The 139,858-nt window shown below is 48.3% G+C and overlaps 11 protein-coding genes, 1 long non-coding RNA gene, 1 other non-coding gene and 2 pseudogenes across 15 annotated transcripts; 6 read left to right on the top strand and 9 right to left on the bottom strand.

The window, feature by feature from the left end:
• Positions 1-12,365: 12,365 nt before the first annotated feature.
• On the top strand, positions 12,366-13,301 carry LOC120642719 (acyl-acyl carrier protein thioesterase ATL4, chloroplastic-like). Its single transcript, XM_039919288.1, has 4 exons — positions 12,366-12,496; positions 12,611-12,720; positions 12,857-12,952; positions 13,042-13,301. Exons 1-4 carry the CDS (start codon positions 12,391-12,393, stop codon positions 13,156-13,158), a joined length of 429 nt encoding a protein of 142 aa, XP_039775222.1. The 5' UTR covers positions 12,366-12,390; the 3' UTR covers positions 13,159-13,301.
• Positions 13,302-15,065: 1,764 nt separating this feature from the next.
• Positions 15,066-17,125, bottom strand: LOC120642718 (protein TRIGALACTOSYLDIACYLGLYCEROL 1, chloroplastic-like). 3 transcript variants are annotated; one of them, XM_039919283.1, is made up of 3 exons: positions 15,930-17,125; positions 15,416-15,614; positions 15,066-15,303 (listed from the first exon to the last, which is right to left on the bottom strand). In XM_039919283.1, exon 1 carries the CDS (start codon positions 17,063-17,065, stop codon positions 16,049-16,051), a length of 1,017 nt encoding a protein of 338 aa, XP_039775217.1. In that variant the 5' UTR covers positions 17,066-17,125; the 3' UTR covers positions 15,066-15,303; positions 15,416-15,614; positions 15,930-16,048. The 3 variants fall into 3 exon arrangements, with proteins under 3 accessions (XP_039775217.1, XP_039775218.1, XP_039775219.1); XM_039919284.1 differs by having other exon boundaries at positions 15,416-15,609; XM_039919285.1 differs by lacking the exon at positions 15,416-15,614.
• Positions 17,126-18,568: 1,443 nt separating this feature from the next.
• On the top strand, positions 18,569-27,164 carry LOC120640271 (putative cyclin-dependent kinase F-2). The gene is made up of 3 exons (XM_039916124.1): positions 18,569-18,616; positions 18,664-19,170; positions 26,706-27,164. The coding sequence occupies exons 1-3, from the start codon at positions 18,569-18,571 to the stop codon at positions 27,162-27,164; spliced, it is 1,014 nt and encodes a 337-aa protein (XP_039772058.1).
• An 8,937-nt stretch (positions 27,165-36,101) lies between these two features.
• Positions 36,102-37,609, bottom strand: LOC120642717 (zinc finger protein ZAT1-like). Its single transcript, XM_039919282.1, has one exon. The coding sequence runs from the start codon at positions 37,334-37,336 to the stop codon at positions 36,434-36,436; it is 903 nt and encodes a 300-aa protein (XP_039775216.1). The 5' UTR covers positions 37,337-37,609; the 3' UTR covers positions 36,102-36,433.
• A 17,327-nt stretch (positions 37,610-54,936) lies between these two features.
• Positions 54,937-55,831, bottom strand: LOC120640270 (FBD-associated F-box protein At3g52670-like). Its single transcript, XM_039916123.1, has 5 exons — positions 55,802-55,831; positions 55,631-55,717; positions 55,530-55,537; positions 55,107-55,342; positions 54,937-54,962 (listed from the first exon to the last, which is right to left on the bottom strand). The coding sequence occupies exons 1-5, from the start codon at positions 55,829-55,831 to the stop codon at positions 54,937-54,939; spliced, it is 387 nt and encodes a 128-aa protein (XP_039772057.1).
• A 503-nt stretch (positions 55,832-56,334) lies between these two features.
• Positions 56,335-70,317, bottom strand: LOC120640269. The gene is made up of 4 exons (XM_039916122.1): positions 69,318-70,317; positions 68,541-69,281; positions 59,829-59,849; positions 56,335-56,339 (listed from the first exon to the last, which is right to left on the bottom strand). The coding sequence occupies exons 1-4, from the start codon at positions 70,315-70,317 to the stop codon at positions 56,335-56,337; spliced, it is 1,767 nt and encodes a 588-aa protein (XP_039772056.1).
• On the top strand, positions 68,178-68,250 carry TRNAE-CUC. The gene has a single exon. It is a non-coding gene; the product is annotated as a tRNA-Glu (tRNA).
• A 3,170-nt stretch (positions 70,318-73,487) lies between the features above and the next one.
• On the bottom strand, positions 73,488-74,725 carry LOC120642715 (annotated as a pseudogene).
• A 16,318-nt stretch (positions 74,726-91,043) lies between these two features.
• Positions 91,044-94,149, top strand: LOC120642714 (zinc transporter 9-like). The gene is made up of 3 exons (XM_039919281.1): positions 91,044-91,662; positions 92,045-92,194; positions 93,531-94,149. Exons 1-3 carry the CDS (start codon positions 91,054-91,056, stop codon positions 93,834-93,836), a joined length of 1,065 nt encoding a protein of 354 aa, XP_039775215.1. The 5' UTR covers positions 91,044-91,053; the 3' UTR covers positions 93,837-94,149.
• Positions 94,150-98,281: 4,132 nt separating this feature from the next.
• Positions 98,282-99,901, bottom strand: LOC120642712 (expansin-B5-like). The gene is made up of 4 exons (XM_039919279.1): positions 99,625-99,901; positions 99,403-99,515; positions 99,060-99,253; positions 98,282-98,923 (listed from the first exon to the last, which is right to left on the bottom strand). Exons 1-4 carry the CDS (start codon positions 99,893-99,895, stop codon positions 98,590-98,592), a joined length of 912 nt encoding a protein of 303 aa, XP_039775213.1. The 5' UTR covers positions 99,896-99,901; the 3' UTR covers positions 98,282-98,589.
• Positions 99,902-101,484: 1,583 nt separating this feature from the next.
• LOC120642713 (expansin-B15-like) lies at positions 101,485-103,002 on the bottom strand. The gene is made up of 4 exons (XM_039919280.1): positions 102,733-103,002; positions 102,526-102,638; positions 102,198-102,394; positions 101,485-102,093 (listed from the first exon to the last, which is right to left on the bottom strand). Exons 1-4 carry the CDS (start codon positions 102,899-102,901, stop codon positions 101,769-101,771), a joined length of 804 nt encoding a protein of 267 aa, XP_039775214.1. The 5' UTR covers positions 102,902-103,002; the 3' UTR covers positions 101,485-101,768.
• A 4,941-nt stretch (positions 103,003-107,943) lies between these two features.
• Positions 107,944-109,158, bottom strand: LOC120640268 (expansin-B5-like). The gene is made up of 5 exons (XM_039916121.1): positions 108,897-109,158; positions 108,687-108,799; positions 108,373-108,566; positions 108,287-108,302; positions 107,944-108,228 (listed from the first exon to the last, which is right to left on the bottom strand). Exons 1-5 carry the CDS (start codon positions 109,120-109,122, stop codon positions 107,944-107,946), a joined length of 834 nt encoding a protein of 277 aa, XP_039772055.1. The 5' UTR covers positions 109,123-109,158.
• A 1,323-nt stretch (positions 109,159-110,481) lies between these two features.
• Positions 110,482-111,826, bottom strand: LOC120642711 (annotated as a pseudogene).
• Positions 111,827-114,430: 2,604 nt separating this feature from the next.
• LOC120640267 (glutenin, low molecular weight subunit-like) lies at positions 114,431-115,333 on the top strand. Its single transcript, XM_039916119.1, has one exon. It carries the CDS (start codon positions 114,431-114,433, stop codon positions 115,331-115,333), a length of 903 nt encoding a protein of 300 aa, XP_039772053.1.
• A 4,186-nt stretch (positions 115,334-119,519) lies between these two features.
• On the top strand, positions 119,520-120,608 carry LOC120642710. The gene is made up of 2 exons (XR_005662715.1): positions 119,520-119,553; positions 120,257-120,608. It is a non-coding gene; the product is annotated as an uncharacterized LOC120642710 (long non-coding RNA).
• The last annotated feature ends 19,250 nt before the right edge of the window (positions 120,609-139,858 follow it).

Here is a 139,858-nt window from a genome sequence, read left to right as displayed (position 1 = left end):
GCCGCAGCATGAGCAGCGGGCGATACTAATATGTCACGCGCGATGCGGCGGACACGGTGGAAGAGACGTGTGAACCATCCAGCTAAGCAAAGCATGAGTTGTAAACATGGGTGTGTGGCGGGCCACCGGCAAGTATCTGGCCTCTGAGTATATCTAATCATGCCGTGTACAAGTCAAGGAGATTTTGGATCCGCTGAGAATTAAGAGAAGACGAGACCGGGGGTCAGGGTCCTTCCCCTTCCCCAAGTATCCCCTGCTCTGCTCTACCGATTTCCTCGTGTTCACGTCGCCGGCGACCGCCGCGGCCTAGGGATACGACAGTTGGTATCAGATTCGGGCGTTTCCTCGCCGCCGCTACCGCTCTACCGATCGATTCTGTTCTGGTCAGCCCATTCCCTCGGCGCTCGACCTGCTCCACCGTGAATCACGCGATTCCGGCGTCCTCCGCCCCGCTCTCCGACGACCGTCGCTAGCGGCCACCGCAAATCGCCGGTTAGCCGTTCCGGCGCCGTCGACCACCCAAATTTCCGCGCCGCTTAGGTCTGTAGTGGAATCGATCTACCGAGGCGGCGGGACTGTGTGGTCTACATCACGGGCGCGGCATCGAACGATTCGGTGTTGTGCGTGGGTTCCGTGGCGTGATTGTTGTACTCCGGTGGCTTAGCAACCCTGCTCGAGCCTCGTTGAGGTGCCTCAATTCGAGTTGTGGTAGCTTTGTTTCCGATGCGGTCACCACGTCTCCCCCTAAGCCCTCCGTGCAGACCCAAATCATCCTCGGTCGGATGGAGGAGCACATCCTGGCTGAGGACACTCACTGGGATCAGGTTATGGAGAGCTTGGATCTTCTCTTCGCGCGCGTCACCGACATCGGTCGTGACCAGCAGCAGATTCGTGCTCAGTTGGGTCAGCACATCGAAGTGTTGCAGGGGTATGCACAAGCACAAGAGGTTCTCACGCACAAGGTGGACGCTGCAAGCCAGGCTTTTGCTAAGTTGACTTCAGATTTCGTGGGTTCCGATTCGGCGAGGCAACCTCCTTCTTCGCAGCAGGGTCCTTTAGGTGAGAACAATCACCAGCGCACCCAGTTTCATTTTGGCCGTCTGAATCATGATCAGTCGGGGGGGAATCGTAATTACATCCCTAAGCTCTCGTTTCCGCGTTTTGATGGCCGTCATCCTAAAATCTGGCGTGATAAGTGCATGGATTATTTTCATATTTGCAATGTTCCTGAGTATATGTGGGTCACGACTGCTTCGTTACATCTGGATGATAATGCGGCCCAGTGGTTTCAAATGTACAAGCTACAACAGGGGGGGTTGGTACTTGGTTACAGTTTGTACAGGCAGTCGAAGATCAGTTCGGTTCAGATGATTATAGAGCCGCCCTAGATGAGTTGTTGATGCTAAAACAAAGGGGCACGGTGGAAGAATATGTTACTGAGTTTGAGTCTTTGCAGTTCCAAGTCTCCATGCATAATTCTAGTTATGGTGAATTATTTTTTGTGGCTCAATTCATCAAAGGGTTGAGAGAGGATATTCAATCTGCTGTGCAGCTTCAGCTGCCTGATAAAGTTAACAAGGCCATTCTACTGGCTAAGATCCAACAAAAAATGATTGACAGAGGCAAATATAAAGCACAGATATTAGTGTATCAGGGCAAACCTCAGAATTTTGGTGGGAAGTCTGATGGCAAACAACACTTGCAGACCTCTGCGTTGTGGATAGAAAGACAGGAAAGGGACTATAGAAAGGCACATGGACTATGTTTCTATTGTACTGAAAAGTTTGAACCAGGCCATGCAGACAAATGTCCCAAACGACCCAAGTCTCAGCTCAATGCTTTGGTGGTGAATGATCTGGATGTTCAGTTAACTGATGAAATATTGCACCAACTAGCTGTTGAAGATTCTTTGCAGCAGGAATTCGGTCAGTTATCACTGAATGCTCTTTCTTCTGCAGTCGGTTCTGAATGCATACAAATTCGTGGACGAGTTCAGAACAAAGTGTTTCTATTGTTGCTGGATAGTGGTAGTTCCAACAGCTTTGTCAGCTCTGCATTTGTGCACAAAATTGGGCTATCCACTATTCCCACCAATCCACAACAAGTCCGATTGCCCAATGGGGAGGTTCTTATCTCAGATCGACTGGTTCCTTCCTTGTCTTGGTGGTGCCAGGGCCACACAATCTCTACTGATATGAGAGTCCTAGATTTGGATGTGTATGATGGGATACTGGGATATGATTGGCTTAAATTGCACAGCCCAATGACCTGTGATTGGACTAACAAGCAAATTCAGTTTCAGCAGGGAGATACACTAGTTACTATTCAGGGAATGCAGTCCCCACCTTTACAACTGTCTCCATTGTTTGCAGACAAATTGGTCAAATGCTGCAAGGGCAATGATGTTTGGGTTTTTGCCATGGTGGAAGCCTCAGATTCTGTCACACCTACAGAGATTCCTCCTGCTGTACAGTCATTACTGGCCACCTATTCAGATTTGTTTCATGTTCCCACTACTCTTCCTCCTTCCAGAGTTCATGATCATGCCATTCCATTACTCCCTGAGGCTGTACCTGTCAATGCTAGGCCTTACAGGTACTCTCCCACACACAAGTCTGAAATTGAGAAGCAAGTGAAGGAGTTATTGGCAGCTGGTCTGATCACTCACAGTTCTAGCCCTTTTGCCTCTTCTGTGCTTTTGGTACAAAAGAAGGATGGCAGCTGGAGATTTTGTGTGGATTATCGAAGACTCAATGATCTCACTATCAAGAACAGATTTCCTATGCCTATCATAGAGGAAATCTTGGAGGAACTATTTGGTGCCAAGTATTTTACAAAGTTGGATATGAGGGCAGGTTATCATCAGATTAGGATGGTGCCAAATGATGAATATAAAACAGCTTTTAAAACCCATCATGGCCATTATCAGTTTAGAGTGATGCCTTTTGGGCTCACTAATGCTCCAGCTACTTTTCAGTGCCTCATGAATGATATTCTGGGTCCTTTTCTGAGAAAGTTTATTTTAGTGTTCTTGGATGACATTCTCATTTATAGCCCTTCATTGGAGTCTCATCTGGATCATCTGACTCAAGTCTTTGACATACTAAAGGACAATCAGCTATACCTGAAAGCTAGCAAATGCTCCTTTGCTCAGCATACACTAGAGTATTTGGGCCACATTATTTCTGCTGATGGGGTGGCTACAGATCCTTCCAAAACCAGTGCTATGTGCAACTGGCCAACACCAACCAATTTTACAGAGCTCAGGGGATTTTTAGGCTTGACAGGTTACTACAGACGTTTTGTCAAGCATTATGGTCTGCTAGCAAAGCCACTTACCAATTTGCTGAAGTGCAAACAATTTGTGTGGACTTCTGCAGCTCAGCAAGCTTTTGTCAAACTCAAGGAGGCCATGGTAACTACTCCAGTGCTGGGTTTGCCTGATTTCACCACTCCTTTCATTGTTGAAACCGATGCTTGTGATGATGGTATTGGAGCTGTTCTCATCCAGCATGGCCAGCCTTTAGCGTTCCTCAGTAAAGCTTTAGGGCCTGCCCACAAACACTTGTCCATTTATGAGAAAGAGTTTTTGGCTCTAATCATGGCTGTGGAACGTTGGCGTCCATACTTGCAGCTACAAGAGTTTCTCATCCGGAGTGATCACAAAAGTTTAGCCTATCTTACTGAGCAGAATCTCCATTCTGACATGCAGCGTAAAGCTATGACTCGGTTGATGGGACTTCAGTTCAAAGTGGTGTATCGACAGGGCAAGGATAATGTAGTGGCTGATGCTCTTTCTCGTGTAGGTCACCTCATGGCACTTCAGGCTGTGTCAATGGCTCAACCAGTATGGCTCCAGGAAGTCTCCAATTCATACAGAACAGACAACATGGCTCAACAACTACTCACCCAGCTTGCTATTCACAGTCCTGATTCCTCGGGATACTCATTGCATAATGGCCTGATTCGATTCAAAGGTAAATTGTGGATTGGGAATAATTCTGCCCTGCAAACTAAGATCATTGTAGCTTTTTATGCTAGCCCTATTGGAGGACATTCTGGGATTACTGCCACATATCATCGAGTTAAGGGTCTCTTCTACTGGAAAGGGCTGAAACAGGCTGTGGAGAGCTTTGTTCAACAATGTGAGATATGCCAACATGCTTAGCACACAAATGAGCACCCAGCAGGTTTACTTCAACCACTTCCAATACCTGGTGGTGCTTGGCAGGATTGGTCTATGGACTTCGTGGAAGGCCTACCTGTTATGGAAGGTTATTTAGCCATCTTAGTGGTGGTAGATCGACTGACCAAGTATGCTCACTTCTTACCGCTCAAACATCCCTATACTGCCTAGTCTGTTGCCAAGTTGCTGCTCGATCAAGTCATCCGATTACATGGGTTTCCTACTACCATTGTCAGTGATCGTGATAAGATCTTCTTGAGTTCATTCTGGCGGGAACTGTTCAAGTTGCATGGGACTCAGTTGTTGATGAGTACAGCTTATCACCCACAAACTGACGGGCAAACGGAGCGGGTGAATCAGTGCCTCGAAATGTTTCTACGCTGTGCAGTATATGATCAACCTAAACAATGGAAAACTTGGCTACCTTTAGCAGAACTATGGTATAACTCCTCGTATCACTCTGCTATTGGTTGTTCACCATTCAAGGCACTCTACGGTCATGAACCGGCTATGCCTACTATCCCACCTGAAGCTTCAGACGCTTCTCCTCAAGTTGCTGAGTTGATCACAAATCGTGCAGACCATCTACTTAGGTTGAAGGAACATTTGGCCAAGGCTCAACACCGCATGAAGACTTATGCTGACAGAAACCGAGTTGAACGTCAGTATCAAGTCGGTGAACAAGTGCTGTTGAAACTCCAGCCCTATGCTCAGACGTCAGTGGCTAATCGTCCGTTCCCTAAGCTGGCCTTCAAATACTTTGGACCCTATGCTGTTACTGAGAAGATCGGCACTGTGGCTTATCGTTTAGCATTACCTGTGGATTCAAAAATCCATGATGTCTTTCATGTCTCACAGTTGAAACCATTTACTGCTAACTATTCTCCAGTTTACTCAGATGTTACCAAGATTGTCCACCTCGACACGGGCACACTCCAACCAGAGAAGATTCTTGAAGGTCGCTTGGTCAAGAAGGGAAATGCTGCAATTCCTCAGGTGCGTGTCAAGTGGTCTCATCTGCCTGTCGATTCGGCAACTTGGGAAGACTTTCATGTGCTCCGTCAGCGATTTCCGGCATCTCCTGCTTGTGGACAAGCAGCACCTCTGGCGGGGGGAAGTGTCATTGCGCGATGCGGCGGACACGGTGGAAGAGACGCGTGAACCATCCAGCTAAGCAAAGCATGAGTTGTAAACATGGGTGTGTGGCGGGCCACCGGCCAGTGTCTGGCCTCTGAGTATATCTACTCATGCCGTGTACAAGTCAAGGAGATTTTGGATTCGCTGAGAATTAAGAGAAGACGAGACCGGGGTCTGGGTCCTTCCCCTTCCCCAAGTATCCCGTGCTCTGCTCTACTGATTTCCTCGTGTTCACGTCGCCGGCGACCTCCGCGGCCTAGGAATACGACAGTAATTAAGAAATCAACTTGGCGAAGTCGAGCCTCCAAGTTGCAGATCATTCGCAGGATTTTTTTGACATATACTATAGCATAAAAATAGGGATTAGTATAATCGAACCGGGGAATACTCGCAATCGGTCCCGACAAGCACAATGTGCTCAACTGCTCATATCATTCAGTAGCTCACAGAACAGGAAATCAGCCGGCCATGCAATGCAACTGCAACCAGATGAATGCGTGCAAGTGCAATGGTCCGAGCGAGCAAGCAAAAATATTAGTATTTCGGGAAGGAGGACGGAGGCAGACATTGCTGATCCGAGCGAGCAACCGCGTGCTTGCTTGACCTCGGGCTGTCCGCCGGGCATGGCTGCTCGACCCGGGATCACAAAATACTTCGCCATGGATTACAAAAGGTTGCGACAGCTTCGTTGTAGAGGTGAAACCGTGCAAATCAAAACGTCATCTTGAGTACCAATAATAATGATGCGCACACCCCGGGAATTCAAGCATACAAGCCACCCTGAAGCATCTAGGCTGCTGTTCTAGCGAGCTTCTGCTGCTGAGCATACTTTGATCCTGACAGTCCATCTTGGAACCTAGAGGGCAGAGGCACTGATGTTTTATCACAGAAAAATACGGCTGTCCTCTGTCCAACTAGGGTATAACCTGTTGGTAACAAAGTATTGCAGTTCTTCCCATCCATGGATGCTTAAGTTAGTTGACGAGATGAGATTATCTCACCTGGCTTATGTGTTGCAGACTTGCAGTTGAACAGAAAACCGTTGTTTTCTGTGAGGACTAATGGTGGTCACCTCTAGGATGATGAGTGATTGACAACATTATGTAGATTTGATATATCTCTTAGCTCGTGATGTGCAGGCGTAGAATGCGATGTGGCGATCAACGGCATGAGGTGAAGGTTAAGCGAAAGGTTCATGCCGATGGACCAAGGGCAGTGAAGGATGAACGTGAGTAGGCTTGGACTGAGGGACCCAAGGAGTCCGGAAGGAGTCACGAGTGACGTGGTGCGTGAAAGAGTAAGAGTACATGAGCGTGATAAAGACGACGTCGGCCAAGTCAGGGAAGAAGGCGATGGCAAGTTCGAGTAGGCTGCGGCGGGAGCGCGAAAGGTTTCGAAGGAGTCGTGGCACTTGGCGGGTGGTCGAACACGCGTCGACATTGGAGGTGGCAGGTTTATCGGTTTGGACCTCAAAACCGGGCAGATGCAGATTTGTCGATTTAGACCTCAAATTAACCGGGGCGCATCCGGTGAGGTCGGATGGCAGTTGTGGAGGGCACGTGGCGTTATCGTGAAGCTTGCGTCGAGGCAAAACGAATTCGTAAAGGCGGCGTGTCTACTCGAGGCTCTGAGAAAAAGTTGGACGGTTTTACTCCTGAGAGGTATTTGGGTTGTATGCTTAATGGATGGTGTTTTGATCTTTAGCTAGTACGTCTATATAGAGAGAGTGGGCTGGTTGAGAGAACTCACTCTGAGCAAACCTCTTGGGCGTCTCTCATTTTGAAGGTCCTCCCTTTTGTGTTAGAGCTAGAATTTGAGAGAGCAAGAGTGGATCTTTGATTTGATTTTTCTGTCTTCTTAGTTTTGTGTGTGCTTAAGATTGGCTCCCGAGCGTTTTTTTTTTCTCCATTTTCGAATGAATTTCAGGTAAATTTTCGTTCTTCGTGTTTAGCTTTAAATCTCATGAAATTTGTTGGGGGCTTTTGTTGCTAGAATCCTTGTGAACATTCTTAATGTGATCCCCATCAAATCACTCATAGTTTTGTCTCGGATTTGAAGTTTTCCTCAAATCATGTTCTTAGAGGGACTTTGATTTTTCGCCTGATTCATGATGGTTACTTGTTCTTTCTGTAATCCTCTTCTTGAATCTATTAAATTTTTTTGATGGGGCATCTATGGCCGCAATTTCATTTGGATTGGTTAAGTGTTTGAAACAGTAATTTAGGTTCGAAATTTTGGTTTTGTTCCTTCCTTTTCCCCTCGGTCTTCCTTTGTTCCTGTGCAGGAAGTCTCTGGGACGGCGCGCTCGAGCGCGCATGGTGAGCGTGCGCGGCGTGGCTTGCAGCGGCTCGCTGCAGCGCCGGCGGCGGCGGCCAGCACGCACGGAGAACCGCCGGCGGCGGCGGCCTACAAGCGCTAGCTAGCGCACGCGAGGCGCACGTGCGGGGCGCACGCAGGCCGGCGGCCCCAGCCAGCGACCCGTGGCTCGTGCACAGGCAGGCTGGGCGAGCGGCCCAACGCCACGCTGCCAAGTGGCCCAGGCGGGGAACGTGACGCGCGGCCCACCAGGAGGAGCGGAGCTGCACTGCAAGCTGCCCAGGCGGGGTAGGCCACGGCAACAAGTCTGCCCCCGTAGCTCAGGAATCCTATATATTTTCCAGAAAAAAATACTTATGCACCTTCTAATATTTGAGATCCGTGGAAATCTTTTTCACCGTACGATCTAAGCACATGTTCCCACCCGAGCGATAGAGAGAGCGCAGCATCTGGTCCCCACGTGAGCGACGGAGAGAGCGCAGAGTTGGTGTGTTGAGGAAGCTAGCTAGACAGGCATACGTGGCTTTTGAATTTAAAAACTTGAAATGCATTTTTCTCATAAACGATGAACTCAATTTTCAATCCGTTTAAAATACGGTGTTGTTAAGAATTAATCCAACATAATGAGATCCGATATAAATATATTTTTATTATGCTTTAAAAATTAACATTTGAGATCAACTAGTTCAACATTTTAGTATGTTGCTTTCAACATTTTCATATAAAATGTTGAACTAGGTTATATGAAATGTTGAATTAGATTATAAAAAATGTTCATTAATCATTTCAAATTGTTGAAAGGCGCACATATATACACTTTGATGAATTAATGGAAGAATTGAAGAAAGGCGTCAGAAAGAACGAACCAGAAAGGGAGAACAAGAATGGCTACGCTAGCTTCTCTGTCCACTTGATTGTTTCTCGCCGACGGTGTTGCTTTCGTGTTAAATTCTGCCTAATGCACGGAACAAATTGTGGCCCATGGGCCGGTTGTAGGCTGCTATTGGATTAAAGATAAGAAGCTTAGTGCACTCGTCATTTAATTGCTGATATACTGCTTAGATTAGATTGTTAACGGATGCAATGTCTTTTATCGCTACGTTGCTTTCTTGCCTCATTAGCTCAAATTAATTAGTCCTTTGCGTGCTGTGTTAGCTCTTGTTAATAACTAGCTTTGTTATCGCTGATCTTTGCTAGTCTTTTTAGTGAGACTTGTAATCGGCTCTTTGGATAAGCTTTTGCAATCGCTTGATTTTGAGTTTTGCTAATCATTGTTAAATCGTTGCATATTTGGCTAAGTGGAAAAGCTTTTTCAGCGTTTTGGAAATTCGGCGCTTCCGCTTTGTGTTGTGATTTGTTTGAGCAAATTACTTTTTACGTACTTCTGCTTTGCGTCAAATTTTGCCTAATCGTTCCTAGAGTGAGCTCGTCATGAGTTGGCTTGTGTCACCTTAGCGGTTAGAAGAGAGAGACGTATTGAATAAATTTGAAACATAGGTCTTGTTCTCATCGAGGATATTTTTTTAAAGGGCTCCCATTCACTCCCCATTTCTGGTCCCGTCTTAGTCCTTCATTCCGAAACTAGCTGAGATCTCGTTGCTGCCTAATTAAGCATACTATAATCGGGTTTTCTTCATACTTCTATCAGCTGGTTCAACAAAAGTAGATCGCACTAAACAATTCAGCGTCAGTTTAAACACAACAAAGGTAGAGCAAGACACTGCACAATAAAGGACTTCATCTGGTAATTGGCCATGTTTCAGTCCTAGCCTCTTTGAACCACTGCGCCATTCTTGACAATAATATACAGCTCTATACTACGTTCCTATAAAGCCAAAAAAAAAAAACTTAGCAGCAACTCTGCAGAAAAAAAAATCCCCTTCCTCCTCAATTATCAAAGCTCGAGCGAGGTTCCATTGACGTGAATGACCTGAATTCGATCGAAGGTACTTCCCATTGCTAACCCCAAACTGCCGACGTCGCCACCCACCCACCCCCTTCCTCGGGGGAAGACTAAGACTTCAGCAATCAGCAGTTTAGCACGGCCCATGCAATGCAAATCGGAAGAAACCAAGAAGCCGGCGTTGACAGAATGATAGTTGGAACTAGGGATGGCAATGGGTACCCGAAATCCGAGTACCCGACGGGTTTTACCCGATAAGAAGGCGGGTATGAAATGATTTTTCTACCCGTGGGTATATTATTGGACAAAATCCTATACCCATTGGGTATGGCGGGTACGGGTGTGGGTTTATACTACCCATACCCGCCTACCCGTGGGTAAGAAATACCCGCAGGAAAAACAAATGAACCTAAGTATCTAACTCATTTTAGCCCATATGACATATGAATTTAGCTCAAATCCAATTAAACCCTCCTAGTATATATATTGTTGAACCCTCTCTAACTCATGTTAACCCATATGAGCCATTAACTTGTTGAAATGAAGCTTGTAATGATTTATTTTTCATGTGAATGTCTAATATTTATATGTAATACTCGGGTATGATTTCGGGTGTGGGTTACCCGACGGGTAAAAATTACCCGACGGGTACGGGTATGGAATCATTTTCTTACCCGTATGCGGGTACGGGTAACCCGACGGGTAAAATTTAATCCTAACGGGTACGGGTATGGGTGGCCACTACCCGACGGGTATATACCTGTTGCCATCCCTATTTGGAACCAGGCAAAACAAACGAAGTGCTTCTGCTTGTTTCGTACCGCTACAAGCCTACAAAACAGATGACGTCCTTGTTCCTTGTGGCTCCTTCATTCTTTCGTCCATTTACACGGATGAAGGTTATCAAAGCAAATGACTGTGCCCCGTGGTAAAGTAAATCCAAACAAGAAAGTTCCTGTCAGAAGCTACCAAAGAGGTCCAGGAGGACCGAGGACTTCAACGAGGAAAGAAGAGTGTACGGTCTACGCACCAGAAGCCTCGACCTGCCTGTAGTGCGATTTCTTGGTGCTTGCGTTTTTTCTGCAGAGATCAACACAATTTTAACTGATTTTATAAAAACAAACATTTCACTTGCAGAGCGTAAATAAATGAACTGTTGATTACCACCAATGCTTCTGTATTGACAGCAGGTGTGGGTGGGGGTGGCCGCGGGGGGGGGGGGGGGGGGGGTCAACTTTTTTTTCTTCATCGCTACAGTGTGCTCACCGTGATAATTGCCGTCTCTGCTCTAAACTTTTCGTGTCTTCGTCTAACTTAGGTTGATGCATTCATGCATTTCCTGCAAATTAAAATGGCTCTGCGGACCCACTTCAGGTAGCCCCACCCGCCATCGACTCCAGGAATACAAGGCAAACGGCAGCACTACTTCTAACTTCTGACTATTTGCTCTACCAAATCCATCGACGGTCAAGGCCACGTGCCACCAGCTTGACCTGGATTCATGCGTGCCTTCTCAAGCTCGGACCAGATGAACAGTGGAAACCCCCTCCACGAGTACAATCCAGTGGGTCCTGGTCCCGTGCTCCAGTAGTCAACCCGCTGCAGTGCCGCACAATAGATAAACTGAGCTGCCGGCAAATTACGCAGATTTTTTGTATTTCCTTGTACTTAGATGGGGTGAAGCAAGAACTGTCATAAAAATTTATAGATTCAATCTGATGAATAAAACAATTCCTTACAATTATTGCATGGTGATGAGATCAAACATACCATATGAATTATGCAACCACTTGTAAATTTTTCTAAATTACTAAGTGCTATTCGCTCCATCCAAGAAAAGACAAGTCATTATAGGATCCAAAAATTGTAAAAAAAAACTAGTCATTTTACCCTATTTAGTTGCATGTAGCAATCAACTAGTATCAAATATGGCTAATAAATAGGCAAATAATGTCATTTAATCTCCTTATTGATCTGTCATATATTAAAACGGAGGGAAGAGAAGGCATGGAGAACGGCCGAACGGGCTCGAGAAGGCATGGAGAGAGGAATTTCCCTCAATGGGGTTTCATCTCGGTTTTAAGACAAATGGTAACTATGTACAACACTTTTCATCCCAATAAAATCCAATTCTTTTCTGCTCACAAATTTGATGCCATGCCAATGTTGTTTATCCATGTGGCATGCCATTTAATGAGACTAAAATCCCTCCACATGAAACTTCCTTGCATCGAGAATTTCCTAGCAGAGAGAATGGCAGAGCATGCCCAGTGGCTCGCCCACACACAGATTTAGAATTTTCCGAGTAAAACTCCACAGGCCACACGAGGACACAGTTGAAAAACCGGCGTTTTCATGCCCATGCTTTGATTCTCTATCACCTATATAACTAGCTAGGTCGCCACGCATTGGCATCAAGGCACATCTATCTGGGCGGTATCTAACGCTTGCCAGCCACCACCATATCCAGAGCCACCATTGCCATCAAGAACGTACGTGCCACACCACTGTTGCTCGCTCGCAAGATCGATCTCAAATGCAGCAGCAGATAATGGGCGGCCTCGTTCGTCAGGCCACCGGCCTCTCCCCTCGGCTGCGCGCGGCAGATGGGATAAGCTTCGGCGCCGGCGGCGCCCATGGCCACCACCGCGTGGTGGTGCGCACTGGTCGGCGGGCGCCTCGTCTCGGCAGGGTCGTCGCGGCGGCGCACGTGGATGCGGGGCCCAAGTACCGCCGGCTCCGGGGTGTGGCCGCCGTCGCCGCCCGCGACACCAGCCGCGAGGTGCTCGAGCAGCATGATGCTCACCCCGGCAAGCACGCCGCGTCGAACCAGCAGCTGGCCACCGCCATGAGCGAGGACAAGTTCTTCGAGATCGAGATGGTGGTCGGTGACGACGAGGTCGACGAGTACGGCGTCGTCAACAACGCGATCTACGCCAGCTACCTCCACAGTGGTGAGCCTAAAAAGATTATCCATATAATTCCTAGCTAGCTAGTAGGCACCCATCAGACACGTGCCTATCCGCGATTATCTATCAAGTCTCTGAGCCGTGCATACGGCGTGTCAGGTCGGGACGTGATGCTTGAGCAGCTGGGCATCAGCGTGGACTACTGGACATCCACGGGCAACGCCATGGCTCTGGCAGAGCTGAACCTCAAGTACTTCGCGCCTCTCAGGGTACATGCATGTCTCTCTATCTTTGTTCATTTGCTGCCTAAACTCATTCATGCCAAACTATATTCCTCGTGCAATGAAAAAAAATGTCACGGAATTTTACTTACAATTCAACATTTTATATGTGTTGCATCGTCAGAGCGGTGACATGTTTGTTTGCAAGGTGAAGCCCGTGCTAATCAAAGGCGTGCGGATTATTGTGGAGCACATGATCGAGACCCTGCCGGATCGTAAGGTACATCACGATACATGAACTGGTAGCATGCTATCGTAAGTACTCCATATGTCTCACACCTTTAATTAATTATGTGCTAATCTTGGCAGCTCGTGTTGGAAGGCCGGGCGACCGCTGTTTGCCTCAGCAAAGACTACCGTCCAACTCGGGTATTCCCGGAGTTGTCAGCGAGTTTGGTAGAGGCCTTCTCCTGCAAAGTCGCCTAGTAAGAGATTAGGAGAATAATGTTAGGACGGAGGAAAAACTGGAAGAAAGCAGTATTCTACTCTTGCTTTTGCGATATATCTTATACTATGATATCATGGTGTTTATGGTTCCATTCGTTTCGCTAAATTGTGTACCTACAATGTATGAGATACACATGTAATTATGTAATAAATAAGGGAATTGAAACCGGAGTACAACTATAAGGTTTTGTATTTCGGAATTTCTCTTCAGACAACTTGGTTGTGTTGTAAAAAAAATATCATAAGAGCATCTCCAGCGGATCTCTCTATTTTTTCCAATCGCTTCTCTAAAATAGGTCTCTTATCTCCAAGAGTTCCTAATATTTTCTCCCCAAAAGTTGTTGTTTGCCAACTCTCCAAATAGGTATGAGAAGGCAAAAAAGAGTTCATCTCCAATAGTTCCCTATTTTTCTCCAAAAAATGAGAAGTTGTGGCCCCACAAAGATAATTCCATGAGAAACTTCTATGGCTGGCAAACAGAAGCTTCTTGCAAGTCAGATTGCCGGTGATTCAGGGCACGAGAGGGCTTGAAATTTGGGGGAAAAGAAAGAGAACGATGAGAGGGTTCCGTTTTACCTCTTGTGCCGGTGACGGACCGTGGCGGCTGGAATCGGTGCGGGAAGAACTAGCGGCGGGCGCAGTCCATGGCAGGAGGCCAACGGCTGCAGTGGCGGCTACAGAAACTAAACTCTAAATCCTAGAATGTGGGAAAAACGAAAAGAATAGACTGGATCCATGGGGCGAAGAAAGGATGTCGCGGGGAAGAAGAAGGCGCCAGAAAAAAAAAGTCGCGAGGGAGGGGCGATGGGGAGCCACGGAGGTGTGCGTATTTTTACGCACAAGGGAACCCAATTTGCCAATTGTTAGAAGATAGAGAATTAGTATGGGGAACTATTGGAGAGTATTTTTTGCCTTTTTTCCAAAAAAATAAGGATGGGAAAAAGAAATAGGATACTCTTGGAGATGCTAGACTCAACCCCTATATCCCACACCCCCTCATATTTGCCCTCCTAGTAACTCCCACACATCAACATACCCATCTCCATCTCTTTTCTGCTTTGCACATACCGGCTCCTATGAGCAAGTCTCCCTCTACGCTTGACACCCGAGCTCACTCTCTCTCCTAGCCATGGCTGAGCCCCTCGCTTCGCCATGGCGATCATGGAGGACGGAGAGTCCACCATCATCACCAACTCCGGGGCAGCACCCATGGCAGCCTTGTGGCTGAAGCAAGTTCGGGACGACATGCGAGGCACAACGGTTGGTGCGATAAATTAGATAGGGGCTAGGTGAGGTCGAGGCCTCTCATCTCTAAAATGAGGGATAGAGAGCTGGTTGAAGATGACTTTTCATCAATTTTGCCTTCAAAGTAAGGTACTGGATTGGATAAGAGCTCCATTGGAGATGCTCTTGCCATGCCTCAATTATTTTCTTGTAAAAGTAAATCAGGTCATGGTTCTTAATATTTGATACTTGCAATAGTTGTACAGAGAAAGTGAGTAACTATTAGGCAAAGTTCGTGAACATACTATGTTATCAACCAATGGTTAACAGTCTGCGCTGGCTGGGACCGTAACGATTATCTTTATTGATTCTAAGGGACTGCCGATCCTTATTACAAACTCACCTCATAAGATAATTTTCATACTTCAAAATGTAGTTGTTTACGGTGGTGGCGAGCTACTTAGAAGCAATCTTGTGGATTTTGTTGCAAGGAAGAGTAGAACCCTACCTACTAAGTCACCCCTTTCCAACTATCGGTTATTTTGACTTTTTTAGATATATTGTACATAGAGCAAAATCTATGTATTTAGAAAGGACAAAACAATTTATAATTTGGAATGAAAGGAGTAATTTGCATGGCAAACAAATCAAGGACCACAGAGTGAAAATTAACCAAATAAATGACTGTAAAACTGTCCAATTCATTATTCCAGAGACATGTCCAGATGAGGCAGTAATCCTGTGGACAATAGTACACCACTTCTTTTATTGGAGGAAGAGTAGAACCTACCTAAGTAGCATGACAAACAAATAATGGTGAAATTTAACCAAATAAGTGAAGATGAAACAGTCCAAATCGTCATTCCAGAGAGGCAGAGACACGTCCTGATGATGCAATGGCTGGCAAAATAAAAAAATTGGTTTACCAAGAATTACAGAAGTTTCCCAAGCTTTATTCTAGAGGTGTACGTGCAAATCAAAGATGAAATGTGCAATAATAACAGCTAATCACCTGAAGCATCTACAATAACAATAGTGTGCACACTCAACCAGGGAATTCCAGCATGTCCCACACATCCATTAATCTGGCAATTCATACTGGAACCTGGAGGCACTGTTTTTTCTTTTTCAATAAACAAGGCTGTCCAACCACCTTATTCGGGTCTTATCATCCATGGATGCTTAATGCTAAGGAGGCAAGATTATCTGCACTGTTGTGAAAGCAATGTTCTTAATAGGAGTATATGTGCTTTTCCAGGCACAACAATATTATTTCATTGTTGTGTTCTGAAAGCAGCAGATCTCTGAAGCAGTCTGTATTTACATAGCTGCCCTAAGCAGACAATAACCACATTTTCCTCATACTTAAATCAGTATGTATTACACTGGTTCCACCAATAGTTTCGTGAATAAGTTACACATGAATCAATGTCAGATAATCGAGCGGCAGTTTAGCACAACAAAGGCATAACAAAACAGTAAATGACTTCTTGTGGATATCAGGGGGAAAAATTAATGCATGTCACCTGGAGAGCGGCTGATGTTGCAATGTTCGCCTATTTGGATGTGCTGCACCACTCTTGTTAATGTACAAGACTATGCTACGCTCCTACAAAGCAAAAAATTCCTCTGCTGTGATTCTGCCTCAACCCATTGCATACTTGAGTGAATCACCAGCACCCTGGAAGAACAGGCAGGACAGAGCAAAGTCTGCAATGAAAACCCCAACCAGAGAAACGACCACTGCAGATGTTGTAGACTCGCCAACACCCTTGGCTCCTCCATGGGTTGTGACACCCCAGGCACAGCTCACCACCGCGATAATGGCTCCAAACACTTGAGATTTGAGCAAGGAGCTGATCAAGTCCCATGGCCGCAGCGCCCTGCGTGCAGACTCCAAAATGATGCTGACGCTGACGCCAAAGACGGAATCGGCAAGGAATGCCGAGGAGGCGAGGCCAAGCGCGAAGCTGATCAGTGTCAGCACCGGGAGCGCAAGCACGCAGGCGAGGACGCGCGGGACCACGAGGTAGTCGACGGGGTTGGCGCCGAGGACGCGGAGGGTGTCGGTCTGCTCGGACACCTGCATGGTGCCGAGCTCGGCGGCGAATGCGGAGCCGACGCGGCCGGCGGCGACGACGGCCGTGACGACCGGCGAGAGCTCGCGCGCGAGCGCGAGTGCGAGGACGCCGCCGACGGATCGGTGGAGGCCGAGGCGCGTGAACTCGCGCACGAACTGGATGGTGAAGGCCATGCCGACGAAGGCGGCGGTGAGGAGCGCGACCCCCGCGCTCCCTGGCCCCACGCGGCGGAGCTGCGCCAGGAGGTTGCGGCGGTGGACGCGGCCCGTGAGGACGCGGTGGAAGACCTGCCCCGCGAGGAGCAGCGCCGAGAGGCCCCGCCAGATCGCGCGCGGCGGGGACCAATTGGCGACTAGGGAAGGCGGGGCCGCGGGCTCGGGCGAGGGGTGCGGAGGGGACGGCAGGGGAGGGGAATTGTTGCTGTTGCTGGAGGTGGTGGGCGTGAGGGAGAGGCGCGGAACGGGCAGGCGGCGGCGAGACGGGTGCAGGCGGAGGACGAAGGATTTGGGGCTGGGTAGGTGGAGGAGCGGGTGCGTCGTGGCGGAGGTGGGGCGGAGGAGGAGCGCGGCGGCTGACGACATGGCGGGCAATCGTCGGAGATCGGCTCGGCGGCGAGGTTGAGTGGGGTGGGTGGGGAAAGAGATGGGGAATGGCGTGGCGTGGGGGGTGCGCGGGCCATCTTGTCTCGTGGGCTTTTGGGTGGGCCGTGAAAAGGACACTTGCTTCCACCAAACTGACGAAATGGCTCTCAGTACTGAAGCCAACGCAGCAATGCAATGCGTCGATCTAAAACCAAACAAATGTTTTCAGATGTTGCGAAGAATCTGAAAAGCAAACACCAGCGGGTAGGCACGTTGAATTGCCAATGTAGATGAATCACGGTATCATAATTCCTCAGAAAAAACAATCCTCCACAACAATATTATTAAAATTTATAGATATATGCATCGAGTTGCGGATTGTCTTTCAAAGTTCAGGGCAGAAATCCAGTTACAGAGACAAGTTTCAACATGGACAGTCATCATAATGTCGTCATTCTGAAAGTTTCCGCGTTGCATTGTAGACAAGTGTCGTTAGATGTTACAGGCTTACAGTCATCAGCATTTCTAGTTCCAGTTACATAGTTTTCTCTTGGCGTATGAAAGAATGATGTCTGCTTGATTCGTGAGGCCAGTTCAAGCTCAGCCCTTGAAGTGGAATGGTTGCAACAGCTAGTTGGATCGCAGATCAGGTCATCTTCTGGCCAGTGCCTCAGCAAAGCAGTGGAGCAATTCCCACATGTAAGGTCACTTGTCAATATTTTCTGACCCTGTTCATGGGTATACCCCATTTTTTATGACCTTAGGAAGTAAATAAGTATATTGCAAAATACATGGACATGTTGTCATAATAATATAATAGTAGCTAACAGCAGTTCTTGATCTATTTCAGTTAAAAGTAAATAGCCCTTACTAGGTGAACCTAGAATGAGTGATAATTTGTTAGCTTGTCCAAGCAATCGATATCAGGAAAAAAAAATCAGCAAAGTAACACATATATGAAGTAATAGAAATGCTTTGTTTCACTGGTTCTTCAAAGTTCGGTGCAGAGGTAAACAGCAACATCTCAAGCTCTTCAAAGTTCAAAAAGGATTGAAAAAAAATCACACTTTTACATTATTCTTTGGGAGGAAATTACTGACCCGAAAAGCGGTGAACTTTAAATTCAGCAGCAGATACTCTTACAAAGTTTGGCCCGGAAACACTAGTATATAGATTTACAGCATGAACAGTAAAAAAGGTCCTGGTTTCACAGACCATGCGCACCGAGAGATGCGTTACGGCCAAGCAAACCTTGCTAATTAGGCTCCCGCGTCTGCGGAATCGGATTGCATCCGGCGGTTGCTACGGGAGCATCAGGGATGGATTTCGTGTTGACAACGGTTTCAACTCAACTCGCGGTCGGACTCACTCCCATAATAAATGCTCGCCTCGTCTTGCTTCGGCACTCGACTCACATCGCCGCCGACCTCGGCCGTCATCCTCCGCTGTCCAGTGCCTAGGGCAAGGGCAAGCAATCCGCCGTCCCGCCTTCTACCGCTCGCGATGGCCGAGCCCGCCGCCGCCGTCCGGGACCACGCCGCCGCGGGACCGGCCGGCCTCAAGAGGAGGCGTATCGCGCCGTCGGCAGCACGGAGCAGTACGAGGAGACCGCCTGCCGCCTCGGCAAGGGGGCCTTCGGCACGGTCGTCAAGGCGCGGCACCGCGGCACCGGCCGGGTCGTCGCCATCAAGCGCCTCGGCGCGGGGGGCCACGGCGGCGGCCCCGGGGCGGCGCTGCGGGAGGCACGCTTCCTCGAGGAGGCGAGCGGTGGCGGGGCCCACCCCTTCGTCGTCGGCTTCCACGATATCGTCCGCGCCCCGGGCACCCTGGACCTCCGCCTCGTCATGGACTACGTGGGCCCCAGCCTCCACGACGTCCTCCGCCAGCTCCCCAGCGGCCGCGGGGGTCCCCCGCTGCCCGAGGCCACGGTCCGCGCCGCCATGTGGCAGCTGCTCACGGCCGCCAAGCAGATGCACGCCAGCCGCATCGTCCACCGCGACGTCAAGCCCCAGAACAACCTCGTCGCCGAGGGCCGCAGCGTCGTCAAGATCTGCGACTTCGGGCTCGCCATGTCCGCCGACGAGCGGCCGCGTACCAGCCGGCCGGCACGCTGCGGTATATGGCGCCGGAGATGCTGGAGAAGCCCGTGTTGAATTGTTCCCCACCAGTTGACTCAACAGCTAACTAATTCTTTGACCTCACGTCCTGATCGGGGCCCAGCCCAAGACGAGACTGGTGGGCCCGTCGCGTAGTTCTATAAAGAGGAGGTGGGGACTGACGGCTCAGAATACGAGGTTCGCCGCCGCTACAGTTCCCATCATCAAAACCCTAACCCGATATTGAGAGTGGGCTGTCAGCGACGGGAAGCTCCACTGTGCCGCGCCGTCACTCCCACTGGCTCGCCGTTGACGACAACGCCGCCAATCCTGCACCACGCCGACACCGCCACCACGTCGTCTTTGCACTGCGCGTCGTTGCCCTAGCGCAGAACTTCACTAACGAACATGCGGTGGCTCCGGGAAAAGAAAAGTCTACATTCGACCTACACTCTAGTCGATCCATTTGACCTAACATTGGTATCAGAGCCGATCTAGTGTGTAGATCAAGATGGGGAGTGTGGATTCGAATGCGAATCGAAAGAAAAGAGGGAATGTAAACGAAATCGATTTTCGAATCAAAAAAGAAAAGCAAACATTGAACCCTAACCCTAGGGTTTGAGGTCTGCGGGACCTACCTGCGGTTCCTCCCCACCGTTCGCCGGCCGTGCAGGGTCACTCCCTCGCCGGCCCGGCACTGAGCCGAGCCACTGTTCGCCGCCGCCGGGATGCCGGTGGCGTGCGCTCGCGGTTCTCGCGTGAAAGGGTGCTGACCACGGCTCACTTGACGGCGGCGCGCTCACCCTCCGGCAAGCGCGCGCGCCGGCGAGGAAGCCGCGGCGCCGCCACCACACGCTCGTCCTCGGTCGCCATGGCCGCCGCCGTCGCGTGGAGAGAGCAAGGGGGGAAGAAATAGCCTAGGGTTTGGGGGGCGCCGGCGTCGCCCCTTTTGTTCCTGCGAGGAACACGTGTAGCGAAAATGGCCTCTCATGCCATATTTCAATATAATATTTTGGTGATTGATATAGACAACACAACACTTGGACTAATATGATTATTAAGATGACCATTCTCAGGCTTTTAGGTTCAAGTGATGACAAAGAGAAGATAGACGTAGCTACGGTGGTTCCAAAGGACAAGAATTGAAGAGACCGTGAAGAAATCCAAGTCGAAAAGATCAAAATGAAGACAATTTGCTATCACCGGTTAAACCGATGATGAGCAAATTGCACTCATTGGTGCAATGAACACAGAAGCTGCGAGCTAGGGTTTGGCACCGGATTAACCGGCGTTAGGTGTTTTACACTCACCGGTGTAATGGACTTGGAGGCCGAAGAAGCAGCAGGAGTTTTACAGGCACCGATTAACCCGGCGATCAAGGCAAAGTGAACGTCGGTGTTGTTGTCCAGAGAGTTAGTTTTCGGGAACTCTGGGACAGTTACATGCACCGGTTAAACCGGCGATGAAGATACATTCACCAGTTGATTACGTCGGTTGATTAAGGTAGCCGTTGAAGTATAACGGCTAGTTGGAAAAAGGTGTTCACCGGTTAAACCGGTGATGACACAAAGTGGATCATCGGTTTAACCGGTGATAACGCTTTTTGTCAGTCAATTTCCAACGGCTCTTTTGTGGTGTGTGGGTTATATATACCCCCAAGGCCGGTTGCTGCACATGGTTGGACGCTAGAAAAGTTAAAGGAAGTGTTGCCCAAGCAAACTAACATCTCCAACCATCCTAGCAAAGCTTAGTGTCATATCTAGCTTGTGAGAAGCTTTGAGAGAGTGCTTTGTGCACTTGTATAGGGATTAGTTCTTGCGAGAGCTCTCTTGAGCAAAGTCTTGCTGCGGCAAGCAATCGTGTACTCGTCGTGTGACCCTCTGACTTGGTGTGGAGAGGCAACGACACTTTGTGCGGGGAAGGAGACCCCTCTTGGTGAGAAACTCCAATAGTGAAGACGGTGCCGTTGGTGACGCTCTGAGAGAGACAGTGGCGGTGGCCTTGTCTTGGTGACTTGGCGCCACTTAGCCTTTGCTTGCCGGAAGCCTTGGTGGCGAACACAAGACGGTGATCAAGCGAAGAGACTTGGCATCACACTTGTTCTTGTTGGACAAGTCGCCGTGGACGTAGGGAGGGACTTGGTGTCCTAACCGAACCACGTTAAATCGTGTGTCTTGGTGTCTTCACGGGAGTTTGCATATTCTCTCCCTTACCTCTTTACTTACCTTATTACGTTTCCACATTTACTCTATCTTGCGTGCCTTTACTTTCCTAGTTAGTTTGATTAGGATTGGCTATAGGTTGCAAGTCTTTTAGGGGTAAGTAGAGAGTAACATAGATAAACCTTAATCATAACTAGCATGTGTAGGACGTGTTAGGTTTATCTCATGCAAATAGATTGAGCCCTAGGATAGAAAGCGATTAGCGACCCTATTCACCCCCTCCCCCTCGAGGGTCAGACACACCGGTGATCCTTACAACACGGCCGGCCGTCCGATCCCGGATCGACGGCCAGGATCGCGCCTCGCCTCTTGGGCTGGCAAGCGGCCCACACGGGCAGAGGAGGGAGACGCACGGCGGGCCGTTTCGGCGGGCCGGCTGTTGGCTGTCGGGCTTCGGGCCCAAAAGGAGGCGGCCGAACAGGCCGCGGGCTGATTTCGCGCATGGGTCTCCTGGACAGTGACAGTCTTTTATTGTTTTTTCTATTTTTCAGAAGCATTTTATATAGAATTTTGAATGGATTTGTTTATAGTTTGATCTCTATTCAATTTTGCACCAACGTGTATATTGTTTAGAGATAAAAGTTCACAGTATTGCTTCTGAAAATAGAAATTCCTACATGTTTCCGCTAAGAATGGCAACGGGTCGGGTTCGGATCGGGTGGAGTCTTCGTGCACCCAAAACCGAAACCCGAAATCGAAACCCGAACCCGAATCCGAAACCGATTCGGGTAGAAATCCATCACCAAAATCAAACCCGCGGATACCCGAAACCCGAATGGATACCCGAAACCCGCGGATAAATATACACATATTCACATGTATAAACAAGAGGCAACAAATAATAAATATTTTCATGACTCAACTTTCAATAAATTTAATAGTCTAAGTAAATAAATTATCATTAACATATTATAAAACATGAGTTTTAATTCCAAATAATTTATTTCGGATATCCATTGGATATCCACGGGTGGAAACCAAAACCTGAAACCGAACCCGAAACCAAACCCAAACCCGAACCTGAAAACCGTGGGCGAAAAACCAACACCAAACCCGAAACCCGAAAAACCGAAACCCGCGGATACCCGCACCGAATCCGATCCGCTGCCATCTCTAGTTTCCGCTGCAAAGTTCATATTGTTGCTCTTTCATTTAATTAGAACCAACGGGACAATTAAATTTTAAGAGCATGATTAAAAAGCCTACTTTGAGTAAGTTTTACCTCTATTCAATTTTAAACCAACGAGATAAATTGTTTAGAGAGAAACTGAGCACAAAGTATTGTGTCTATAAAGAAAATGTTTTCCGCTGCTACAATGATGTTATCTTTCAATTAAATCAGAACCAACAAGAAGATTTAATTGAAAGAATAATATAAAACTCTTAAATGAGTTTTTCCATGTGGGTTAAAGACACATTTAAAGTTTAAAGCCTCAGAAAAGCTTATGAAGTCTTAAGTTAAAGTTAAATTCTGGCATCATTTCGTCATTTAAAGTCTTAAAGTTGAGCATTGGTTTGTCTTAACAACATGAGCCATAAAGAAAGCTCTCAAAGAAGGGATTTTTAAAGTTAATTGTAGTATTGTTATTTTCTGACCAACGTTGATGATAACAATATTATAATTTTATGAGTCATAGCTTAAAGTTTAAATTCCTTTGTAAATATTGCATTAAAGTGATCTTTTTGAGAGAATACATAAAGAACTGCTGTTAAAGTAAAGAAATGTATTTTCTTATTTCCGCTGCAATAAAGTTAATCATCCTCTAATTAAATTCGAACCATCGGAAGAATTTAATTTTGAGGAACAGATATATGGTTTTAAAGTTAATTGTGTTTTTCATACATTAATTCTGTTTCTGCCCAACGGTGATGCGATTTTAGTGTACAGAAAAGATATTTTATTCTATTTCTGCCCAACGGTGATATAGAATATAACCTAAAGTTTTGATTATTGCCTTTTCAGACAAAGTTTTGCATGTAGTCCTCCTTGAAGGGACAAAAAAATGAACTGGGTACTTGTGACTCAGAAAGAAAGAAAGAAAGTCATTGCATCAGAAAATGTATTCTCTGTAAAAGAATGGCTTAAAAGAAAAGGTACTCATGGATATTGATCCAAGAAAAGAAGATAGAGTAATAAGAGTTCAGTTTGAGAAATGTCTCTTATGTACTTTCTATCAAAAAGAATTTATTTTGAGTTCAGTCAGAGATGTAATAAGGCATGCACGGCTAATTTGACCAACATCAGACTAAGCATGTGTGTTATGGAATATTCGGATTAATTTCTTAATTAATGATTGAACACGATCTAATCTTGAAAGTTATGTCCAGGAAAAGTAACCCGCATTGCGGTTAAAATTGGCATAGTTTTTATCCTGCATGGCGGGAAAAGTTGTGATGACTCATGTGCTTTTGGTGCATCCCATACTGGGAGAGAACTTTTGGAGTAGCTCTTATGCTATTCTAATATTGATCGGGCACTTCTATTGTGTCACAATGATTAAGCACTTAATGGGTTTAAGAATAATGGAAAGTTACATGCAAACCTCAAGATAAGGATGATACGCGAGCGTGACTCGCTAAATTACTGGTCATAAAAGACTCTGTTGAGTTCTCGAAATGAAATGTGGAAAAAAGTACTCCCATACGAATTAAGAAATTACATTGTCTTGCATGACGTAATCATGTGGATGAAGTAATAAAAGTTCCCTCATTCACAAGAGTTATGAATAGATTTCGAAATTGTGGCAGAAAAGTTTATGCCACATTTCGAGGGGGAGAAATATGAAACAGTTAAGAAAGATACTTCCTTACACTTTATGATGAGTACTATACATTGAAAGCAAAAGATGATCTATGAAAGATAAATGTGACCGCCAGGGAGGGTACAACGATCACTATATTGATACCCCTATATTCATACTAGACAACCCTCAAAGATAGTAAGACGGTGCTTCAGAGTATATATAAAGTTTTAAACAGATGGAACCCAAACAAGAGATTTACTGATATGCCATCTTTATAGAAGATGGAATAATCTGGGGGAGCATGGTATGTAGAGACCTAAGCCTTGAAGAGAAGTAGGAATGCGTGTCCACTTCGATGATTCAGGAGCAATAAGTTTCTCATACTTGTTGATGTTGTATACAACACCTGTTGTTAGCTTTTCAAAAAGATGAATAATGTAAAGAAGGGTCTCCATTGCCTTTTGGCAAAGAGCAACAATAGCCCTATACAGAAAACAATGTGTCAAGAAAAGAAATGGAGGTTTATTCCACCTCTTTTGAAGAAGTCACGAGAATTCTATGGGCTAAGTCCATGGAAAAAGAAAATGATTCCTAAAAGAGTCATCACAGTAGCTTGTAATGGACCTACAAAGATAAATGTGACTCTAGAGGGAATGGTGAAAGATATAACGCAAGGCTTGTGACAAAAGTTTCACACAAAGAAAAGAAATATTTACATGACACTACTTGACGTTTTTTCATGGAAAGAAAGAATATATGAGATACCACAAGAAGAAACCCATTTAAAGCCTTGAGATGGTGGTGTCTAAAGTTCATAGAAATAGTAAAAAAATTTGGGTTTAAAGAGATTGAGGAGGACAATAGTTTTAAGGAAAGTTAAAGAATGGGAAATTTTATTTCTACAACTTAAAGATAACACCCTACCGACTAGTGGTGGTGTTAATATGCTATTTCAGATAAAGAATTCTTGTCCTCAAGTTTTTGATCTCGGTGATTGATTTTTGTTCTAAGAATTGAAACTCATCGAGATAAAAAGAAAGGGGTATTATGGTTACAATAAAGGCATACCTAGAAAAGATTCTAAAGAGATGAAGTATGCATATGAGTAAACCTACGCCTGTTCCTATCGTCAAGGGTAATAGTTTTGGGAACTTTAGTGCTCCAGGAACCGATGTGAGATGGAAATAGTTCCATAAGCTTCAGCTGTTAGAAGCTTTATGAGCGTGCAAGTAAAGAATTTACCCTGACATATTTCGTGTATCCGGATTATTTTGGCAAAAGTTCAATCCAGATATAGATCACTGGAATGAAATTGAGAATATCGACCTCGTGCTAAGAAACACCCCGTTCGGCAGGTTGGAGCTGGAGGCTGGAGCTGGAGTTGTGTGAGAGAAAAACACTGTTGCCTGGCTAGTGGCCGGAGGCTGGAGCTGGAGTTGTGTGAGAGGAAAATACTGTAGAGGCTGGAGGCTGTCCACCAGCTGAACAGGGTGAAAGAAATAATTAGTGCTCTCAAAGGGTTGTGAGTACAAAAATAGAGCTTGTGAAATATGTAGCGAAATCCACAATTGTCGCTAACTTTCACACTTGGAGTTTTTGTGTGGAAAATCTCCAAAATAGAATAATTAACATCAATGTGATGCAAAGATATGGTATAGCATGATACGAGGCCGAGGGACAAGCAAAATGGTTAAAGGAACCTGTACCCGGAGTTTGATAATGGTTGACAACAGCGATAACCATTTAAGTAGTTTGCTTCTATGACCAACGAGTCAAGTGTGGTGCCAAACGCATTGACACAAAGTTATATGTTGTAAAGGAGAAAGTCCGGAATTATGTTGAAATGCATTGAGTAAAAGAATGACAGACATGTGTTTGTGGATCCACTTATTAAAGGCTTGCCGCCCAGTGTGTACAGAGAACACACAGTCGATATGGGTTTATGGTATAGCCTATATTTTCCGGACAATAAAGGGCCCCAAAGTTAAAGTATCTATTTCAGAACAGAGACACGTATTGTAGTTGTTGAATCTATCGGCAACCGACCGTGACGATGAAACTGCTCTATGCATTAATCTGTGATGAAATATGAAAAGAAGTAAAAGATATAAAGGTGAAAGTATAAGAAGAGATCAAGGGGGAGAATGTTGGAATTGATGTCCACCCGTTGACCCAACGGCTAACTAATCCCTTGACCTTGCGCCCTGATCGGGGGCCCAGCCCAAGACGAGGCTGGTGGGCCCCCGTCGCGCAGCCCTATAAAGAGGAAGTGGGGACTGACGGCTCAGGATACGAGGTTCGCCGCCGCTACAGTTGCCATCATCCAAACCCTAACCCGATCTTGAGAGGGGGGCTGTCAGCGACGGGAAAGCTCCACTGTGTCGCGCCGTCACTCCCACTGTCTCGCCATTGACGACAACGCCGTCAATCCTGCACCACGCCGACACCGCCACCACGTCGTCTCTGCACTGCGCATCACTGCCCTAGCGCAGAACTTCACCAACGAACCTGCGGTGGCTCCGAAAAAAAGAAAGTCTCTATTCGACCTACACTCTAGTCGTTCCATTTGACCTGACAGCCCGACTACGGCACGCAGGTCGACGTCTGGTCCCTCGGCTGCGTCATGGCGGAGCTGATCGACGGCGGGAGACCTCTGTTCCAGGGCTTCCACGACCAGGGGCAGCTCGGCGCGATCTTCGAAGTGCTCGGCGCGCCCGACGACAGCACATGGCCGTGGTTCTCGTCCACGGCGTTCGCCACCGAGGTGATGCCGCAACTGGTGGACGTGCAGCGGGAGAACCATCTGCGCGAGCTGTTCCCCGAGACGAAGCTGTCCAAGGAAGGATTCGAGGTGCTGAGCGGCCTCCTCACGTGCAACCCCAAAAAGAGGCTCACGGCAGCTGCCGCGCTCGAGCACCCCTGGTTCGCCAAGATTGACGCGCTGGCGCTGGAGCTGCACCCAAACAAAGTGGAGGTGTTGTCGCCGTTGCCCAAAAGACGGAGGATACATCACATACATGCTGTTTGCGTGACTTAGATCATTGATAAACTCCTGTAATGTTATCAGTATAGTGATGCAGATTGCATTATTTGACTTAAATCCTTTCATGCTATGCTTTTTTGGATGAAAAGATCGTTGATGATGAACTCTTGTAATGTTGTCGCTATAGTGATGTAAATTGCATTATTTGAATTAAATCCTTTCATGCTATGCTTTTGATGAATGAATTTGCTTGATCTTGCTGTCAGTATCTCACGCTTAGCCCTGATGAGGCACCTAGACATCTCTGAATTTTTTGTATGCCAGAATCCAATAAGGTATATATACGAAAATAGAATCTGAATATGCAATGTTTAACTCACAGACATCTAAACCATACTTGAGTCAAACGACGTAAACGTAACACAAGCAAGATGCTGGAAATTCTACATGCGAACATTCTTTGGAGATTTGATTCGTGAGTGCAACAGGCCAACAGCAACGATCCCCGGCCCACAATTGCATCTGAGGGAAGCATTTTGAAGTGAACTGCGGAATTTCGGTGCTACATAATTCTGTCGAAGTATTTAATTTAATGACATATTCCAAAAGCCTGATTATGCTGACAATGATCGATCTCCATTCTTACATTGGGTTCCAGAAGCAAGTGAAACAGTAACCAAAGCTGAGCCATCGGAAAGTGAATTGATTAGGCATGGGATTGATGCGGACCCGCCCTATCATTATTCTTTAGTGCCAAGATGATGGACATGTGTTTGTCAACTTTTCAAGTGCAAAGTGGTGCTCGGGGAGGGCGCATTATGATGTTTAAGGTTACTACGGTGATGGGGCTCAAACCAATGTGGTTATTGATGTGTTCTCTATGGTCAGCCAAAAATTCAGTGGGTGCAGGGGAAGAAGTAGTAAGGTCTATTGAATCCATCTGTCAGCAAGCTAATTGCAGTGTTCAGGAATTCCTAGCGTTTTATTTTTGCTGAAGAAATCAATCCAACGTCTGGCATCTGCACAAAGATGGAGTGCACCACTGATTTTTGAAATAAATATGACAGACAATGTAGTAGGCGACAGGCCTACTATAAAAATCGGCAGAGCTCCTGTATTCCTTTTTATTTTATTTTCAGAACAATTTTGGAACAAAAAGATAAGTGAATGTAGATTATTTGTCATTGGAGATTCGAATGGGATTCAAGTTTCAGGTGCTGCGAAATCACACACAACTTATTATGTGGCTAGGAATAACAAATTTTAGGTCCACTTCATGCAGAGAGACTGTAAGTTGCCTGTAGGCTCTCAAACGTTTCAAGTATATGTTCACAGACGCTGGTTTTGCTTCGAATAGTTTCCCCACTTTCTTTGTACAACTACAGCATTGACTTAGTTTTCGGCCTAAGGAACTTGTAGCTGGTCCATTTGCGGTCCTTTTTCTATAAATTTGACACGCAAAGCTTTTGCGTGCTGACATAAAGTAGCTAGACTGTTTCCTTCCCCTCTTGTTCTCAAAAAGAAAAATAACGAGAAAATTTGGGATAGAAGAACTTGTTCAGAAAATTCTTGCGTCAGGGCTAATATGCTATCACAACATTTAGTCTGAACTCATTTATGTCTGGGTGCTGTATAGAAAAGCTAATTCTTGTTATGTACTCCTATCTCCTTGGCACTCAATTTGTGTCCCAGCATTCTCGATTCTGACAAGGTTGCCACCTCTCTAGTTGGTGGTTACACCTTCACTTTGATGAACGCTAACTCGTGTCCAGTCTGAATAACCATGTTAGTTTGAAAAACTGAAAAAAAAACCTGCCACTCCAATGGCGACTACACTGGCTGCACTCGACACGCAATGCAATCTCAACTCTCAGGTACCGTACTACCGTAAAGTTCACTTTCGCGTCAGTCAAAGCAAAGCAAGCCAAATGAAGCAGGTGTACAAGGCAGCCAGGCTTCAGAATTCATAGTGTTACCTGCTTAGTTTCGTGCGTTTCCACGTGATTGTTTTTAATTTTTTGAAGTTAGATTGTTTTTAAATTTAGCTGGTACATCTACATGCATGATAGCCTGGGCTCTAGTACACACACCCTCTCTTCTCTTCAACCTGAGCGAGCTGGTGTAGGAGAAAGGGAGCGTCAGTGGACCGGCATGCCTTTGTTTTGTTTCTTCAGTCTTAACTTCACATGCCCACCACTCTTGGTGGTGCTAATTACCAGAAGCTGCCGCGACTGCACTGCGATCTGGCAAGTACTAGCGCAGTGGGCGTGCAGGCTGGTGCCAAAGACGACTGAACGTGGAGGACAATGGACAAGCAAAAGAGCACAAACTGAATTTAGGCAAATAATTCTGCCTTTCACCTTCCCTTTTTCCAACTATCATCTCACTCAACCAGGCAAATATTGTTAAGGAGTAATAAGATGAATTAAGAGGTACTCCCTACGTCCCAAAAAGAATGTATATCTCGCTTCCCGAGAAGTCAAACACTTTTAATTTTAACTAAATTTATACAAAAAATTACAAACATTTGTGTCTTCGAATTGATGTAGTATAGAAATATATTATATGATTAATCTAAAGATATTTATGTTGTAATATATATATATATTAGTACTATTTTATATAAATTCGGTCAAAATTGAAATTATTTGATTCCTCGAAAAATGAGATTTATATTCTTTTTGGGACGGAAGGAGTATAAGATAACATTAAATCTACTTTTATTATATCATAGAATATATTCTCATGCGAGCAACCAAATATCATCTCATCAACCAGCTAACCAGGCCGAGCACGTACAAGCATCCAAACATGACAGTGTCGCATGCGCTCGGCCTGTCCAGCGGGTGCCTGGCTCCAAGGTACGAGCTAGCCTAGACTCATACGCAAACCAATCACGCCACAAAAAGATTACACAAAAAGACGAATGCCCGCATGAAGTACTAAATGAAGTCTATTTGCAAAACCTTTTCAGGGATGAGTGTAACTTTTCGAGACGAATCTAATGACGGTAATCAATCGATGATTTGCTACAGTGATGCTACAGTAACCATCCTCGAATCACGCGGTCAAAGGCCTCATTAAATTCGTCTCGCGATTTACACGGGGGTTGTGGAGGTGGTTTTGTAATTAGACTTCATTTGATACTCTAAATTAGCGGTCAAAGCGTGCTACAGTAATTTCGCGCAAAAAACCAAACACGACCCTAGGTTTCTCCCCAGTCCCCTGCACTAATCTGCAAGCATGTCAGCCGCTGGAAATGGGTGCACACCGCCGCTTCCGCAGCCGGCAGCCCTGCCTACGAACCGTCCACTTCACGTACGGGCGGCGCGCACATGCAGCCACTACCGAGATCTCATCTGGCGTAAGGCCATGAGAGCGAGACACGAGAAATCAAGGGCTTCGATCCCCACATAACCCACAACCTCGGTAGCGTTGGTGTTGGTTAGCGGCTGGGATTGAGAAGACACGGTCGCCAATGGCGGCTAAACCGACTGCACTGTGCACTCAACAGCAGTCTTCCCGGAGATTCGACACGCAGCTCCGTCTCTTTCACCGCTGAAGAACTCCCTCCAAAGTACTGTACACTATTTCACTTTTGGCGTCAGTGAAAGCAAATCAGAGCAGCTGGCTGTACTGCATATCACACTCGGAATTCAGAGAAGCACTCCTTGCTTTCATGCGTGTACCGTTGTACCGTGAGTTCAGAAGGTACCGTAGTACCTGTAGATCACACTCGGAATTCATCAGAAAACCCTCCTTTTCTGTTCAGACTTCAGAGTTTGTAACCTGAAAAAAATAGGCCGGTCTCACCTAGCTTGTATATTGTATACGGAAAAGGGATGGTCAGGGAACCGAGGGTGCATTGAGCGGAGGAGAGGACGGGATGCACATGCGTTAGCTTCTTCGCATACCCCCTCTTGATGCTAATGGCCAAGTACAGACACGCTGCAGTGAGATATGGCAAAGTACCAGTGCAGTAGTGCTCCAACATGGGCTAACAAAAGCTGGTTGGTCACCGCATCAGCTGCTCATGGACTCGTGGTCATGGGTGTTGCAGGCTGAGGCCGGAAGCCCGGAAGGCCAGGCCAGTGGAACGGATGCTAATGGACAAGCAGAAACAAAACAAGCTGATTTTAAAGGGAATGATTCTCCCTGTCTTTCTTCCCCGGGCTTCCTTTCCTCAGCTCTTCACGGAGATGCTTCCTGCCTCTGCACTCCGCAGCGAGGCCATCTCTTTCAGTTTCAGCATGGCACCAGTTATTTCTATATTCATGTGAACCCAACGAGCAGATATGCCGTGTCCTATTCCACAAATTCGAGGCTATTCCTATCCTCCTACTGCGAAGAAGTTTTTACTAGCCAAGTTACTTGATCTACTTTTAGGTCTTTTATTTTTTTGGCTTTGGCCTTGTTGTCTTGTTCTCGCTCCCCTATATTAATATAAGAACGGCAAAACTCTTGCCGGTTCCTTTTTTTTTTGCCGGTTCCTTTTTTTTTAAAAAAAAAGTTACCACAATGTTACATCCTTTGTTTGACTAGCTCTAACTTTGCTTCCATCAATTTAGTCCATGTTATGCTGCAGAAACCAAGTTCAAGCTTTTTTGGTTGCATTATGTTTCTTTTTAAGAAAAAAAAGGTAGCAGCCCCTTACTGTGGTTCTGTAAAAATAACTGCAGTATTCATCGGTTCTCCATCTAGCTTCAGGACATGAGTATCAACCACTTGTTCAAAGTACCCACACGTAGGCTACGTCCTAGGTCACAGCCTTACCAGTTAGTACCTGCTTGAAGAAAAGAGGCGTCCATGCTTCTTTTTCTTCCATCTTTCACCAACCTGCAATTGGTTGAAAGCATCATCGCCCTATTGATGTTTTCTCGCTTTGTGCCAGAATCTGCTACCACCTGCCACACAAGCATACTAATTCTTACCTCGGTAAAGAGAAACTTTACAATGTAGTTTTTGGGAAGCCCCTGCAGCTGTTTTATTCAGTTTGAATTCAGCTGGAGTTACTTCTTCAAAAAAATTCAGCTGGAGTTGAATTGTTTCCTACTACTTCTCACTGTTTTTCTTACATTACTTCTAGCTGGGTTTTTAGACATACTTCTTACTGTTAAAAAGGAAGCAAGTAAAGCAGCAGGCATACATGGATCACTAGATCAGGAACATCTGACCATCCAAATCCAAACCAAGAACTAAAGTAAAAAAATGTTCCATTATTCTGATGCCATCAGTTGGGGCATATATATGATGCCTTAGAAGCCAAGTCTCACTAGCCCCCACAAATTTGCCATTTACCTTGGATCCTTGTATTTTCTTTTCCAAACAAAAGGTCCACAATTGAAAATGCTATCTCATCCATTTTCCCCTTCAGGGTCTCTGACTGCGATGGCGATTAAAATTCGCCCCGGCCGATCATGAGGTGAGGGAAGAGGGTGGAGGAACCGTGCTGGCTGCAGAAGCAAGCAAGCATCCTATCCTACCACTCGGAGCGCGCCATCGAGCCCTACCAACAGTAGCTCCCCAGCAGTCCGGAGACCTGCACCAACTAAAACTCCCGTGACCGGCACACCGATGATTCTGTGGCAGCACGCGTAGAAGGGTGCACACAACCTGATGAGCAAGAGCGCAAGAAATGAAGAGGAAAGTACGCGGTGTTTAATTTATATCTGAGTAAGAAAGGTAATTGCAGGACATACTATTGACATGGCACCTGCAAATGTAGTCTCTCTCGAGTCTTGACAAGGCCAGAGCAGCGGTTTTTTACTTTCCGAGCGTGTTTATGGAAACTGGTATGTCGCTGAAAGAGACGAAGCAGGCGCTTTGCAGAAACCCTAGAAATTTTCCAGGCAGGCACTAGGGAAAAAAAGGTGTCGTTGCCCGTTGGCGTGGTAAATAATGAATCAATCGTTGCTCGCTCCATGTTAGGACCGGCTCGAACGGGTGAGAACCCCGGCGGACAAGGAGATCTGCGGTGACCGGTGAGGCGAGCGAGAGAACGAACGGGGAAGTAAAGCAGAGGAAGGAAGATGCGGCATGGCGTGGCATGCCAGGCCGATGCCCTTCCAATGGCGAGACAGCAAACGCATGACAGGGTAGTACCTACCGCGCGCCCCTTCACTGCTCTGCTCGCCCCCGTTCGCGACGCGCGGCGCCGGGGCCGGGTGGCCACCTACCATGTACTCATCCCGTGTACTACATGTGTGCGCGTCCGTGCCCTGGCATACGCCCAAGCTACCGCGTGCCATTGAATACACATACACTACACCTCGGCTTTTCAGAAGACAGCCAGGGTCCTCCATGATTGCCCATGGCGTCATGAGATACAGACACCGGCACAGCGCCGTGCGGCACAGCGCTAATCGCGAACGGCTCCGTTGCTCGCAGAAGCTAATTAAGCTGCTGCATCTCAGAAGAAAAATTCTGGAGAAGCATCCGCAGAACCGTGTCCTCCTTTGTTGGCACTGTGCCCATGGCCAGAACAGCGACAGTGCGCGAGGGGGCGAACGCCGCGCTGTGCCGCACGAACGAAGAGGTGTGATGGCCGGGGAATTAAGCGCGCGGTGGTTAACCTACGCAGGCTGCAGGCAGCACCGTGCGTGCCAAAAGAACGCGACCCTCTTTCTCGCTCGCGGCGCCCGCCGTGGCCCGTGCGCGCGGCGTCGCCACCCACCGTCTTCCCCCGAGGCCCCGACCGCGGGCCACGTCACCCGCTGCTCGGTGGTGCACGGCACAGCCCCTGTAACCTGCCTGCCTGGCACCTCTCGCGCAGGTCCTGGACGGTTCCCTCACGGCGGTGGCTACAAAGCTCAGCGGTAGCGGCCGTTGCAACTAGTGCCTGCAACGGAGAACCTGCTGCTACGTGCCTGCGTACACGAACGACGCAGGGTCGGGTCGTCGTGCTGGGAGTACAGACAGGACAAAGGCTATCGGCGCGGGTACCGGTAACTTTCTGCGGCAGCTGTGAGTAGAGGACCGGTCCAAAGGGAGCAGGAATTTCCTTCCTGCCGGGATGGGACGGCTGCGGCGTGAGGCCGGCCGGCCGGCTGGCGGGCCGGCTTGAAGCCCCTTGCCGGAGACGCCGGCCCGGAAGAGTCTGCGGCTCACGAAAGTCTCGCGTGCAGCGACCCCGCCGCCGGGCAAAAGTTAAAGCCGACACCGGGATCGACGAGATGCTACGCCTGCGCGGCCGCTTGCTTGCTCGCTGGCTTCGCTCCGTGTGTTCCTTGTCGCTACTCGCTACCCAACAGCGCTTTCCCAGACGCCTCTTTTGGCCTCGCTACTTCTCCCTCCCCGTACTTAGCCCCCGCTCACGGAAAATTGTTCTCGTGCCGTAGGACGCTGCGACTTTTGCCGAGATGGATTTTTCCCAAGGAAAGTTTGCAGCGGAATAATCGGAGACCGCTCGATCGGAAAGTTGAGGCGGGGGCTGGAGCCGTCGGACGATCTCGGCCGTCCGTCCGCGATCTCGTGGGCCGCCGCCACGTGAGGCGTTCCCCCCGGCGGCGGTCCGTCCCCACCCCAGGCGGCTTTCCGTTCCGGCACGGCAGCGTGCTACCGGCACGCGGGGGAGTGCACACCGGAGCGACCCCGGGCGGGCGGCGGGAGCAGGGGAGGGCCCACCCGTCATACCAGGTTCCCTCCCCACGCAGCGTGGACCAACCGATTCGTCCGCGAGATCCTCCTCGGGCTCCGCGCCCTCAGGTACGGTAACAGTTGCCGGGCCCATTTATTTATCTAAGAATAACTGACCCGGATTAACTATGCGTTATAGCAACTCCAACAAATTGATCTTTCTCTTTTTCCTTTCCACCTTTTCTCAATATAGGAGATTGATGTTGAAAAAACCTACTCCAACAGATTGATTTTCCATCTCCCTTTTCCTTTTATTTTTCTCAATCCCCAATAATTTCTCTCCAATCCCCAATAGAAAGGGGAGACATCACATCTCCCTTTCTATTTAGAAAAGGGGAAAATAAATCTGTTGGAGCATTTCTTCTATATATGTTGAAATTGAGAAAGGGGATTTCCCTATATGGTGAGAAAGAGGAAAGGGGAAGATCAATCTGTTGTTGTAGTTGCTCTTAATCCCTTCTCGCGCTAATCCTAAACAACCGACGACGTTGCCTACTTACCTGAGAGACCCCGGCGGCGATGCGAACCCAAAAGCGTAGGAGAGAGGGATTGAGAGAGACGGGTGCCACGTGGACGCGAGTGGTGGGCCGTGCGTATAACTACCTCCCCGCCGAACGTGGAGAGCAGCTCCTGTAAAATCGAAAGCCACTCTGACCGACTCGTCAGACGGATCGCATCTATCCAACGCAACCAACATCCTTTTTGTACAGATGTACAGTACTCGTAGCGGGCTAATATACGTCCGTACAATGGTATTTATATACCAAATTCAAAACCGCATTACGTATTCATTAGTTGCGGCGACGGACAATCTGTTGGGAAGCATTACGCTCGTTTTGGGGGCCCACAGAGCAGAGAGAGGGACGAAAAGGAGAGAGCAGGATGATTTGGCCACAGTACCCGACTGTTCCAAGCCTTTTTGCTGCTCCCGGCCGCAGAAGGAAGAGGGAGATGCATAGGCAGACTCGCTGCGGGTGGGGTGGGGAGGTGGCTGGCGGTGGTGGGGCGGCGGCAGCAGCCGGCAGCATCCAGCGGGCGGCGGCCGAAGCAAAAGGAGAGAAAGGAAGCGAGCGAGCAGAGTCTCTGCAGCCGCATGTGGATGTAACTGCAAAGGCCAGGCCCGATCCTGCTGCATTGGTATCGCCATTCCGATGCTGGTGTTTTCTGGCTAACGACTGCGATCGCCTAGGTGGCTTGCCAATGCCAAGCTCCCCAAGCTACGGACAGTTGGAGCGAGCACAGCTGGAGACTGCAACAGAAAGCAACACTTCAGCTGGAGTAGTTTTTTTTTTCTGTCCTCTTCTTTTCCCCGAGCTCCTTTTCGGGGATATTTTCCCTGCTTGATTCCAGAGAGAATTCAAGAACTAGCAAGCTTAGCTCTGTTTAGCTGCCCCCATCCCTACTCTGCTCCATGGCTTGAAACGAACAAAAAGACACAACGAAACGGAGGGCTACAGCCTACAGCGATATTGTAGCTGATTGAATCAATGCGAACAAATACTAGGAGAAAAGAACTACCCGACCCAAGCAAAACCAATCCCTTTTTTTCTTATCGGTTTCTTTACCTTTCTTGCTGCTTTGTTAAGCAGTAATATCCTTCTGATCCTTGGCTCGAATCGTCTCCGTTGGAATCAACCGAAAGGCAGGCGGGACAAAGCAGCCGGCTTGCTTGCTCTGCTCCTTTGCTTTCAGGAACGGGCTGGCTTGGACGAGAGGAAGGGATCTGACACGGCGGAGTTCTCCACGTCGTCGAAGGGCGCGGGGAGGTTCAGATCAATGAAGCCCAGGCTCTTCATCGCGATCGACGGGTCGGCGGCGGCCGGGCAGAGGTGGGACCGCTTGTGGCCGCCCAGAGCTTGCCCGGACGGGAACACGCTTGTGGCCTTGGACGGGTCCTCCTCCTCCCCGCCGTCGTCGCATTCCGGCAATGGCTGCAGCGGGGCGGGAGGCGGAGGGGTGCTCAGCGGGGGCGCGCAGCAGCCGCCCCTGCCGCCGCGCACGTTGCTGGCGCGGTGGCCCCCCAGGGCCTGGTACGATCGGAACACCTTCTTGCACGCGGGGCACTCGTACCGCGTCCGCTTCTGCGCCGCGGTTGCCGCGACCGCGGGGCCCGGGCGGGCGTCGTCTGAGTCGGCGCGGTAGGCGGAGTAGTACGCCGGCGGCGGCGGCGCGGGCCAGGAGTCGCGGGAGAGCATCATCAGGGACAGCGCGACGTCCTCCACGGGGGTGTCTCCGTCGGAGACCGAGCTCACCGGCTCGGCGTCCCCCGATCCGCCGGGCGAGCGCTTGGCGTCCGGCGAGTAGTAGTCCGTCGTCTCGCTCTCGCGATCCGAGAAGTCGGACACGGCGAGGCGGGCGCGGCGCTTGGGCTTCTCCCGCAGCACTTGCCCCTGGATGGGACCGGGCTTCTTGGCGTCGGTGTCGTCGTCCAGGCCGCCGCCGCCGCCGGCGGCGGCGAGGGAGGTCGAGGCCGAGGACGCCGAGGAGATCTGCGACTTGGCGGCGGCGATGGAGTGGGCGCGCATGTGCCCGGCGAGGGCGCGGGGGCTGGCGAAGCGGCGGGAGCAGAGCTTGCATGTGTTCTTGGCCATGGCGAGAGCTTGGGAGAGCTTGATGAGAGATGGAGAGAGCTCAGGAGAGAGCTAAAAATACGAGCTTTTGGAGGCGACGGCGAAGAGAGAGAGAGAGAACTGCCCCCCTGCCTCCGTGGGGGAGTTAGAATATAGCGGAACTGCCAAGCTTCCCCCACATTTATTCCCTTCTCTTTCCTCTCCAATATTTTTTTTCTGTTTTGTGGGTGGCTCCTCGTATCCTTGATTATTGCATTCCCACATTAATCTTAAGAGATACTCAGAAGTGATTTATTGTGGCACATTCAGGAAATTCTTCTCACGATAACAACTCAGAAATAATATCTAAAGCAAGCGTATAACTGTCGATTAAATTGCAATGAACTAATTTTTGCCAGTATGCAGGATCCGAAATTTAGTATCTCCTGGTTCAATTTCCTTGTCTTTTTTTGAATAAACAAAATTTCCTTGTCTCATATCCATTACGCAATGGTCAGCTTTGGCCAACAATTAAGCACTTATTCCCAGCCATATTACAGGTGGTCAGATACAAATTCTTACTCGTACACTCCACCTCACGAAGCAGCTAGAGCGTGTGAATTTGAGTCTCCTACACTGTCAACGCAAGAGTTATGGGCATTATCGCAGTGCCAGCCTTTAGTCTTTGGTAGATGCCTCCACTCCATTTGCCATGGCTGTCAAATCCCCTTAAGATGGAGTGGCTTAATATAGGCCGAGGTTTTTTTCCATGTTAAGCCCCCCCCCCCCCCCCCCCCCCCCCCCCCCCCACCACCACTCGGATCACGACTGGGAAGTGCGGTTGGCCGGTTGCTCGCCCCCTCGTCTGCTTGACTTGCTCCAACCCTGCTGGTGCGCCATGCGTGCAGCGAGCTGGGTGAGGTGAGAGAGCTGGAGACGGGTTGAGAGCAGGGGATGGGGACAAAGGAGTAGGTGCCAACAAGGCTGCGGGGGCGGGCGCTGTGGCTGGGAGAGGAAGACTCCCGGGAAGAAAACAAGGGAGCATGCATGGTGGTGGCCGACGGCGGTGGAGTGTAGCTCGGGCGATTAGGATTAGGATTAGCAGGACGCGCCAAAACTAATCGGACGGGATGGGACCGGACCTAATGTGATCTGGCGCAGAAGCGTCACCGCCCTCTGTTTTCACGCCTTCCCGATTAGTTTATGATCCCGGCGGTTGCGAGACTGCGGGGATCAAATATCACGGTAGTTTTTGGCAACTCCTGATTAGTCGCTCCGATCATCAGCAGTAGCTTACTCGGAAAGAAAGGCAAGCAGGAGCCAGGAAGGCATGCCATTATTCCTTCCCGGTGATTTCTCCGTCCAGGTCGAAATTACTCCCCGCTTTGGTCGCACCGATTTCTATCCGTTTTTTACCACACAAGCATGGAAGGCACGGTGTTTAGTTCCTTCCTGTAAAATCCTTTTCTGAAAAGCAACAAACAAAAAATACCAAGACTTCCTGAGACCGGGATGCGAGGGTGCTGCACTAGGGTAGCAGCCAAGCAAGCAAAGCGTAGGCTCAGCGTGCCGCCCTCTGGGCTCTGGCTGGCTCTGGTCCGGTCCGGCTGCCTGCGCGACGTGGAATTGAAGCGCTTTTGGTGCGCCTGCGCCAGCGAGGGAGGGCCCCTTTTCCAATCCCACCCCAACCAACCGCTTTGGAGATTTTCCTGGCAGTAGGTGCGCTGCCGGTTCGCATGACATGATTACCCCACTAAACACCTACTACTACTCCAAAGTTAACCCGTCAAGCGTCGCGGGCAGCAGCAGTCAGTGTGCTAGCTATGGCATCCTCATCGACTCACCATGTTCACGCGTACCATCGACGCCGCGCTACCAGCACGGGCCGGTTTCGAAGACACAAAAAAAAAATGCCGGTGCCAATCGACGGCTCCATGACACGGAGATGGGCCTTCATCAGCTGCGTACAACTGCGGAACGGACGCAGGCAGCTCCAGGCTCGGTATGCTTCGAAGTCGCCGTGGCTATGGGCTGGGTTTGGCCTGCCGAGTGCGAGGCCGTCTGGTGGCTTGGATTTTTTTTATTTTTATATTTTTTTTCGATTTATCAAAAATATATGTCGTGTTTTTTTATTTTCAAAAATGTCACCCAGCCGCCGGTTCATCCGGCGGAAGGTTGTTACCGCCGGATGAACCGGCGGTAGGATCGTTCCGCGCTAGGCCGTGTTGGGCCGAGCCTTACCGCCGGTTGAAACGGCGGTAGGTGGAACCTACCGCCGGATGATCTGGCGGTAAGCACCTACCGTCGTTTCAACCGGCGGTAAGGTCACGCCCTTTAAACCCCCCGCGCCCGTCCCCCAGCGCCGCCGCCCGCTCGCTCCGCCCGCGCCGCCGCCCGCCCGCTCCGCCCGCGACGCCGCCCGCCCGCTCCACCCGCGCTGCCGCCCGCCCGCGCGCTGCCCCGCGCCGCCGCCCGCCCGCCCCCCGCGCGGCTCCCGCACGCGCGCCGGGCGCTCGCAGCGCTCTCCCGGCCGCCTGCCGCCGCACCGAGCGCGCTCTCGCAGGTACATTTTAAATTTTAATTTTATTAATAATAGTTTGTAGATTAGAATTAGAAATATTAGTCTTTTTAAATATAGTTTTATGTGTAGAAATAGTTTTTAGCGTGTAATTATTTGAGTATAGTTTTATGTGTAGAAATTATTTTTTTATATGTAGAAATATTAGTGATTCGAAAATAAATTATTACGATATAAAATCGTAGAACATGTAATTGAAAATATTAGTTTACATACGAATATAATTGAAAATATTAATGAGTTCAAACAGACATATTTGTCGCATAAAATAATATTAATTAATATTATATTACAGAAAAATAGAAATTGTTGTCAGTAATAAAAATTGTAAAGAAATAATTAAGATATATGAAAAATAGTAGAATTAAATTCTAAGGAAGAGTAAATTCTAAGGAAGAGTAATTATTGTCGTAAATATTGACAGGCATGTCAGATGATTTGTATTTTCAAGTGTTCTATGGGTCAGGAGAAGTTAGATATGGTCATGAAGGGGTAGATTTGTCAGAGTTTAGCTCGATCACAAAAAAATACCCCGAGCTAGAGAGAGGACTTGGATTTCAATATCCAATTGGCTATTTAAAGCTTTCGGCCTTAGTCGAGATGAACATGAGATCTCTGTCATGGCAGTGGTTAGTCAAAGGGAACCAATATTTTGGGAGCTATTGCCGCTTGAAGGGACGCAAAACTGGAGGAACTATGTCAATATAAGTAGTAGCCGAGGCTTACCGCTTGTGTTGTTTGTTCAAGCATTCGAGAAGATTAGTTTTAGAACTGAAACGGGCGGGGATCATGAAGGACAGGGAGATATAGTTTCCGAAGAAACTGAGACGATGCATGAATCTCATGAAGAAGATGGTGAACTCGAGATTTTAGAAGATGATAGACATGCTACACACGAACCTTGTCAAGCAACTGGTCAGGCTGATGAAGGGGAAAACATTCCAGAGATAGTTGAAGAGTTTCAGAGGGAGGGTGAAGAACAACACAATGCAATGAATGATGACTCATCGGATGATGATGATGATGATGATGATGACGACGAAGATTATCATGTCCCACACAATTGGTCCGGTTATGATTTTTCAAAATTAAGTGTAAATGAAGGTGAAGCGGTGTCTTGGGAGTACATGCAAAATGAGGTATGCATCGGTTCGGTGTATGCTAACAGTGACAACATGAAAGAAGCTATAAAACGTTGGTCGACTCTCTCTTTGCAAAGACAGTTCAAAGTTCTCAAGAGCAGTCCGAGAACATATGACGTGCGTTGTGTGAGAAGCTAATGTCCTTTCAGGGTGTATGCTTCTTTGGGCAAGTGGCAGGATTTCTGAGAGGTTAAAAAAATTGTGGAGCACACATGCCTGCTTGAGCAATTAGAACCACAGCACCGCAACCTCAGTGCAGGTTTCATAGCTAACTACATGTACCCTTTGATCGTGGACAATCCTAGTTATGAACCTAAGTCAATCATTTGTGCTGTTGAGGAGGAGTTTAAATATAAAATTAGCTACAACAAAGCTTACAGAGCGAAACAGAAAGCGCTGCAGATGAGGTGGGGGACGTATAAAGCTTCGTATCACAATATACCGGCATTGCTGCACACTATATGTCTTAGAAATCCTGGTAGCTACTACGACTTGAAAACGTATCCATGTGCCCAGAAGCCTGGAAAGCAGGTACTCCAACGGTCGTTCTTGGCCTTGGACGCTTGCATTGAGGCGTTTCCGCACTGCCGGCCAGTCATTTGTATCGATGTGACATTTTTGATAGGAAGGTATAAAGGCACAATCCTCACAGTTGTTGCAGCTGATGGTAACAGACAATTGTTGCCTTTGGCAATTGCCTTTCTGGAGAAAGAATCAGGGGATACTTGGTATTGATTTTTGCAGAGGGTGAAGCAGATGATTGTCAAAGATGTAGAGAACGTGTGTTTGATTCATGATCGGCACAAGGATATATTACAAGCAATTGATGACATACAGAATGGTTCTACTGAGCGTATTAGGACTGCACTTTGGCCGGACCTAAAGAGTAGGTGGTGCATGAGGCATATGGGGGCAAACTTTCATACTCAGTTATGAAGCTATTCAAGCGGTTATGCAGCCAGAATCAGGAAAGGAAATTCAACTTCATATGGAAAAAATTGGATGAGCTAACAAAAAAGCAAACGGCGGAGCTAGCGAAGAGATCTGTCAATACAGAGGACGACGACCAGGTCTCGCTTGAAGATGTGGGTTTGGACGGTCCGAATGTCAGGCGCAAAAGGAGAAGGGCAATTAAGACATTCTCTGAGTGGATTGAGCACGAACCAAAAGAGAAATGGGCTTTACTGTTTGATGAAGGAGGTGCTAGGTACGGTTTAATGACTACGAACCTAGCCGAGGTATACAATTGGGTGCTGCGTGGTGTAAGATCATTGCCACTTGTTGGGATCGTGGAGTTCTTCTTGTATCGCACTTGCGAGTACTTCAGGGACCGTTACGCTGTGGCACAGAAAGATATGGTCGATAATCGCAAAGTTTACGGATACAAGGTTACGGAGCATATGGAGGAAGCTTTCAAAAAGGCCCGTTTACATCGGGTGACTCCAGTTGGCTCTATGGAACGTCGGTACGAGGTGATGTGTAGGGACAAAGGCCGAATGGGGGGCCGGCGTGAGAAGCATGTGCAGGAGTGTGTTATCCGTCCTGATGCTTGTATTTGCTCATGTCATAAGCCAAAGCTGCTGCACCTGCCGTGCACACATGTCATTGCTGCCTGTTTTGAAGCTGCTGGACTACAGGCTCGTATGTATGTCTCAAATTACTTCATGAAGGAAACTATTTGGATGACTTGGAGGCACGAGATATATGGGTTTCGCATCCTTGGAGACTTCATAACTGATCCTGGACACAATGCAACTTACATTCCAGATCCAGATCCAGAAATGTTTCAAGGGGTGGGCCGACGCAAGAAGAAACGCATTAGAAATAACATGGATCGATCGGAGGCTGGTCGAGATGTCCGCCTCTGCTCGAAGTGCCATGAGACGGGTCATACGTACAAGTATTGTACGGCATTGAGTTATGGTGGCCGCATAGATGGAGCGGGCCCATCTGAAGCTGCTCCAAATCCGGCACCGCAGGCAACGGGTCGTCGTGGCCGCCGTCCTAACAACGATGGCCTTATGTGATCGATGACGATTGTCATTTGTGTCATTCGCTATTCAATCATGTTCGATGTTAAATTATGTAATATTAAGAACTAATATGTCGTAAACTGATTTCGTCTTGGCGTACGAATATTTGTTGTAATATGTGCCCCAAATATATGTTCATTTTTATTGCTGTAATTGGAATTTGAAGTTATATAATATGTAATTTGTTGTGCATCATTTATAAGTTTATTACGTTATGTTTTATTTAGTATTTTATTAAAAATTTGTTGTATTACTTAATTTATGTTCTGAAAATTTATTTAGTATTTTTTTACGTTAATGTTATTATGCTTAATATTGTTATTTGTGTTCTGAAATTATTTGTAATAAATCTCATTATACAGGTATGGCGCACGAGGAAGGAGTTACCCCTGAGTTGCTAGATGCTCTCGTCGACAAGCGCCACCGGTCGTACATGTCTGCGGTCCGTGGCATCAGCTTAGGGACGTTTCGGGCTCGTGTGCCCATGTCGACGATGCCGATACACCGTCGCTGGGTTCCTAGGTACGGATTACATTTGTCACATATTTTAGTTGTTTTCTTAACCGTTTGTTCTAACTTGATTTTCATTTTTGCGATGCAGGTTACGCGCTTCAGGTCTTCTCCCGATTGCGCGACTTGTGGAGGGAGATATGGCCGACCCTGCACGTCGACCTAGGGACAGGGCTCCATGGTTCCAGTTCGACATGTCCCTCCTCGCGGCACTTCTCGACCGTTGGCCGAAAGGTGTAGAGCCACCCGATTGCTATTGCCAAATGCGTTGTGTTCCGAACATATCTCGTGAATACGAGAATTTTGGCCAGAGGTATTGGTGTTGCAAGAATATCGAGGAAGTCCAAAAAAGAGGTGCAACATCACAAGTATAGATTAATTTGTAAATATGCTTTTATTATTTTTATTAATTCTGAATCGTTTCTTGCTTGTAAAAGTATGCTGGTGATGACACGCATACTCATTGGTGTCATTTTCATGAGTGGATTGACACGTGGATCACTCATCGTGATCAGCAATATATGGAGTGGTTAAAGAAGGTGAATGAAGATTTACGCAAAGGCGAGCGTGCAAAACCAGACATCGCGGGACGTGATAAGGGTACTGCCCGTGAATGATTGATGTTGTACTGCTCCGTCTGAATAAATAATGTAACGTTTGTTCGAATTACCTAAGGCATGTTAGTTTTAGTATTGGACCTCGTTATCGTAGTTTGCAACAGGTCCTGACATGCCATGTCATGTGTTCTGTGCGTTGAATTGTGTGGACCACTATTTAATTTGTGTTCAATGTTTGAACGGTTATTGTTTTCATTGTTTTTATTGTGTGTACTGGCCGATATATGCCAATGGAGTTGTCATCACGTCGGTCTGAAAAGTTTATTTGTAGGGCAATGCTTCTGAATAATTTAGTTGCAGCTAGTACAAATTACACAATGTCGATAAATTGCACTGGCATGTACATGGAACACGCTAACGTCGTGTTCCATCTAGACCTAACATGCCTTAGGGAATATGAAATTCGAACATTACATGATATTCATCTACTGAGTGCACCGAGGATACTTTCCCTTCCTAATAGCCTCGGGTCCCGCCTCCTTCGCACGGCGGGCCCTCTCTCGCTTCCTCTCCCTATCAGCTTCACGCTCCTCCGCCTGCCGACGTTCCACTTCTGCAAACCTCTTCTCGATCTCTTCTTTATCTTTCTTGCGCTTCTCCTCCATTTTTTCCTCTTGCAGCATTCGCTGCCACCTTTCCGCAGCCCACTTTGCTTGGCGCTCAACGTGTTCCTTAGCTTCGGTCGATTGCTCCGTGTCCAGCCACTGTATGAAATCACAAAGAGGTGGTGGACTCTATTTCCAAGCCGAGTTAGAATTAACATACTGAACTCCGAAGGCGCAAACTAGATAGTGCGAGGTGATACCTTCGCTTTGTCCTTGCCGTAGCGCTTTGGCGGATCGAACTCGTAGTTCTCACACATAAAGAACCTCCTGCCGAAGTCATCGCCCAAAACTTTGGACTCCATCAGCTTGCACAACGAACCGCAGAAGCACATTGGAACCTGGACTCCTTGAGGCACAGTTTCTCTAATTTTGTTCCACGGAATGTAGGTAGAACCAGAGGAAGACATGGTGGCCGTGCGTGGATGGCGTCAGACTCCGTATGAGATGGCTACTGACTTCATATGAGATGGGGCGATGTTTTATTTATAGATGGAGCTATTTGGTCTATAGACATGGTTCACACATGTCTATCGCCGTTTGAAACGGCGGTAAGTACTCCCATATTTTTAATTATAGTGGGGGTGCAGAAGAATCTGATGCAAGGTGACAGGACATCGAAATCGTAATTGAAACTCATGAATATGTCATGAAAATATATTTTCACAGACTATTAGAGTTAAATCTAATTTGTATAAATTTTTAAAAAATATTTCCCTAACCTCCGCTATCTCTATTATTTTCTGAAATATGTCTAAATGTAAAGATAATAATTATAGTTCAGATAGTCTTTAAAATAATTATACAATTATTTTTAGCAGTGAAAGCTTATAAAACAATTAAAAATAAAAAATAAATTGTGGGAACACCTACCGCCGTTTAAAACGGCGGTAGGGCGCTGCCAGCTACAGCCGGATGTAGCAGCCGGCTATAGCCGGGCTACAGCACGGCGGTAGCACTTACCGCCGGATCGTTTGGCGGTAAGGAGCTACCGCCGTTTGATCCGGCGGTATCTTCCATGGGCCGTGGGCCAAGGATCTTACCGCCGGATGAACCGGCGGTAACTCCTTACCGCCAAACCAACCGGCGGCAGGGTGAAATTTTTGAAAAAAAATATAGCCACATATATTTTTGATAAATCGAAAAAAAATAAAAGAATAAAAAAAACTCGGTGGCTTGGGCAAGCGATGAGGTCATTCGCAGGCCCAGTCAAGGGCGGGCAGACGGGGCTGGGGGCGGCCCAGCGGCCGGTACTACGGTCTTCGGGTGGCGCTGCGGGCGCTGGATGTAGAGAGAACGGTTGCGCTGCTCTTGCTGGTAGAACGAGGTGAAGGTGAGCGGGGACAGAACACCCTAACCTTCGCCTCCGCTGCAGCCCGTCAAAATCGCCGCCCGTCGTCGCCGCATGCCGTTTATCGGCGCCGCCCAACATCGAGGGGGCGTGGGGCACGGCAAGCTCCGTGGGGGATAAAAATGGGAAGGCTACATGCTATGGGATGCCGGTTGCCGGGGTGAGCAGAACAAACGGGCTAACAAAAAAGAAGCGAATCCTTCTTACATCCCACAACTATTATCATAGTTTGATTTACCTTCTTCAACTAGAAAACAAGATATTTATGCTCGAACTATTGAAACTGGCTGATTTATCTCCTTGGACGGTTTTCAAAGTGGTTTGGTTGACGTGGCGCCGTATCAGCTATTCTACGCGGTGCCATGTCATGTAGCGTCACATCAGCCATGAGGGAGTTAAGGCCATGTTTAGTTCCCACAAAATTTTCTATAGTACTCGTCACATCGAATATTCGGACACATGCATAGAGCATTAAATGCAGTTGAAAAAATAACTAATTACACAATCTAACTGATTAGCACGAGATGAATCTTTTAAGCCTAATGAGTCTATGATTGAACATTATTTGTCAAGTAACAACGAAATGTGCTACAGTACCAAAACCAACAACTTTTCACCAACTAAACAGGGCCTAAATTGAACTTTCACGGTAGTTCAGAGATATCCCTTAGGCTTTATAAAATCTTGTAGAAATATTTTAAAAAAAAATCAAATATTTTTAGAGTAAATATGCATTTAAAAATACTGAAATACTATTTACTGTTATAAAATTATAAAAAACTTGTTTTAAGTCAAAAAAGATCATAGATATTCCTTTCTATTCCTTTCTTCATTCCATGTACATTGGTATTATGAACTACTATTCACATAAGTCAGATTTGTATTAGGAACCCTAGAAAAGCTTCTATTCCTCTTCTTTATTGGCACGTAGAGCAGAGCAAAGCACACACACTAGAATACGCGATTCCGGCGGTGGGGGCTCGGCAGGGGTAACCAGGACTCGACAGCCATGGCGAGGAAACGGTAGGGACAACCTGTGGCGGTGAGAGGGGGGTGCACTGGAGCTCGCCCACTTAGTGCAGAGATTTATGGATATAAAATTCATCGATGGTGGATGGTTGTCAAACCAGCCATAGATTAATTAGCCATTGATTAATCATCTTCTAAATTTGCACGATGATTCATATTTGTTTTACTTAAAACAAACTTTCTATGATTTTTTTGTTATTAAACAATATTTTAGTATTTTTAAATGTACATTTATTCTAAAAAAATATTTGGATTTTTAAAAATATATTTCTATATTTTTTCATAAAGTCCAATGGACCTCTTTGAACTATCATGAAAGTTCTTTACCTCCCTCATGACTGATGTGGCAGCAGTGGTCCCACACAAGATAGCTAATATGGTGCCACATCAGCAAAAATCACTTTGAAAACTGCCTAGGAAGGTAAATGAGCCGATTTCAATAGTTCAAGGAGCACAAACATGTGGTTTTCTAGTTGAAGGAGTTAAATCAAACAATGGCAATGATTGAGGGACGTCATATCCACTTTTTTCAAAAAAAAAAGGACACGACAGCTTAATGTTGCACAAATCTTGGGGGCATTGCAGCCGAGGAAATATGAGTGAAAAAAGGGTATAAAACACCCGAAAAATAGAAAAGCAAAGCTGGCCAGTCCGTCTGCCCAGTGACGGACGCAGATTACAAACTTAGGGGGGGTTCCTCCTCCTCATCTCCACTCATTTCCTCTCTTTTTCTTCATCTTTTTTCTCTTTTCTTATCACTTTTCTCCTTTGATTTCAGTGGAGGTTTTGGGCAGTAGGGGGGATAGAGCCCCCTAGCCCCCCTTGTAAATCTGCCCCTGCATCCGCTCATGCTCTCCTCTAAAAAAAATGCTCCTCCACTCTCCACATACTGCACACGCTGGCAATGAGCCCCCAACGCGCGAGCTACTACGGCCGCGGCGGCGGCGGGGTGCCTACCTGAGTTTTGCTATCTATTGCTCAACCTGCCAGCTTTGGGTATGTGGCGGTTTATGAAAGTGGTTGCTCATGGTCATGGGCACAAGGCGTTCGATGGAATGCCTGCAACCACAAAACATTCTCCGTCGACGTCCTATGTGGAGTGTAGGATAGAGATCCACTTGTTGGTGGGAAGTACTGTCGTAAAGACCGGCTTTAAATTTCCGCCGCCAAGAATTCCCCCAAATTGTAACCATCGGCCAACGTCCAACACTTGCCGCCGGGTGTTCTTCTCCCTCCGCGGCGGCGGCAAGAAACCCAAGTCCCCACATCACCGTGCGCCCTCCCCACTACTCCCTCATGCGGCCAGGCCGGCGGCATGGACCGCTTTTAGGATAGCTCTTACGTGCTGCTGCAAAGCCGGGTTTATGGCACCTTCCTTTGCGCCGACGAGGACAGGAGGTGCGTTTCGCAGGACCCCCCCCCCCCACCGCGCGTCGCTGAATGCGGCATGGTTGGTGCACCTGCTCGTCGGGGACAGCGTGCCATATAGTCTGCTCTTGCTCTGTAGCGTGGCGTACGGTCGCTACCTCACCATCTCCAAGAAGCCGGCGCCGATGGGCCTATGTGGCTACCTGATGGAGAAGCTGGACTAGGACTACCCGAAGGAGTACGCCGTCAGGTGACTGCCCCTTCCATCAAGGCAGGATATGATGTTGTGCTCCACAAGATGTACCGGCACGGCCACCTTCGCGTGAACAACGATTATCTCAACAGAGCCGAGGTGACTGTCGACTCCTATGACGATATCAGTGCACACATCCACTTGGGTATCGAGATCATCCCTAAAGGAGAGATACGGGCTCTTGGTCACCGTCCCCAGGTGTGAACGCCCTTCTTTCCTCATACTTGCTGTGTTGAATCCGTTTGAGTAGGGGGACCAACCTCTGTTTCTTGAATCGTGGTCATCACCTCTGTTTTTTCTATTCTTGATATTGATTTTTCCTAAGTCCAGAATTTTGATCAACAATGCATTCTTTCTTATAATAAAAGATATTGTTGAAAATCGAGGTGGCCCTAATACCCACTTAGATGAGGACCTACACCTATGACACACTAACACACCCTAGAGTCGGTCAGCCTCTCAAATTTGTAGTTACTTAGTGTATTGGGTCCTTTTGACGGCAGAGCCGACTTTTCACTTCCCGATGGCAGAGCCTACCTACCAACAGATGAAGCTGACTTTCGAGTGGCAGAACCAACCTACCATAAAGCCCAGACCCTTTGCGATTTCGTGTGACAGAGCTAACCTTCGATGGCTCACAACTTATACACTAAGTAACTATATTGTTTAACTGGGAGACCAACACTTACGAGAACAAATCTTTATTGCAACACAACAATACTACACAAGAGCATACAACACTCTTCTTCTTTTAATGGCTAGCCTAGCACTCACCCTTCTCAGTTCTCTCCTAGCACTACCACCTCTCATCTACCATGCTCATGGATGGATACCATGACAAGGGAGGGGGTCTCTATTTATAGGCCAGGGGGGCATAATATTCGGACAAGTATTCCCTTCTAGAGAATTCCAAAACATTTCAACATATTCCAAATTTATTTATTATAATTCTAGATGTGTCCATAGAAAATATCTCATTCTAGTATTGTGAAGAACACTCTAGAAGTTTGCCTTGCACTCTTCTCAACAGATACCAAATCTTCCTCACCAGCCTCAACTATATGCACGGACTACTTGTTCTTGATACCTACTGGTGCTGAATCTGTTTGAGCAGGGGACCAATCCATTTGTGCATATGCCTTAGCAAAACATGCGTTTCTTTCTGATATTGCTTGATATGGTTTCTCATTCTGCATTTTTCTTCTCTGCATCTGAATTGTAATTCTCTACATCTGAAATGCAGCTGTCTGTCAAGATCATTGGTCAGCTCTGGCCTACCGGGAGATAGGCGCCAATAACACGCAAGATCATGATCAAGGCACCAGAGCACTTTGAGCCTAATGAATGGAGGGCTTTGCAATTCACTGAACGATCCTTGTTGAATCTTACAAACAAGCTGATCAACGTGGTGGGAACTAGATGTACAATATTTATTCAAGCAGGAAGTTTGGGATGGTTGACACCTTTGCTGATCGATCTGCCTCGGAACAGCTACACCCTTCACATCGTTCTATTACCGAGTGAGAGACAAGGTTAGTTATCTGTGAGCATTGAAGTATTGTGAAATAATGTTGCGAGATGTGACTAAATTACCAACCTATTTCTTTTTTCCTTTTGAGTTGATTACAAAAGTTGTGAATCCATCTTCCAATGGGAAAATTGTAACCTCAAGTGGGCAGATCCAGGAGCTGGGAGTGGGAGTCTCTATTGCCAACACGTTAGTGGAACACCTTGAAATGCCGAGTTGCCAGAAAGCATGTGACAACTCTTCACCATATACTTACCTATGGCTGGTAAGGAATGGCGAAGAAGCACAAGAGGCAATACTACAGTGGGAAGATAGCGGGCGTCCAGAAAATGCATGTGTCGATATGTTGCCGGACCTCTCCTTCAGTGATATGAAGAAAATACTGGTGGAGTTTAAGATGGCCAAAGTGATTGAGCTTGCAAATCAATCACCAGACTATACCCACTGGATTAGACGGTATCAGGCCCTGGCCTCGTTTTGTCATCTCTCATGCCCACCAGAAGAGGTGGCGGCGCGGTTTGGTACAAGGAGCCACCAGAAGAGCGTTCAGGACGCTAGTGTTTTGGAGCCATGGGTTCTAGTGAACAATGGCTTTCATCACATTTGATGTAGATCTTGACCTTCTTTAGGCTTTTTTTACAATAGACTTAGGTGCTGGCAGGGAAGGCTAGTAGGGGTGGGGTGCAAGTGACCATGTTTACATTCTGGGTTGCTTTTTAGTTCTCACTGATGGAGTTTGTTGCTGATTGTTTTGCTGTCGCTGGCCCCTCTGAGGCAGTTTCTTTTGTGGGGAGTAGGTAGTTGTCTGTTCAATTTACCAGAACTGAATCATGCTGAACATACTGTAATTTTGTTGCTGCTCGGTAATGAAATTCGGGGAAATCCCCTTGGTGAAAAAATCATGTCTGATTAGGAACACCAATGTTCTTTTGGAGAAGAGAAGCCGGATTCATATCCTGCACAAATCATGTAAGGCTACGTGGATTGACTTGCCACAAAATAGCTGGGTACCTGTGGAATTACTGTATGATTGATACTGTTGTTTGATCATGTAGTTACTCAAAATGAGAACATGTGGTTCACATGTCCTGGCCATGCTACGCTATGTTTTGTATATTTTGCCCTGCTACAGTTTGCTCTGCTCCAGTGACCGCCAAGCCTTGTCCACGAATCCTAAAGTGAACCTCCCGGTGACGGGCAAGGCGCTCTCAGAGCTGATAGCCTCCCTTGTAAAGGAACAAAGACGCGGTTACCTCGACTCTGTTCCTGGTAGCACAGTGGACAAGTGGCGTTGGCCTCCAAGCCCTGACGATTTGTGACCACTCATGATACAAGCTTTTTATGCAGATGAAGTATGGCAACTCGCAATAGGGTCAGATATACACCCCAACCGTCTAATAAAAGATACGACCAAAACTTGCTCGGCTTCGAGCTACAAAAAAGTTTAAAGCTTAGGGTTTTAACAGAGCGTTGTTATAGTTTGGGGAATTTGCTCAACTATCCACACAAGACTTTAAATAAGAAGGAAAGATATTAAAGATATACATTAATACATGAACATACAGTCTCCAACCTATACAGGCAATAAAAGAGCTCCTCAACTTGCATAGAGTACTTCTCATACCAATATTTATGTCTTAAACAACATAAAACTTCAATGTTGGGGAACGTTTTTGACTTAGACAACATTTAGAAACCTGGCCAGCATGCTCATGCATATCTCTAGTGGTATATACAGTTAAAACCTCCAGGGCAGGGGCATTTTCCACAACATGAAGAATAAATTAAAGTTGGCCTCTTGCTCCTTTATATCCTATAATATTCATACTCTTCAAATGATTGTATTCACATCGCTGAAGGTTCTGCCTCATAGGACCCACATCGGCAAACCATAAATCAGCACATCCAAACTGTAAGATTAAAACAAAACATTTTGGTCAACAGAATTGCAACCTGTGGTTCACTGCTATGTACAAATACTCAAATACTTGTTTATGCATCTGCACATGGTGCATGCAGTAATTACTCGTGTATGTGTGGGTGCAGTGCATGCGTCAAAAGCACTCTTAGCAACGCATCATGTTATATTGAAACCTCGGCGAAAAAGATGATATCTATGATAATTACAACTTCAAAAACCAATGATTTGGAGACCTCTTAGAATGTTTTTAGTGCTAATTTCAATTCGTGGCTTCGCAAATTTGATGGAATCTTGAATCGGAAATCCTCTAAACTAGGAGTATCCAACCCCAGATATCTATAACATACAAATGGTGTAGTATTCTAATAATGCAATAATACAAAAGTATATAGAATCTGTGATGTGTCATGCATTGGTAAATGGAAACCACCTTGATCAAATCTAAGAGCAAAGAACAGCCTCATCGAAGTACAGCTAGCATTCGTGAGGCATGATGCACTGGTAAAGGGAAATCACACTTGATCGAGTAAATGGAAACCACCTTGATTAAATCTAACATACAAAGAACAGCCTCATGGAAGTATAGCTAGCATTTGTGATGCGTAATGCACTAGTAAAATGGAAACCACTCTTGATCGAATGTAACATACAAAGAAGGAAAACCTCATTGATGAAAGAACTAGCAAATCCATATGGCAAAAATAAATTGATTGCCCTTGTTCTAAGCAATTAATATATATCCTATTAAAACACTGAATAATTGTACAAAGAAATCATGACAGCTACAAATGAACTGTAGATAACTAACAGCCTCCAATATTATCAATTCATTGCATAAAAAAACACAAAAAAGGGGCATTATGTGGCACCTCAAATACCTCAAAACAAATAAGACAAAATGAGTTAATGCATCGTTTACTTTTAATTTAAGGTTGATTTTCAAACTTCTGCAATACTTGAAAATTGTAAAATGGGCTGACATAAATTGGAAACCAAATACATTAGTGACAAGAATCTGGAACAGAACTTACATGAACCTCCAGTATTTCAATAAGAGGAGTGGCTCTTAAAAAAGAGACCAAACAAAGAATCTTGTCAGCATCTTCGCGGACTATGTTCATGAACAACTGTAAATTCCTAAGACGAGAAAACTTGTATGGATTATTGCTCAACCCTTGCATCTGAAAGGCAAACAATAGAAAATTACTGGCTAGATTTTTTTTAGGGAGACTAGATTTTGTCAGGTGAGATGAAATTGAACATCAAGATTATTTCAACAGCAAACCTCTATTTGTAGAAAAATAATATGAAAAGTCAGATGCTTCACGCTTGGAAGGCCATTGAGAAGTGATGCAAAAGCATGCTGTAACGAACATGGCACCATTTATGCCATTTCAAGTGATTTTGGTGATCGAATGACAACACAACACTTGGACTCATATGATTGTTAAGATGACCATTCTTAGGCTTTTAGGTTCAAGTGATGACAAAAAGAAAGAGAAGATAGGCGTAGCAAGGCCCGAAGGGCCGCCCCTACGGGGGTTCCGCTTATGGAAGAAGGGAATCAAAGCCAAGTCAGCTTATGGGCACCGGATGAACCGACGGGTCAAAAAGGGGCATCGGTGCATTGGGCATCCTATGTTCCAGAGACGATGTCAAGAGCCCAGGAGAAGATTCTTCAGCACCGGTTCAACCGACGGTGCATCGGAGTATTGCGTCAGTGCAATGACGTTAGCGCCCAGGAGAAGATTCTTAAGCACCGGATGAACCGGTGATGCATCGGTACAAAGCATCGGTTCAACCGGTGATCACTGCGTCAGCTATCAGGAGTTCAACGGCTACTTAGGGTTATGAGTGACCAGAAGAACCGACGCTACCTCAGCCAGAGGCATCGGTTCTTCCGGTGATACGCAGATTTTCAGCTGACCGTTGGAGCAACGGCTACAAGACTTGGTGGCCTATATATACACCTCACCCCGGCCATTTGAAGATTGCTGGAGTTGCTGGACATCCCACACACACCCAAGAACATCTCCAAGCCATACAAAAGCATCAAGATCATATCCTTAGCCCTTAGCACACTTTGAGAGTGTTGTGTAAAAGTTAGCTCTTAGTGAGTGTGATTGCAAGGCCTTGAGCCTTTGTGCTGTGGTTCTCTAGTGAACCAAAACAAGAGCTTGGTGCGCCGGCACATTGGAGCGTGAAGCTCGCCGGCAACGTCATCGACCCTCCGACTTGGTGTGGAGCGGCGACGACATCTTTGTGCGGGGGACGTGGAGACCTCATCCTTTGTGGAGAAGCTCCTTAGTGGAACCCGGGGCCAAGGTGACCGTGATTGTGTTCACGGAAGAGACTTGGTGGCCGAGTAGCAATACTCTTAGTGAGTGCTACAACAATGTGGATGTAGGTGTGCCTTTGTGGCTAACCGAACCACGGGATAAACACCCGCGTCAAGAGTTTGCTATCTCCTATCCCGCTCTTTAAGCTTCCGCATTTATTACTTGCAACCTTTGTGCCTTTACTTTCATAGAGTAGTTTCTTGTTAGGAAAGGCTATAGGGTGCATAACTCTTTTGGGATATGTGTTTCACACTAGAACAACCTAGTTGTACATCTAGATAGCTTGTTTTAGTTTAAGTCTTGTGCAAACTAGTTGGAGCCATAGGTCTAAGTTTTTATTAATTCCTAATTCACCCCCTCCTCCTCTTAGGCTAGAGCACCCGATCGCTTTCACATGCTGAAAGGTTGCTTCATATAGCGAAATGATTACATCATTCAACTTGCTCGAATGGTTCAGGACAATAGGCCGTAAGGGTCCTCTATATGCAAAAGTATGTAGATTTACAGCATGGAGTTCTATCTTGGTGAAGTCGCAGCGTACAATATGTAGATGTAGCAGATGGAACAGGGGTATCCATCTTTAATTCAACACCAAGATGGCTTCTGTCCAGGCTTAGACACTCAATATTACAGCAACTGGACAGGGTATCTTCGAGATCCTTTCCAGTGACATGCACCATACTCAGATCAAGCTTTCTCAGGTTTGGGAAACCACCGAACTGGAAAGGTGGCTTCAAGGATACAAAGCTAAGCTGAATGCTTTGTAGACAGGAGATGCTTTCATTGTTCAAAAGTTGAAATGGAAATATGTAATGATCATCTCGGGCGCAAGAGTCGATAGGCTCCAGATCAAAAGCGAGAACTTTTGTCTGTGAGGATGCAGCAAAACTAATCTAACTATTGACATGGTGAGCAAGTGTACTGTGAAATCCAAATTTCACCTTAAGTTCTTCCACCACCTCACCGTGACACCTGTGTAAAACAGTGTTGACATTATTGATGAATTTTGTCATGCACCCATTGCGCCCAGACACCTCAGCGCCGTTGAAACATGGGGCAGTGAACCCACAAATATCTCCATTCACTTGATAAGATGCTGGTTCTAACAAGCTCTTTTAGAGGCAATTTTGATAAAATTGTGCATTGTATGTCCTGATACAAAGTAATGGCATATCATGAAGATTAAACAGTCCATTTGCATACACTCAACATTTGGACAACGACAAACAAATATACCTCTGGAAGATCTTCAAATTTAATTTCCATGTTACAGATCGTTTTGTCCTGCAGCTGTTCTTTTTCCAGTTAGATAATTCCCCATTCCGAAACTGAAAATAGCAATATAAAATTCCTTCAGTGTTGGGTTATTATTAAAACTAGCTAGTTGAAAGCCAAACGAATTGGAGAGCATGAGATGACAATTACGAAATTAGGAGAGGTATGTTTAAAACCTAATGTTGAGGGTGGCGACTAGCTAGGGTTTTGGATGCCATCAATTTGGCATGGCGGCAGCAGACCTGGCAAGGCACTAGGCAGAATTGGTTGATGAGGGAAGGGGATTGGTTGTTGATGTGCTCAATTATATTGTATTTCAGTGACGAAAAGAATATCAGAGAATTAATTTGATGTGCTCATATATCATTTACCATGGCAAATTCAAGCTTGATGGCTTTTTGCGAAAATTAATGCCAAAGTTAGTAGGTAAAATACATGAAGCGTGAGATCCAAGTTTTTTTTTTTTGACGCGAACTACGGCGGACCCATTCAGATCAGCCTGAACGATGTATTAAGCATCAAATGTCAGCGAATACAGATCTCGCCCGAGGCAAGATAAACAAGGACAAAGCCCAGAAAGAAAAAGAAGCAAAGGGGAGGGTGCAACATAATACAAAGGAGATGGTTACTCCAGAGATCTAAACAAAGTTTGTCAGAAACATCAGCAACATGAGACCTCCAAAGACAGATATCCGACGCACACCGGCGCAAAATATCACGATTTGTGTCTTACACATGTTGGAAGACTTTCGCATTTCTGCACTGTCAAATGTTCCAGAGGAGGCAGGTGAGGACCGTTGACAACATTTTGCTTGAGGTGCATGGAGGCCCTGGCAGCCGATCGTCCCACAACATTTCAACCTGCAAGAAAGAAGAGGAGGAAACTCCAATGGAGGCCCAGAAGTCCTGGGCGCGCAGACAGTGGAGGAAGAGGTGGTCGATGTCCACCACCAGTCCACAAAAAACACAGGATCCATCATTGTCAGCCCCTCGAGAGTTGAGCCGAGCATTAGTGTTTAGCTTGCGGTGGTGCAAATGCCAGAGGAAGGATTTACAGCGAGGTGGGGCGGCATTATTCCAAAGGTGAGGAGCGAAACCGTCACCCGGAAGGTTAGAGAATTGCTTGGCATAGATGGTCGATGACAGGGGAGGGACATGCGAGGACCCCCTGAGCCACCAACGATCAGAGACCCCGGGATAGAGGACAACGCTGTCAAGCAGTTGGTGAAGCACAAGAAGCTCAGCGGTAGCCGCAGCAGTAAGACGAGGATGCAAGTTGAGATTAGGAGCTTGCGACTGGGGTCCAAGAACTAAAGCAACCTGGGCGTTCGGTCATTGGCAGTGAGAGAACAGAGAGGCAAAGGAAGAAGCCAGAGTGTGCGGTCCCAACCAGTGGTCAAGCCAGAAGAAGGTGGTCGAACCATCACCAATGGTGACGAATGTGGCAGATAGAAAAGCAGGAAGTCCCTCCAGGATCCCACGCCAAACAGCAGAATGGGAGCGATGGTGATCACCAAAGTCCGAGCGCCCGTTCCAGCCATAGTTGCTGCACAACCAACGGTGCCAAGGGGCCATGGAAGGTGTGAGTAGTTTGGAGATAAATTTCTGAAGAAGACACGAGTTCTGAGTGTGCAGATCAGTAATCCCAAGGCCGCCCTTGGATTTTGGAATACAAACAAGATCCCAAGGCGCTTTGCAGTCCGAGCCGACACAGGTGGTGTTGCCAGTCCACAGGAAGGCTCGCCGTTTCGCGTCGAGGAGATCAATGACTCCTTTAGCCCTTTAGGAAGGAGGATGGAGCACATTGCATAGATGGGGAAGCTGGAGAGCACAGAGTGAACAAGAACCTCGCGGCCTGCTTGGTTGAGAAGGTCTCCACGCCAGCTGGCAAAGTATTTGTCAAACCTCGAGATCAACGGCTGAAGATCACAGGCACGGACTTTGTTCACAGTGAGAGGCAGACCAAGGTACGGCTACGGAAATGAGGAGATAGGGCAACCAATCGCTGAGGCCATTGCAGCTACCTCAGCCGGAGGTATGTTCATAGGAATAAAGGTGTTTTTTATCGAAGTTGATATGCAGGTCCGAGAAGGCTGAGAAAGTGGCGAGAATCTCCTTCAAATGAAGATGTTGGCTGAGGTCGCCGCAAAGAATGATGAGAGTGTCATCAACATATTGCAGAGTGGGGCACGGGAGGTCATTAGGGAGAGAGTGGGATAGATCCCCAGACGAGGAGGCTCGGAGAATAAGTTGTTGAAGGGTATCAGCAACAAGGATGAAAAGATAGGGTGACAAAGGATCACCCTGACGCAGGCCACGCCTGCATTGATTCCAGCGCCCAGGTTTCCCGTTGAGGAGCACAGCAGACTGACTTGATGCAGCGAGATCGGCAATCCAAAGCCGCCAAAGCGGGGGACCACGAGAATGGCATCCAGGGCAGACCAGCTTACAGTGTCGGAAGCCTTGCAGAAATCCAATTTCAAAACAATGGCAGGGGCCTTTCTTTTATGGCAAGTTTGGATGATGTCTGCTGCGTAAACAACGTTTTCAGCAATGCTCCTCCCTTTAATGAAGCCAGTTTGGTCCGCGTGGGCCAGGAAGGGGATGAGCGGTTGCACCCGAGAAGTTAAAGCTTTGGAAGCTAGCTTGGAGGAGGTGTTCTGCAAGGAAATTGGACGGTAGTCTGAGGGTGAGCAAGCTCCTTCTTTCTTAGGGATAAGCATGATGTAGGCTTTATTAATGCAATGAAGGTTTGCTTTCCGGCCGTGAAAATCGGTCATGAAGGACATCACATTGGGTTGCACAAGGTCCCAGAAAGACTTGTAGAAGGCAGGGCCAAAACCATCAGAGCCCGGACTCGCGTTGCTGTTCATTGCTAGAGACGCTAACTTAACCTCAGAAGGTTCGAAAGGGCGGATAAGGGAAGCAGCTTGGAAAGAATCAAGAGAAGAGGTTGCTAAGTTCATGTAAAGGGCTAGACTAAACAGCAACGCCAAGGAGCTCCTTATAGAAGCCGAGAAGGACTTGCTCTTTGTCAAGATGACTAGTAATTAGGTTGCCATTAAAGGAGAGTTGCTTGATACTGTTCTGCTGTAGCCTGACGGTTGAGCAAAGATGATGGTAAGCAGAGTTCTCATCGCTAAGGACACAGTGTCTAACCTTGCCTCTCTGCTTCCAATAAGTAGCATGCTGGGAGGTGAGTCGGGACAGGAAGGAACAGACTAAGTTACGAAGGTGAAATTCCCCTGGGTAGAGCGGTCGCCGTTCCTTTAAAAGGTCGAGGAAGGAGATGACGAGCTCGCAGTTTTTCATAGTAACATCCAGGGGTCTGGAACGCCTTGCCCATAGCCGAGCAGCCGCACGAACTCGCTTGAGACAAAGCGAAAGGCGACTTGAACTAGAGAGGGAGGCCCTAGAGCCGACGTTATTCCAGTTATCAAGGACAATATTTTTGAAGGAGGGGTCGGCTAGCCAATGATTGTTGAACCAAAAGATAGCCGACCGAGGAGTTGAGGAGGAAGTCGAAAGGAGAAGAGGGACGTGGTCCGAGGTGCAGTGGGTGAAAGAGGATAGAGAGGAATCAGGGAGGGCTAGGTTCCAGGATTTATTAACCAAGGCGCGATCCAATTTGGCTAGAATGGGGGGGATTGGTTGTCCGTCCAGGTAAAAAGACGATCGAGTAAAGGGATCTCCACCAAGCTAGCCACATCGATCCAGGAGTTAAACCACTCTGCCTCGCAAGAGTCAAAGTTTTGGTTCGAGTGTTCGGAGGGGGAGTGCAAGAGGTTGAAGTCCCCAAAAATAACCCAAGGTCCCGAGACAAAGTTGGCAATGGAGCTTAGCTCAGCAAGGAAATTAGTCTTCCTGGAGCTGTCGCACGGCCGTAGACGTTAGAAATAGTAAAGGAGAGGTCGGAGGTGGTGGAGGAAAAACAGTGGTAAGAGAGAAGGAATCGTGTGAGGAGGAGAGGGAGAAGTCTGCTGCGGACCAAGCCGTGATGATGCCCCCCGAGGCGCCAACCGAGGAGATAAAGCGGAAAGAGTGAAGATTATGGGGGAGGAACGAGAACACTTTGAAAAAAGAAACATCCTCAAGCTTAGATTCCTGTAGGCAAACAACAGCTGGAGCAATAGAAGAAATGGCCCGTTTCACATCCGAGCATTTTACATCTTGTCCCAGACCCCTAACATTCCAAGACAGAATAGAAGTAGAGCGATTATTCATTTAACACCTGGAATACATCACAGGAAAGAGGCACAGAGGTGCACAGAAGGGCTGCGGCACTGGTAAACATCCAGGCAAAGGCAGCAGGCGGTGCAGAAGGAGGAAGCATTCGGAGCCTCAAAAGCCACCAAAGAACAGGAAGAAGGAGCCGAGGAAGCCAAGCAGCACACACGCTGGAAGAGGAGCGACATGGGGTCAGATTGCGCTCAGCGAGCCGGTGGAGTGGGGGCCCGGGGGGAAGTCCAGCAGGTCAAACTCATCCGAGGTGACACCACAAGCCAAGCCAAGCTCGCACAGATCCTCCAGCGGAAGGGGACCGTCCACCGTGGCGGAGACCTCGAGGAGCTTGCAGGGCATAGCGCCAGGCGCAGAGGGAGGTGGGCGATGAGTAGAGCCCTCCATCTTGTGCTTCTTGAGCATGGAGGCCTTCTCAGCGATGGGCATGTAGAATGGGCTCTCGGAAGCTGCCAGCCGTGGGCTGCGACGGGAGGAAGCCCAGGAGGCAGTACGCAGACCACCCCTGGTGGCCCGTGGAGCAGGCGGACGAGTCGTCGAGGCAGCAGGACCGGAGACCGCGGCCATCTCCACAGTCGTGTGCGGCATCGGCGGCAAGAAGGCACCGTCCTCCTCAGTTGGGCCAGAGTCCACCCCGAAGAGCCCTAACAGCTCCGACACCGGCCCAACAGAGGGAGCAGGCGGCAGAAGGGTCGGGCCCAAGGCCGTGTGTGGCAGAACCACCTGAATTATCCCGGCTCAAGTCCGCAGGCCATCACCATAAAGGCAACACCAGCTCAAACGCACTTCAAACGGAACAATTCTTGGTCTGTCGGGTAACGTCCCGATACAACCACCGGTTCTCGGATCGAACAAGCATACCCCGCACGAAGGCGAGTCCAGAGATATTACAACCACAATTTTACAACACAGGCATAGTAATGATTACAAACTAGTTCAGACCATTATTACAAAACTAACTTTGGTAAAACAGTTATACAAGCCATAACTATAAGTTCAGAGTTTAGACAGCGGAAGATAAAACACGACGGCTACACACGTCGCAAAGGAATACCAGGCTAGCCCAAGCATGGTATCACTCGTCATGGTCATTGCCGACCGAAGACGTATCCCATTCTACGGATCAGCCAGGAGGCAAAGAGCACGGGTAGGTCAAGCTAGCGATCTGCTCTTCGAAACTCATACCTGAAAAAGGGTTTCAGTAGCAAGGCTGAGTATTCTAATACTCAGCAAGACTTAACCGCCAACGGGTATACTAAACCACTTTAGCTAGACTATGCAGGGTTTGTGAGGCTCTGGTTTCTTTTTGCTGAAAAGCAATAAAGAGTAGGTCCTTACTTTCAAGTTTTAGCCTTCCAGATTCTAGTAGATTAACCATTCTATGTAAGCAACTACTAAACAACCATGGTAGAACTTTAAGCAAACAAAAAAATTGAATATCATAATGTTGCTCTTATTACTCTGTGTGGCAAAGGGATCAAGCAGTCCCAAACTGTGAGAAGCAGACGATTCGAATCGAATTTCTTAACCTGGCCAGGCGAACCTAGCACACACGTTTGGAACACCGTCGGGTCGTTCCCAAACAACCGTTGACCTTTCTTTCTGGCTTGTGGATAGTGCCACTCTCCCCGACTACAGGGCTCCAAGGCCGAACATTGTCCCTTGAAGTCATAGTGTTGCGCAACATAAAAACAAAACCTATCCCTAAGAGAGAGTGGGAGGTATATCCACTCCCCGGTCCAATCGGCTACTAGGCTTGCCGCGTACCATATTTACGGCATGTGGCTAGTACTTTCAAAAACTTAACCACCGCTACCACACACCGCGACCTTAGCAAGTTCATCAACGCAGACGGGGTCTCACATAAGGTCATGATATCGAACACAACCCCGTCCGTCGTCCTTATATTGATAACAGAAAGGTAAACAAATAATTCCTATAGAACTCGCGAGTGACAGGCAATCACTCGACTTTTACCGGTCCTATAAGCTTAGCAAGTAGTCGAACGCAGGTCTAGTGTTTAGTACATAGGTTCCTAGGATCATGCATCTAGGGTTTCAATTCAAATCCTATGAACCGTAAATGCACAAGTAAATAATAACAGTAAATGATAATAATTTGAAATATAGGTTATGTCCGGGGCTTGCCTTCTCGGTAGTTGCTAACTATTTCAGCCCTAGGCTCTTTCGAACTTTGGTCCGGGGCTTCAGTTAGTTCAGCAGTGTTCACTTGAGCTTCGAGATCACCTCCGTCAGACTCCGGGATCAGCTCGTACGTCCCGTCCGACAAAGCAGTCGTATCTATATGTAATGCAAGAACAGAATTATAAACACACCTCGGCAATCGTTTATAGAGTAGTTAAATAACAATACTAACTACACAAGGCATCATGATCAACAGCACAAGAAATCTATACTAACTTCATAAACAAGTGGGAGTTGTTTCCTAAAGCAAGTAAACTATGGTTTGCTAATAAATAAACAACTCAGAGCACAAATAGCAATAAATTTAGAAAAATTACCCTAAACAGAACATGAACATAGTAGGCTACCCTGTAAAAATCATGCCAAAACATATAGCCATTTATTCATAACAATTCAATCATTCAGATAACACCTAGAACAAGATTGAATTACACAGTTTAAACTAAAGCAAAACAGAATCTCAAAAATTAACAGAAGTCCTACACAGGGATGATTTAGGTACTGTGAATTTTTCATGATTTTATCTACACAGAAATAATTATGAGAAAATAAACAAAACAGAACAACAGATTAGCAAGATTCATTTTTAGCTCCTGTTATAGTAATGAACTGATGCTCAACCTTCATGTACAAGCTAAGATACTCCAAAAGAACACTAAAGAATAATTTCATGATTTATCATCAGCATAAACTATTTATCATAATTAAAGTCTACTAAACAATGATTAAATCAAATAAATAGCTACACAAGAGAACCGACCACGAAATTTTTATAGAAATACTTGTGTTACAAGAACAAACTACCATAAAAGTTTCACTGCAAGACATGGCTTCAATCATCAGTTAGGAAAAAGATAAAACACCTAGTATTTATTTACCTAGTGACACAAAACCATTTATACAGCAAAAACTTGCAACAAACACCTACCATATTATGGTTCTAATGTAAATAGCTACTCTCAAGGATTCCAGAACAACTAGATTTGCTATTTTACGAATTTTCTACGAATTTCTATTGAATTTCAAAGCTCACTGCAAAAATTACAAAGAAGTCCCTAGAGATACTATTCATATGTGTCTACGGCTATTCAAATAACCCCCTGGGGTTTTGTGTCTTCCAACCCGAGGTCCCTGGGCCGGGTCAGAGGGGGAGCGCGGGGTTTGACCGGCCGTTTCCCGGCGAGGGGCTCACCGGCGGTGAGGGGACATAGGAGTGGGAGCTACAGCAGTCCAAGGCACACCTCTGGGTGGTCTTGGGGTGCTGAGAGGGGCTCGGAGGCGGCGGCTCGACGGAGCAGGGCGGCGGCTGTGAAGGTTTAACGGCGGCGGGATGACTCCGGTGAGGGTTGGGCGATGAGAAGAGGTCGACCAGCTGCGCGAGGGCGAGGCGGATCTAGTGGCGGGGTCAGCGCGGGTGGAGGAGGGGCGGAGCTACGAGTTCCACTACGGACAGGCGGCGGCGGAGCTCGGACTACGACGGCGAGGGGGCTCCGGTGAGTTCTGGGTGAGAAGGAGTTGCCCGTGAGCTGTGCGGGGATGAGGCGAAGTGATTGGCGGGGTTAATTGAGGGCGGGGAAGTGCGGAGGAGTGGGTTCGACGGTGGCTTGAGCTCGCCGGCGTTCACGGAGGAGCGGCGGCGTGTTCTGGGGCGTGGAAATGCGAAGCAAGCTAAAGAGCGAATAGAATGGCTTGCTGGGGCTTTTGTAAGGCTCGTGCGTGCGCTAGGAGAGGGCGGTGGTCTCTACAGCGAGCTCGCCACCGCGGCGGCGAGGTGGCGGCGGCGCGGACGGTTCTGGGCTTGGCGTGGCGCGTGGCACGGCAGGGGAGGCTCCAGCGTGAGGCAACGGGCGGTGGAGAAGCTCCGGAGCGACGCGTGGGCGCCAGCGCGAAGCAAGAGGTGGCCGGGAAGGCTCTCCACGGCGTCGGCGGTGGCGCTCTGCACAGCGGCGGCGGGAACAGAGCAGAGGAGCTGGAAGAAGGGGAAAAGGGCTTAAACGAAATTTCTGAAATTTCCAGGGACCCCACTATAAAACAGCGATAACTTTTAAAATAGGGTTCAAATGAAAAAGTGCCCAACATGAAAGTTGTTCAACTTTTCAAGATCTACAACTTTGATGTTGTGCAAAAATTTATTTGATCAAATATTTAAGAGCTATCTTTGGAAACATAGGAGGGATTTTGAATTCCAAGGAATTTTGACTTTTTCAATGCAAAATTCACATTAAACTTAAATGTAAAAGCAAAATTTGCTGCCATGTAATAAATGCACTGAATTTTGCAAAAACACCCTCCACAAAAGCTATAATTTCACAGCCTATTCAAATACAACTATAGAAAGAACCTTGCATAAAATCATAATTACACATATAACCTTTATATTTACAAAAAGATCCTTTTTCAAGCAATTCAAGCACATGACACATATAACATATACACAACTACTGTGCAGACACCTAGGGTGTTACACCGTGGAGGTGGGTAGACCGCGATCACCGCACCGGAGGCAAGGCACACCGCCCGTCAGACGGTCGATGGTGGCATTGACGAAGTCCACGGCGACGAGACCGTCAAGACTGGCAGGCAGGGGGAGCATGGGCATGCGGATGGTCCCACCCTCGCCCGAGAGCCCCGAGACAGTGACTTCGAACCAGCCATAGAAAGCTCGCACGCCGACCACCGGCCAACCTAGAACGGGTGCGGCAGAGCCCCAGCCGCGGCGACGGAACGAGGCAGAAGGGGCAGGCAAGAAGCCACAGGAGCCACCAGGGCGCGGAACCTGGGAGGGAGTGGTGTGGCAGGAGGGTCCAGAGAGCACACTCCCAGCAGAGCCACTGGAGAAGTTCAGGGCATCATGATCCTCTGGGTCCGAGTCAGAGTCAGAGTCAAAGTCCGCAGCTTTGAAGTGGATGATGCGAACGCAGCCCACAGAGCTAGATCCATCGTCGTTCTTGAAGTGGATGTGGTGTGGGATGTCAAAGAGGCTATCCACCTTGACCATGATGAGAACAGCAGAGTAGTCAGAGCCAGAGAGGCGGATGGGATCGATGAAGTGCGGGTTGCCAAAGGGGGAGACCGAGTGCATGATGTGCTCCCTGCGCCAGTTCTCAATGAGGAAGTCCTCAATGGAGAGAGCAACAAAAGCCTCATGATCGAACGAGAAACGGTTGGGGGTTTCATCAAAGTGCTCAAGCGAGATGGTGTGCCCATGGTAGAAGAACGGCGCGCAGCGAATGATGTCCTCTCTGGCGTGGACGTCGTCGAAAACAACAATTTGGGCGCCAAGGGAGGAAGGAGCGAGGCGAACACGGGGGTTGCCAGCCCACACTTGTAGGGTGCGGCGCAACAGGGTTGAGGGAGATACCGCGGGCGGGGTGATGGTGGCGAACGCAAGGTTGCTGAAGTGGTGCATGGCGACGAAGGGCATGAAAGCATCAACGAACTCAGGGCGGGCCGGGGGTGCCAGATCCTCCGCATCAGGAGCATCTGAGGGTGGATCGGGAGTGGGGAGGCAGAGGGGGCAGAGACAAAGGAAGAAGGCGAGGGGGGTGGCGAGGGCAGAGCATCGAAGACCGAGACAGGAGAACTTGATGGCGTCTCCTCACCAAAGAGCTCTTGAAGCGAAGCTGAGCGAGGAGGTGACGGCGTTGCTGCGGCCGAGGAGGTGGAGCTTGGGATCTCGATGAAGGAGGGGGCCGGGGTCGCACCGTCTCCAGAACAGTCAGGCACGAAGCCAAAGCGGGCGGAGAAAGACGAGACAACCATAGCAAAACTGCAGGAATGAGTAAGATTAGGAGGGAGTGAAGGAGGAGACGAGGGCGGAGGACCAGAGGGGACTTGCTTGCAGTACCTCTCCGTGTGGCCGAGGGTCTAGCACCACCAGCAGCGAACGGTATCGCGGCACTGCTCCCGCCTGTGGTCGAGGGCCAAGCAGCGGAAACACTGCCGCCAGAGATCTGAGGGTGGGGGTGGGGCGCCTTGTAGTAGAGAGGGTGAGGCCGCCGCCTGCGCAAAAGTTAGGGCAGACGTCGAGTGAGGCCGGCCATCGCCGGAAAAAGAAGCACTTCCTTGGCGCGGAGCGGAGTCCGGACGCACGACGTCAGAAGGCACAGTCGGAGCGGGTGAGGGAGGGGGCGGTGGTGGGTTGGAGGGACACGTGTTCGAGGTGGACTCGGTGCAAGGTCTAGGACCCAGCGGGCCCATGGCTAGAGGGCAAAGAAGGGACAAATAGAGGGCTAGTCTACGAGGACCAGGAGTAGCAGAAAAGGGAGGAGAGGGGGTGGGCTGTAAAGGAGGCTGGTCAAGGCAGGGTGATTCCGAAAAGCTCGAAGATGAACAACCTTGGGCAAGGAAGGGTGAACTTTTCTCTGGCTGGGAATTGGAGCCGACGGCGGCAGAGGATGAGAGACCAGCGCAACGGAGAGGGCCCAGGATGGACGGCGGCTGACGTGAGGCATCCAGTAGAGAGGGATTCGAAATTTGAACACAACAGAATGCCAGGTCATTAACGGGGTGGAAGAGAAGCCGAACGCCGTCGTGCAGGACGCCGTCGAGGGACACTAGAAGTGCCGACACCAACGGATAGGAGACATCCGTACGGAAAACGAGGGGGTGAACGGGGTGAAGGCGAAGATGATCATGGCCGCAGCCCAACCAGAAGAAAAGCGCATCTAGCACAAACAGGAGAGTGGGGGGTGAGTCGTTCACTGGGGTTACCGAGACCCACAGAGGGGTGGAGCGCAGCACCGGCGAGGATGCCGGGACCAGGTCGCCACAGACCGGAGCGAAGAGGTGCTTGAGGACGAGGTTGACGAAGAGTTCTCCTCGGTGCGTACCCAGGAAACGAGCTCGGAGCAGAATGGAGCGTAGGTGTGGCAGCAGACCCTCCTCCAGGAAGCCCGGTTGCAGAGGGCGGTGAGAGAAAGTAGGGGAGCCGGCTGGAGGTAGCGGTGAGGACGTCGGGGGGACCACTGAGGGGGGGTTGGCTGGCGAGGAACCAGCCTTGGAGGAGCACAGCGGTGGAGAGCGGGAGAGCAGCACAGCGGCGGCAGAGGAGGCGGCGAGGAGCGGCTCTCCCCCGTGCGCTGCCATCTTTTCTGTTCATACAACCGTCATGGCTCGAACTTCTCGGCTAGGTTGGAACTTCAGAAGTCATTTGATATACATATGAGCCCCGAATGATTAAGTTATTATACTACTATGGTCGCAGGTCAACCCTAGGAGAAAAAGATTTCTTAAATATAATGGGGGTCTTCAAGGGAAGTTCAGATGAAAATATGCATCTGATACGTGTTGCTGATCAACCTCGAGATCCAAGTACATTGTACTAAGTTCCAAGTACGTACTTAGTACAAATTAAGTAGCATATACATTAGGGTTTGTGATACTGTTGGGTTTCGCACACAAGGAAAGAAAGGGGATCGATGAGCCGGCATACCTGGCGGATGCTTGTCGCCGATGAAAACCTGGCCTGGCCAAGGGCGGCTCAGGTACGGGTTGCCCTGGGGTCACCGCACGTAGGAAAGAAAGGTCCGGTCGAGAGAGGAGTCCATAAGCAGGCCGGCGCGGAGCAAAGAAAGAAGCCCCATGGATTTGATTAATTATATTACACGGTCGAGTTGGGTACCGAGCTGGGTCCTACTCCTATATATAAATTTGAAGGGAATTCGATCCAGGAGTCACAGTAGATTTCGGAGTTACAGTTGGAGATTGACGTCTCAACTTTTTTTTTTGTTGCCGATGCCAATTCGACGGACACGGTGATGGCCCCTCCATATGATGATGACTACAGTTGAATCATGCAGCAAAATCTTCGGTTAATGTGGCCAGTGCCTAGCGACCGCTCCGATCATTATATGGAAAGAATAATATAGAAACTTCAAGTGCTTGTGCCGGTATCCGTTGTAGTCTAGCTGGTTAGGATACTCGGCTCTCACCCGAGAGACCCGGGTTCGAGTCCCGGCAACGGAAGGCAAAAGTTTCAGTTAAAGAAAAAGCCAAGCAATGTTCCATGCTGTAAACCTTTTAATTTGCCTTTCGTAGCACCACAACAGTTAATCTTGACATATTACCTCCATTCAATGGTGTAAGTTTACTGATTCATCAGAAAAGAAAAATAAGAAGAAATCACTTACATAACAAAGAGCAATATACTCACAAATTACACTTGCATGCTCCGAGCTAGAGTTAGTAGTTAATAGTAGAATAGTATATATACGATACGATACTAGTAGGTTAATTAATAGGTCAATTAATAGCTGACTCCCGGCTCTTGTCATCACCTCCAGCCGACGAGGAGCCAATGCCAACCTGGAGCCACGGCCCCGTGGGCTCCCCGTCCATGCTCACCACGTCCTTGAGATCGCTAAGCTTAGCTCTCTTGGCTGCGGTGCTGTCCGCCTCGTCGTCCTCCGCCGCCTTGTCGCCGGCGTGGTGGCTGCTCGTCGCCGTAGTCTTTTTCCGGTGGCTGCCGGTACTAGGTACCGCGACGGCCAGCGGCTGTAGATGTACTGGCGCTAGAGCTTGGAGATGGAACGAGCTGCTACCACAGGCCTCGGGTCGCGCCACCGAAGCGGCTAGTGCTGCTGGGCTCGCTGCGATGGTGAGGTCGAGCACCGGCTCCGGCGCCGTGTCCACCGCCATTTGCCGGAGGGTGAGCTGGTGCCTGACTACCCCGACGATGTCTTCCGTTAGAGGTGGGATCATGTTGGCCACCGGGTTGCAGGGGTCCGCAGTGCTCGAGGTGAGCCAGTGGCATCGCTTGTGACCTCCGAGCGCCTGCCCGGAGGTGAACAGGCGGTGGCACACCGAGCACTCGTGCATCTTGGAGTTCTTCTTACATGGTGCTGCTGCGACGGTGAGCGCGGTGACCGGTGAGCTGTGCCCAATGGGCGCGAGCGACATCGACAGTGATGCCGCTACCTCACTTGTCCCTGCTGTCTTGGTGTCGAGATCACTGGTAGCAGTAGCGTAAATACTTGTCTTAGCCTCCGTGTTTACGCCTGTGTTGATTTCACCCCCGGCGGCACCCTTGCCGCTGGTGATATTGTTGGAATCACCACCTACGGCTGATGAGTGGCGTGCTGGCTCGCTAGCATTGCTTTCGAACTTGGCCGCAAAACAGCCTTTTACTTTCTTGTGGCTGGCTCGGTGCCCGCCGAGAGCTTGGTGCGAGGTGAACACCTTTTTGCAGGCTTTGCACTCGAACAGGTTGCGCGATGAGGGCGTGATGCACTGTGGCGGCGGCGCCGCCGCTGAGGGCAACGCCACAATTGGCGGCTCCGGTGGTGGGATGAAAAAGGAGATTGGCTGCAGTTGCAATGCCGGTCCTCCGTCACCTTCCTTAGCCGCAGTCGATGCACATCGCTCCTGCTTGTCGGTGCGGGTAACTGCTGTCTGGCCAGCGTTGGATGAGGAGAGCATGACAAGGCAATTGGCGAGGTCCTCCTCCTCTCCTGACGTGTCCTGTTGAGATGACGCCATGGCGGAATGGTCCTCTCCTCCCCCGATCGTCATCAGCTTGACGCGGCGCGAACGCTTCCCTTTCGACCACGCGGCTGCCGCCACTGCGGGATCCTCGTCGCCGTCGCCGTCGGACGGGGGCGACAACAAGCGCTGCGAGCCGCGGGATCCATCGAGCTGCACCTCGTCCCCCTCGTCCTCCGAGCTACACTTGCCGTGCTGGAGGAAAAGCTCCCACGACGTGAATTCCTTCCCGCAGTTCTTGCACACCTGGCAACTCCTGATCAGCCGGTTCGGATTCGCCCGGAGCGCGTAGGCGTGCGTCGCCGCCGCTGCCGATGTCGTCCCCACCGCGTCCCACTGGTCATCCGAGCCGCCGCGGCACCGCGGCGCGGACGCATCGTCGCCGAGCGAGTCGTCGTCGGCACCGAACCCGTCGACGTCGCTGGCGCCGTGGGCTCTCATGTGCCCGCCGAGCGCGCTGCCGCACGTGAACCCCTTGTTGCACACCCGGCAGAAGTGCTTGAACTCCGGTGGCTGCCCCGGCGGCCGCGGCGGTGACGGGGACGGCGGCATCTGGTGATCGATGGCAACTCTGTGGTGAGGGAGAAGATCAAATCGACAATGCGCTGTGCAGAGCTACGCGCGCATGCACGTACCAGGGAGGAGGATTCACACATGGCCGCGCGACCCGACAGATTCGCTGGCCGCGAGCTGTGGCCGGCAAACGCCTTCTGGTGGTCACAGTTGCAGCAAGCCTTTTCAACTGCTTAATCGGAGTGTTTGCCATTTATATATATAAGCTCTTTGGCAGCTTCCGCTGGTTAAGCTAGTGACACGTGGCAAGGAAACTAGGGGTGGTTACATCCCCCAGCAGTCTTGGGCACACCTGTCAGCCTAACAATCGTGAAGTACTTGGTGAAAAAAGAATTCTTCCGCGGTAATCGGGAAAAAGAAATATCCAAAATCACTGGTCCTTGAGAAGGTCAAGCTGGGCATGTCTAATGGCGGTTAACCACAAGTTATTTAAGCTAGCGTACGCTCCTAGCCCCCTCCTACACTTGCCTTCTTTAGATAGTCACCTTCCTTTTCTCAAGCGATGGTACGATTCTATAAATACGATCCTACGAAACAGTACAACACGTATTGGCCCGACTTAGTTTGTCGTAGCTCACTTCGAGATCCACATAAGAATTGGAAATTGCTGGATAAAGCGGACGGCCGTAAACCCTATGTTTAGTTCCAACTAAGAATAACATGACCCAACATGAAGACATCTTTTATTATCTTATTATTTGACCAACAAACGGAGCCTCCACGTTCGCTCTCAAGGTTTAGAAATTTCCACGTTAATCGAAGAATAATAGAGAAATAAAAATTATCCACCACTGCCATTACAATAAAAATTAGCCTAAAATACTCCCGTGCCTAATTAAAAATCACCCACCAATGTCATTATGAAAAATAAATATAAAATACTATTTAGCTATGTATCAGTTACAAATAATTACTATTAATAAAAACTAAAGCTAGCAACAATCAATCAAAATGAAATAAAAATAAGAATAATTATCTGCATAATGTTATTAATGCTCAACAAATCAAATTGTTATTATAGATAGATCATAGTTGAATTGTTTTAATCAACAATAAGACATAATTTACGATAACGAACACGATGATTTACGATAAAGAACACGATGATGTATGGTAAAAAAATAGTATAACCTATAAGTAAGGATACAACGACATGCAAAATTTTGAATTTTCAATACTAACCGCGCAAATGCGCGGGCTATATGCCTAGTTATTATTAATTTGCTCATAGCTCATCCGATATTTCTAGAGTTAAGAAATATTAACTCTGAAATCTTAGAGTAGCTTTGCGAAGCAGACCTTTAGTTATTAATTTGATAAAGAGTTCAATGGTTCGCAGAGCTCGGCCAATGGTGTGGCATTCTTCCTCGGTCCTCCTTGGGCCGTGCCGCCACTCTCGCCATCATCCTGGTTGTGCTAGGTTAGGATTCGGGGTGGTTGTGCTAGGTTAGGATTTGGATCTTCGGTGTTCGGATTTTTAGGAATGGGAGTTGCATATGTGAGGACACAGCCATAGAGGGAGGGCCTTGGAAATCCGGTGGTGGCAGTGTTTGGGCAGTATCCCAACGGCTGTAGGTAGCAAGAGATATCTAGTGGACGTGAAGGAAGCGGGAGTGTTTCTATAAGATTCTCGGCAAAGATGGGTTAGGGTGTGGCAGCAGCCAGTGATGGCGAATCCGGCGGCTTCCTGCCACCAAATAGGATGAATGGGCAGTCGTAGAGGAAAGATCGTGCGAGCTCATTGGGCTAGGGTGGGGGCAGCAAATCCGGCGGCATGGGGCGAATGGCGGGCGTGATGGATGGTGACGGAGACGAAAAAGAAAGAGAAGAATGTGCTTGCGTTGGGGGCATAGTCACCAGGAACGTGTACCGGGATCGCAGGTACAATTTCATTCCAATAGTGTTAAAATTACTCTTAAACAACGTACCACGTACCACGTTCCTTGATCCATCGACTTTTGTGACTGTGGTTGGGGGTCCCATGCATGGAGGAAGAAGCGCTGCCCCGGGCCATCCTGTTATTGGGCCGTGATATGCTTCAAGTGATGTATTTTTTTATTTATTCGCATAAGAGACATATAAGTCCACTAAAAAATAACGTATAAGTATAATCGCACCCCACTAGGGTGTAGATAACAAGCGAGCCAACCTCGGTGCAGCTCGTTATTTAAACGAGCTAGCTTGACTTGGCTCGTTAACGCAGCAAGTAGAAAAACTAGCTCGTCTCGGGCTCGGTCCAGCTTGCAAGCCCGAGCCGGCTCGAGCAGCTTGCAGGCAACTCTGGAATCCAAAATAGTTTCCCAAAATTAAAGCCAAATCCTCGGATACTAATAACTCGATCAATAACCTGCAAGCAGCAAGAACATGACGAGCGAGGGAGATTCAGATAGCTACTCCTGCTAATGGGGCGGGGTTTGACGGATTTTTTGAGTGGGTTTTAATACGGGTACTATTGGATGGTTGAAAACGGGTGACACTATAAAACAGGTTGGGGCGGGTTGGGTTGACGACACAGACGGGTTGGGATGGGTTGGGGCGCTATGGCAGTGGATCGACGCGTAAGTCGCATATCATCTTTTGTCGTGACTTCGGGTTGGGGCGGGTTGGGGCATTGGGCCGACGGGGTGGGTCGGGGCGGGTGGTAGTTAGAGCTCTTGAAATATGGATAGGGGCGAATTTAGAGCGGGTTCAACCCCATTAGCAGACCTACGGATAGCCAGCATGGAGCCGAACATCAACCGTGGGGCGTCCTTTTTTCCGTATGCGCCGTATCCCGGCGGGGGCAGGGCAGCTGGGTTGCTGCAGCGTGCGGGATGTGCCCTGCCTGTGCCGTGCCCACCGACTTTATGATCTGCAAAGTTACCTGACGGCGATGTCGCACCGACAACACGATCGCATCATGCAAATATTCTACAATTTCCCTGATCTTTTTCCGCGTCTGATTGAATCATTCGGTTGCCAATTTGGCCACTGAACCGTGCCCCGTGCCCGTGAGTTGCCAGGTTAGTGCCGGTCCCTGTCGTTGTTAATCTGATTTAGCGATTCATTTCGCTGTCGAGCAGCCAGTCCCAATCGGTTCTGTTAGCTGCTGGAAGCAATTGTTTATGGTTGTGCTAAAAGCAATTGGTGTTCTCTGTTCTTCCAAGAAATATTGAGAAGAAGTGATTTTACGTTTCCTCTTCGAATGCCTTTGTCTTCGATCGAGGAGTACAATGCTTGCAAGTCTAACTCATTGGCAAGCCATGATTATGCTATGCACATCCTTGTTGTGCCGTGCGGCCGTGCCCTTTTGGCACCGACACCCTCTCTACCGGCGACGCCTCGGCGGTCAATCCGCGCAGCTCCTGCCCGGTCGCCGGCGACGGACCACGCTGACATGCCCGGGTTTCGACTATTACAGCTGCGGCTTCCTGACGGTCTGGATTCTATACTAAGCCGCCGCCGCCCGCCGGTGCTGCGCCTGCCGCGCCCGCGCCTCTCCGGCGCAGACGAGCGCCTTCTCGAGGCGCCGCTCCACCCGGTACCCGCCGCCGTGGCTCGCCTCCCGCTCCAGGTGGCGGCAGTAGCTCTGGAACACGCTCGGGCACACGTTGAGCCGGAACTCCATCAGGAAGAGGAGGTCGAGCTCCAGCGCGCTGAGCTCCGCCGCGGTCAGCCCGCCGACCGCCGCCAAGTGGGAGTTGCTGTAGTTGCGGTCCTCCACGAACTTGGAGGCCACGAGGATGGCCGCGGTGAGCAGGCGCTGCGCGTTGGCGCGCACGACGCGGACGCCGGCGTCCCTGCGCCGGAGCCGGTCCAGGTACGCGTACGCCACCACGTACACCTGCGCCGAGACGTGCGCGTACCGGGAGAAGCGCTCCAGGAACGCGCGCAGGCTCATGTCCAGCTCCGTGCCGCCGTCGAACGCCCGCACGCGCCGCCGTCGCTCCCGGCAGCCAAGGCCCGCTCGTTGCGGGCGATGTGCCGCTCCAGGATGGACGCCAGCACCGAGATCACGTCGACCGCCGGCGACAGCGCCGCCGACGAGCCGTCGTCGCGGCACGGGAACGCGAACGCGTCCGACGACACCTCACGCGACGCCATTTCTCGACTTCTCCGGTGGTGGTCACGAACACTCACGACTCACGGGGATCTGCGCTATCAACTGGCGAGCTGCGTTCTCCACCACACACGCCTACACCGCGCTGCGCTGCCACTGCAAGCTCGTGAGCCGTGGCTACTTATACCCGGACGAGGCGTCGGCGAGTTGTGGGGGCGGCGGGGAAGCTATAAACAATGGCGGGGCTGGACCCGGGACGGGTGGAGTGGACACGAGGAAGGAGCAAGGAAGCAGAGATACTCGTAAAAGAAATTCAGATGCATCGTCTGACAGGCTTGATCGATTGCCCCGGCTGGTAGCGCGGTGGGGGGTGTTTGGTTAGCAAACCTAATTTTTTTTTTCACAAAAGACAAATGTATGTATGGAGTACTAAACGAAGTTTATTTGTGAAATTTTTTCACGGATGAATATAATTTTTTCGAAACAAATCTAATGAGCCAAGTTCCACCATGATTAGCTACAATGATGCTACAGTAATCACATCTAATCATCTTCTAATCATGCGATCAAAGATTTTATTAGCTACAACACATGCTACAGTATCATGATTATGGAATTTATTTTGTAATTAAACTTCATTTAATACCTTTAATTAGTGGGACACAAAATTTCAAAAAAAAATCACCTCTAAGGCCACGTGATCGGCGAGGCTGGATTTATGACAAATCCCGACGGACAAAGCAAGTACCGCCTGCAGATCATCCTGTCGGCGAGGCTGGCCGTACTGCCATTAACAACATTTCCCGGCCCGCATGAGCTTACGTGCTACCTGCTCGCCTGGTACACGAACACGAGCACTCCTCGCCGGCCGTCGTCGTGACGCGTGGCCTGGCCTGGCCTGGCTGGTGAAGAGCAGCTTCTTCTTTTTAATTTTAATCCCTCCCTTGCCGGCTTCAAGTGTTGTTTGTGATGGCAGTTAGCAGCAGAGGCGTCTTTTGTTCAGACGTCGAAGCTCGGGGTGGTGGCGGCGTTCTAACCACCGGCGATCGCAGGAAAGGCTCCTGCTGCAGACACGTCTATTCTGTTGGGGAGGTTGGAGATTACGTGGATGTTGTGTTCTGGGAGCAGAGGACAAGAGCATCGAGTAGTTTGATAGGGTGATTGCAGGGAGGATACAAAGATGGATCTGTTGAAGATGATGTTTGCCTGTATGCAATAATAGTACCGCCTCTAGAAACTGATGAATGCATTCGTTCAGTTGCAACTTGCAAGGTCAGACCGTGTGCTGAGCTTCCGCTTCCAGCATGTACAAACGACAAAAGATTGTTGGGTTACTAAAACAATGTATGCATTGGAGGGAGGGAGGAGCACTAATTATCTGACAATTTTGACCTCTGTTTTTTTAAATCCAGTCCTAATCTTTAGAAAATTAGAAAAGTCGTCTTCTAAGCTTTAAGCCAACCTCTGTTTTTTTAAATCCAGTCCTAATCTTTAGAAAATTAGAAAAGTCGTCTTCTAAGCTTTAAGCCATGGCAGGTCAAGTAATGGATCTGATCATATGAAATTGAGGAATGTTGAGTACTCTATCCTGCTTGTGATGAGTGAATTGTCAACCGTGCGGTGTGATCGTGCGCTAGTTCTTTGGATTGCAGGTACATGGGCGTCGAGTGTCGACGGGGAGCTGCCGTGGAGGTGCTGTGGCCGATGGACCGTGCGGTGGACGGCGGTGAAGGGCAGCCAGGACCGGAGCTCGGACCGGGCGGCAGCTGTGGCGTCCACTCCTGGATCAAGGGCACAAGCGGCGACGGAAGGCAGGTTTCTTGGTTTGCGCCACAAAACCAAGATGGCGGACAGCGGTTGAAGACGCCAAGTCGTGGAGGCGACGGGCGTCGGTCTCGGGATTGACGGAACTGACGGGCGTCGACGACGTCTAGGGCCTCGCTGCGGGCGAGGAGGTGACGGGCGTCGGGCGGTGTCTAGGGCCGTCAGGAGGCCGAGGTGGTAACGGCATCTAGGGCCACGGCGTGGAGGCGGGAATCTTCCCGCGCGTGAGGTTTTGGCGGTTTTCTCAAAACCGGCCACCTACCCGGGTTTCGCGGACCCTCCAAAACCGCGGACCGGATCTTCGTCGACGTGGCGGCATCGCAGCAAAGACTTCGAGTCGAAGAAAGAAACTCCGCCATCGATCGAGGCTATACAGCAGGGTGCTGCTGACCCAACCAATCTGACCGGTCTGGCCGCAGCAGCCGGGTATAAATACCCCCCACCAGCCCGTGGCTGGTTGAGTCTCTTGAGTCTTTTATTTTCTCTTCGTTTTTCCTTCTCCCTGCCCCTGCTCTAGGTTAGGGCAAAGGACTCCAACGCAAAGAGAGTTTAGATTATAACTATTCTCTTCAATCTAGTGGGTGGATGATGGGCGGATGGCTCTAGCTGTTGTATAGGTGAATTCCTCTGAGAATTAATGGATGAAATTTGTTTGCAATTCACTTGTGTGTGCTGAGCATCTCATCATCCCCTTCTCTCTTGCGTTTTGGGTTCAATTCTCCTCTTTTGGTGTGTTCCTTGTTTGGAGGAGAACAACCCTTGATTTCGTGGTTTGATGAACTCTTTGGAATGATTCCTATGCATATAGTCTAGTGTCAAACCCCCTGGAATCATGAGTTCTCACGAATTGGCGATTTTGTGTTCTTGAGAAAACCGCAATCCTCTTTGATCTTTCCTCGATTTCTCTCGATCCGTGAATCTTTTGGGTGAGATCTTTTGGGGATATGTTCACGGGGTAGTTACGAAGCTTTCCTCTAAGTTTGGTTGGATTTGGACTTCATTTACTCAAGATTTGACATTTGGAGCTTTGTTGGCGGGCTGTCTGGGAGCGACCGATCTGACCGGTCTGTGCAACCGGTCTGACCGGTCTGGAGTTTTGAATTCCCAGCCCGACCGGTCTGACAGGTCTGTTCAACCGGTCTGACCAATCACTGCAGTCCAATTCTGTGTTTCGACTCGCTTTGCTTCCGCACTGCGACCTGGGTCTTCTGCTTCGAGATAGTTTGTCCATAGCTATTCTCGCTGACCTAGGTTCGAGGGCTTGCGGTGATTTTGGGACATAGGCCGACGTTTCAAATTTCAAAGAAATTTTGTTCGGCTCTCATTCACCCCCCTCTGGTCGCCAGTTTCAGTCCCTCAATTGATATCAGAGCTTGGTTGTGGTTTTCAATACTTTAACCGGTTCAAAAACCACTCGGCGACTGTGGCGAGTCTTGGTAAGATCCCGGTATTTTCCGGCGAGGGCTATGCCTACTGGAAGTTTCACATGAGAGCCTTCCTGCAGAGCATGGGAGCCGATGTCTGGGAAATTACCAGGAACCAGCTTTACGAGGTGCTTGCTGTTCGGACCACACCTCTCCAGGTGACCCAGCACGAGGCTAACGCCAAGGCCGTCAATGCCTTGTTCGCTGGCGTTTCTCGTGCGGAGTTCTCACGCGTCCAGGGTTTCCTGGAAGCCCACAAAATTTGGACGTGCCTTGAAAACTACCACGAGGGTACACCTCAGGTGAATGCCAAACTGTTCGAGACTCACCGGCGTGAGTACGAGAACTTCACACAGGAGCCGGGTGAGAGCATTGACTTGATGTTCAGTCGTTTTCAGTCGATTGTGAACAAAGTCAATGTGAACAGATCTACTGGTGCCCTTGAGTACACAGAGCACGAGAAGGCTCTCAAGTTGCTCTACGCACTTGACCGCTCTGTGTGGGATCTCAAGGTGAACACGATCATTGAGTCTGCAGGCTATGAGACTCTGACCGTGAACGAGCTTTTCAGCAAGCTCAAGGCCACGGAGGTGGATAACTAGACACGAGCCAAGCTCAATGGTGCCCCTCCTTCCAAGAGCGACGCTCTTGTGACTGGCCCAGGTGGTGGATCGAGCTCTAACGCTAACTCTGCTCTTGGCTTTTCTCTTGCCTCTTTGCCTTCTGTTTCAGATGAGCAGCTGGAGACGCTGGGCGACGACGATTTGTGCCTCCTCATCAGCAAGTTCCAGCGCGTCTACCACAACAGGCAGAGGAAGAAGAACCCCGGGTGCTACAACTGCGGCGATCTGAACCACTTCATCGCCGATTGCCCCAAGAAGTCCGGCGGTGGCCAGAACAACTCCTTCGACTACTACCGCCACCGCAACCGCAACCGCGACGAGGGAGGCTCCAACAAGGAGCGTCGGCGCCACAAGCACCGCAGTCGTGACCGGGGAGGACGCTTCGACAAGGAGTCGCTCAAGAAGCACTTCCAGTACAAGGCCAAGAAGCGGGAGAAGGCCTTCCTGGCACAGCTCAGCGACCTCGACAAGAGCTCCGACACCGACCGCTCTTCTTCGCCGACCTCCGACGACGACGACAAGAAGAAGAAGAAGCGGGACAAGGAAGCCACCGGCTTCATCGGCCTTTGCTTGGCGGCCGGTCGGCGCAAGAGCTTCTGCACCATGGTGGGCGAAGCCGATGGTGCTCGTGCGTCTTCGGGTGGACATGCTACACCGACGCACTCTGGCTCTTCTCCTGGATCCGAGAGCGATTCAGAGGTAAACTCCACGATCGATCTGCTTGATACAGAGGTTAAGGAGTTGTACGCCGCTCTCGACATCCAGAAGAGGCTGCTTAAGGAAGCAGCTAGAGAGCGTAGAAAGCTTAGGGCTGAGCTGGCTTGTGCTAGGGAGAAATCTAGTGAGGATGAGTGCGCTGGCTGCATATCTCACATGAATGATCTTGTTTCTCTCCGTGTCAAGTATGATGAGAACATCGCGAACTTAGATGTTGCTAAGACTTCGCTTTCTGACGTGTCTCACAAGCTAGCCAAGGCCAAGCATGTGCTTGAACTTGTCAAGGATGCTCCCATTGTTAGTGATGTGCTTGAATGCGATGAGTGTCCTATCTTTAAGTCTGATTTAACTTCTTTGCAGTCCAAGTTTGCTACTGTTGTTTGTGAACTAGAGGAGCTTAGATCTATGCCTGCTTTGCTTGGCGCTTGTAAGCTTTGTCCCACGCTTAGGTCGGTGCTAGATGAGAAGAACGCTTTGATCAAGTCTTTTGGAAAGACTAAGGTCATAGAGTCTAGCCCACCTATTGACTGCTCTGTTTGTCCTGGTTTGATTGCTGATTTAGATAGTCTTGTGGTAGAGAAAGCCAACTTAAAGAATGAGAATACCTATTTTAGGGCGATTCTGAGTTGGGTTTCTAGCAGTGAGCCGCAGTTGGGGCATGATGATTAAGCAGTTCAAGCGTGGTGATGGGTTTGGGGTCGGTTGCACATACACGAAGTCAGACTTTGACAGGTTGTATGGTAAGATTGGCAAGGCTGCTGGAAACACTGCTAGCACGAGCACACAGCCTTTGCTTGTTGACCCCGCGGATGGTGTGCTTAAATAACCACCGAAAGCACCTCCGCAGAAGCAGGTTTGGGTTCCAAAGCCCAATGCGCTGAGGAACCCTCTCGATTCGCTCCCTGCTGCCACAGCCCAGGTTGCCCAGAAGAAGGGGGATGCTCCTCCCCGTCCGCAGGCTAGGCCTCCACCTCCCAAGCGTGTGGTGAGGTACCACTGCGAGTTCTGTGACAGGGAAGGTCACCTGGAGGAGTTTTGCTTCAGGAGGAAGCGGGCTGTGAGGAGAGAGCAGGAGAGACGGAACACGGACATGTACTTTGCTTGGGTGCATGGTCCTTCTCGGCGTGGTGGTAGGCAAGATGCTAGGGCGCGCCGTGTAGGTGGAGCTCAGGGAGACGGTGGTGGTTATCGTGCTCCAGCGGGTGGTCGCTTTGCCGGCCGTGCTCCTGGTCGTTTTCAGTACGGCTATGGACCACGGGACCGAGGCTTTGGAGGAGGTTTAGAGGCTCCACGCTTTCCTCGCGGTGGTGTTCGTCAGCCTCGCGGTAGACAGGACAAAGGATACGCTTTACCTGACTTTGGTTACCCTTCTGTAGAGCAAATGGCTCGTCACTGGTTTGCTTCTCACTTTGCTAACCCAGTGTCGAGACGTTTGCTCCCCCTTTGTCTCGATGGTGATGCAGGTTGGAGGCCTGGAGAACAAGTGCTCCATGAATCTTGGTCTTATGCAGGTTTGATCAAGACTTGATGGTTCTCCAAGGCTGATGGATAGCCCATGGTGGCTGTTGTATGCTATGTACATTTGAGTTTGTCTTTTAAGTTCTTTGTACATTTTCTGTGTGTGACATGTTGTAGATTCTACATCTCTACTTGTTTTGCTTGCTAGGTCTGTGCTTGTGTTTTGGTGGACTAGCCACTCTGTATACTAGTTTTTGTGATTTTCATTTTGTCTTGACTCTTGCTAGCTCAGGGTGTGTGCTTTGTCCAGTCTCCTCATACTTGTGTAGCTTTTACTCCTCAGTTCTGGTTGCTAGCTCAAGTATCTTCTTCATATAGTCTTGCTGCCTTGGTTCATGTTGTTGAGTGCCTTTAGATTATTCTAGGGATATCTTCTGTCTTGATATGTTCTAGAGTGTCTTTTGGTATACCCTTGCATGTGGCTTGACTAACACCTAACCATTTGCTTGAGTTTTGCTCTGGATCTTTGGTGGTTGCTATCTTCTTGTGTCCTAGCTTCTCTTGTGCTAGGTATCACTTGTTGAGGGGGAGCTCTACCTCGGGTGCCGATGATGATCCAGAGTTACTGCGCCGGCTGCAGGCTCCGGCCCCTTCTGCTTCGACTACCTTAGCTCAGGAGGACGATCCAGTACCACTACTTCCACTTCGATCGTTCACCTCTACAAGAACCTGTTCGAGCAGAAGATGGATCCGCTGAGGACGTAGGGGAGGTGACCTCGAGCTTGCTATGCTCTAAGTCCAGCGGGATCTTCATCGAGGTATGTGAGCGTTCGGCCTGTACGTTTTCCTCTCAGGATGGACTTGTGGTTTTCTGATTGTTGCCTTTTCATGGTACTCAGTTGGATCCATTTGGTCTAGTCCTGTGTGTCTTTGAGCCGTTGTATTTGTTGAATTCTTCAGTTGCTTAGCTTTTGGCTTTTTTTTGTCTTTCTCTTAAGTTTTAGCTTGGTTAGTTACATTGTGCATATGCATTAAACATGTTTGCATTTTGCATTGCCTCACTTGCACTAGCATTCTTGTATACATTGCTATGATCTTCTAGTGCCTGCTAGTGTGAGTTGATAAACTTGATCATGTATAGCTTGCTCCATTGTGTATATGACATCATCTGAGTTAAGCTATTTTGATTTGAAAATCTGAAAACTTGATCACACTGTCTTGGCTACTAGCATGTTAGGGCGTGTTGATATGCTTTGCTATCTTATTCATGCTAGTGTAGCCTTTCGTTCAGCAATTCATACTTGAAATGATCTAAATTTGATAAAATTGCTTGAACTGTTCTTGAAATGGATTGAAAAGATCCAGGTGGGATTGCTTGTCGCACTGATCAAGCTTTCGGAATAGCTCACTTTGCACTTGTGAGAACACGGGCAAGACTATGCATGACTGAAACGAGTGCTTTAAGCTTCTGATTGTCTTTTAGCATAGGCTTGGCCTCGTTGCTAAGTAAAGCATGACAAACTTTCAACCCCTGGCATTAAGAATTGCTTGATATAAATTTGATCGAAAAATGATTGTTTGCAACATGCTTTTGGCTGAGTTTGGCTCACCTGTATGAGTTTGAGTTGCAATGCTTTCCATTTCCTACTTGTTAGTGCTAGATGATGGGTGATGCTTTTATTTCTCCTAAACTGAACTTGCCTAGCTCTAGACTGATTTGATATACCCTGTTGAGCTAGATGCAGGTCTTATTTATGGATGCACACATGCTTGTGACTAGATGTTGCTCATATCCTTATATCCCTGAATGCTTTCACTTACACCTCCTGCATTGCATTCATTGCATAGAATCTGTTCAGAGGGAGTCTCAGCTTCAGGGGGAGCTTTAGGACTTTTTAGGCTTGATGTGTGCATGTGCCAACAAGGGGGAGAATTTTGAGAGAAGTGATCGAAGAAGGGGCAGACTTGTTTGATTTTTGAAAAACTTGTTGTGCACAGGGCTTTGAGAGTGCATCATTTTGGGAGAGTTGCACTTGTGAGAGGGAAAAACTTTGCTTGGGGAGTTTCTGCTTTGTTCTTGGCTTCTGGTTTTCCTCGTTTTCCCTCTGCTTCTTGCATGCCTGCGTCGAACGTTACCTCTGTCTTTGAGGAGTCATGTTTTGGCTTTTGATCGATTGCGTCGAGCCCTTGCCCTTGTCTTAGAGAATCGATCTGTGCTTGAGTAAGTGACTATTCTTGACTTTCAGAGCTTTTCTGTCACTTGCTTGAGTTCTTCGCTTTCTTGCTTCTCTTTTTATCACTTCTCTGCTTTCAGGTGGTGTGTTGTCAATGCACTCATCAAGGGGGAGATTGAGGAATGTTGAATACTCTATCCTGCTTATGATGAGTGAATTGTCAATCGTGCGGTGTGATCGTGCGCTTGGTCTTTGGATTGCAGGTACACGGGCGTCGAGTGTCGACGGGGAGCTGTCGTGGAGGTGCTGTGGCCGATGGACCGTGCGGTGGACGGCGGTGAAGGGCAGCCGGGATCGGAGCTCGGACCGGGCGGCAGCTGTGGCGTCCACTCCTGGATCGAGGGCGCAAGCGGCGACGGAAGGCGGGTTTCTTAGTTTGCGCCACAAAACCAAGGAGGCGGACGGCGGTTGAAGATGCCAAGTTGTGGAGGTGACGGGCGTCTGTCTCGGGACTGACGGAGGCGACGGGCGTCGACGGCGTCTAGGGCCTCGCTGCGGGCGAGGAGGTGACGGGCGTCGGGCGGCGTCTAGGGCCGTCAGGAGGCCGAGGTGGTAACGGCGTCTAGGGCCACGGCGTGGAGGCGGGAATCTTCCCGCGCGTGAGGTTTTGGCGGTTTTCTCAAAACCGGCCACCTACCCGGGTTTCGCGGACCCTCCAAAACCGCGGATCGGATCTTCGTCGACGTGGCGGCATCGCAGCAAAGACTTCGAGTCGAAGAAAGAAGCTCCGCCGTCGATCGAGGCTGTACAGCAGGGTGCTGCTGACCCGACCGGTCTGACCGGTCTGGCCGCAGCAGCCGGGTATAAATACCCCCCACCAGCCCGTGGCTGGTTGAGTCTCTTGAGTCTTTTATTTTCTCTTCGTTTTTCCTTCTCCCTGCCCCTGCTCTAGGTGAGGGCCAAGGATTCCAACGCAAAGAGAGTTTAGACTATAACTATTCTCTTCAATCTAGTGGGTGGATGATGGGCGGATGGCTCTAACTGTTGTATAGGTGAATTCCTCTGAGAATTAATGGATGAAATTTGTTTGCAATTCACTTGTGTGTGCTGAGCATCTCATCCTCCCCTTATCTCTTGCGTTTTGGGTTCAATTCTCCTCTTTTGGTGTGTTCCTTGTTTGGAGGAGAACAACCTTTGATTTCGTGGTTTGATGAACTCTTTGGAACGACTCCTATGCATATAGCCTAGTGCCAAACCCCCTGAAATCATGAGTTCTCACGAATTGGCGATTTTGTGTTCTTCAGAAAACCCCAATCCTCTTTGATTTTTCCTCGATTTCTCTCGATTTGTGAATCTTTTGGGTGAGATCTTTTGGGGATATGTTCACGGGGTAGTTACGAAGCTTTCCTCCAAGTTTGATTGGAATTGGACTTCATTTACTCAAGATTTGACATTTAGAGCTTTGTTGGTGGGCTGTCTGTGACCAGTCTGTGCAACCGGTCTGACCGGTCTGAAGTTTTGAATTCCCAGCCCGACCGGTCTAACCGGTCTGTTCAACCGGTCTGACCGGTCACTGCAGTCCAGTTCTGCGTTTCGACTCGCTTTGCTTCCGCACTACGACCTGGGTCTTCTGCTTCGAGATAGCTTGTCCATAGCTATTCTCGCTGACCTAGGTTCGAGGGCTTGCGGTGATTTTGGGACATAGGCCGACGTTTCAAATTTCGAAGAAATTTTGTTCGGCTCTCATTCACCCCTCTCTGGTCACCAGTTTCGGTCCCTCAGAAATTGTCAGCTCTGACATTGAAACTTGAAAGGGCATGAGGCAGACTGGTAGAGTCCACACACCCAAAATGTTAAAAACAACCAATCATCTGTAATTCTGCTCGGTCCAAATACCTTTTTTTTGGCCCGAAAGTGAAAGCATCTGCATGCAGATCAAGCTTACAGAAATAAAGCAGAGCATTGATTTCTGATAATAATAGATCAAAGCTTTCATGCCCTACACTACAAGTTGATTTGGCCAAATTGAACTTTATCGCTTGCCACTTTCTCGAGTTGCTTTTGTATTATATTTTCCGTACATCATATAATTAGCTAAACCTCTGTCAACATGGTAATAAAAAAATGTAATTTATGTTTGCTCCTAAATCTGCCACGTCTGGCCAGTTGGATGGCTGGGTCCGGAGACAATCATAATGGGCTACTAAAACAAGTTGTCATTTCTGTGTCCTTCAAAAAAAAAACTTGTCATTTCTGTGAGTGTACACAACAAGTGCTTTCTTTTCCGTTGATCGCTAAACACTGCGGTCATCTTAGCGTGTGTAAAGTTCTAATACTTCTTTTTGAACAGATTTTTTTTGAACGAACGAGTGACCGTGCCCCTTTCTATTAATAAAGAAGAGTTGGAGCCACGGAAGGCTATTTTTGAACAGAAATTATTACTATTTTTATTGAAATTTTCGTGCCTGCGTATGACCATGAGCTGTTTATATCGAGCATGGCGAAAAAGTTAAATAAAAAAAATGCACTGCGCAAGCCTGTTTTTCAGAAACCAGCAGGCTCGTGGTTGTATGGTTCAGTAAATTTCAGATATAGTACCCCTTAACCTCTGTTTTTCTCTAGACCTTCAGTCGCAGATCAGGTGTCCTGGTGATGCTACTTGCAGCTACATACCAAACAGTAGCTGGATAGTCAAAAGGGTTGCCCTGGGGGGCTGGGTCTTTGAAGAACAGTGGATTTAATGTCTCAACCTGTTCCGTTCCTGTTTATAAGCTAGTTTTTTTTTTTCTTGAAACTTGCTGGAAGATTTTCTGTCCGGTGTGTATAAATGTATTGATAGAGAAGAGTTTATAAGCAAGTTTGTGATGAATAGTTAATTGGGATCTTTCGGTTAAGACGTCAAAGCTCAGATCTGCAGGAGACAGGTTTGTTCTGTTAGGATGGCGCTTGCAGGAGAGGCCCTCTCTGCCGACAAGTTTGTTTGCTCTATCAGGACAGTTATTAGAGATATATTTTGTGTTTGGGAGCAGAGAACAAGCGTCGAGGAGTTTGACTCAATGATTATTGCAGGAACTATATAAAATTTGATCTGTTGATAATGTCTTTTCTTGAACAGAAATCTCTGTAGGTAATGATGAGTTGTTGTATGCACTAAAATATGTCTCCAGAAAAGGAGTGCTTCCGTTAGTTGCAAATTCAATGAGTACTCTGTCTTAAAGAAGTTGTGCTGATGGCAGCTAACCAACCAAAATTGTGATGGCAGGGAGAAGCTTGCACTCATAATCTGACAAATTTTTGTCCATGCTACCTAGATTTTTGATTAGCCTGAATATTCAGAAAATTAGAAAGTTAGGTGGTTGTAAGTTAAACCAGTCTCAATGGGATTTCATGACATTAAATTCTATGCCACATCATTAGTAATTTTGTTGACATGGCGAGGAAAGATAAGGAGAGAGTTTCATAGGATAAGAAAAGAGTTTCATCACCATCACCGTGAAACTCAGCCGGCACAATTACTTAGTTCTCAGTCTTGTTAATGCACCATGAAACTATGCACTGACCTTGTAGAAATGACGGTCCAACTTTGATCGCTTATGTACGTAAGTTCGACATCCGTATTGCACAATGCAGATCTCGAGCTGTCAAACATCGCGCACGTACGCTTGGTCCAAACACGTTTCTGTTTCTGAGGAGCCAAGCGAAACATACCTGAAGGCAGGTTTTACTTTTAGAGGAGTGGCACGGAAGTACCGCTATCTTCTGAGGATCTGTTTCGTGGATCACAGAGGACAAGCGGTTCTCCTCCGGGTCAATAGCCTCAGCCTGCGCCACGGTTCCTTGTATGTCTTCCATAGTTATGACGCGTGGCTCGGTTGGGGAAGGACCACACCCATAAATCTCTTGTTTGCCGGCTTGAAATGTTGTTTATGAGATGGCAGTTAGCAGAGATGTCCTTTGTTCAGACGTCGAATTGAAGCTCTGCAGGAGATAATGGTGCGAATGTCTCTGCTGACGATGGAGTGGCAATCTGAAGTGGAGACTGGTTATCAGCGAGAGCAAATATGTTCAGCTCACTTCACACCATCATGCCTCCTCCATTGCCATTTGACACTGGTTATCAGCAAGTAATATTTATCAGCAAATCGGAAATAGTTCTGAATTCTTTTCATAAGAACACAGCCGAACGCTTCTCAGTTTTAACTCCTGAGCGACGATAGAATGGTGCTCGTTCAGATCGCAGCTAAAACACTCGTCAATGCTGATGGGTAGTAATCGTCACTGAAGCCTGCATTGCATAAGGAGACTGTCGGACCGGAACGGGCCAGGAGGGGATGAATCCGAGAGAACAAGATCTATATCTCAAAATTAATCCGACACATCTCTCTTCTAACTGCCAAGGTAACACAAGAAAACTCGTGACTATCTCACCCAAAGAACAGTTAGAAAAGCTTAACATAGATGGAAGCAACTGAAAAGCAAACAACACGAGCTAAAATGCCAACAAAGCTTCTATTAACCAAAAGCAATAGAAACTAGTTAGCAAGGAATAATCTTCAAAGTACTAGCTATTCATTATAATCAAGTACTAATTAACATAAATTAATTAATTGCAAGAAGGTAGATTAGCAAAAACAAAAGCTAAATAAGCCTAGTCTAAACATAAGCGTGCATGGAAGAGTAAAAAATACAAGCAAACAATGCTCACCCGGCCCTTTTTCCTTGCTGGGCTCGTGGGGGCCTGACCCAGCCGAGTGGGCATGCGCCCCACTGGGCTTCAGCACCCGCACCGGCCTGATGGCCTGGTTGACTTGGCCCGCGAGCGCCTCTCGCATGGGCCGCGCGGCGTTGCCCCTCCGCCTGCCGCCGCTCCCAGCCCTTAGCCTGCTCGCGAGCTGGGCTGCTGCCCCTCCTGGGCCGCGAGCCGTTAGTGTTCGTTAGTGTTGTCAGCTACACGTACACCTCAGGAAAAAAAAAACTACAACGATTACGTTCCATCTGAAGAAATTGTGTTTGTTTTGTCTATAAAACCCTGGTGAAAAGTCGATCGGCCAAGATTGTTCAGAACAACACGATCTCTTGGTAGCTCTTGGGCGGATTTCTGAGATCAATTTCAGTGGTCGTTGTTGGAGCCTCTTCATGTATGATGCACACCAAACGGAGCCTTGCATTGGCTGGACTATAACCCCAAGGTAACACAATATCTTATGCTTCTTGATGACTATGCAACATATTCTTCTGCACATGGAGAAGTTCCAAAAGTATATTGTTGACTTTTGATTTTTCACTCAACCTGAATCTTTAGAAACTTAGAAAGTCGCCTACTAGAAGAGTGAAATGGCAAGCCAAATCTGACAAAATGAAAGTGTCCATTATGAAATGCACACCAACATGTTAAAGTCAACTGGTCACCCGTAATTGTGCATGATTCAAATACATTTTTTTATGCTTTGAGATACCTAGTCAAATCCTTCTGACGATGGAAATATCTTTTTTTTTTTACGATGGAAGTATCTGAATGCGCATCAACTTTACAGAAAGAAAGCAGAGCTTGATTTCTGATGATAATATATTTAAGCTGGCATTGCCAAGTTGGACTTTCTGGATTGCCGATATCTAACCAGATGCGTTTGTATAATAGTACTTCTATTTTCCGTACATGATGTCACGACCCTGAAATCTATGTCAACTTTGCACTACAAAATCATGATGTCTATTTTCTCCTAATATGCCATGCCTAGCCAATTGGATGGATCATGGATCCGCCGCCTAGAAACAATTCCATATTGGGCTATACTACTAAGCAAAGTTGTCTGTTATTCTTTTTTGTGTGAGCTAAAAATGTTTTCTTTCCATTGATCACTAAAAACTGCAGTCACCTGAAGAAAAGGAGAAACTTTTGGCTTGCTTGTATATGGTCATCAGTCTCCTGTTTGCAGTTTGCTTCCAACATGGAAGAAGGAGGCGCCAAAGGCCTGTGAATGCTTTTGCAGAAATCAAATGGGAAGATAGATTTATCCATGGCCACTCCTGCACACCCTGCCTTACAATCGAAATCTAAATGGTGGCTGCTTGTGCAAACGAGGCGGCGGTGAGTTCTGGGGCGGAGAAGCCTGCTATAAACGACAGGGGAGCTGAGCGGGTGTGGAATAGAGCAAGGAAACAATAAAATTCATCAGTAGAAGAAATTCAGAATCTACCGATAGGCTCCCTTATTCGTGTCAACGACGACTGACGCTCTGACAGGCCTGATTGATTCTGCTCCGAGGAAGGGTCCTCTATTTCTTCCCCCAAGAAGTTTTGCCTCATTGTCCCTCATCAGATCCCTTTGGAGGCTCAGCCCAGCCCAGCCTAGGGCCAGTTCTTTTAGTGCCGTGCAACAGGACTACCCAGCCCGTTTCCGGATCTCAAAAAAAGAAATCGTTTCCATGTGATATGCCTCCAAGCTAGCTGCTGATTCAGTGAATCACGTCGTGTTCCGCTTGCGAGGATGTCGACATCATGACATTGCATGTACCCAACGACATTTCCTATGCGCAGCGTGCGTATCTCAGCTAAATAATTCTGACATTGTGACAAGAAATTTGTTTGACGCGAATCTCGAATTACCCCCTCCGTTCGCGGAAGAATCAAATTATAGGATCCGTATCGGTTAAATTAGTTCAAATTTGATCAAATTTATAGTAAATAATATTAGCATTTATGTCTTCAAATAATTTTTTATAAAAAATATATTATATAAATCTAATGGTATTTAATTTGTACTATAGATATTATACTTTTTATGTAAATTTAAATATAAAATTCAAACAATTTAACTTATTAAAAAATGAGAATTGGATCGATTGATGCATCCGGACCCGGTGCTGACGCTTATAGTGTGTGTGTGTGTGTGTATATATATATATATGCTCGATTGATCGACAGTTCTCTAGCTAGTAGTCTAACCAGCTGTGCTCCAGCAGCAAGCAGTAGGAGTAAAGATTGATCGAACTCAAGTGAAGAAATTGCTTCGTCTTCACACCTGAACATATGAATCTTTGATGCTTGGACATGCTGATTGCATTCGTCTACAACGCATCACGCATGGGATGTTTGAAAAGTCATCAAGATTCCTTCCCATAAAAAGGAAAAAAAATATTTCAAGATTGGTGATGTTTAATACGAACTGCCACGGTGATGCTCGCACCACTCTCTAGATATTTTTCTCTCCCTCTCGGCACTTCTCTCTTTTTTCTATCACGGTCTTAAGGCCTGTTTGGTTTGACGCCTACGGCGCCACACCGCGCCTAAGCTGCGGCGGCCGATTCGGCCGCCACACCTGCGGCGCGGGATGTGCGGCGCGGTGTGGCGCCGTAGGCGCCAAACCAAACACGCCTTTACTCTTCCTTCCCCCTCCTCCTCACCACCGCCCACCCTTCCGGCTTCCCCCTCCTCCTCCCGACCACCTTCCCTCCCCTCCTCCTCCTCCCTACCGACTGCCACCACCACCTCCCCTCTTCTCCCATCACCTCCTCCTCTCCCCTGAGGCAGCCTCGCCCCCCTCTGTGGCGGCATGCGGGGCCACCATGCGGCGCGGACGCGGGCGAGCAAGCAGTGTAGGCTGTTTGTTTTTTTATTTTCTAAAAATGGCATCACCGCCAGTAGAAACCCGATGGTGATAGCCTGCTCTATACCATGAGTCTAATCCAATGAGTCTCCTACTATACTACTATACTAGTGTTTAAGAAGGTTAGAAAAATAATCGTGAAATAAAATTTACACTTAATTTCAAAAATACCGTTGGAATTCTACTAACTTTTTTCCTTACCATTTTATGATAACAAAATTTTTCCCTAATTTATCATACATCATATAACATCAAAGAAATAATATAGTATATATTACACGTCTAACACGTGAGCTAGACACATCACATGAAATTTCGGTAATAACATAATTAATTTACCCATGCCGATAATCAATAAATTTTTGAAATATCACTCCCCCCCTCCATGTGACAAGTGAGAGACAAAGCAAAAGGGCATCTCTGTCTGTCAAGCAAAACGAATAAACGGGTAAAACCGCTGCCGTTCAAGCCAGATATGCAGCTGACGTACGTTGTAATAAACGGATGATATACCGTCCATAAATAAATTAACTTCTGGAGCTGTCCTAAATAAAAGTATTTACGGTTGGAGTACTATATACTATCACATTGTACTAGCTAAACCACCATGACCTAATCCGATCCTTTTGATAAGATCTGACCAATCGATCGAGATGCCGTGTTGTCAGTTTTCAAGAAATTTTCTACACGATTATGTTGACATTGGCATCTCGCTACATCTTCATTTTTTAATTACGTCCTCGATCAGGGTTTTGGCAGCGCTATCATATGCCTATACTAGTATATGTAAGCATACGCGGTGAGCACTGTTCAATTCGTCCTCTCTCTCTCTCTCTCCCTTAACCTAAACATGGCTGCCGATCTCAACAAGCTCGCTGCCTGCTTGTGCCTCCTCGCCGAGGCATCGCTTCCGATGCTCGCCGTTGCCGACTGCGAGTGCTCGGCCGGCAATGAGGACAGCGACAAGGGGAGGGCGCTCACGCTCAAGATAATCGCCATCTTCTCCATCCTAGTCGCCAGCTCCGTGGGCTGCGCGATCCCCTCGCTCGGCCGGAGGTTCCCGGCTCTCCACCCGGACACCGACCTCTTCATCGCCGTAAAGGCCTTCGCCGCCGGCGTCATTCTCGCCACGGCCTTCGTGCACATCCTCCCGGACGCCTTCGAGAAGCTCGGCTCGCCGTGCCTCGTCGACGGGCCCTGGCAGAAGTTCCCGTTCGCGGGCCTCGTCGCCATGCTTGCCGCCATCGCCTCTCTTGTTGTCGACACCATCGCCACGGGCTACTTCCAGCGCGCGCGCGCCAAGAGCGCTGCGGCCGTCGGAGACCTGGAGACTCCAGACCATGCGCACCACCATGGCCACAGCCACAGCCACGGGATGCCTGCCTTGATCGCGTCGTCGTCATCGACTTCGAACATCGACGAGGGCGCGAAGCTCATACGCCACCGCGTCATTTCACAGGTGACCAATCCGTACAACCACACTATATATAGGTGGCTTGTGGCTAGGTATTGATGCATCGAATAAAACTTTTGCTGCTGCTCAAGTACAAAAGGCACTTTAAGCTTCTAGATAATGGGGCAAACATATCCAACAAGCACCTAATTACAAGATAATTACTAAAAGTATCAGACATATGCTAGCTAGACAAATCAATATCCGGATGAGGGCTTGTCGACACAAATCCTACCGCTAAAATTTCACCATAAGTAGCAAAAGTTTGAATGTTAGATGTCCATTTAATTTTAAGATTATACTTGCAATTGTTTATTGGAAATCTAAAATTTATGCAAGTGCGGGCGTTAATTTTCTTATATAATTGTCATTGATTGAATATCTCAAGGTGCTGGAGCTGGGGATCATTGTGCACTCGGTGATCATCGGAATGTCTTTAGGTGCATCTGAGAGTCCCAGCACGATCAGACCGCTCTTGGCTGCGTTAACATTTCATCAGTTCTTCGAAGGGATAGGGTTTGGAGGATGCATTGTGCAGGTATGAATGTATTCCTCTACAAGACTCATCGGGGCCAGAAAATTAACAATCACTTATAATATCATCAGCACATGGAATCACTTATAATTCATACTTAGCTTTGAAATTTGGAATATCCATATCAATAAATGTGACGAGCACTCTTATATTGAAGAATAAGGGCTTGATTCACGAACCTGGCCATTTCTAGCTCTAGAAATTTTGGAGATGGAGCCAATTATGCCCTAAATCTTATGATTCGATCTCTCTAGATTGTTATACAGTTGTACCTACTGGAATAGCCTAAAAATTTAAATGCTACTCCCTCCATCTCAAAATAAATGTTTGTTTAGCCTTCAAATTTTATCCCATAAAGAGTGTTCTAAAGTCTATCTAATTAAAGCAATATTAAATACCAAGAAAAAATATAGAGAAGTGCATGGAGCCAATCAAATGCTTAAGTAAATACTATTTTTCTAGTTCCAATGCATTTGCTTTTATTGAGGATTTAGGAAATCAAATAAACAATGTAGTTTTTAGTCACAATTGATATAGTTAATTAGGGGTAACATGATCATTTTTCACTACTAGTAATGTGTTTGAAAATTTTGAAATGGACACTTATTTTGGGCCGGAGGGAGTACCGTTTAATTATATACCTAGTAGAATCATTAAATCTCAGGCAAAAGCAGATTTTGAATTTAGACATACCTTGTTGATAAAGTCCCCGCAATATTTCTCAAATCAACCCCATTTCTACAAAATCAATAAGGTCTCATGGAAACTCTAAATTCATCATTTAGTATTATTGTATGTATGCAAGACCAAAACACTATAGTCATATATTCTACTAGTTGGATTGCTTCAGATACGGCCGGAATGCTATTTTAGGAGGGGAATTATTACATAATAGAGATATTAATTACCAAGAAAACTTGAAATTTAAAGCAGTTCAATTATCTTGTACTTATTAGAAATTTGAAGTCTGATTTTGCAAACCAAACACATTTAATTTCCAGCCAATCCAAAATAATTATGCAATCCTGTTTATATTAGGAAAATAAATTTCCATTTAAGTCGTGTTCTTCTCTCATATAAGAATTTTCCTCGCCTCATCTCATTTACATATAACGTCTTGGACCTACATGCATGCTAGTGAGGCATCGTCGAGAGAGAAGTATAAATCCTGAAGTTGCATTGAGAGGGGCAAACCCTCTAGCTAGGGATATGTCATGGAACGAGAAACTCGTCAAGCTCCCTCTAAACTCAATAGAGATAATAAAGAGATGTGCATGAATAAATGAGAAACATAAAATAATGATCATTAGGTGATGATGAAGTCTTTTGGTTCTTGCAGGCCAGATTCCGCCTCAGGTCTGTCGTGATAATGGCGCTCTTCTTTTCACTCACCACGCCCGTCGGAGTGGCGATTGGCATCGGCATCTCTTCAGCTTACAATGAGAACAGCCCCAGAGCCCTGATCACCGAAGGGGTCCTCACCGCGGCCGCTGCTGGTATCCTGAACTACATGGCCCTCGTAGACCTTCTTGCCGAAGACTTCATGAACCCTAGGGTGCAGAACAATTGGAAGCTGCAGGTTATCCTCAGTGTCACGTTGCTGCTTGGGACGGCGCTGATGTCCATGCTAGCCATCTGGGCGTGAACACTCTGAGCGGCCACGGAATAATAGAGGGACGAGAGAGTCGTCGGCTTCCCTCTTGATATTCTTCTTGTGGGTAAATATTTACTGCTTCACGATTTCTCACTTGTGTTGTTTATTTCATTCGTTCTTGAAAGGAAGATTTGTATTGTTTGTAAAATATATATGGAGTACGAGTACATATATAGCAAATTGTATGTAATAAAAGCTCTGGGCTGAACAATAACACAACCCAGTTTGTTCAGAGTTGCAAAAGGAGAAAGAAACCTGCTGGTGTGCATTTGTCCCTATTGCTATTAGGACTACAGTTAAATCAGCTAAAGTGTACTAACTTTTATCTTCCTTCTAAAATATTGGTAGGACCGCATGAATAGTACGTGTATTTGGATAGAGCACATAGGCACAGAAAAAAAACTATACTAAACAGCCAAGTTGACTAGTAAAGCCACCAGCATAACGCCATTACACGTTACTGACAACCTTGAATTTGGAGCTAGTAGATACAGAATCAATGTCGACACGGTGACGACATGTCAAGGAACGGTTCCGCAACCTTGATCCTGCACAGACCTGTTGACATCCTGGATATAACTTAGATCCTATTTGGAGGAGCTAAAGTTGAGAGCTAAACTTTAGCATGTATTAATACTTATACACATGCTACATTTTTTATCTTGATTAAAATCTAGCCCACTCATTAGCACTTCCATTTGGAGGAGCTAGTGCTAAAGTTTATCACTTTCACCATTAGCATTTGGATTTTGCACGGAACCTCTGTGCTGCTCTCGCGCTCACTCGTGCTAATTTGTTGCGATGACATGCATGGTGCATTCAGTTGCCGATGTTTTGGAGAGGTTTCAGAGGTGCTTTGTGTTTATTACTCCCTTAGTTCTAGAATATAGTTACGTTTAGGTTTTTTTCAAAATTATATATTTAAACTTTGACCAATAATATCTCAAAATAAAAATTTTCTAATAGAAATGGTTACATATTATGATACTTGGTTTCGCAATAATCTAAATTTTTATATTATTAATCTTCATAATTATTTTTCTATTTGTAGTCAAAATTGAAAATGTTTCATTTTGAAAAATTCGAAATGCAGCTATACTTTAAGATGGAGGAAGCTGGCCAGCGGTGATCCAGAGTTATCTTTTATGTCTAATGTTTACTTCTTTCTAGAGTTTGAATGTTTTCATATCTAGCTCTACTTATTTCTACAACGAGCAATGATTTCTTTGGTCCGTCAATCGGAATCCTAATTGGAACCCGAATAAATCAATCAAAATTCTAACGAAATCTGAACAAATCAATCAAAAACCGAATTAAAACACAAACAATCAACACTTCGTAGATCACGGCATGGCCTGTGTACGGAGTAAAAGAGCTCAAAGTTGGTGGTATTATGTAGGTATGTTATATTATCTGTAGTAATATACGGGTATTATGCTAGTTTTATGTAATAATATCGTACTGTAAACTCTTGGACTTGCTTCTCTCTTAAATGATATAGTGGTGCTTCTGCAAGCCTTTGAAAAAAAAATCAAGCCACGCCATCTGATCAGCGTGTAGTAGGCCACTATCTTCAATCCGAGAGATATTGTCTGAATATTGATAACCAATTTACTTACTACTCTCTCCGTTCCAAATTATCAGACATCCCAAGAATCTTGGAGAGCTAAAGCAATCTCAAGTTTGACCAAGATTATAGAGAGAAATATAAATATTTATGATACCAAATTGATGTACTATATAAATATAACTAATAAAGAATCTAATGGTACTTAGTTTATATAATAAATGTCATTATTCTATTATATAAATTTGGTCAAATATAAAAACTTTGACTCTATAAAATTATTGGAATGTCTTATAATTTGGAACGGAGGAAGTAGCATTAATCAAGGACATAGTAAGTCATTGATGACTAGATACGTGAGCACAACACCATGCATGCCAAGTGCCGCAATCATATCCATCCTGTGTGATCTTAGCTAATGAATCTCTAAGTTTGCCCCACCATGCATATGCATGCCGAGATGGCGAGATGAGGTTGGAGAACAAACCAACTGTGCATGTCATGTGTGGCATAGTTTGATTATTAGAGGGGGTAGGTGCATGGTTAATTATTTAAGATCTCAAACCTTGAAATGTATTTTAATTTATTCTAAAAAAACACAGTGACTCTAATCCGGCTGGACGACTATGTTATTTAGAATAAATACGATTTTCATTACACCCAACTTAGAACTTAAATAATCCCATGAATACTTTTTATATACACATATGTTAATAATTCTTTTAGCGATGTAAAGCGTATCTAATTTTCTAATAAGTTCCTATTTAGAAGTTATAAGCACTGCAATGAGTGAACAATGACAAGAAAAGGCCAACCACAGCAAATTATGACTGCCAAATTGACTGCAAACCAGAGTTTAGTCACCAAGATGACTCTGCATAAATAAATTTAGAATACATTTTTTGTTAAAAGTCGTCTATATCCAACTATGAATAAATTTTCAAAATACAACAACAAATTGGTGGAATAAATCTACTATTAGTGAATATTTTAAACTAGAACCAATTGTAAAAATAAACCGTTATCACAGTCACTAGCTAGTGCCTAGAATCGACCAAGACAATGATATTTATACACACTGTTTTTGAATTGGACCGATGGTAAAAATAAATGCCCCCATCTGTACCATCAGTTTGTAACACGAAAGCTTCATTAATCATTGCACTTTCACTAATTACCTCAAGGTGATATAATGACCCCAAGATCACTCCTATCTCTGCCTAGTTAGGAACCGCACTATGATTATTGAAGAATAACAAGATATGTTGCAATAGTGAGCTACCACACAAAAATAATTTTTAATTTCTTACACCACTATAGCCTAGTGGTTACAAGAGTCTCGGTAGTACCTCTGATCCGAGGTTCGACTTCTCGTGGGAGCGAATATTCTAGGACTTAATGGCGTTGTGCTTTCAGTGTTAGGCTACGTTTCCATCGACAGCGAGATGTCTGTGGTGACTTTGTCAATCTTTAGAATTTACCGAATCAGGTTTCGAAGAATCTTATGGGGTAGAATTTGCGTACGCGTGTTCATAAGAGTAAATGTGTGTGCATTGTGAGTATCGGAGTTATACTGTTAATCCCCCCCTCCCCCTAAAAAACAACACCTGCAAGGGGGGGGGATATGCCCACCCAGAAGCGTTGTTTCAATGGTCTAATCAGTAAAAGGCCGGACCATTTGTTCTCACCTTGAAGAGCAAATTCATCAATGGCTAGACAAATTGCCAGTACAACCAACCTATATATAGATTTCTCCCTAGAATTAAGGAATTGGTGCCCAAAGAGGCACCACCACAACAAAGTCCCAAACTGAATCTTCAAATATAATATGCATTTCCATGATCGGTTCTAGAATCCTCATACTGTAGTGGCGGTTCTTCAAATTGCAACAGAATTTGATCTTAATTTAGCATGGCAGTTAATAAGTAAACTGACTCGTGACTATATATGTTATTGAACAATGTGAACAGGAAGGTTCAATAGCAGTGCGGGATCCTCGGTGGTGTATATGGCCTCATAAATAGATTCTTTGTAGGTGGGTAGGGATACATGTGGGATTGTTCACCCATTTGAAATACCCTATATGCGGAATCACAAACAAAATGGACTATATGTGGGTTCACGGACAAAACCCTTCTTGAAATGGATTGTATGCGGGTGCATGAACATACCCACCTTGCTTGCTGGAGTGGTGCCACTGAGCGGCACAACATATTGGGTTTGGACAAATTAGTTTTTTTTTTTAAATTACGCAGTACAACGCAGACACTTACAAAGCACGCACACTCACACTCCTATGAAGGCACGTACACAAATGCTACCCCTATGAGCATCTTCGAAGACTGAGCCGGCAAATCTTTAAAATTGACAAAGTCACCACAGACGCCTCGCTGTCGACGGGAACAACGTCTACCACTGAATGCACAATGCCGTTAAATTCCAGAATATTCGCTCGACATGGGGAATCGAACCTAGGACCTCAGGTGCTACTGAGGCTCTTGTAATCACTAGACTACAAACCCTTTCGCTTGGACAAATTAGTGAAAAACAATTTTATAATTACAAATTACATGGGCTATCATCCTACAGTATATAATAGTGTAATACATCCTTATATTAGATCATCGTCATCAGGGGTGGAGCTGGGCCATTCCAGCGACTAGAGCCACTCCATGGGCCGGTTAGGCTAATTATGATGGGCCTCTTTTTGCAACAGTAGTCCACAACATGGAAAAATTCGGCCCACGTCAAGTACCCAACAGCAGTGACATTCCACAGAATAATTCATTCATTCTATATATTGGAGTATCAGCCAGAAAGGTGGCATAAAACTAAGCCATTTTAATAGCACAAACGCTGAACACTCTTAGTGCCATGTCTTTGCTCCAAACGAAAGCTAGGAGTAGGAGAGAGTTCTTAACAATACTTTGGTACATCGATCAGCACACACTTGGTGGTGCTGTAACTCCAGCTCTGCAGTTTCTGCACTGGACACACCGGAACATCACTAGGGAAAACACTCCAATAAGACCGTGCAGGGAAGAACACGTACCCTACCGAACCTCCTCTTCTAACGCGGACTCTGGCGTTTCCCGGACGCACAGTACACACTAAACTCTTTCCACAACTCTGACTAGGCAAGACCCCTCCCAAACTTGGACCTGCCGCGCGCCTGGATCAGTAGCCGTAGTTCACCGTGGACCTGTAGGTCGCCCCGGCGCCCCAGCCGGCGGGGATGGCGTTCCTGGCGACGAGCACCTTGCCGGAGGCCGAGGTGATGCGGACCGAGAAGGGCGCGCGCAGCGGCTTGCCGTCGTTGGAGTTGACGCGCCACACGGCGCCCCACGACTGCTGCATCGGCGTCCACGAGTTGCAGCCGGCCTGCATGACGTCCACCTTGGCGACGTCGCCGTCGCCGCCCACGTACATGACCAGCACGGCGAGGTAGTAGGGGTTGGACCCGGCGTCCACCTTGAAGTTGATGGTCTCGCCGTTGTAGTTGCACGGAACCCTACACACACAGTTCAAAGGCAATGCCACGCCGCACCATTCAGTACATGAGAGCATCAGCAGCCATGCGCGCATGAGTAACTTCACTAGAATTAAATTATTAGTCAGTTCAATGGCAATGTGGCACCTACAGCTACCTCTTGTATTGTATCTTGAGGATTCCGGCGGAGCGGAGGCGGTCGGCCATGCCGCGGTTGGCCATGGCGCCGAAGGCCGTGCCGCTCATGTCGAAGTGCGCCGACTCGGCGAGGCAGGCACCGCCGGGGCAGGAGTCGGTGATGGTGACGGTGACCGGCCGGCCGGAGCAGGCCCTGTTGCCGGCGCACTTGATCTGCGCATTCATAAACCATCGCAGTAGCATGCATGGACCCTTTTAGTCTGGAGGTATACAACTGTGCGCGGCCGGCCGCGTGCTTCACAAACTAACTGCTCCAATACAGTAAAACAGCGGCGACCACAGAGCGCGCGAGGGATGCTGACCTGGTAGCACGCGCCGCACCCTTTGCCGTTCTTGAAGAGGGACGGCCCGCCGGCGGCGATCATGGACCGGAAGGGGCGCTGGCTGACGGCGCCCTGGTAACCGCACGCGCCACCTGTGCACGGCCAATGTGAATGAAGGTCCTGAATCATTCGTCCGTATATTTCTGGGTCCGAATCGCGCAATGCTTGGTACAGGTAATATATAGAACGGGACGCACTCACCGTCGCTGCCGGCGCCGTAGGGGCTGCCGTACCAGGTGGCGCCGCCGTAGGACCAGCCGTAGCCCCGCGCCGGCGCCCGGAGGCCCCTCCTGCCGCCGGTGGTGGTGCCGTTCCGCCGCTGCGGGTGCCCGATCACGGACTCCAGCTGATCCGGAGCCCCGTCGTCGGCGCAGTAGGCGGGGCTCGCGAGAAGCGATGATAGGACCATCACTGACGCCGCCGTGGCGGTTGCGGCGAACTGGAACGCGCTGGGACGACGACTGGCGGCCATGGGGCGTCTCGGCGGGCTCCTGTTTGATCGGAGATGGGGATCGAGAACTAGCTAGGCCGGGCCAGTGGGCAGCCGCTTGATGTAGGCTGGTGAATTGCGAGATTGCAGCTTGCGGTTTGGCAGGGGCCCCGGACGTGGCAGCAAATACGCTTTGTGTCCCGTGCATAATGGAGGCGGACGTGCGGGCCTGATTTGGGGAGAAATTGAAAAGCGAGCGAGCACGTAGGTCAACTGGGGCCTGATCGGCCGATCCGGAGACGATCGTGCCCTCCCAACTCCCGGAGATTTGGATAAACAAAAGATCAGTTCCGGCATGAGTACTTGTCATTTCTTTTGCAACGTGTATGTGGTGTGCAGTGCAAGTGCAGTCGGCCGTATGCATATGCGTACGTATCTGATTTGTACGCCGTGCGTGTACGTTAAATAATATGCCGGCCGATGTACGTGCGCGCCCGTACGTGCTACCTATCCGCGCCGCGCCCGGGGCCGGCCGGGTCATATTATATGTACGGACCGTGCCCTACTCGTGGGTGAGCAGAGTTGGGACGGCGTGGGCGCCCCGCGACCGAGCCGTGGATCGACGCCGAGCAGTTTGGTCCGTCCCTCGCCTCATCAGCGTGAGCCCAAAGCTCGCTCTCTCCTTTCAGACGTCGCCGGTTCCGATCCCCTGGGCGGCGCACGTCGTCGATTCGGGAGGGCCGCCGCCGCGACTGGAGCAGGGTGGTTGCGCCTGGGCAAAATTTCGCATCTTATTTGACTTTCTGTGAGCGGGGAGACTGTTGTGTGCGCACTTTGCTCGGTTTGGTCCGTGATTGGTGGTTCCAACGCTTTCAGGGGTTTGGAATTTGCTTCAGTTAACAGTGGCGCTGCGGTCACCTCTCTGAACTTCTCTTTATCTTTTCCGCACGTGCATTCCGTTAGACCCGAGTTCCGAGTGGGCCATGGATTTGGAACTGACCAGCTTTGATTCATAGAGGCCCAGACTACGTAAGCCCAACTAACATGTGAGCCATGATGGCATACGAAGTATGCGTAACTGGAAATATAGGCCCAGACTCAGGTACAGGTTAGTTCATGTTTTTTTTTGTCGAGGTTTCAAACGTCAGAATTTAGACAAGACGCGTATATTCCCCTGCTTTACGGGGGCGCTGCTGGGGTCACACGGGTCGGGTGAACCCAACAGACTTATCACCCACTACATATTTTATGTTATTGGATCTAAACTGATCTAATAAATTGGCCCGTAGAACAAATTTATTTTATTCTGGAATAATTTTTTAATTGTTCTAGCAATACAAATAATTTATTCGGGAACAAAAAAATTTTTGTTCCGCAACAAAATATAGTTATTGGGCCTTGTGCGATGGTTTGACTGCCAATAGCCTGAGCGACTCCTAACATTTGCCTGCTTTATGACCTGCTTGTTCTGAACATCCTTATCAGGCCTCTAATGCGAAGTTTTAGGCGGCTTCTTCCCGAAGAAGTATCGTGTCTGTAATAAAATGTTATAATGACGTCTTGACATATACCTTGAACGAGTTATTATTATTACACTATGAAACAGAGAAGGGGTATGCATTAAGAAGAAAACACACAAGTCTTAGTATTCCATTCAGCAGTGATACCGAGCTGCCATACAAACAATGATACACACACACATACACAACACGTGTCGGCGAAGAGGGGAGAACTATGCTCGCACACACCTGCGCCTCCTCCTCCTCTGCCTATCCTGCCCTTATTACTTCCAATTAGTCTTTGCCAATGCAACCACTGTTGTGATCACTTGTAAGTCCAAACACACAAACAGTACGCAGATAGATACTACACACGTGCACTCGGCACACAACGTTACGGCTATATCGATCGACCATCAGTAGTTGACCGCCGACTGGTAGGCGGAGCCGGGCTTCCACCCGACGGGGATGACGTTGCTGGCGACGAGCGGCTTGCCGGAGCTGGAGGTCAGGCGGATTGACAAGGGCGCCTGCAACGCCGACCCGGCGTTGTACTTCCAGACGGCGCCCCACGACTGCTGCATGGGCGCCCACGCCGCCCCGGCGCCGGTCTGCATCAGCTCGACGCCGGAGAGGTCGCCGTCGCCGTTCTGGTACTTGACGAGCACGGCGAGGTAGTTGGGGTTCGAGCCGGCGTCCACGACGAAGGTTAGCTGCACGCCGGGCCAGCTGCACGGCACGCTGCACAACGTAACATCGCGCGCATCGTTTGTAAGAAAATTAAGCCAGATCGAGGAGATTATTGGAAGGAATATACGCAAAGGACAGTTCGGTAGCATGCTTACCGGGTGTACTGGACTTTGAGGACACCGGCGGCGCGCAGCTTGTCGGCCTGGCCGGGCTTGGCCATGGCGCCGAACGCCGTCCCGCTCAGGTCGAAGTGGACCGGCTCGTTCGTGCACGGGCCGCCGGCCGGACACTCGTCGGTGATCACGACGGTCACCGGGTTGTCGGAGCAAGCGTCATTGCCGGTGCATTTCACCTGAAATATTTCCAGTGAGTCGGTGACGTCAAGTGCATGGAAACTCATCACATATGTACAGTTGCTGCAGATGCATTGTGCAGGTACCGTATCAGCGAACTTAATTTTACACATTGTGCACAGTTACGCACCTGGAAGCAAGAGCCGCAGCCCATGCCGGACTTGTAGATGGAAGGGCTGCCGGCGGCGATCATGGACGAGAACGGCGCCTGGTCGACGGCACCCTGGTAGCCGCACGCGCCACCTACGTGTATTCAGAATGTCGTCGAGAAATGAGGCAAGAATTCTTCTAAAAAATAATTAACTCGCTAGCCGAATACTGTGACAGAGCAACATACCATCGCTTCCAGCCCCAGTAGCGGCGCCGTACCACGTCGCGCCGCCGTCGCTGGACCAGCCGGAGAGCTTGCGATGGAACTCGATGGAATCGCAGGGGTGGAGCAGCGACAGCGAGGCCATTGCCGCAACCGCAACGAAGAACAGAAGCTGGGACCTGGAAGCCGCCATAGCTGTTTCTTCCTGCTGCGTCTAGCTATATGCTCTGCCTGCTGCAGATCGAATTGCTTCTCAAGGATTGGTTTGTAGGCGAGGAGGCAAGTAGATGAAAGGGTTGTGGTGTGTGGGTAGAAGCTTGTGCCGCTGCTCTATTTATAGGCGGCCAAACTGTGGGCATGCGTGTGTGCATGGAAGCAGCAAGACCTCACGGGTTGCTTCCCCTGCTGGATTTGTGCAACGCCACATGGCTACGGTCCACATGCTGAGCGCAGAGATGAGAAGTACTACTACTAGTTAACAATGAACCTCTTAACTGACCTAGCGGGCTAGTAGTACCATTAGGCCGGCCGGTCCTTTTGTGTGCAGATCACTTGTCCGATCCTCGATCTGATTGGTGCCTGGTGGAACATAGCAATTCCAGCGCTCTGCTGCTTTGCCTTCCTAGAGCTAGAGCTACTGTCCCTTGTCGGCCCAATTTAGCTCTATCAATCCTGCTCTGTGCCTGGCTCGTAAGGCATGGTGTATTTCATCGATCACATCCATGTTTACCTGTTACTTTCAGTTCCAGATCACATGCTGATCGAGTCCCGGCAGAGGGTGTTCTCAATTCATGCCGGCATGAAGAAATCTGTGGTGGAAGTGTGGAACACTGCACGGCAAGTAGAAGGGTCAGGGGATCGCAGCCCGGCACGAGGTGATACGTATCTGAGCACACCAGTTACTGTTTGCGAGTCAGAGCGGCCGTTATTTTCAGTTGTCCACGCCTACCAATCCCGAGACACGGCTCCCCTTTCCCCGGTCAGCTAGTCTCCCCGCCGCCTTCCCAGATCAACCGGGCGGGACCGCCGGAAATCTCGTCGTCCTCCAATCAACTCCGCCAAGTCACGACCGCTCGTGCCGCCCCGCCCGCCCGCTCTGGCTCCTCCAATCGCACGGCGGCCGCGGAGGAGAGCCCCCGTCACGTACGCTGCCACGAGCGGCAGCTCGCCGTGATCCTGGCCGCCTTGCCGGCTGTGTCCCGGGCCAGTCTAAATTAAATATAATGGCCGTCATTTGAATACATCAGGCGCATTAGCTTAATGACTTAATTTGGCGATCCTTTCTCAACCCACGGCCCGATCGAAACAACACCGGTAATCCCACGCGAGGGTGGGCGCAGATGTTACAAGCACGACAAATAATTGAAAATATAACAAAGTGACAAACTAGGATACAAGAGTTTTCACAAACCGAGTTCAAATACACAATATCTTACATAATGTACATAAATTACATGGTTTACAAATTTTACAACGGAAATAACCAAGTTCCAAAAGAAAAAGGATCTACAACTACACTAGTGTGCTGCCTCTGCACAACCGGCCAGACCGGTTCCTCCAACCGGTCAAACCGGTCTGCATGAAAACCCTGCACAAACACCGGTCAGACCGGTACACAGGCCGGTCAAACCGGTCCGGCAAGAACAGAGGGCTGCACACTTAGCCCTCAAGTGTGCAACCCGCCGACTCCCTAACCTAAGGGTCTCGCTCCACGACCTGCCACCCCTCTGCATCCCGGCGGATGAACTTGACACAACAGAGGCAGAAATTGACGTCGGGGTGCCCTGAAACAAATTAATGGTGGCAACAACCCTGAGCAACTAATACTCAGTAAGACTTACCCGACCAGTGGGTATAACTTAGCCCACATACCTAGACATGCAAGACATTTGGCTGGTGGTTATTTTGCAGAAAAGCGACTAAAATAATTTCTTACTTTCAGTATTTTAGCTCCAGATTCTATACAAATTAACTCTAATCTAATGTTTGCATGAATCAACTATGGCAAATATGTTGGTGCAATCAAATAATAATTCCATGTGTTCATTGTCATATTTATACTTATCCTCCTCATTCTATCATGAGACTACGATGCAGCAAAGAGATCAAGGCCTTCATAACCGCGAGACACGGCGAATCAATTCGATTTAACCTTGCAAGGTGGACCTAACCAACACGGCACGCAAAAGCCCCGTCGGACCCCATGCACCGACCTTTCCCCTCCCCGCCTCGAACTACAGAACCGCCCCACCAATATATGGTAACCCGAGCTCAACGTGAGATCACTAAAAGTAATATATGCATCACCGTTTCTCCGCGACTACTCGACTACCCCAGGAGGTGTGATGGAGTCATGTACTTTCGAAGCAAGGCAGTACTCGGCTTACCGGTTTCGACTACCTCCTACCCCCGGCATGCGGTTAGTACAATTCAATCCCCGATCAGCACTGCCGACAATGACCGGTCCTTAATCGACACAAACGGGACTAAGACACCCAGGAACCCTGTCCTGCTATCATACCTATGTATCCTCATCATTTTCCGTCCGGTCTCAATTCTCCATTTATTCCATATCAAATTCAACATCTCATGTACTGAAATATAATTATATCTCATATCTCGCGAGTAACCGGAAATTACTCAGCCTCTAAACATCCTATATCTCGCAAGTGACAAGAAGCCACTCGTCTTCTACCGAGATCCATTAAGCATAGCTTTTCTATCGTCCTATACATACTAGTACAACTCAAGAAAACTTAGGGATCATGCAATTAGAGTTCCAAACAATTCCTAAACCTAATGCACAAGCAATAGAGACATATATAGGTGTCATAAATTTAAAATAATAGGATGTGCACCGGGGCTTGCCTTGAGTCTGCGGCTCAGTGCTAAGGTGAGATGGGCCTTGGGCTGACTCCCCACGATCCTCCTGCTGCGGGGCTTGCCCCTGCGGCTCCTGTGGCTCCGCAACCACCTCGTACACAACCTCCTCCGCCGCGGCTGCTACACGTGTGCATATACATATGATATGAGAGAATGCATGCATGACTTGCAAAAATTATAAGTAATCAACAACAAAATCAATTTCTAACCAATTGTGCCAACTAACCCTAATTGAACCCTCTCAGCCCTGCTAGCACCGGTCAGACCAGTATACCAAATCGGTCAGACCGGTCTGGCCTGTGTGCGACTCGAGACCAAAAATCCGGAGTATCCAGACGTATTCTCGGAGTATCCGGACTCCCAAGTCCGGAGAATCCGGACCTAAACCCGGAATGTCCAGACTGCCACAAACCCGGAGTATCCGAACACATGGCCGGACTGTCCGAACTCCTACCGGTCAGACCGGTCCCTCCGACTGGTCAGACCGGTCCTACCCAGACCAAAATCTAGGATTTCTTGGCGCGGCGAAAATCGCCCACCAACTCCAAACCTCTCCTAGGAACTAGTTCATGGGTGCATTTAGACGTGTTTGACCAAAGGTAATCACCTAAAATCATCTAGAAAAGGAGATCGACCCATCCCTATCTAAAATACCTTGGGTGAGTCCTTCCCCCGCGAAGAGCTTGGATCCACGGCTCCCCAGGGAGGGAATCGAGGAGGAGATGATCCACCACGCTGATTGAAACCTTCCCACGCCTTGGAATTGATTTGAGTGAGGGATTTGGAGAGGGAGGGTTTGGGAAGAGGGCAAGCTCGGGAGGGGCGAGCTGAGCTCAGTGGGGATGAGGGAGTGGGTGAGGGAGGGAGTGAGAGGGTGATTTAAATACTGTGGGCCTAAAACGGTTGAAACAGGCCACACCGGTCAGACCGGTTTCCCGACCGGTCAGACCGGTCCGGCCTAGGCTGACAATCAAAGTTTCAGTTTTTTGGTGATTTGTCGCGTGAGTTTGAAACTAATGGCCATGATTAATTTACTTGGTGATTAACACACCAAGTGTTACAGCCACCGCGAGCTCCTCCGCTCACTGGGAATTCGCGCGGGCGCTAAGAGCAGTCCCAATTTAGACTCTACTATGGTGTCTAAGTATATTTGTAGTCCTCTATTTATAGTTTTTTTTGCTGATGTGGCACCCTAATTATTGAAAAGAGAAGGAAAAAATAATACTTAGTTTCTAGATAAGACCTTAAGTCTATGCGTCCTTCAATGCTAAAAAAAACAGGGAGACTTGCGTTATGGAGGGGCGTGAAATCCATAGATCTTGTGATGGAAGAAAAATAATAAATAATTTTATGTATAGAAACAACTATTTCACACTTTGTATTAAGAACTATATTTTTTTATGATGAAATCTTTGAGGCTTGAAACTCTACGAGTGGAGTGTGTATCGGGACTGACCGGACGTACGTCTCCGCCGGCCGGCTCCTGGCGCCATCCGCAGACCAGCGCAGCACAGTGGGTCGCGGCGGCGGCGTCCCGTCGCTCGCATGTGGTCAAGTCAAAAACGCATGGATCACGGCAGCCCTGCACGTCGCTGTAGTTGTTGGCCCATGCAAGGCCCATCAAGGGGTCTAGACGGAGGACATGGGCCCGTCAATGGGTCTGCAACGGAGGACATGGCTGCATGTGTATACCATTCATTTTGACTGCTTCATCTGTTTATAAGCAATTTTGCATTTGGTTTCGCTAAGTTAGGGACATCTTTTGAGGATTTTATTTCAAGTAAATAGTACTGGAGTTAGGGGTGAAATCTAAAACTAGGGCAAGAGTGGAATTAAGAAACATCCCAAGGGTGAGAATAGTTTTGAGCCCAAATGACTTTCAGACTCCTGATGTCTGACTGAAAAGGCCAGCTTTCCACCTATCAAGTCCCTGAAACTTACAGCTCAAATCTTAAAATCAGAAGAGTAAAGTAAGATCCAAGGGAAAATATTTCGCATCTTTCGTCAGAAGCACAACCATAGCGGTCGCCGACAATGTCTGCCCTCGCAACGTCTAATTGGTTGGGAAAGACAGCGAGGCACAGTGGCCTCTAGAGTCTGGTTCGGTGGTGACTGGTGATGAGGAACCAACTGTGCATCACGAGAGAGGAGCAGAAGCAGATGCATGGTGGAGAAAGTCGATGGTCATGCACTCATGCTGGTAGTTCGCATAGCTCCTCGTAGCTAGAAATTTTACACCATCTCGCGCATTTCCGACCCACGTGACCAACTTTTTTTGGCAGTTGACAGGGCAAGAGTTCACAGACCGGAGCATTAACCTAAAAAAAAAATCTCTGCACTGCTAATAACGCCTTAGGTGGCGTAGTTCACCGTGGACCGGTAGGTCCTGCCGGCGCGCCAGCCGGCGGGGATGGCGTTCCTGACGACGAGCACCCTGCCGGCGCCGGAGGTGAGCCGGACCGAGAAGGGCGCGCGCAGCGGCTTGCCGGTGTCGGAGTTGGCGCGCCACATGGCGCCCCACGCGTGCTTCATCGGCGTCCACGCGCCGCCCGGCTGCATGATGTCCACCGCGGCGAGGTCGCCATCGCCGCTCTGGTACTGGATCAACACGGCGAGGTAGAACGGGTTGGAGCCCGCGTCCACCCGGAAGGCGATCCCCATGCCGTTGTAGTTGCACGGCACCCTGCCAAAATATACTAGCTCTCGTAAGCCTCCGTTACACACTCGATCGTGTGCGGTAGATCAATTTCACTAAATTGTATGCTCCAAGCTCAGCAACACCTCTTGTATTGGATCTTGAGGACTCCTGCGGCGCGGAGGCGGTCGGCCATGCCCCGGCTGGCCATGGCGCCGAAGGCCGTGCCGCTCATGTCGAAGTGCGCCGCCTCGGCGAGGCACACCCCGCCGGGGCAGGAGTCGGTGATAGTGACGGTCACTGGACGGCCGGAGCAGGCTTTGTTGCCGGTGCACTTAATCTTCGTATTAGCACGACAGTACAGACATTGTTAGAACTTATTAGAACACGGATGTACGTACATGCACACAAAATTAAGAAAAACTAACAGTGCCCTCGCTAGCTCATAGTAATTACTAACCTGATAGCACGCGCCGCAGCCTTTGCCGTTCTTGAAGAGGGGAGGGCCGGCGGCGGCTATCATCGACGAGAACGGGCGCTGGCTGACGGTGCCTTGATAGCCACACGCACCGCCTGCAAACGGAACCCGACATGCCATTACAGGAGGTCAGGAGCAGCCACTACTACGCTTCACCTGCGCTGATCGATCAGTATCCGTGAATGTACTTACCGTCGCTGCCGGCGCCGTAAGGGCTCCCGTACCACGTCGCGCCGCCCGATGACCACCAGCCGGCCGCCGGCACTGAGGTGGTGTACCGGCTGGTGGCGGTGTAGTTCCGAAGATAGATTGGCCTCGAAATCGGATCCCCGTGGCAGGAAATGGGGGTTACAAGAAGTGACAGGACTGGCAGCACGGCGAATGCCGCAATGGGGAATAATGCAACCGGAGAAGCCATTGATTGCCTCCTCCTTGTGGAGAGAGCGCTTGTATGGAGCAGCTTCTAGGATTGCTAGCAGGCTCTCTGGACCTGAAGCTCGATTGGGTTTCATATATAAGTAGCAGCTAGGAGATGGTTTTAGGGGATCACGTCACATCGACTTACAAATTAAACGTGAGATAGAGAAAAATACGTGCACATGCAGCCGCAGCACGAACGTGGCAATTTGTTTGTCGTTTGAAGGGTGCGGGGGCTGAAATATTGTGGTCAATTCCTGAGCTTCGGGTAAACAAATAGCACAGGGGCAGTTCGCATCGGTTGAGCATGTGTTGCAATTCAAGAAGTCGAACAACTTGCACGCGTAAATATTTGCGCAATTTGTGAGGTTTTGATTATTAAAGTAGTTGTGCGCGTTTCGTCAAATGGTGACTCGCTGCTGATATCATCGTTGCACGTACGGTACTAGTACTTACTGAGTACCCTATACATGTGCTTTCGGGCTTAATCAGGCCTACTTTTAGGCCTTATTTAGTTGCAAAATTCCAAATCTATCACATCAAACGGGAATCTTATATGCATGAAGTATTAAATCTAGACAAAATAAATAACTAATTGCATAATTTGTTTGTAAATTACAAGATGAATCTAATGAGCCTAATTAGGCCATGATTAGACACTAAATTACTACAACAATTGCTACAATAACCATGCTCTAATGATAGATTAATTAGGCTCATTAAATTTGTCTCGTAGTTTACAGACAAGTTTTGTAATTAATATTATATTTAGTCTATATTTAATACTTCAAATGCGAAAAGATTCTATTTCAAAAACTTTACACCCCGCAACTAAACGAGACCTTAGTTTACCACAACAAGGGAGCGCTTAGAGCTGACGTGCAGTTGTATATATTTTCTTTTCAACAAGGCCGTGGCGCGCAAAAGAGCTGACGTCGGCTATTTTCAGTTAGGAGTGCATTTAATTTTTTTATTTTGAACAAGGACGTGGCCATCATTTTGCTCATCCAGAAAAATATTGATTGATATTTGTTTGTGCTGCAATCAGTTTTTACACAACAATCATGAAGCAAAATAATTAATTAATTCATGTTTATCGTCATCTAGTGTTTTTCCCGGCTGGTAATTAATACTTGTGAATAATTCTAAAATTATAGTAAGAAATAAGAGAGGAAAGGACATGGAGTACACTACACATGAAAATATGAAAGAGGGAGCTGCCATTATTACACACGATTGAAATATTACTTGGCATTGGCTAATTAATTAAGGGCGAAGAGGGGAGAACTAAAGAACACCACTGCGCCTCCTCCTCCTCTTCCTCCCGGATGCCGTTATTTCTGGGTACTATTAGTGTACATCGAGCTAACATCCACGGCAGCAACTTTGACGGGCAAGCAACCACTGTGGTGACTTGCTGAGTCCCATACAAATGACACAAACAGCTAGCACATAGCTACATGGTGAAATGGCTTTATTTATGCCTATATATACGGATAATTAGTAGTTGACAGTTGCTTGGTAGGCGGAGCCGGGCTTCCACCCGGTGGGGATGACGTTGCTGGCGACGAGCTGCTTGCCGGAGCTGGAGGTCAGGCGGATTGACAAGGGCGCCTGCAACGCCGACCCGGCGTTGTACTTCCAGACGGCGCCCCACGACTGCTGCATGGGCGCCCACGCCGCCCCGGCGCCGTTCTGCATCAGCTCGACGCCGGAGAGGTCGCCGTCGCCGTTCTGGTACTTGACGAGCACGGCGAGGTAGTTGGGGTTCGAGCCGGCGTCCACGACGAAGGTTAGCTGCACGCCGGGCCAGCTGCACTGCACGCTGCACGACACAAGTGCGTTCGTCGTCCAGACACAGATCGACGCCATTAGAAGGAATACATAAAGTAGCCAGTATATCGACTACGTGTTTGCAATTTGCATGCACGGCCACGGGCCGGGGGCTTACCGGGTGTACTGGATCTGGAGGACGCCGGCGCCGCGCAGCTGGTCGGCCTGGCCGGGCTTGGCCATGGCGCCGAACGCCGTCCCGCTCAGGTCGAAGTGGACCGGCTCGTTCAGGCACGGGCCGCCGGGGCACTCGTCGGTGATGACGACGGTCACTGGGTTGCCGGAGCAAACCTCATTGCCGGTGCATTTCACCTGTTGGTGATGATAATTAAGGCAAAGGAATGGTTTGTGATGATCAGTAAGTCCTGTGTGAGCATGTACATCTTTAATAAAAAAAACCCATGTCAGTCGCGTCAGCTAGATATACAGTGAATAGGTACGCACCTGGAAGCAAGAGCCGCAACCCATGCCGGACTAGTAGACGGAAGGGCTGCCGGCGGCGATCATGGACGAGAAGGGCGCCTGGTCGACGGCACCCTGATAGCCACATGCACCACCTACATGTACAAAGCAAGCCCGAATGTTTTGCTGAGACATGTATAGGCATGCATGGATTCTAATTTTCAGTTAACTGACACCCGATATTTTCGGGCATGCGGTATATACCATCGCTTCCAGCCCCATTAGCGGCGCCGTACCACGTCGCGCCGCCGTCGGACCAGCTGGAGAGCTTGCGGTGGAACTCGATGGATGCGCAGGGATGGAGGAGCGAGACGAGAGCTGCGACGGCAGCGAAGGACATGAGCAGGGACTTGGAAGCCATAGCTGCTAGTAGCTCTTTTCCCTGTGTCTGGTTAGCTTCCAACGATTCGGAGGAGAGAAATGGAAATGGTGTGAGCTGTGTGTGGGTGGAAGCTTGTGTTCCTGCTGTATTTATAGGCAGTCAAACGGTGTGGCCGTGCATGCATGCATGCATGAATGGAGACAGATCTCCTCTGTTGGATTGTGCATCGGGCGCACATGGCTAGGGTTAGCGATCAACATTGTTGAGCACAGATGAAACAATTTAACAAACACACCAGCTAACTGACCTAGCGAGAGCCGAGAGCTAGCAGACTAGGCCAGCCGGTTCTTTTAGGGTCCCTGGTGAGAGATGAGCAGGGAGGTTATCGATTCCAACAGGCTTGGCTTTGTACTATTCGTCTATTGGAGTACACTAAGCAAGCAAAAGCTTGCTGAGGCCAGCAGCAGGTTGGCACGAGGGGGCCCGTATGTGCGCTAACATTACTGTTGGCAGGTCAGAACGGCCGTTATTTCGGTTGGGCACGGCTGCTAATCCCGAGACGGCTCTCCTCTTCCCGGTCAACTACACTCCCTGCCGCCTTCCCGGATCCGCGCTTGCACGCATCTAATCCGGGACCGCCGGAGATCTCGTCGTCCTCCAATCAAGTCCTCGCCAAGTCACGACCGTCACCAGTGGCGTAGCTAGGATTTGGAGCTATGGTGGTCCATTTTTTAATTTTTTTACCCGCTATAAATTTAACATGTCGGTAAAAATATTAAGATGAAAGTTTATTTGACTACGCTAAGCACCAAGGGATTCCAATAATATATTATTTTCTAGTGACATAGAATAAAATAAGATTTTGTGCACCTTATGGCTGATGCCTGATGGTGAATTGTTGTTGCTGATGGAAGCCACTATGCACTAGCAAATAGATGACACATTGCTGATCACAGCCACTAGCAAATAGCAGATGCGTGATGCATCATGCATCTCTAGCTCAGTAGCTCTACGGAGAGATTTGAAGGGAAAAATAGAAACATGGCTAAACAAATAGGGTAATCGAAAGAAGATTTTGAGGCGTACTGCAGAGCACTCACATGTGCTGCTCGCCTGCTTGTCGACTCGTCGTCCGGCGCCCGCCACTGGCCCATCGGCCGTCGCTGCCGCTATGTGTCGTAGTAAAAAGAGAGATCGGAAGGGTGCACCCTCTGCGTTTGCGGAATAGGAGAGCAGTGTTGCAGTAACACGAAAGGTACCAAGTACGGCACATGGGCTGCTGTCATCCAAATTTCCTATCTTTATGGGCCTTGGATAGGCCGAGCGCAGAGTGGTCCGTGGACCACCCGGACCACCATGTAGCTCCGCCCCCTGACCGTCACCACACGCCGGCGCCGTCCCCTGCGGCGAGCGGCAGAGCAGAGCTTGCCGGCCGTGATCCACTCGCTGATCCCGGACAGTTCTGCCGGCTTCCTACCCGACCGCGCGAGCGAGAGTTCGGCGAGCGCTGACGTGCGCCGGCCGGCTCCGCTCCGGGAGCCATGCACCGGTGGCCGGTGCAAGCACAAGCACGACGACGCTCGCGGCGTCGCATCCAGCCGTTTCTTCACGTCGAGGTCACGGGGTGGTTCGGTTCGGATCGGCCGCATGGTGGGAGCAGCAGGCAGGCCGGCAGATTCAAGACAGGCCGGGGCGGGCCGTGTGATTCGAGGCAACGTTTAGTTTGGGCCTATCTGGTGGAGCAGAATGCTGACGGGGAATAGAGTTTGGCCCGACCGCGCGTGTGTGTTCCAGTTGGATCGTTCCCCTCCCTGAGCTCCCTCCCGCTTTACCTGTTTTCCACGACTCCGCCCATCTGTCCTAGCGTCTGACGACTGGTCGAGCAGCACCACCGCCCCTTCGTCTGGTCTTCGTCGGGCCCTGCCTTTCGCCGGCGACGAGCATCCGCCAGGCATCAGGTACCCTCCGACGGTCCGACCCTTCCCTTCCTGCTATGCGAAATCGAGCACCCGAAACCCTTTTACAAGCTAGTTTTGTATATGAAATTCGCATCCGACCGAAGTATCTTGCCAAGCGTCGTCGCTCAACCACCATGCCCGATGCCCTGTTTATCCCTGAGGGAGGCCCTGCAGAGAAGGGAGATCAAGAGGCACGCCAATTCATCTTGAAAGTAAGTGTATGGCCTGACTTCAAATCCTGATGGCGCGATGAGTGCCTGAACTTAACCCACTTCTCCAATGCTGGTACTCTAATTGAAGGTCAAGAAGACAGTCGAAAGATGCCTGGAGCAACGCATGAACAAGGCGAAGATGTTCCGGGTGATCCGCGAGGAGGGACTGCCCACATGGATCGCGTTTGCCGGTGAGATCACACGTCGATCACCATGCATCTTGTTCGTATTCGCTTAAAGTCTTATCTTGAATCTCCACATTCGCCGATCGGCACGCGTCGACCTCTCTGACCTGTCCGCTTGATTCGATCGGCGTCCAGTGTTCAAGGAGCTCCGCGAGCAGAACCGCGATTTCTTCAGGGAGTACTACGGCATGCACGACCTCAAGGAGCAGCGCGAGAAGCTTGGCCGTCTGATCCAGGCGTACCGGCGAGCAGGCGGCAGCGCCGCAGCCGCCGGGACGCGCGCGCTGGGGGGGGGGGGGGGGGGGGGGGGGGGGCGCCGACGACGGCCGCCGCCGTGATGGAAACCGATGCCGCGGCCAGCATAATGGAGTGGTCGGACCAGCAGACGGAGGCGGATGCGTGGTTGGACCGGGAACTCGCTCGCCTGGTGACCAGTTCTTCGACCGGAGGCGGCGACGAGTCTGCCGGCGCCGCCTTGCCCCACCAGCAGGCCGTGCATTGTCCGGGCGGCCAGCAGCAGCCACATGACGATCAACAGGCGGCGTACAACGACAGGCTCCGAGAGATGGGGTGGGCCGAGGAGGCGGTGGCGGTGGCGGCGCCTACCCTGGCCGGGCAGCAGCTGCATGACAACGAGCAGCCGGAGCCGGTGGCCAACGGCTTGTTCCAAGGGGTGGCATGGCCCCTGCAGGCGGCGCGTTCGCCGCCGGGGCAGCAGCAGCTACCGTATCAGCAGGAGCAGGCGGCGCGCTTGCCGGCCGGGCAGCAGTTACAGTACCAGCAGGAGCAGTTTGCAGTGCATCTGCCGGCCAGGCAGCAGCCACCTTACTATGAGCAGGAGGTTTATTTTCCGGCCGATCAGCTGCCACGTTACCAGGAGCAGGCGGTGCATTTGCCGGCCGGGCAGCAGCTACCTTACCAGCAGCACGGTGTTTATTTTCCGGCCGACCAGCAGCCACGTTATTACCTGGAGCAGGCGGTGCCACTGCCGGCTGGGCAGCATCAGCTGCATTACCAGGAGCAAGATTTGCCGGCTGGACAGCAGCAACATTACAAGGAGCAGGATTTGCCGGCCGGGCAGCAGCTGCATTACCAGCAGCAGGCGGTGCATTTGCCGGCAGTGCAGCAACCAATGTACTATTGCCAGGAGCAGCTGATGGCCAATAATGGCGGGTTCCAAGGGGCGCCGCCGCCGACATTGGCGGCCGATCTTCCCAGTGACACTCTCATGGATCCCTGACCACTGTCGCCGCACGGCATCGGATGGGGGTGGGGGGGGGGGGGCAGGTGCAGCAGGCTGAACCTCCGGGGCAACGATGGCCAGGTGCAGGCGCCGATCCATCGCCCTCGTTTACACTGCTGGCGAACCAAAACTTGTACGGCGGCAGCAATGGTGGACGTGTTCAGTGATGTAATGTAGTTCTTCAGGTGAATTTGGAAATCTTCAGACATCGGTACATGCAGATGTCAGATGTGATTTGAAAAATACTGCAACCCAGTTCTTTGTATGACAGGGTTGAAGCCTGAAGCTTTTGCTTGTTCTGCAGCACATATACTTGCCTCCTGATTCTCTCTATATATTTTTTAAGTAATTCCGGATTCTTTATAGGGTCCTCAAGCGCATCAGACTCCTCGGCATGTTTGGTGAGCTTGCCGCCCAGGATGCGCTTGCTTTTGCTTGCCGTGGTGGTCATTAGAGGCCTAAATGGGCTGGACGGGACCGAACCGGAAGGCGCCGATGGCATCTATGGAGTTGCAGCCCATCACGAACGATGGTGCCGTTTGGACTTAGCGAGGATGATATGAAACGTCAGCCTGACCTGAGCGACCGAGCCGTCGGCGCAGCTTGGGGCAGGTACAACGTGGCGTCGACTGCCGTCGACATGCAGCCCTTTTTGCAAAAAAAACCCCCACGGAGACGATAGACGGCGCGGAGCTTTTTGCCAATTTACCAGTCCAAACAAGTGCGCGGAGCTTTTTGCCAATTTACCAGTCCAAACAAGTGGCTTCGCCGATTTACCACGTCTAAGATCAGCTTCGCCCATTTACCATAACACTTGCACTTTGATTATCCAGCCACAGAGACCACTCTACCCCTGGCTCCACCCATCAGATCTTTCTTCTCCAGCCATCTCCACCCTATCTGCCCCAGACCGGCGGTGACGAGCCCAGCCCCTCTACGCCGGCTTCTGCACGGCCGCGGGGAGCGGGGGGCCCTGCCCTCTCTGCGCCGGCTGCTGCGCGGCGGTGAGCGGGGGCGCGGCGGCGGTGAGCCAGGGGAGCGAGGGCGTGACGGCGGTGCGGCCCCTGCCCCTTTGCGCCGGCAGCTGCGTGGCGGTGAGCGAGCTCTTGGGCAGCGCCACGAGCGCCGGCGAGGATGAGCGGTCAGAGAGGAAGTGGCTGTTCTCAACTTGACGGAAGCAACGAGAGACGAGGGGAGCTTTTTGCCGATTTAGCAGAGGTGGACGAGATGGGGAAGAAGGATATGACGGGTGGGGCCAGGAGTAAGCCGGTCACAGTGGCTAGATAAGCAAAGCGACCACGTTTGGAGTGGTAAATCGGCGAATCGATTGTTTGCGATGGTAAATCGGAGAAGCCTAATGTTTGAAGTTCTAAATCGGCAAAAAGCTCGACGGCGCGGCCGTCGTCTCCTTCGTCTACGGCAGGAGCTCGTGCTCCGAGCAGGGTTTTATTTCCCAACCGGTTTCCGGTAACCGCCGGGCTCCGGTTCCGGTTTACCGGACCGGTTTGACCGGTTACCGGTGGAAACCGGTTGAATTCAAATCCAAATTCAAATAAATTCAAATTTTCCCGTGCAACCGGTTCCGACCGGTTTACCGGCCGGTTTGACCGGTTTACCGGCCGGTTTGACCGGTTTACCGGCCGGTTTGACCGGTTTGAAATTCAAAAGCTCCCGTGCAACCGGTTTACCGGCCGGTTTTACCGGTTTACCAACCGGTTTGACCGGTTTACCGGCCGGTTTGACCGGTTTGATCGGTGGGCCTTCATGGGCCGGTCCATTTTTTTTCTTTTTCTTTTTTGATTTAACTTTAAATTCCCACAAACTATACTAAATGAATGAATTTTTGAGAAAATTTGACACCATTAGATTCATCACACCTTGAAGTATTTTTAGGAATTTTTTGGGAATTTTTCATTTTTTGAATTCAAATTTAAAATTTGAATTTTGGCCGGTTGGGTACCGGCCGGAACCGGAACCGGACCGGACCGGTTTGACCGGACCGGTTCCCACCGGTTTGGTTAACCTTGGCTCCGAGAGAAGTCGACGACTCCTCGCACCTGTTGTACGCCTTGCTGCCGGTCGGCGATAGCTACGGGGATCTGATGCGCGTTGGCGCACGCGCGGGGTTTTCCCTTTGCTCGGCAAATCCTCGCGCCATTCTTCTCCCCCGAAATCCCCCTCCAAGAGCCATCGAGATACTCCCAAAATCCGAAGTCATCCAACACTATATACAAGCGGAGGCGGCGGCCATGCAGCAGGAAGAGAAGCAGGCTGCGGCAGCGGCCCAGGAGCTACTCAAGGCGGAGGCGTTGCGGGAGCAGAAAGCTTTTGCGGCGCAGTCCAGGAAAGGTTCCTCGGCATGGTCGGCGAGGAAATCGGCGGGGGCGCAGAAAGGGAAGGCCATGGGGGGGAGCTGCGGCAAGAAAAACAGCGGAGGCGCAGAAGGGGAAGGCCAGGGGGAGCTGCAGCGACGCCAGAGCAGGTGAGTTCCGGCCGCGCCGCCCATGTGCCGGAAGCTACTCCTCTGATTTCCTTCACCAACGGAAGCCGCTTCTTCGACGGTGCCGGCATCTTCTTCAGCGGTAGCCCGATGACCATGGACTGAGGGACCGGAGCCGGCGACCACAGGGGTGAATGGGAGCCGATCAAAATTTCTTCAAAATTTGAATCGTCGGCCTATATCTCGAAAATCACCCAATCCCTCAAGCGTTCTGGTCAAAGTTTGGAATAGCTATGGAAAAGCTAAACCAACACAAAAGGCCTCAAACGAGCGAGCGAAACCACGAACTAGATCGGAAGCGAATCGGAAAAACTGCAGAACTGATCTGCCTGGACCGGTCTGACCGGTCGAGTCTGTTCAAAAACTAGCAGACCGGTCTGACCGGTGGCACCCAGAAAACCCCCGAAAACTTGGATTCAAACGATGAATCTCAACCAAACGACCATGAAAATCGATGAAACTTGGGGGATAGCTTCGCCCCTACCCCGTGAACATATCCCTAAGAGATCTCGTCCTAAAGATCAACAAATCTTGAGAATTCGAGGAGAGATCAAGAAGGATTGGAGTTTTCTCAAAAACTCAAGAAATCCAATTCAAAAGAGCTCGTGATTCCAGAGGGTTTAGGACAGGGCTAGAAGCACGGGAATCGCAGCAAAGAACTCGTAGCCTCCTCGCAATCAAGTGCGCCAAAAACGAAGTCGAAAATCCATCACACAAGGGCACAAAACGAGGAGATGTGATTGATTCAAAAAGCCCAGAGGGCATGAGGAGGTTAGGGCCTCCTTTCCCAATCAAATCCACACGAGGTCTCACAAATCCATCAACTGAATCTACTCTAAAGAGAAGAACAGAGGGAGAGGAACACAGGGGCGGCGACCTGGGAGATAGAACAATTCACGGATACAATACAAAAGCCACCCTTAACCTAACACAAGTGAAGGGGTATTTATACCCGCGGGACCGGTCAGACCGGTACGCTGGACCGGTCAGACCGGTTGGTTAAACTGGTCAGACCGGTGCCAGGGACCGGTCAGACCGGTTGGTCTGCAGCACCCCCTGTACACGATCTCATCCGGCGGCCGAGGTTCTTTCTTCGAAATGAAGTCTTCTCCGCGATGCCGCCATCTTAATGAAGATCAGGTCCGCGGTTTTGGAGGGTCCGCGAAACCCGGGTAGGTGGCCGGTTTTGAGAAAACCGCCAAAACTCCTCGCGCGGGAAGATTCCCGCCTCCACGCCGTGGCCCTAGACGCCGTTCCCACCTCGGCCTTCTGATGGCCCTAGACGCCGCCCGACGCCCGTCACCTCCTCGCCCGCAGCGAGGCCCTAGACGCCGTCGACGTCCGTCGCCTCCGTCAGTCCCGAGACCGACGCCCGTGCCTCCACGACTTGGCGTCTTCAACCGCCGTCCGACTCCTTGGTTTTGTGGCGCAAACCAAGAAACCCGCCTTCCGTCGCCGCTTGTGCCCTCGATCCAGGAGTGGACGCCACAGCTGCCGCCCGGTCCGAGCTCCGGTCCCGGCTGCCCTTCACCGCCGTCCACCGCACGGTCCATCGGCCACAGCACCTCCACGGCAGCTCCCCGTCGACACTCGACGCCTGTGTACCTGCAATCCAAAGACCAAGTGCACGATCACACCACACGGTTGACAATTCATTCATCACAGGCAGGATAGAGTACTCACATTCCTCATGGATGCCACATTCCGATCCTACATGGTACTGATTCATCCTCGATTTTCCTCAATGTTGCTCTCAATCGTTATCACTATTGCCGCGTGGCATCTGTAGTCTCCCCTCCCCTATGCTTCGCTACTCGTGCTTGCTCTGTTGCTTGTGCTCGAATATCAGTTTGATATAAAATTGTAAATTTATCAGTTTAGTTTTGATGCTATTCGTTTTTCGTTTGAGGTCTGCAGTTGTAATAAACCTGGTTGCCAGTTTGTTCAACCTATATGGAATCTGAAATCAGACTAATAAGAAACAAAAAGAGTCATCTTTGAATTAATAGAGGAAAAAATTTCTGCACTTCAGGGTGCGTATTTGGAGACTGGTCAGACTGAAACTCACGAAGTTTTACACCAACAGGAAGAATGACAATATCAAGTTCATCAACTCTTTTTACTGCTTCCACTTGCCATTGTACGCTCTTTAGCCCACAATTGTGCAATGCCAAAACCAGGGGAGTTGCTCAAGAAACTATGCTCCTGCTGTGAACCTAAATGCTTTGTCAATGAAGTTAAAGTTAAAAAAGCACAAGCAAACTAACGACAATGAAGTTAAAGTTAAAAAAGCACAAGCAAACTAACGAAGCACAGCAGCTTTTTATTTTGTTTCTCACAGGATATAGTTATGTATGGATCGTTGTGCATACCTGAATTTCTTTTACAAGTGGTTGGATATGATTCCTCTTTCACTCCAGGTGATTTTTGTATTGACACATCTCCCTTCCATTTTGTACTCGATGTCGCCTGGTGATTGTCCTACTGTGCCTGATGGTGATTATCCTACTACGCCTGTGTCCCATGGTGCTGATATATAGTGGACATCAATGCAAGTTTTGAGAAGGGCAAAGATATATATAGACAACTGAACTGCCATCTATTGCTTATTTGAATGCCACCAACTGAATGTATTTTCATTTATTCGTGTATTCATGTGTATATATACATGTTTATTTTAAGAGTCATACGAATTATTTGAATGTATTGTGCATTCTCTCATGTATGCAATAAAATGACTACAAAGATCAAATATATATTAGACCACCATGAGTTTGTGTGTCAAAGGACGAATTAATCACCATGCAGACAGCTCATTGTACAAGCTGTCTGCTTAGCTGTTTGTTTGTGACAAAAAGACAGTAGTTGTCTGCAAGGTTGTACATGTCACCCGGTTTATCCCGGCCGCGCATCAAATATTGGTGAGAATATTTTCAGCGAGGATAGAGTTTGCTCGGCGTTGGGCGGCGTTGGGTCCCAACTGCTCAGGGAAAATTTTGACTATGTACATGGGGGAAAGGCAGCGAGGAGAGGGTGGTAGCGATGGAGTCGGGGAGGGGAGGAATAGAGTTTCAGGCGTCGCTGCCAAAGATCATCACAAGCAGTGCTGTCCTGTTTTGTTCCAGGCACGCGCCACCAACTCGCCATGAGCAGTGGTGCTCCAGACGCCGGCACAACAAGACTCCCATCACGAATAGGGGTGGTAAAGAGCCCAAAATTATGAACTAGAAAATCTAAGGGCTGGGCTCTAATCGTATACAATTTTGAGTTAAAATATTTAAGGACCTTGTTGGGCTGTGAAGAGGCCACTAAGACCATGGTCCATTACCACCCCTAATCACGACTCACGAGCGGTCAGAGGATAAATAAGTAGTATTGATGATAAAAAAACTTATATCATAGTACTAATGATATAAAAATACATTATAAGTAAGCACTAATGATATAAAAAGTTAAATGTAATTACTCTAACTTATTTATTTTATAATTAAATTATTTTATATGTGGTAACACTTATTTATTTAATGATGGAATCTTCTTTTATATGTGTTAATTATTAAGTATTTATCAGGTAACATTATTCTACATCCAAGGTGTAGTGTTTATTCTACACCTAACCGTCAAATTACTAAACCAAATATTCGTATTACTCAATCATATGGAATAATCGAGTGTAGTAGTTATTACTGAAAAACTGTCTAGCAATTAGGTGGGTGTAGCTACACCTACGCTGTAGAATAGCACATGCATTATTTATAATTAATTGGATATATTTAATTATAAAAATTATATATTGCTAACTATTCTATTTTTATTATATATACTTATGTAAATGCGCTATATATTTATTTTTTTACTCACAAATTTTGATCTACTATAATATCATTGATAAAATAAATTGGTATTCGTGACGCTATCATCCAAACCCAAGGCATTCGAATCCAAATTAGCATAGATCGCCAGTGTTGATTTCATCCCGGCGGCACCCTTGCCACCGGTGATATTGTTTGAATCACCACCTACGGCTGATGAGTGGCGTGCTGGCTCACTGGCATTGCTATCGAATTTGGCCGCGAAATAACCTTTTACTTTCTTGTGGCTGGCATGGTGCCCGCCGAGGGATTGGTGCGAGGTGAACACCTTTTTGTTGGCTTTGGACTTGAACAAGTTGCGCGATGAATACCAGGGCTATCACTACTCCCCATTGGAGATGCTAGTGTCACCAATGTGCGGTAGTAAGCTAGCTCATTTTTATCCCAATTCTTCTTTGAAATCTGCATCAGTTCATTTTGATAAGTTTTGGGTTGATCCAATGAACCAAAAAAACAAATTAGCATAACTACCCATTTTGAATTGTAGTGGTCTTCTGAATTGTGGTGATTCTAATTTCACTTTCAAATCGTAGTGCATATTAGTACTTTGCTATGATTTATGTTGTTATAAGTAGCGTTACTAGTATTGTACGCTGCTACCACCCACTAGCTAGAAGCACTATGTTTCTTTGGGTGGTGTTGTTCACACTTATAGTACACATGTCGCCACAACCTGCTATAAATGATTCCTCACTAAGCTAAACCTAGGTATGTAGTGCTATAGGTTATAGAAGGCAGACATGACCTGCTTCACAATCATTTTCTTATTATTTCTATCTTTTCTATGATTTCTCAACACTACGATTTACTGTTATAGACTAGTTTCATATTAGAGACTTGATGTATTGTGGTTCTCTACTTCTATAATGTTATTTTCTTTGACACGGATCTCTTGTTTCTTGTAGAAGATCATGTCAGATTTTCTGCAGAGGTGGTCGGAGGGCCTGGTGCCGGACGAGTTCGGCTTCTACCTATTGTCCAGTTAGAATAATGCGCAGCCATCAAATCGATACTGGGAGTACCTTCTTCGCAGCCAATGAAGAATATGGGAGGGGGCCGGGAAGCGTTGTTGGGAGAAGGATTTTGGGGCTTTGGCTTCTACTATGCTAGGGGTGGGAGAAAGAGGAGGGAGTGGGTGCCATGCCTGAACGAAGAGGGGGAGGTGGCCACGAAGTGAAGCCGTGAAGAGGATCCTTCCTCCATTATATGTGAAGGGGGATCCTTCTTGGTAGGCGGTAGGCTGGTCGAGGCCGTGTTGAAAAGAGCAAGTCAATCTCTAATAGACGAAAGCCAACCCTGCCATCGGGCCAAAATCGAGCGTTGGTGAGGCCACGTAGTCTGAATTCGCGAAGCTTCCTACCTCAGTTTACCATTTGGACCGTTCCACGCGACCTTCCGTCCAAGCAGCGCCTCACCCGCCCCCGCCTCCAGTAGTCGCGCCGGCCGTGTGGCCGTGACGGTACCACCTTCTCCGCCGCTCTCCCTGCAACAGCACGAGTAGTTGCGGCCACAGTTCGTTGCAGCAGGCAGGCCCGATGCCATTGCCAGTCGCTCCCATACCCCGCAGCATGTGGCGGAAAGGTGCCCTGGAGGAGGACCACACCGCGGTGCCCATGGTGTATGCTGACGCACTGCCGCCACAGCGGGGGTAAGCTGTAGGGGCGGTCCCAAGGAGCGAGATGGAGGGGCTCGGGCGCCGCTGTGAAGAGGAGAGGCCGAAACCGCCAAGAAACGCGCCCCCACGAGTAGGAGTTGCCAAGCCCGGAAGCCCCGTCCCTCAGCCCGTCACCATCTTCACAACAGCGGCCTCGCCGTGATCCTCCAGGGGATCCCATTTGGTGGCTTCGGTCACATTGGTGGCATTGCTATCTCATCTGAAATCGCCACCACACTGGTTGAGACCGTGGTGTACTGCCTTGAGACAACAACAACCTTGATTTGGAATTGTTAAGTTGGAGCTCCATGTGCAGTCGAGGACAGATGATGGTGGTTGCTCCTGCTCCCATTCCATATTCTGATGCTCAACAACACCTCACTTGTGGACCATGCACACCATGTGCTCGATGATTTGCCTATGCAGTTGTTTCAATTACTGACCAAATAACCATATTCAGAGTTTTGCAAAAACAAGAATGAAAGTGTCCATATATGCAGCTGACAAGGAGATCTAACTGATGAAAGATGTAAATAGGAATCAGAGATATTCAGGCTACTATCCTTGCCTAAGGTAACAATTCTCAGACATAAATTTAACTGTTGGCTCAGATTAAACCAGTTAAATTTTTCGTTAGGGACATATTCTGATGTTAGCATACTTCTAACGATGTAACCATAAGTTTCTTGGCCATGTTAAATGCCACCGCTGAAGCTTAGAATAGTTCACCTCTGCACAACTACCATCTCCCACTGATGATGTATGATTAAGTTCAGTTTGATATATTGGGGGCACTCAAGTTGCTGTACAATTTGTATCAGGTGACGCCATCATATTGATGGCGGAAGCTAAACCTCTTCTGTATACAGGAGAAAAGCTCTTGATGTCATAACAAACCTCATTGTCTTTGCATTTAGAGCAATTTACAGAAGTTGGGCCTCCTAAACTCATAATCACAGCTCAAATCCAATTCGTTGTCTTCTTAGGTTAGTTCACAATTCATATAATTTCAGTAGTTACTGTCAACTTAGGATGAGTGCAATAGCATATTGTTTGAATGTGAGAATAACTGGAGATAACTATGGTAGAGATCCTGCCATAGAGGTTTAGCATATATGCTATGTATACAGAGAATACATAGTTCAGAGTATATATTCTAAGTCTTACTATTTATATATGCTATCATATTTCTACTTAAAAATAGTATCTAATACAGGCTATCAAGCCATATTGACACATAAACAATGGCTCAACATTCAAAAGGGCGCGGCAAAGCCGCGCCAAGGTTTCTAGTCTTTTAGACTATTCTCCACCAAGCAAGGAGAAGATATTTTTTATGGAGCAATATAGAATTAGTAATAAGTAAAACTAGAAAATATTAGAGTATTTAGGAATTCTCTAGAAAGGGGACACTCATCCTAATACCCTAGCCCCCCTTAGCCCCTATAAATAGAGAGGGGACACTCATCCTAATACCATAGTGTTATCGCCATAAATTAACAGGGTTAATTTATGGGCCGAAAGCAAGATGGGCTTAAATCAGAAGATTGAGGAAGGCTTGTAAATCGGCTCCTGCGTGAGCATATGGGCCACGTTGCCCGTGTATCCTTAGATTTAGTTTAAGGTTAGAGATAGAGTCCAATCGGGACAAGATTAGTTTAGATTGTTTCCCAAGTCTCCGGACTATAAATATGTATCCTTTGTTATTCGTAAAGGGAGCGTCATCACGACTCGCAAACAACAACTCTCGGCGCATCGCCACCCCTAATCCTAGGGTTCCATCCAAGTAAGTGCCATGCTGCCCTGATCGGTTCTTGCGATCAGGGCAGTATTGTTCTTGCTTTTACCTTGGTATTACTCGTACTGAAGCATTTTTGATGGCGAGTAGTACTAGTTATCATGATGTTCGTAGCATGGCTTTTAGTAGATCTTTTGTACTTCGTTGCTTATCATCTGCGAATATCATGTTGTCTCTGTGCAGTCACGTTTCAATCTCTTGCTAGTTCTTATCGCATAGAATTAGTTGCACAGGGGCAACACCCTGCTTCTTTCATGTTTAGTAGATCCGATCTGTTATGGTTTGCTCTTATCTTAAGAGTTGGCATAATATCTGCTAGGTCAGGCCTTGCAAACGGATTGGATGATCCGGTGGCGTAGTAGATGCTTTATGTTAGCCTTGATAGGGATTGTTCCGGGAATCGGCTCTTGCTAGTTCTTAGGCCTCTGTTTTAGGTTGTGGTTTAGTTGTCTGTTACGTTCGCTAGGCCTAGTCACGTGTAGGATGTTCCGATCTAGCAGTGAAGCTGTTACCATCGTGGATTAGATCAATTAGATTTGACTGAAGCAGTTTTATAGTGATCTGCTCTATTTATCATATCCGGATACAATCAGATCCCGTCTGACACCGGGACTCGATCGGCTCTTCAAAGCCGATGCAAGAGTCATCCCGGGGAGCCGACCACGGCTCGGACTTACGTTTACACGTGTCTTTGTATGCAGGAAACTGTTCGGAACACGTCTGCACCCTCCTGATCGGGTATAGGTCAGGTGGCACGCCCGGTTTTCACACATCCTCCGGGCGCGTGACGGAAATTGCGGGCCGTCGACGAGGGAGCAGTGCCTCTAGCGCCCTAGCAACCTCCCGGCTCTTCGTGTTGCCTGTCGTTGCTCGCCGGTGGGTTTCGATCGACAACACATTCTGGCACGCTCGGTGGGACCCTCGGCAACAACATCCACCGCAATGATGACCGGAGCTCAAGATCAAGAACCCGCTCCCAAGCCCGTCACATATGAAGAGCTTCCTCTGAACACAAGAAGAAGTATGATGAGATCAAAGCTCTGCTGGAAGCCGATCTCATCGGCTCTTTTGAGAGGACTCGCAACCATGGCATCAAGTGGAAGGGGTTCTCACCAGAAGGCGCTTTGGACAATGTAGATCTGTCTGTACCATCTGAAGAATGCACCAGAGCCCTGCGTCAGGAGATGAACTACATTGTGGCCCATGCGCTTCATCGGCACTCTCAGAGCTTGATGAACGAACTCGAGCGCATGGCGCATCGCGTCATCCAGGAGATAATCAAGAACCAGTACTCTCCATCGGGGCCAATCCTGGGGAGTCACACAGAGGAAGCTGCACTGCATTCTAGGCCGCAATTGCCATTCTCATTTGCAGCTCCCAGACCACAAAGCTCGCCGATCTACGTCGTCCAAAAGATCGGCGGTGATCCTGGAGAAGGCCAGTTCCTCACCGAGCCACCTAAAGAGATTCCGCACGGCTACACGTGCGCCTACATCCCTGACAGCGTCAGTCCAGCACGCTCGGTGCAGATGGTGAACCCAGGAGCTCCTGGAGCAGATGCAGAAAAACAAGCGTGGCTGGCAAAGTACGCTACTGGGCCGAGTGCTGAGCCATCGGCCCTAGGAGTTCTTAGTGTGGAGCAGGTCAGTGCAATACTCAGAGACCAGTTCAGCATCCTGCCCAAGAGGAAAGCAATCGGCTATTCCAAGCCGTATCCAAGCGACTATGACTTGATCCCACTGCCACCCAAGTATCGGCTTCCTGAGTTCACCAAGTTCAATGGATCAAAGGGAGCCAGCTCCATTGAGCATGTGAGCCGATACTTAACGCAGCTTGGGATGATCTCAGTGTCGGATCCATTGAGGGTCCGGTTCTTCGGCCAATCCCTTACAGGCCCAGCCTTTGGATGGTACACGTCGCTAGCTCCGGATTCGATTCGGACTTGGAGGCAGCTTGAAGATCAATTCCATACCCAGTACCACTCGGAAGCTGCAGAAGCTGGAATTGCCGACCTCGCCCAAGTCAGGCAAAAGCGAGGAGAGACCATGTCAGAGTACATACAGCGCTTCAGGGAGGTCAAGAACCGATGCTACTCGTCACGCATCACAGAGAAAGAGGCAGTCGATTTGGCTGTCCTGGGACTTGCTAAGCCGATCAAGGATGCGGCTTTTCAGTTGGAGCTTACGTCTCTGGCGCACCTTGTGCAGAAGCTTACCGCATACGAGCATTATCATCCTGAACTGTACCAGGACAAGTTCAGGCGCCATGTAAACATGGCACAAGCTGAAGAATCTGACGACTCGGGTGAAGAGCAAGAAGTGGCCGTGGCAGAGTGGACTCGGGGGGCAAATCCTGTCCCATGCAAGTGGATCAAGCAGCAGGGGCTTGTGAAGGGCTTCGACTTCGACGTAACCAAAACAGAATAGATATTCAACCTGCTCCTCAAAGAAAAACAGCTGAAGCTCCCAGAAAATCACAAGCTGCCGACGGCACAAGAGTTGCAGGGAAGGCTATACTGCAAGTGGCACCACTCGTTTACTCATGCCACTGGTGAATGCAAGCAGCTGCGACACCAGATCCAATCGGCTATCGAGCAAGGCCGATTAATCCTGGCTCAGCACACTATGAAGGTGGACACGAAGCCCTTCCCACAAGCTAATGTGGTGGAACTGTCAGACTTCAGGTCCAAGGGCCAGGACTTGGCATTCCACATCAACATGGTGGGACCTATGCGCCGCCATGACAAGCAGAGGAGAGAGGCCGCTTCTGGCAAGCGGCCGCAGAATGAACACGAGTTGGAACAGCAGCATGTGACTGAAGAGCAAGTACGTCACATCCGCAATCAGCTTCCAGCTTCTAATCGGCTTCTGGAGAAATACCAGTACCAGTACCAGCTACGCCGCCAATACGAATCGGAGGAAGACGAGTACGAGCACCGCTCAGGAAGGACATTGGGCAGGCGCTAGGCCATACGCGACCACTGGCATTGCCCGTTCTTCAGGTACTGTTGGAATTCCGGCATGAGCCGATTACCTACTATAGATGATTGCTTGGAATGCAGGCCTCGAGGGCACCAACAGGACAAGACATCGGTGTTCCGGCGTTTGGGGCCCAGAACACGTCAGGACGACCATGTGGGGCGCTCATCCGGAGGTCATTCAGAGCTAGAGGAAGAAGACAGGTACCATCGCCCACGGTGGTGTCCTGACGGGCTCAATCGGTCGTAGAAGCACAGAGTACAGCGCTTGCGCAACCTTGAAGACGCAGAAGCAAAGTATCTTGACGTGCTGAGGAAAGCGCGTCCGGATCTCGCGGAGCAAGTTAGGCGACCGCAGAGGGAAGAGAGGCGCCCCCCGAGGATGGAGTGGCAACCCAAGCAGACAAAAGCCTATGAAAAGCCATCGGCTGAAGTGAACATGGTGTTCGTGCTCCCGTCGGAGTTTCGAGCACCCCAACCGGAGGAATTGGCCATCGCGCAGCTAGATCTCGGCCCACGGCCAATCATTTTCGAGAAGCCCAAGGAGAAGAGCTACAAACACTTGAAGGGGTTATATCTCAAGGGCTTCATTGACGGCAAACCTGTGAACAGGATGTTGGTCGACACTGGTGCTGCAGTTAACCTGATGCCATATTCTGTGCTGCGCCGATTGGGTCGTTCTTCTGCCGATTTGATCAAGACCAATGTGATGCTCAACGACTTTAATGGACAGCCATCAGAGGCGATGGGGGTTCTTAATGTGGAACTGACAGTGGGCCGCAAGACTGTACTGACATCGTTCTTCATCGTTAACAGCAAGAGCACATACACGGTGCTGCTTGGAAGAGACTGGATTCATGCCAACTGTTGTATCCCTTCCACAATGCACCAGTACCTCGTCCAATGGGATGGCGATGAAGTAGAGGCGGTCCCTGCAGATGATTCCAGCGAGGTCTCGGTCGCGGATATGAACGCCTGGGATGCGGAAGGACAAAAGCCGATTTCCGGGATCGCCCTGGAAGACTGTGATCGGATTGAGGCGACAAAAAATGGACCGAGGCTGGTCTTATCCACTGGCCTCACAGAATAGATGCACCCTGGCTAGCCACGGGTGTAATGAAAATAGAGAGGGTGATCCCGGCGATCGGCCCCGAAAAATAGAAAAATTCTGTTTTTGGTCGGAATTGTTACATCATGTACACATGATGGCCTCCTGTAGCAGTTGGCTATCTATTGACTATTTGGTTCTAAGAAAAAATAGAAGTATAGAAGCGGCCAGCCCGTGCGGTTGGCCAAATAATTTTTCTTGTCATCTCCCTGTGTTTGCTGCTGACATTGTGGATAGTGAAGACTCGCTCGCATTCGCAGCCGATTTTTTAGATGACGGCAAACTCGGATACGGATTCACATCAGCTGATGATTTGGAAGAGGTTGGCATCGGTCCTGGGGATAAGCCACGGCCGACATTTATCAGCAGTAAGTTGGATCCGGCTTTGCGAGAGGAGATGATCACACTGCTAAAAGAATACCGGGATTGCTTTGCATGGGACTACACGGAGATGCCTGGATTGGATAGAAGCATAGTCGAGCATCGGCTCCCGCTCAAGAAAGGGTTTCGGCCGTTTCAGCAACGAGCACGTCAGATGAAGGCCGAAGTCCTAGAAGAAGTTAAGAAAGAGGTGGAGAAGATGCTGGATGCTGGGTTCATCAGGCCGTGCTGGTATGCAGAATGGATCTCCAGTGTGGTGCCGGTACAAAAGAAAGATGGCCGATGGCGTGTCTGCGTCGATTTTAGAGATCTCAACAGAGCAACTCCGAAGGATGAATACCCAATACCTGTTGCAGAGACGTTGATCAACGCCGCTGCTGGCCACAAAATGATGAGTTTCATGGATGGCAACGCCGGTTACAACCAGATCTTCATGGCCCCAGAGGACGTGAACAAGACTGCGTTCAGAGTACCAGGTGCAGTTGGCTTGTTCGAGTACTTGGTTATGACCTTCGGACTGAAAAATGCCGGTGCAACGTACCAACGTGCTATGAATTACATTTTTCATGATCTCATCGGCAAGCTGGTAGAGATTTATATTGATGACGTTGTGGTCAAGTCCAAGTCAGCTGCGGGGCATTTAGAAGATCTGCGTCAAGTTATGGAGCGGACTCGAAGGTTCGGGCTCAAAATGAACCCAAAGAAGTGTGCCTTTGGTGTATCGGCCGGTCAATTTCTGGGATTCCTAGTGCATGAAAGGGCAATCGAGATCGGCCTAAAAAGTCAAGAAGCCGTGAAGATGATGAAGCCACCTACTACAAAGAAAGAGTTACAGAAACTCATCGGTAAAATTAACTTTGTCAGGCGATTTATTTCTAATCTGTCCGGACGCATTGAGCCGTTTATGGGTTTAGTAAAGATCAAATCCGATGATGAGTTTCGCTGGGGGGCAGAACAGCAGCAAGCTTTCGATGAAATCAAAGAATATTTGTCAAAGCCTCCAGTATTGGTTCCTCCTCAGCAAGATAGGCCGTTCTATGTGTACCTATCCGTTGGTGACACTTCCATTGCTTCGGTGCTAGTCCAGAAGCATGACGGCCAAGAGAGGGTGGTTTTTTACCTTAGCAGACGCATGTTAGACGCCGAGACCAGGTATCCTGAAATCGAGAAGCTTTGTCTTTGCTTATACTTTACATGTACAAAGCTTCGCCATATTTTGCTCTCGGCGGAAACAATTGTCATATGCAAATCGGATGTCATAAAACATATGCTGTCGGCCCCTGTCCTTAAAGGCCGGCTCGAAAAATGGATGTTTGCATTATCAGAGTTCGATATCCGATACCAGCCTACAAAAGCAGTCAAGGGACAAGCACTGGCAGATCTTGTTGCGGATAGGATCAGCATTGATATTGCTGCGTTATTTATTCGTGCTTGGGCTATGTTCTTTGACGGATCGGCTTGTGATGATGGATGCGGTGTGGGAATTCTGTTGGTGTCGCCTCGAGGGGCGACTTATTCCTTCTCCATCAGAATGACTGCCCCATGCACCAATAATCTGGTGGAATATGAAGCCGTTCGCAAAGGGATGGAGTTGCTTCTCGAAGCCGGTGCAGAAGCGGTGGAAATTTTTGGAGATTCGAAGCTGGTGATTTCTCAGCTCACGGAGGAATATAGGTGTGAGAGCGAGGCTCTTTTCCCGATATGGATGCAGTGCCGTGAGTTGATGTCACGATTCAGGTACATCAATTTCCACTGGATACGCAGGACTCTGAACAATGAAGCCAATGATTTGGCACAGATGGCTTCTGGCTACAAGGAGACAGCCGATGGAGTCGAGGTGGAGGTCCAGTTTCTAGAACTCGGAGACTGGAGAGCCGATATCTTCAATTACTTGAAGGATTCGGCTCGGGGGGCACCCAGAAGGATAAGACTCAAGGCCATGAAGTATGTTCTGATTGGGGACGATATGTTCTACAGGACCTTGGAAGGACTATTACTTAAATGCCTGGGACCTTCAGAGTCAAATCGGCTCTTGCATGAGGTACATGAAGGAGCCTGCGGTACTCACCAATCGGCTCACAAGATGAAGTGGCTGATTAGGCGGTCAGGTTATTACTGGCCCACTATGCTTGAAGATTGTTTCAAATATTACAAGGGATGTCAAGCGTGTCAGAGGTTTGGCAAAATTCAGATAGTGCCAGCATCAGTGATGAACCCTATCATCAAACCCTGGCCATTTAGAGGTTGGGGCATGGACATGATTGGACAGATCAACCCGTCGTCTAGCAAGGGTCACCAATGGGTTTTAGCTGCCACAGATTATTTCACAAAGTGGGTAGAGGCAGTACCCATGAGGTCAGTGGCGTCAAGAGATGTGATCAGCTTTGTCAAAGAACACATCATTCACAGGATTGGGATCCCCCAGACCATTACGACCGATGGAGGATCGGTCTTTATATCGGAGGAGTTCAGAAAATTTGCCGATGATATGGGGATTAAGCGGATCAGATCATCTCCATATTATGCCCAAGCTAATGGACAGGCTGAAGCATCCAACCAGAGCCTCATCAAGCTCATAAAAAGAAAGATCGATGAATATCCTAGGCGCTGGCATGAGGTGTTGTCAAATGCTTTGTGGGCATATCGTATTTCGTGTCATGGGTCCACCAAGACGTCGCCGTACCATCTAGTCTACGGCCAGGATGCTGTGCTACTGTGGGAAATCACAGCCGGATCAAGGCGTGTTGAGTTTCAGAATGATCTATCTGCTGAACAGTATGCAGCCTTGATGAATGATAACGTGGAGGACCTAATGGAATTGAGACTTTGGTCATTGGAAAAGAACAAAGAAAATAAGGCTAAAGTCGCCCGTGCATACAACAAGAAGGTCAAACCTAAGGATTTCCAAGTGGGAGACTTGGTTTGGGAGGCAGTATTGCCATTGGAAACCAAAGATAAAAAGTTTGGTAAATGGTCTCCAACTTGGCATGGTCCGTACAAGGTTGATTAGGTTTTGCCTGGGAATGCGTACATGCTCGAGGAATTGGACGGCGTTAAGTTTCCTGTTGCTGTCAATGGACAGCATCTGAAGAAGTATTTCCCGAGCATGTGGAAAGACGAGTAAAAGAGAAGCTGATGAGATCCATCTGGCTGCAGTGTAATAGGCCAACACGTTGAGTTGGCCGGTAAAAAAAAATAATAAAATAATAATAAACAATACAATGATAGGCCAACACGTTGAGTTGGCCGATAAAGAAAGATAGCCGATGTATTACCATCGACTTGAGACGTTTTTAAGACAAGTACAACTTTCAAGTTAACAGGCAGTACTAATTCTCTCTTGAGCGTATCTACTGGTTCAGGAATTCTTCTATGGCGTGGATGGCTTCAGTACGAAAGGCATCTGCACGTGCTACAATCGCTTCGTCATCCTTGTCGTTGCCTGAAACTATCTGCCGACTCAAGGTGCTGATCTCTGCAAACTCTGCTTGTATTTGCTCAGATATCTTCCGGGTTTCTTGTTTGGAGTTTGCAATGGAAGTTTCCTCGGCCTGGATGAGTTCCTTGGTAATGCGGACCTTTTCTTCGAGTTCCGTCAGTTCTTTCTTCAGGAGGTCGAGTCGATTCGTGTTGGCAGACACGTCAGCTTTGATATCTAGAGTTGCCTTCTTTTGGTTGAGAGCCTTGCATTTTTGGGTAATGTCGGCTTTCAGAGAAGCTTGAGAGCGACGTGCTTTCATCCATTCTTGTGCTTTACTGACTTCTATCCGGAAGAATGGGAGGTTGCTGGCTGACCAGAGCTTGATTTGCAATGGTTCCGGGAGTTGGGATTCTATTTGCTCGAAGATGTTCTTTATTTTACTGGAATCATCAACCAGAGCAGTGATTGGGGCAGATAGAAGATCCTTGATAAGTTGAAGCTGATGTGTTAGGTTAGCCGATTGCTGTAGAGATGATGTTTCTGATCCAGGAATAGTTAGACCCATTGATGCAGGGTCAAAGGAAAGCAAACCTGAAATATCAAAACTCTATGGGCATATCTGGAGTTAGTGCGAGACGCATTTATGGAGTTATCGGCTGGTTCAGAATTGGTTTTTATTTTAATATTACCTGTTCTGAAGAAGAAGTATTGGACGGTTCAGGAGCAATCGTCCTATCAAAGCTGGTGTTGACGTCAAGAGCATCTGCTGCATCAGCTTGTTGCTCGCTTGTATTCATCAGTGCATCAGGAGTTGCAGCTATCTCATGTTGATCCAGGGTTTTTACACTAGGGATTTCTTCAGCTGCATCCTGAACATAGAACTGCAGTCAACCAGAGTACACATGTATAAGATAAAGAAGAAGTTTCGAAGAAATAAGTTACCTGGTTGGTATTTGACACTGATGGACTCGAAGAAGCTGGTGCTGGTTTCTTGATCACTCGCCTCGTGATCGTCTTCCTTTTCTTGGTCAAGACTCGGGGGGGCAACACTTGCAGAAGTTTGTCTTCACTTGGAAGCCGACTGAAGTAAGTCTGGCTGAACAGACATTATCACTTTCTTCATTGGTGGTGATCCTTTGCAGAAAAGTACATCAGGAGCAGTTGGAAGAAAGTGAAATGGTTCCCCAGTACTGGTCGTGGGTTCTGGACCATCTTGTTGCTGCTGACAGGATGAGCAGGTTAAGCCAAGAGAAAGGAGTAGAGGATTTAAAAGGATGGATGCATAAAATCAGTACCTCTTCCTCGGGGATTACGTATTCAGGATCAATTTGCTGCAGTTGAGGGCCTAGAGATTTTCTGAAGACATGTGTTGTCCACATCTTCCACCAGGCATCAAAGCCGATTGATGAAGAAGTGAAGGACAGATCGGCTGGTATTGGAATGTGGAAGTCATCGAACATGCTGTAGCATCTCGAGCTAGTAAGACCGTCAGGCAGATCAGCTCTGCTCTCCACCAAGTGGTGAATATGGAAGTGGGGAGGGACCTGTCCTAGGCTAAATTGCCGAGCTACTATGACTGGCTGGTAGGATTCATAGCCTGGCTTGATAATTCTGTTAGAAGTACTGATGCCAACGGGGAGGAAGCCAGGTCGAATCATCAAAGAATACAGATGCCGAGTGCTGTCGTCATCAGCAAAGTTATCTAATCTGAAGGCAGTTGGGTTCTCAAAGGATTCAGATTCAGTAAACGGAAGGTAGAGAGGATTATCTAGTCCTTTGTAAAAGACTCTGAACCAGTTTGTTGCATCTGCTGAATTTAGTTTACTGCCAGGAAGACTGAATAAAACTTGGCCATAGCTTGTGCATCTAATTGATTTGCCACTCTCATCAGGGAAAGAGTTCTTGGTCAGGCCTTGGAAGTTGGGAATATGATGCTGGAAGTACAGTTGTGCCCACAACTGAATAAACCACCAAGGGCCTCCAGTTCTCAGTTTCTTGTGGTTGAGCAAGTTAGATGTCATCAAATGGAGATATCTGTATGTTTCTTCGAGAAAAAGTTTGCCTAGGCCGGTGTGATTACCATGGGCCAGGTGGTAGGCCAAGGGGAGATAGTTCTTAGTTGGAGCTAAGGAAGGGCCACAGAAGATGAAGTGCTCTAGCCAAAGATTTAAGAAGGCTGTGTGTTCCTTCTCAGTCACTGGACCTTTTGTTTTCATGTGCTGATTCATGTAAGTACCCCAATTTGTGCAGTTGACTTTGGAAGAAAGTTTAAAGGGGACTTCTGCCATTTTGTGAGCAGCAGGGTTGGGGGAGCTGATGTCTAGTCCGGTGATCATGACAACATCTAGCAGAGTGGGAGTCATGGGTCCATGACCAAAAAGGAAACAATTCAGAGCATCAGACCAGAAATAGCCGATGGTTTTCAGAAGATTTTCATCTTTGTCAAGGGGTGACAGTGATAAGCTAAGTGCATCGGCTATGTTTAAATCTTGCCACAAGGGCATGTGAGCTTTTGCTACTCTGTTGTACCATGTAATCCAGCTCTCAGGTGGATTAGGCCAGGCTCTTAAGCAGTCGGCCCAGAGGTTCAAATCGATGTTTTGACTCACAAAAGGAATCCTATTTGCTTCACAAGAGATCAAATCTGTGGGGGTTTCATGGGTTTGTGGGCCAAGACAGAAAGATTTTGGACTAGAGGGATGCGGCAAAAGGATGTCTGACACCTGAAGTTCAGAAGTTCAGAAATATGCGTATGGTGTCATGTTTCAGAGTTTTAGTTTCGGGAACTTGGTAAGCTGAAGGAGATTAAAGGTTTGGGCCGGATGTTACCTTCAGGCCGCAGATTACCGTATCATCGGTTGCAGAGCTTGTCGTCCGAGTTGCAGAATCTGCCATGGTACAGATCTGTCGGCTTAGGGTTTGCTTGCTGTGGGCTCTGATTCGAATTCCGGCTGCCTGGAGAATTCTTGCTCGGATTTGTAGAGCATGTTTTTTTCGAGTTACACTCGAATTTGAGGGTACGTCGAGTTCGGTTCAAGCTGGAGGCGATATTCTACTCTTGTGCGGGTTGCTTCTAGTTTGAATTTCGTCGGCTCTAGGATATTTATGGAAGCCTGATGCGTTGCCATCGGCTTTTTAAGAAATAAACGAAGACATATGAAATTGGGGAAATTCGATTTCATGAAAAGGGAGTTTATTACAAAGAAAGCCGATTTTACAAAGGAATCGATCCTTCGGCTTTTTGATTCTACTCCTACGATACTACTACTACTGTTCGCAGGTACCTAGTACCTACGACGCTTGGGGCTTCGGGCTGGCACATCCCCGCTGCCGTCGTCGTCGCTGCCGTCGTCGTCATCGTCGTCGCTGCTGAAGGCGCTGCTGCCGCCTTCAGACCCGGAGTCGCTCCAGCCGCCGTCGTCGCCGCTGACCTCCTCTTCGCTGTCCTCCTTGAAGGACCCGAGGAACCGGAAGGGCTTTCCGCCCATCGGCTCATCTTCATCGGAGGGGGAGTCGATCTCCTCTTCTGAGGAAGAGTCGACTCCGTCCGACGAGGGGTCTTCTTCCTCGTCCTTCTCCGACTCTTCTTGGAACAGGAGTCGGAGGTCTTCTCCTTCAGTCATGGGCTCGTCCTCCTCAAAGGCGACCCCAAAGTCGAACTCCTCTGCGTCCAAGTGCAGAGGATCCAGTGCCTCGTAGGCTGCTGTTGGGTCCCACTCGGGGGTCGGCTCTCGGCTCTCTGGGATAGAGTCGATGGAGGAAGCCGAGAGGGAGGAAGAAGAAGAAGGGGAAGACGAAGAAGAAGAAGAGTCTCCGAATGAGTTGGAGCCGGAGGAAGAGGAGATGGCCATGGCTGCTGGAGGATTGGGGTGGTTTTCTGCGTTACTGGCTTTGGGAGGAAGAAGGAGTTTTCTGTGGAGAAGAGCCGATTCGGGTGAGATTAAATAGTGAGAAGATGGAAGACGGATCGGCAGTTTCACATTCTACGAGGAGCCAGTTGCAGAGACGTTGCGTCTTCCTTGGTGGTTGCAGTATGTTTAATGAGCATTAACGGGAAGATGAGGCGACGGATTGGTTTTGGAACTATCATTGCCAAAACCAGGGGGGCATGTGTTATCGCCATAAATTAACAAACAGGGTTAATTTATAGGCCGAAAGCAAGATGGGCTTAAAGCAGAAGGTTGAGGAAGGCTTGTAAATCGGCTCCTACGTGAGCATATGGGCCACGTTGCCCGTGTATCCTTAGATTTAGTTTAAGGTTAGAGATAGAGTCCAATCGGGACAAGATTAGTTTATATTGTTTCCTAAGTCTCCGGACTATAAATATGTATCCTTTGTTATTCGTAAAGGGAGCGTCATCACGACTCGCAAACAACAACTCTCGGCGCATCCGCACCCCTAATCCTAGGGTTCCATCCAAGTAAGTGCCATGCTGCCCTGATCGGTTCTTGCGATCAGGGCAGTATTGTTCTTGCTTTTACCTTGGTATTACTCGTACTGAAACGTTTTTGATGGCGAGTAGTACTAGTTATCATAATGTTCGTAGCATGGCTTTTAGTAGATCTTTTGTGCTTCGTTGCTTATCATCTGCGAATATCATGTTGTCTCTGTGCAGTCACGTTTCAATCTCTTGCTAGTTCTTATCGCATAGAATTAGTTGCACAGGGGCAACACCCTGCTTCTTTCATGTTTAGTAGATCCGATCTGTTATGGTTTGATCTTATCTTAAGAGTTGGCATAATATCTGCTAGGTTAGGCCTTGCAAACGGATTGGATGATCCGGTGGCGTAGTAGATGCTTTATCTTAGCCTTGATAGGGATTGTTTCGGGAATCGGCTCTTGCTAGTTCTTAGGCCTCTGTTTTAGGTTGTGGTTTAGTTGTCTGTTACATTCGCTAGGCCTAGTCACGTGTAGGATGTTCCGATCTAGCAGTGAAGCTGTTACCATCGTGGATTAGATCAATTAGATTTGACTGAAGCAGTTTTATAGTGATTTGCTCTATTTATCATATCCGGATACAATCAGATCCCGTCTGACACCGGGACTCGATCGGCTCTTCAAAGCCGATGCAAGAGTCGTCCCGGGGAGCCGACCACGGCTCGGACTTACGTTTACACGTGTCTTTGTATGCAGGAAACTGTTCGGAACACGTCTGCACCCTCCTGATCGGGTATAGGTCAGGTGGCACGCCCGGTTTTCACACATCCTCCGGGCGCGTGACGGAAATTACGGGCCGTCGACGAGGGAGCAGTGCCTTTAGCGCCCTAGCAACCTCCCGGCTCTTCGTGTTGCCCGTCGTTGCTCGCCGGTGGGTTTCGGTCGACAACACATAGTCCCCCTTAGCCTTGCCATGGTATCCATCCATGAGCATGGTAGAAGAGAGGTGGTGGTGCTAGATAGGAGAGAGCAAGAGAGAAGGGTGAGTGCTAGGCTAGCCACTAAAGAAAAAAGTGTTGTATGTTGTTGTGTTGCAATAAAGTTTTTTTCTTGTAAGTGTTGGTCTCACAGTTAAACCATATAGTCACTTAGTGTACTAGTAAAGTGCACGTGCGGCACGCACGTGTGGATTTTATTTTAGCAGCGCGCTTGTGTCCGTTGTGCATCGAGGTCGGTTGTGTGCGGGATAACCTGGACGACTGAAATCTATTACTATGATTTTTTTTCATATGACAATATGACATGTAGTGCACGTGTGGCACATAATTTACTCCAATTTTTTAGATGTCTAATAATATTTCTCGCAATACGTGTCCTGTAGTCTCCTAAGAGTTTCTTACAAATCCTTTGAGATGTTCTCTGTTGGTTCATTTCCTCTGTATTTCAGCATCTCGATCAAGAACCACTTTCTGAGTGTAAAAAATTCCTGTGTAAAAGTAGGGTGCACCATCGTTAGTACAATATTTGATTATTTTTTTAAGAAGATGGACTAAATGAATATGTAATACCAACCATGTGTATCCTTGATGCAAGGTAGTGTCCCTCCCACATGTGCATTAAGTTGATAATTAGATGCCCTATCAAATTACTGCACGAAACAAAATTGTTACATATAATTATTTAGATATAATATTTGTATGTATTTATATCATACAATAAATTTACCTATCAAATGTTTTTGGTATATGATCTGGAATTGTACGTCGCCAGTTATAAACATAATCGTTCCATTCAGGTTGTATTGCTTCCATTGCACGACCAAGTGTTATTCCAATTTTTTGTATTCTATCACGATAGTATTTGGATGGATCATCTTTTGGAGCCCAGTCAGGTGTATGCACTGGTTCCAATATATAGATAATTCTTTCTTTCATGTTGAAAGAGAAAAAGATGTATTTTCGGACAGGAGCTCTAACGCCCCGGTGTTAATCGTAACGCTAATTACATGTTTAATCGCTATTTAGGGCTAAGCGATGTCATTAGCTGGTTAATGACTGTAGTTAGTGCTCAACCCTAATCGAACTTTGAGCGCTTTTTTCTCCCTAATCCGAGCTCCAAATCAACTTTCGCCCAAAATCAAAGTTGTAGATCATCTTGTCCTCTACAACTTCTATTTTGGCCGAAATTCGAGTGCCAATATGGAATTGTGTGTTTCGGGTAGTCAAAATCGGCTAAAAAAATGTTTGAACACAGTCATTGTGCTCCCCAGTTCTTCCAGCGCGACGGCGTGCAGAGCCGGCGACGCCACGCGTCGCCGTGCCGGCGAGACCCAACACTGCTTAAGCTCTCTACTGCCGGTGCGATCGCCAAGTCCGATTTCGCCTCCCCGTTCCCCTTCCTAGCCTGTGCGGAGCACGGAGCGGAGCTGAGCATA

Source organism: Panicum virgatum, chromosome 7K (genome assembly GCF_016808335.1).
Source record: "Panicum virgatum strain AP13 chromosome 7K, P.virgatum_v5, whole genome shotgun sequence".
Taxonomy (NCBI): domain Eukaryota; kingdom Viridiplantae; phylum Streptophyta; class Magnoliopsida; order Poales; family Poaceae; genus Panicum; species Panicum virgatum.
The sequence above is the reverse complement of the archived record's forward strand: the minus strand, read 5'-3'. Positions and strand labels throughout refer to the sequence as shown.

What these genes read in the sequence shown, in the direction of transcription:
- LOC120642712 (XM_039919279.1), bottom strand. Translation starts at nt 99,895, where the DNA reads ATGGCCGCCAGTCGTCGTCCCAGCGCGTTCCAGTTCGCCGCAACCGCC. An exon ending in GGTGCGGCGCGTGCTACCAG is followed by an intron (nt 99,254 to 99,402) that starts GTCAGCATCCCT and finishes ATGAATGCGCAG; the next exon opens with ATCAAGTGCGCCGGCAACAG. An exon ending in CTCAAGATACAATACAAGAG is followed by an intron (nt 98,924 to 99,059) that starts GTAGCTGTAGGT and finishes CTGTGTGTGTAG; the next exon opens with GGTTCCGTGCAACTACAACG.
- LOC120642713 (XM_039919280.1), bottom strand. Translation starts at nt 102,901, where the DNA reads ATGGCGGCTTCCAGGTCCCAGCTTCTGTTCTTCGTTGCGGTTGCGGCA. An exon ending in TACTGGGGCTGGAAGCGATG is followed by an intron (nt 102,639 to 102,732) that starts GTATGTTGCTCT and finishes GAATACACGTAG; the next exon opens with GTGGCGCGTGCGGCTACCAG. An exon ending in GCTGCGGCTCTTGCTTCCAG is followed by an intron (nt 102,395 to 102,525) that starts GTGCGTAACTGT and finishes GAAATATTTCAG; the next exon opens with GTGAAATGCACCGGCAATGA.
- LOC120642717 (XM_039919282.1), bottom strand. Translation starts at nt 37,336, where the DNA reads ATGGCCAAGAACACATGCAAGCTCTGCTCCCGCCGCTTCGCCAGCCCC.
- LOC120640267 (XM_039916119.1), top strand. Translation starts at nt 114,431, where the DNA reads ATGGAAACCGATGCCGCGGCCAGCATAATGGAGTGGTCGGACCAGCAG.
- LOC120642718 (XM_039919283.1), bottom strand. Translation starts at nt 17,065, where the DNA reads ATGTCGTCAGCCGCCGCGCTCCTCCTCCGCCCCACCTCCGCCACGACG.
- LOC120640271 (XM_039916124.1), top strand. Translation starts at nt 18,569, where the DNA reads ATGGCCGAGCCCGCCGCCGCCGTCCGGGACCACGCCGCCGCGGGACCG. An exon ending in ACCACGCCGCCGCGGGACCG is followed by an intron (nt 18,617 to 18,663) that starts GCCGGCCTCAAG and finishes AGCACGGAGCAG; the next exon opens with TACGAGGAGACCGCCTGCCG. An exon ending in GGCCGCGTACCAGCCGGCCG is followed by an intron (nt 19,171 to 26,705) that starts GCACGCTGCGGT and finishes TTGACCTGACAG; the next exon opens with CCCGACTACGGCACGCAGGT.
- LOC120642714 (XM_039919281.1), top strand. Translation starts at nt 91,054, where the DNA reads ATGGCTGCCGATCTCAACAAGCTCGCTGCCTGCTTGTGCCTCCTCGCC. An exon ending in GCCACCGCGTCATTTCACAG is followed by an intron (nt 91,663 to 92,044) that starts GTGACCAATCCG and finishes GAATATCTCAAG; the next exon opens with GTGCTGGAGCTGGGGATCAT. An exon ending in TTGGAGGATGCATTGTGCAG is followed by an intron (nt 92,195 to 93,530) that starts GTATGAATGTAT and finishes TGGTTCTTGCAG; the next exon opens with GCCAGATTCCGCCTCAGGTC.
- LOC120640268 (XM_039916121.1), bottom strand. Translation starts at nt 109,122, where the DNA reads ATGGCTTCTCCGGTTGCATTATTCCCCATTGCGGCATTCGCCGTGCTG. An exon ending in TTACGGCGCCGGCAGCGACG is followed by an intron (nt 108,800 to 108,896) that starts GTAAGTACATTC and finishes TTCCGTTTGCAG; the next exon opens with GCGGTGCGTGTGGCTATCAA. An exon ending in GCTGCGGCGCGTGCTATCAG is followed by an intron (nt 108,567 to 108,686) that starts GTTAGTAATTAC and finishes GCTAATACGAAG; the next exon opens with ATTAAGTGCACCGGCAACAA.
- LOC120640270 (XM_039916123.1), bottom strand. Translation starts at nt 55,831, where the DNA reads ATGGAAATTAAATTTGAAGATCTTCCAGAG. An exon ending in AATTTGAAGATCTTCCAGAG is followed by an intron (nt 55,718 to 55,801) that starts GTATATTTGTTT and finishes ACTTTGTATCAG; the next exon opens with GACATACAATGCACAATTTT. An exon ending in ATCTGCTACATCTACATATT is followed by an intron (nt 54,963 to 55,106) that starts GTACGCTGCGAC and finishes GCAACCTTTCAG; the next exon opens with CATGTGAAAGCGATCGGGTG.
- LOC120642719 (XM_039919288.1), top strand. Translation starts at nt 12,391, where the DNA reads ATGAGCGAGGACAAGTTCTTCGAGATCGAGATGGTGGTCGGTGACGAC. An exon ending in AGTACTTCGCGCCTCTCAGG is followed by an intron (nt 12,721 to 12,856) that starts GTACATGCATGT and finishes TTGCATCGTCAG; the next exon opens with AGCGGTGACATGTTTGTTTG. An exon ending in AGACCCTGCCGGATCGTAAG is followed by an intron (nt 12,953 to 13,041) that starts GTACATCACGAT and finishes TAATCTTGGCAG; the next exon opens with CTCGTGTTGGAAGGCCGGGC.
- LOC120640269 (XM_039916122.1), bottom strand. Translation starts at nt 70,317, where the DNA reads ATGCCGCCGTCCCCGTCACCGCCGCGGCCGCCGGGGCAGCCACCGGAG. An exon ending in TGATTCCAACAATATCACCA is followed by an intron (nt 69,282 to 69,317) that starts GCGGCAAGGGTG and finishes AAATCAACACAG; the next exon opens with GCGTAAACACGGAGGCTAAG. An exon ending in TGATGACAAGAGCCGGGAGT is followed by an intron (nt 59,850 to 68,540) that starts CAGCTATTAATT and finishes GGTTGGCGCCTC; the next exon opens with GGGGGGCATCATCACGGCTT.